The sequence below is a fragment of the Dermacentor andersoni genome, chromosome 3, assembly GCF_023375885.2.
Source record: "Dermacentor andersoni chromosome 3, qqDerAnde1_hic_scaffold, whole genome shotgun sequence".
NCBI classification, from domain to species: domain Eukaryota; kingdom Metazoa; phylum Arthropoda; class Arachnida; order Ixodida; family Ixodidae; genus Dermacentor; species Dermacentor andersoni.
In genome coordinates this window covers 44621617-44724251 of record NC_092816.1, presented here as the reverse complement: position 1 = coordinate 44724251, position 102635 = coordinate 44621617, and the positions used below count along the sequence as shown (strand labels likewise).

Below are 102635 nucleotides of genomic sequence, written 5' to 3'. Positions count from 1 at the left end.
CGCCTCGCTAGTTCGGTGGGCAGCGCAGCGTGGGCCTACGATATCTTTATTTCTTTGTCTTTCTTTATTTCTTTTGTGCCGCTCTCTAATCCCTATACCCTAGCGTTGCGCGCACCGCCTCTCGTCCATGCTTTTTTTTTTTTTTTCCTCTCCCTTTCGGCGCACTCAACAGGCGGTCCGGAGACGTCCTTGCCGGTTGACGGACTGCCGCTTTTAGCTGTGGCTTCGTACGGTTCGACTTTCTCGGTCTAAAGGAGCGGCCATGGCCGAGTCCTTTATAAGGCGTGCGCGGAGACGTCAGAGAAGCAGGATAAAAGCGCGTCACGTCAAGCGCTGTGTCAGCCGACGACTCTCGTCGCGGCCTCGTCGGAGCGTGCGAAGGGTCCTGCTTGATCATGTAGTGACGGACGCTAGTTTCCTGAACTGCGGTGGCGTTTCGCGTGGCGACAGGGGCTGGGGGCCGAAAGGGGGTGGGGGGCAGCTTCCGCCCTACCCCCGCTTCGAATAGTTGTTTGATAAATCCGTAAAATTATCTAATAAATCAGACGGATCTAGCGACGAACTCTACCGCAACTTAAACTACTTGAATAGCTTGCTGATCGATCCATTTGTCCCCTTCTTCAGAGTTTCCGCCCTGGTTATAACCTCCCTGCCGTTCATTTATCATTTTCTCTCTCTCTCTCTCTCTGTAATGACAACGACGACGATGGTGATGAGAACATCACCTTTAAGATGGATTTGTGACGCATGCATCAAGCTCGTTTTTTTAGGTTTTCAGCAGTGTCTGAATTCCTAAATATTCTTAAGCACCGTTTCAGTGCGCTCTGGCGAAGGCCGGTTGGGAAACCAGGTTACATCTTTCTAACAGAGGTGTGCGAAGAGTGATTTTTTTTTTTTAGAATGAATCGAATACGAATCAAATAGTGCCAGAAGTGAATCGAATCGAATACTTTACGCGAATAATGAATAGCTGTTATTAGAACTAATATAAAATGATGCTCACATCCCAGTATTCTTAAAGCTAGCAAGTTTCTGTGATTACGCAGTACGTTATGAGGCACTGCTTAGTAAAAGCACAAATGGAGCATTACGAGCAAATAATTATTTTCTTCAGGTACACAGGGCCCTTCAGAGAGTGCGAAGGATAGCACTCTCTAAGGCTACCTTAGCCTGTAGCCTGCTCCACTACGCAAGTTCTCATGTTTTATATGTATACCATGGCCGTGAGGCTGAAAATTCACCGTACATATGCGTCAATTTTATGTTTATTTGGGCGCAGTTGACGTTTTGAAATATTCCAAACATATTCTAAAGACATTCGCATTCACGAATTCGATTATACGACTATTCGATTCGAAGACCGAATTGAAATCGAATAGAACACTATTCGATACTTTATTCGAAAGTTTCGAATATTCGCACACCCCTACTTTATAACGTGAGGTGTTCCGGAGTCAGGAGAGTGCAACCTTGCTCGCCTACATTTGTGCCCAGACAGTCGACGAATAATAAGACGCGATCACTGCGGCGTGATGCGATTCGGAGAACATGCGTAACTACCGTACATCGCGGGACTTAGAGGTTCGAATCGCCGCGCCAACGTATGGCTCATGCGGAGTGATAGCAGTTCGTAAAGAATGCCTAAGCCACGATATATTCACCCCCGTCGACGGCCTATAGAAACAGCAATAATAACGACCATCTGATCACCCGGATTTTTATTCGCGCCGCATTTCTGATAAGCACTAAACAGCGCACATTTTGTAGGATGCATGTTGTATAGCACACGTCGGTCGCTCTTCCTTCAGTCGCGGTTCTGCTTCTTCGGGAGACAAATTTCCTGGAACAGACTTCTGGAAACGAATCGACGGTTAGACATAAGTCGTCGTCATTACTGCACACGCACTTGCGATTATGTGGTTGCGGTAAAATATCGCGCGGCGGTCGTGTAAGCACGTCCAAAACGTGTGGTGCGGAAGTATACAAACATCGATACAGGCGGAACACGCATTGGCCTTCGAGAGGGCAATGGCTTTTCCTTCTTTCCCATCCGCGTCCTCAACGGCGGAAGCACCTCTCGCGGATGTATACACCTGCACCAACCGCTAAATGGTCACGCGCCCCCCGTGTGCAGTTACGAAAGCATTGCGAGCGAGAACCCGGGGCGGAAGTCAGTGGGAAGCGGGTCGGGCGTCGGAAGCTGGCAGCCGCGGCCGTACGTCCTTGCAACGCACACGCGCCTTCCACCGTCGCCACGGCAGACTCGCACGTCCTCCCGTCGGTGTGCCAGCATGCAGAGAGAGAGAGGGGGGGATGAGGGGCTTCAGTTTCCGCCACCACCGCAGGAAGGGCGCACGGATTCAAGGGAAGCCCGAGGCGACGCGATACGGTTGCCGTGGGGCCTGCGGAGAAGACGGCGTTGCCAGGGTATCTTTAATTAGCAGCCGATGATAGCGCTCGGCAGCCGTTATAACGTTTGTGGGACGCGCGAATCGTGCGAGCGAGGAGGCCGCGAAGGAGGAGAGGCCGTATACCGTATTCGCTCGAACGCAACTCTTTTGTGAGCGACACGTGGGTGCGTGCATGTGGTGTGCGCATGTGGAGATGGGTATGTGGGATGTACGTTATTTAAATGGCGGTGGTGATGCCAAGCTGAGTCATAAGACTCGTAACTCTCTTTGGAAACACGGGAAGAGATGCAGAAGAAAGACCACTTTGACGGCGCTCTTTGGCCATATCTAGCCCTTGTTATTAAAAAAAAAAAAAGGCGCTACAAGTCTTCGTCATGTATAGAACAAAGAGAGAAGGCGTATATTTCTAAACAGACGCGTCTGGTTGCCTGCGCTATATGAAAATACGCTGGAGGAAGGTAAAATGGTAATAGAACGATGAAGGAAAGACGCGGCGAAAGGTTGCACACGCGTGGACAGCCCCAAGCAGTCAAAGGCGTTCGCACAGGCCTGCAGTCAGAAATAACAAATGCCCTGTGGGCCGATGGTCGGTACAGACAGTGTTCAAGCGTGAGCCCAAGGAGCGAAGGATCGTCAATATAGTCGCGCCAATGGTTTGCACCTTCTTTGTATAGCCAAACTGAAGACAGCGGCACAAGGTTGTTGCTCTCTCCTTCGCAGCCGCGGACACCGCATGCAGCACTGTTAGCCATTTCAATTAGTGCTTGAATAAGCTCTCGTAATGGCGCGGACGGTTATATTCGGGTGAATACGGTAGATATTGAAGTCATCTTTTTTTCATCCGCTTTTCCTTCACTCCGGATGATCGGGTGAAGGAGACGAATTATATAACAGCAACGAGGCGTAACAGCGTTTGGCCGGTATTCTTTAATCGCCAGCGTCCTTTTGCGCTATACATGCATATTTATATGGCCACAATTACAGCAACCCGAAAGCTGTCTATATATCCGGCGGCCAACGGACAGCGACGACTGCGTCGGTACTATATACTATAGCCTTTCGGGCAGTGAAGCTATAAAGTGATTCAAGGACGTCGCAGGTTGAGCGAAGTGATGACGAAACAGGAAGCACAGGTAGGAGGCAAAGAAAGGAGAGGTAGAAAGAAAGAAATAAGCGCAAGACAAAACTTGGCACTGCACAGAGGATAGGAAAAAAAAAAGCACCGGGAACGAGATTGTGTATACGAAGAAATGAAATGCGTGGAGGGCAGTTTGGTTAACCGCCGACGCGGCACCAAGGAAACTGTCCAAACCGCTTCATAACTGTGAGACATGAAACAAACGCGGTTCTGAAAAAAAAAAGAATAGAAGAGGAAGCGAAAGTGGATAACGGCGCAGCAAATTGGAAAATGAATCACGTGCTGGCATTGCGGCAGTGGAGATATCTGTTAAGGCGAAAGGCTATTACTTATTTATCGATGGTGGCTTAAAGTGAGATCATGTATAGATCATTTTGGCTGTGGACGTATTAGTGTCGCCTGTGCATCTTTTGTGTTCTTGTTGCGGGAGAGGGGGGAGGGCGCGGTGCATCGTCTTCATCTTTCTATACCTGTAGTATATGGCATGCCAGTCTCATGCCCTTAAACAAAATTCTCCGTTTTAAAATTTAAGGACATCTATCCAACTCCTCCCTTTTCCTTCGGATGTCATATAGTTTCGGTTTCTGAACCATTAATTTAACTTGGTCGTAAAATATAGACAGCACCATACAGTGCCAAACAATCTTGGATATATGCAATAGACGCGGATTGAGTGTTACAGCCAACCGTAGAGGTATGCGGTGAGAAAACGATCCGTCTTTTATGACTGAACTGATTATACACAGGCGGCGCCTGGGAAGAAGGTCTCAGCCAAACTCTCGCCGCAGCGACCATCCTTCTCTCTTAAAGACCACTAGTTTGAGCTGTATTAGTAAATTACCTTTCTACATTGCGAAAAGAAAGCCACTCTTACACGAGAAGAGGCATAAATAATGATAAAAAAACGCAATAACGAAAGACAAGTGGCGACGCCGCATTGAAGTTCTCGCAACTGCTCGACGTGACGTCATGGATTTTGACGGGCGTCTGTACGAGCCTGCTTATTTCTGTCATCGTTAAAGACGGACTAAATCGCATTCTAAAAGAGCCAAAGGCTAAACTTAGCAGCCTTCAAGAACATGTACCATAGGCCACAACGACCCCTAATATGTGTAAGAAAACGTCACACTGACGTACCGGCGCTGGGGGTTCCGGCGGGAAATTTGAAAAATGGGACTTTGACCCTCATTTCCTCTTCTAGAAACTGACCTATTTTACCGCGAAGTTGACGAACATAGACCTTTTGGCACAATACTCTATTAGTACAAACTGACTTAGTGTAGCTATTTGGTTTCCATTTCGAAACGCACTGGAACATTTATGGCGGTATCCTCGTCACAGTGTTAACCCGTGGAATGAAAAAGCAAGTATATGGTTCGCAATGTTGAATCGATGTAGGCTTTTCCAGGGGCAACCGCTTACATCGGTTGCTAATCTTCGTGCAAGTGATCGTTCTTCTCGGACACTTTGGGAAGGCTTCTTCACACTATGTTGCGGGATTAGGGGGTAGCGGCAGTTTGATAGTCGTCGCAAAATTTTCATTAGCGAAAGCAAATATACGTCGGCACGAAAACGCTCCGGTACCTTAAAACGCTGTAGCTTGACTACAGGCCGTGTCAACATTTTTTTTCAAGTCCGACCTTTGCCATTAATGCCAGACTGTTTAAAAATGCGCGCTTGACCGAAGTACGTATGACCCAAGACACTTAAATAGAAATCTGATTTTGTACGCGTCGAAAAAGAAAGCAAAGACACACCTGAAGACAAACCGTTATCACCGATGAGTACGGTTTGGCGGTCGCGTTCCTAATAATACCACTGCCACATGGGAAGTTGGCATCCTAAATGTGTAATCAGAATCGACAAATTTGAGTGTAATATATATAGCTGGATCGAATTCAAGAGTACTTAAAGACGTCGCGCGACAGTTCCCAATCTGCAACGAGTTCTATGTTCAGTGAGTGAAGCGTTCTCAAGACTGTCCGTGAGACAGTGGTGTGACTTATCGACAAATGTGACAAACACCTAGTGATTCGACCTATCAAATCTTATCCTACCCGTCCTACGTATTCGGAATGCTTGTACGTGATTTCTTTCAGTTTTCAAGTACAAGTATTTGTTCATCTTTATTTATGGTTTTGTATGGAGAGTACGTTTGTAGAAAAAAAACGAAAAACAATAAAATGTTGTTTCGTATGAGTCAAAACTGGGAACTAAAACTCGTTCCAGCGCATCAAAAACGCTACCGTAGGCTGTGCGTTAACTTTCTTCTGCTTAAATCAGAATATTGACGTGCATGAAGGACTCAGCATAACATATATGATACGTTGGGCATTACAGCATTTAACATGAAATTGGTTCCGCACTGTGAAGTCTCGTAGAAAACTGGGCTGTACACCCAAGCAACAAAACGCGTTGTCACAGAGAACATCAAGAAGGCTCAAGCCTATCACGCAACAATATCGACGACTTCCTGGCAGCTAAGAAGTGGCCCCGTCACTATAGGTTCTCCAACTCACCTTTCCGACGTTCCTTGCTCCGCGTGTTGGCAAATATCGTTGACGCAAGTATACTCCGCTTGTCGTGCCACACGGTCCAGCAAACAGGTCACCTTTTGCCTTTCGCACTTTCGTTTGCAACGACGTTAGGTCCCGCACGAAAACACACACACGCACAAAAGAAATCACGCCACTGCGCGACGCGCAACCCGTCTGCTTGTCTTCTGGAGACTTGTGTCGTCTGCTCGCGCGCTCGGCTACTGCTATACGGATGGAAGTAGCACATCCGTCGTCGCAGGGCGCGATTCCGGCGCCGCGAGACAGGACACGGCGTCGACGACGACGGCAGCAGCGAAGTTTCGAAGGAAGACTTCAAAAGCGAGACAGTAAAAGTCTCGCATGCAGAAAGGGAGGAAATGGAACAACCTTTACACTAGCGCGCTCACCGGTGCGTGCGCTTATGCGGAACGCGTTCGTCGATCGGTCTTGCGGACTTGACAACTAGGCGCGCAAGAGTACTACGACTCTTTGACAACGTGCTTCTGGGTGCGTCGATATATATATATATGCCCACACGGCTTTCGCATATATATATGAGCAATATGTCTTTTACCACGAAACAATATAAGCATGTAGGTTAGTTGTAGCATAAGAAAGCAGAGCGTCGTATGCCTTAAGAAAGCCTGTAGATTCTGTTTACAGAGCACGAATTTACTACAAAAGAACAGAAAAGTGGCCAAAAAACGTGACCAAAGAACGTGACAGTTAGCGAGAAAGAGACATAACGAGGGAAATGCAAGGATATTAACCAATTACGTGAAGTCCCCATTCACGGAAAGCTACTAAGCCATGCGGACTGTCACTAAGACTGTAAGAGGAAGAAAGCGAAACGATGAAATCCTCTGGTAACTAACGCAGTGTTGAGGGCAATCACTAAGCAGGACCAGGCTGTAGTAAAAAATGATCGCACCGAGACTTAACTTCTACTAGCTCATACGATAATTCCCGTCAGTGCAGTGACGTCATCGATGTCGCCACATTGTTGTACAGCCAGCCCGGTGAAAAGCTTAACTTAGCGGTGAACAGCTTAACTTCATTTAGTTCCAGCAGCTCAGCGAAAGTCGTGAATAGGACAACACATGGTATTACGTCAGGTCATGCCAATACTTTCGTACTATGACATTATAAAGGAACCGAGCAAGCACTGATAACAGGAAAGCAGGGAGGAATAGAAGATTTCTTAAATTAACAAATTGTTGAGCAAGTGCGTAAGGTTAGTAAGAAAGCCGCTGGTCAGTGGCTATAATTTCTTGAGTGTAAGCGTTACTACTAATTCGATGCTTCTGTTCGTACTCACAACGAAACGACAAGAGAAAGTAAGTGAAAGAAAAGAAAACGCGTCGTCGGTGGGGGTCCGGACCCTGGCCTCTCTGCACGACGCGTGTGACTTTCTATGGCACTAGGCTTGGGTTAAAACATACAGCATAAGGCGAACTTTCTTACAGCTTGCCAGATGTACGATCCAATGGCTGTAAGTGTTCCCTCTTTTTCTTTTCTGTTGCCTGTGCCCACCCGCTGTTACTTCATTATCGCGAAGGCAGCCATCCGTTTCTTCACGGCTAATTCAAGCAAACGAAAGAGACCATAACTCAAACGGATAGAAAAACGAAGATACGAAAAAAGAAAACGATTACAAATGGCCTGATCTGAGGATAAGAACTGAGGTTAAACTAACCACAGGAACTGGTTCACCCGTTGGCCGCAACCACGCACACGGGAAAGCGTGCGATGCGAATAAGATAAACAGATAGGAAGCTGGTGATGGAAGATGAAGAAGAAGAAGAACGTGGAGTAAAACGTCGAAGCAGCAAGAGGGAAGCGCGAGAAAGCAATTATACGCGATGACTGGAACAATGAACCGAGACGTTATCTCGGCGAGACGCGCCACTTGGCCGACGCGCAAGCGCGTCGCATCTTTTCGTCACTTATAATCCTCACTCTTAACTATAACTCTTAACTATAACTCTTAATATTAACGTAACCCTTAATTATAACCCTTAATCTTAACGTAACTCTTAACTTAGAAAGCGCTCTAGTTCGTACACGGAGACAAACATTAGACGCGTCGGCGACGCACTCAGGCTGTTGGACGGCACGAGGCTGCGGTATTTGCATTATCATCATCAGCAGCAGCATCATCAGCAGCATCATCCTGTTTTATGTCTCACGTAAACTACGAACAGGACAAGCGCAAGTTTGAAGAAGCAATCCGGAGCGAAGAACTCGCTCCCCAACTCTGGGCCGTCCATGCAGCAGGTCCACGACGCCGCCAGGAAACTCAACCTCCCGGTTCCGTCGTGGGAGACGCCCACTCCATGAGAGCCCAAAGCTCTCGTGGCCTGCAGGACCTGAATAAAGTTGATTTTCTTCCTTCCTTCCACTGCAGGACGAAGGCCTCTGCCGGCGATCTCCAATTACCCTTGTCCTGCGCCAACCGATTCCAACTAGCGCCCGCGAATTTCCTTATTTCATCGCCCCACCTGGTCTTCTGCCGTCCTCGACTGCGTTTCCCTTCTCTTGGGACCCATTCTGTAACCCTAATGATCCAACGGTTATCTAACCGTCGCATTACATGACCTGCACAGCTCCATTTTTTCCTCTTGATGTAGATTAGAATACCCCCGTTTGCTCTCTGATCCAAACCACTCTCTTTCTGTCTCTTAACGTTATGACCAGCAATCTTCGTTCCATCGCTCTTTGCGCGGTCCTTGACTTGTTCTCAAGCTTCTTTGTCAGTCTCCAAGTCTCTGCTCCATATGTCAGCACTGATAAAATGCACTGATTGTACACCTTATTATTTTTATTTATTTATTTGTTTATATACTCTCAAGGCCGAACTATTAGAGAGAAGAGTGATAAAAGAGAAAAACGAAATACAAGTAATTACAACATAAAACAGTCCCAATATTCGTTACCGACGGCTGTTTTTTTAACGTGACGTCAGTGGTAGAAGCGAGACTGGGGCAAGCAGGTGGTTCAATTCAGCGCTAGTTATCGGAATAAAAGGATCGGCACGCAAGTTGGTGCGGCTGCAAGGCTCACACCGACTCTGAACATGCAGTCATTGCGGGCTGAGATATGTATACGTTGCTGGGCGGAACAGCGCCTCAGTTAACATCAGTTAACACTGATAAAGTGCTCTTTGAAAACTTCGTTGCGTTAATTTAGCGGTCATATAGGTTGATTAATACGAGAAATAATGAAGGTCAACGTTCAATTTTTCTTTCCGTCTGGATGGTGCTGTTGCAAGGAACCGAGCGGGGCGCACCGCTCTACATATGAATGGTATAAACGCTGGCTTTGAGTTTCGGCGTAACATAATTATGTTTTCTCCTATATTCAAACTTCAATCCGACCCGCCGCGGTTGCTCAGTGGCTATGCTGTCGGGCTGCTAAGCACGAGGTCGCGGGATCGAATCCCCGCCATGGCGGCCGCATTTCCATGTGGGCGAAATGCGAAAACACCCGTGCACTTAGATTTAAGTGCACGTTAAAAAACCCCCAGTGGTGCAAACCTCCGGAGCCCCTCAGTACGGCGTGCCTCATAATTAGATCGTGGTTTTGGCACGCAAAACCCCACAATCTAATTTAATTTTCTTCTTCGGGCGGCGAAGTCGCCAGTCCACTGTGCCGCAGTCCATCCTTCGGCAGTAGACGATATCACCTGCGTACTAGCCTTAATTAGCCGATAGACCACTCTCGGAAGTAAAGATCCTGGGACTTTTTGCCCGGGACACTGGTATACGCACAGGTTCACTAAAGAGCTAATGCCGTGCTTGAAGGTGGCAGCACACTACGAGAGCTGCGACTATACACGTGAGTGAACGTTGATATGCGAGTGCCCCAGGGTTGCCAACCGTCCTGAATTTAACGGGACAGTCCCGATTTTTGAGTAAGAGACGCGAGTACAGAGCTGACCGCGCCAGGAAGGCAAAATGTTCTTGCTTTTTTTTTTTTTTCTACTGAAGAACAATCAATAAACCAAACTTTTTTTTTTAAATGCCCGACAGCTCAGTCGCCACCTCCTTCTCTTTCTTCTTCTACTGCCATTGTCATAAAACGTAAAACACTCGTTTTCGTCGTGATTCTAGTTCTGTTGTAGGACGCAATCGTTCGCAGCGCATTTGTATATTGGTCGCCGTGTTAACCAGGTTACTGGACCTTTCTTGTTGTAAATCGCGACAGGGCATAACTAAGTGTCGTGCAACATTGTTGCGTACGTGTATACAGACCGGCGGCTCCTGGCACCGACAGGGTCGGTCCTCGCCTAGTTTTCGAAACGGATTACCATTAACGCTTTCATGCAATACACCTCGATCACCAGTCTGCGACGGCGAGCGTAAAGACGTTGTTGCGTAGCCCTAGGGGAGACAATAAGTCTCGTAGACAACAAGGAAATGCGGTGCACTAATTACTAGACCGTATCTCATGCTGATTAAAACTGCTCCAAAACTGTCGGCAATGTATATTTCGCGCGAAGCTGCAAGGATCGCCGCGTGCAGAAGGCATTGGCGACCGCGTGGTCCCGCGCACGGTTCGACGCATCGACGCAACGGCACCACAGATATAGCCTAAAGTTAACAAGTAGGCCGTTCCACTCACGTCTAAAGAAGATCCCAAGTTTCGCCGCGCTCTCGACGTTTCGAGTACAAGCGCCCGTCCCTCTCTTCGCGCCTCTTCCTACGCGAGACCGGGTGCCCGCGCGCGTCAGACAGGGCCGACAGGTCATCGGGACGACCTATGGACGATCGCGATGTGACGTTCGCGAAGACCCGGCAAAAAAAAAAATCGAAGAACGAGAAGACGACGGCGTGGAGTCGGGGCCGACCGTGTGACTCACCCAGCGCATCCTGACGTCTTCGTGGCCGAGCCGTCTGCCGTCTGACCGCACCGGCACCGCGGGTGCCCACCGCACGACGGGGTGCAGGAACAATAAACTTCGCCGCAGCAGCGCCGGACTCCTCGATGGAACAGGGCAGCGACTCCCACACGCCGAAGACCCACATTCGCTTCCCCCTGTAACCCAGGGAAGAGGTGGGGCGAGCAAAGCGCGGAACGCACTGCAAGTGTAGTACACGCACACACGCACACACACGCACACACAAGCACACACACGCGCGCACGTAGAAACACGTCGGCGAGGAGCTAACGGAGCACAAACAAAGAAGGAAGCCGTGCACCACCGACCGGGCACCACTTTCGATCGGTCACTCTCTCGGACACGACGCACCGGCAGCAGAAGCAGGCAGCCAACTGGTCTAAAAGAACGTTGGCAGCAACCGCCGTGCCGACCCTGCAGCGGCTAGCTCACGCTTGCGAGAGTCTGCGCAGCGGCTAAGACGCGCGTAAACCCCGTTATCCCTGGCGTAACCGCTGACAGACGGTGTGCAGTGGAGAGAGAGAGAGAGAAAGTGGGGGGGGGGGGGGGGGGCTGTTCGGGGTGTGCACGGCGGGCGAGGGAAGAGGAGATGAAAATGAGCGGAACTTCTCGGCCTTCGTCTCCCGCCTTGCGCGCCCACTTCTCCCTTTGCTCGTGCATCGAGATCACTTTCTACGCGCGCGCGGGGTGCGTCCACTGCTCGCTTGTGGCCTTCTGCTGGTCGAGGAGCTGTTCCACGAGCTCACGCACTCGAACGAAACTAGAGGGTGCGGAAAGACCGCTAGTTTTCCGAGCGGCGATTTAGTCCCCACCTGCGCGCGGTTATAGGAAGAAAGCAGAATCTGCTTAGGAAAAACTTTCTTCGTGCTCACACCTATGGCAGTCAATCGACTTCTCTGCAGTGGTCGTACGGATTTCTTTACTGAAGTGAGGCTTCTCTTTGGCTCTTCCCCTCGCTTCGCAGGGACGGCTGTTTAACTGAGTAAACTAGGCCGATCGTGGAGAGAGTAATCGAAGGTGGTGACTAAAATAGCGGGACGATTATGATACCTGTGCATGGCATTAAGACCCCTCCTCGCTGCGGCTTTAATACACTTTCTAGCGCGGTTTAATCCTGCCGGAAGTGCAACGTCGCAGCGCCCACACGCCTTAACTAACAGAGCTAACGAATAAGCGTCCCCAGCAGCATATCTCTGGAGGTCTACTGGGAAGCTGTCGCTTGACTTTTGTGATAACCAACCAGTGGCTTCGGCAATTCCTTTTTTCGCCTTGACTGCAAAGGTGCGAAAATTGGATAGATTGGTTGTCTGTCCTAAAGCAAAATCATACGCTATATGGGATTCGCCTAGTGTAGTTACGTCGTAACTAGTTTTGACCTCGTTTGTCGATTCCTCCCCAGTTTGAATGCGGCCGCCGTGGCCACGTATCGAGCCCGTCACCTCGTGCTGAATGACAGGTCACCACGGTCACTGAGTCGGCGGGTCGTGTAACTAACTACACGATATGGAGAAACCTTGCTGCGCTGGGTGTGGCTTGGTGCCGCGGAGTTTTCCAGGCTTTATTCTATTCTCGCTGTAATGATTTTGTTAGTGTTGAGAAGAGTGTACTGCGACATGTAGCTAATGGAAAGGCGTTCGCCACAGCTGGCTTTTCTGCCATAAGAGTCCCTGTGCGAAGAAGCCCACTATCGAGATACCCTTCGTTTTGCAGGAGAGTACAGGACCAGGGCGCTGCAGGGCGCTGCAGGGCGCTGCAGCGATGGTGTAGAGGTACAGCATCCGCCTCGCGTGCAAGAGGACCGTGGTTCGAATCCCGGTGCCGCGCAATTCTCCACCGGATTAACAAAGAAGAAATGCGCGTGTTGATAAAATTGCATAAACAGGCCTGGAGTGCGACCTGATCCCGGTGACCAGAACCGGTAACGCACTCCCTCACCAGAGTAGGATTGGCCACCCTGGTGGAGTACTTGGCCACAGCCTCCTGTATGAATACAACAATCAAACCCCGGCCCTCAGTCCCCAGCAGCTGCGGAGCAATTGACCACGGCGGCGGTCAGACAGTGCGACGCAGCAGAGGGCGCTAAGAATACCTGGGTCCGAACAGGCCGCCATTGGAATCTGAACCTGGCGTCGTTTAACGCTAGAACGTTATCTAGTGAGGCGAGTCTAGCAGTGCTATTGGAGGAATTAGCGGGCATTAAATGGGATATAATAGGGCTCAGTGAGGTTAGCAGGACAAATGAAGCGTATACAGACTCCAATGCCATGGTAGGCAAGAAGCAGGCTGGAGACAAGCCAGTCGGGGAATATGGCATAGGTTGTAGGAATAACAGGGGAGAGCTATTAGTAGAGTTTGCAAAACAAAATAATTTGCGGATAATGAATACCTTCTTCCGCAAGCGGGATAACCGAAAGCAGACGTAGAGGAGCCCGAATGGCGAGACTAGAAATGAAATAGAGCTCATACTCTGCGCTAACCCTGGCATCATACAAGATGTGGACATGCTCGGCAAGGTGCGCTGCAGTGACCATACGATGGTAAGAAATCGAATTAGCCTAGACCTGAGGAGGGAACGGAAGAAACTGGTACATAAGAAGCCGATCAATGAGTTAGCGGTATGAGGGAAAATAGAGGAATTCCAGATCAAGCTACAGAAAAGGTATTCCGCTTTAACTCAGGAAGAGGACCTTAGTGTTGAAGCAATGAACGACAATCTTGTGGGCATCATTAAGGAGTGTGCAATAGCAGTCAGCGGTAACTCCGTTAGACAGAATACCAGTAAGCTATCGCAGGAGACGAAAGATCTGATTAACGCCAATGTATGAAAGTCTCTAACCCTACAGCTAGAATAGAACTGGCAGAACTTTCCAAGTTAATCAACAAGCGTAAGATAGCTGACATAAGGAAGTATAATATTATAATATGGATATAATTGAGCATGCTCTCAGGAATGGAGGAAACTTAAAGCAGTGAAGAAGAAACTAGGAATAGGCAAGAATCAAATGTATGCGTTAAGAGACAAAGCTGGCAATGTCATTACTAACATGGATAAGACAGTTCAAGTGGCTGAGGAGTTCTATAGAGATTTATACAGTACCAGTGGCACTCACCACGATATAATGGAAGAGAGAATAATCTAGAGGAATTTGGCATCCCACAAGTAACGCCGGAAGAAGTAAAGAAAGCCTTGGGAGCTATGCAAAGGGTGAAGGCAGCTGGGGAGGATCAGGTAACAGCAGATTTGTTGAAGAATGGTGGGCAGATTGTTCTAGAAAAACTGGCCACCCTGTATACGCAATGCCTCATGACCTCGAGCGTACCGGAATCTTGGAAAAACGCCAAGATAATCTTAATCCATAAAAAAGGGGACGCCAATGACTTGAAAAATTATAGACCGATCAGCTTACTGTCCGTTACCTGCAAAGTATTTACTAAGGTAATCGCAAATAGAATCAGGAACACCTTAGACTTCTGTGAACGAAAGGACCAGGAATGATTTCGTAAAGGCTACTCAACAATAGACCATATTCACACTAACAATAAGGTGATAGAGAAATGTGCGGAATATAACCAGCCTTTATATATAGATTTCATTGATTACGACAAAGCGTTTGATTCAGTCGAAACCTAAGCAGCCATGCAGGCATTACGCAATCAGTGTGTAGACGAGCTGTATGTAAAAATATTGAAAGATATCTATAACGGCTCCACAGCCACCATAGTCCTCCATAAAGAAAGCAACAAAATTCCAATAAAGAAGGGCGTCAGGCAGGGAGATACGATCTCTCCAATGCTATTCACAGCGTGTTTACAGGAGGTATTCAAAGACCTGGATTGGGAAGGATTGGGGATAAGAGTTAATAGAGAATACCTTAGTAACTTGCGATTCGCTGATGATATTGCCTTGCTTAGTAACTCAGGGGACCAATTGCAACGCATGCTCACTGACCTGGACAGACAAAGCAGAAGGGTGGGTCTAAAAATTAATCTGCAGAAAACTAAAGTAATGTTTAGCAGTCTCGGTAGCGAACAGCAGTTTATGATAGGTAGCGAGGCACTGGAAGTGGTAAGGGAGTACATCTACTTAAGGCAGATATTGACCGCGGATCCGGATCATGAGACTGAAATAATCAGAAGAATAATAAGAATGGGCTGGGGTGCGTTTGGCAGGCATTCTCACATCATGAACAGCAGGTTGCCATTATCCCTCAAGAGAAAAGTTTATAACAGCTGCGTCTTACCAGTACTCACGTACGGCGGCAGAAACCTGGAGGCTTACGAAAAGGGTTCTACTTAAATTGAGGACGACGCAACGAGCTATGGGAAGAAGAATGATGGGTGTAACATTAAGGGATAAGAAGAGAGCAGATTGGATGAGGGAACAAACGCGAGTTAATGACATCTTAGTTGAAATCAAGAAAAAGGCATGGGCAGGGCATGTAATGAGGAGGGAAGGTAGCCGATGGTCATTAGGGGTTACGGACTGGATTCCAAGGGAAGGGAAGCGTAGCAGGGGGGCGGCAGAAAGTTAAGTGGGCGGATGAGATTAAGAAGTTTGCAGGGACAACATGGCCACAATTAGCACTAGACCGGGGTAATTGGAGAAGTATGGGAGAGGCCTTTTTCGTGCAGTGGGCGCAGCCAGGCTGGTGATGATAATGATTGTGATGATGAAGATGACATGACCAGGATATCGGGGAAGTTACACGAGATGTGGGGACCTTTCGACCCGACACGGATGCCCGGTGTGGTTGCGGTACTGAGCTAGCTAGCGGGCTCGATCCCCACTGCAGCTGCCCGCATGCCGATGAAGGTGGAATGCAAAAAAAGTGTGTGTGTGTGATGTATGTATGTATGTATGTATGTATGTATGTATGTATGTATGTATGTATGTATGTATGTATGTATGTATGTATGTATGTATGTATGTATGTATGTATGTATGTATGTATGTATGTATGTGTGTATATATATATATATATAGCGAGAGAGAGCGAGAGAGAGAGAGAGAGAGAGAGAGAGAGAGAGAGAGGCGATCGTGTACAATGCATTGGGTCACATTAAAGAACCCCAGATGGACAAAATTAATTCGGAGCCCCCCTCCCCCCCCCCCCCCACTACTGCGTGCTACATAACCAGATAGGCGTCTTGGCATCTAAAAATTCACAAATTTAATTTCGATACCTTTCGAACGGGACGCGACGTAGTACATGCAGGGCACTCGTCGCGTGCTATAGACGTTGATGCTGATTGCAGCGAACGGTGACGAGGTGGGTGCCTGACAAATGGTGAGAATCTTCAAAACCTAACTACCGATGTTAATTGATCACTTGAACCCTACACTTTGCCTGTTAAGATCTTCAAAAGCCGCCATTCTCGGCTGACTCTCGCACGCTTTCACTCGCACCTAGAGCACACGGCGCGCGACCAAGGTGTTATCGAGATTGGACTTTATAAGGAACAGCACGGCGACGCCGACGGCGGCGGAAATGCGCCTGGAGTGTCCGTATAATCGCTATAGCAAGAATAATTCGTTGGGCAAGTCACCTCCAGCATTGCTGAAGAGGGCGTTGTCATCTGCAAATCGCAGGTTACCGAGGTACTCCTCGTATGAACATCGCGCTCAATCCTTCCCATTCAAAATGCCGAATTCTCATAAGCATTCAGCGAAAGTATTTGAGAGGTAGTTCTTCCTTGCCATAATACCCTCCTTTATTAACATTTTTTCCACAGTTCTTTTTTTTGTAGTAGATATATATATGACATCCTGTAGAATCTCTATAGGCATTTTCTGCACGAATACTTCATTTACTCCTTGACTACGCAATACGCCTATGACCGCTGGTATGTTTACTTTGCCGAACGCTTTTAAGACATCTATGAAAGCCGCACATAAGGGTCTGCTATATTCCACAGAATTCTCAATTACCCGATTAATCAGAACCCTGATTTACTGAGTTAAGGGTGATACATAAATGAAGATACAGAAGGAGGTCTCAGGGCACACGGATGTAAGATGGCCTGCTGTCAGGTAGTGCATAAAACAAATACCGTTACTAAGAAGCAGAGTTGAAAAAAAGCAATGTTAAAAAAAGAGCAAAATAAATGCATCTGATTATGAATCGCACAATTTGATGATAAAAAATACAAAACGATACCGGTAAAACAAGAATGACAATACAAAATAACAGACATTATTCTGCACAGAAATATTTCAAAACAAAAAAGAAAACGGATTATGAGTAATTACCACTAGGGTGTACACAGTTCATTTAACAATCTCGCATCCATAAAAAATATATAAAAATTTTACGTTCTATATATATATATATATATATATATATATAAAGAATACTTCCTATTCAAAAATAATTAGTGGCGAGGATTGTTTATTCTAAGTCGGGGATGATTCCAAAAAAAAGATATGCCAGATAAGCAGGCTGTTTGTCTGCCATAGTTCGTATTAAGGGTAAAAGTAAATTATGACATCAAGCGAATGTAGTTATTTTTGACAAACTCAACCCAACTTAATATGTCGCAAGGCATGAAGTGATTTATACAATATGATGACAACATTACATTTCTACAATTGTTAATGTGTGGCAATCGCGAAGTAGCTGAGAAACCTAGTGTGAAAGATGGATTAGACGCAAGGAACCCAATTTTTCTTTATTTTTGTGCGTGCTGTAACGGGGTTAAGTGTGTAGACTAAGCTCAGCCCCAAGTTGTAGTGCACTAGGTAAAATAACTGAATAAATGCAAAATAAAGCGTGCGCAATGTTGAAGTATTAAAGTAATGCCGCGTTTTTTAGCAGTATATTCTTACTCCATGAGCTGTTTGTTTTAGGCCGGAAGTCATAGCGATGTGAGTAGTGCACGCTTTAAATGTGAATTGAGTGTGACGCTGCGAAATTAACCATGGTTAACTGCGTGAAGGAAGCATTTTATGGGCCGAATGGAAAATCATAAATGTATTGTTTTGGAGGGGCTAATTATTTAGGTGAGCGTTTAGTCTGGTGGTAGGAGAAGCAATTGTGACAGGTCGGCAATAAGTAGTGGTATAATCAGCGTTATGGAATTGTTCAGAATGCGATCAACCATAATCGAGATTATTAACATAAATAAGAAGTAATAGAGGGTCGATAATCGATCCCTGAATGGGTATGTAATTTGGTAGCGTCAGGTTAATATAAACAGCTTGCTGCCTGTTAGATAGAGAGCTTAGATAGAGAGCTTAGGTCGATGAATACTTGTATACATACGCCCCAAACGGTGTAAAATTTTCTAAGAGTGTAGAGTGATCATCACTCTACACTCTTAAAGCCGTTGCACTTTTTGGGGTGTATATTTGTCCCACAACGATAATCGTCATCTGTCTCGCCCGTATTTCCTTTCTTGAAAACGCTGCGCTCGTTACTTTCCTGTCGGGAATGCTATGTCATGCTGATAACGCACATGCCGCTCGTTACTGGAAAGTAACGGGCTCGCCGCGTTAAAGGAAGGAAATGTGGACAAAACAGATGACGATTATCGTTGTGTGGCAAATATACACGCCAAAGGGTGCAACTGTCTTTAGAGTGTAGTGTGAAGGACAGCCTAAAGAGCTCACGGGCACAGCGTACTAATCACGGGCACGGCTGTCACGTGCTAGGCGCGGGCCAGGCACGTGCTTGCTCGCAGGAAGTGATATGTAAGAGCTGCGATAAATTCCCAAGTGTACATTAAATTGCAGTGTTGGACTCTTGCACGGCACCTTTTCATCTAGAAGTGCATGCTTTTGCCGTCCATGTACATCATACACTCTAAGAACAGTTTACACTCTTTGGCATGCGCCTTCTGCCACACAACGATAATCGTCATCTGCCTTGATGCGTTTCCTTTCTTGAAAACGCCACGCCCGCTACTTTCCTGTCGGGAATGCTATCATGCTGATAACGCGCGTGCCGTTCGTTACTGGAAAGTACCGGGCTCGCAGCGTTAAAGAAAGGAAACGCATCAAGGCAGATGACGATTATCGTTGTGTGGCAAAAGGGACACTCCAAAGGGTGTAAACTCTTCTTAGAGTGTAAAAGGAACTGATGACGTCATGAACGCCATTTTGAGCCCCATATTATTTTTCCTGAAAATGATAGTGCCAGCGAATGTCCACCAGGGCGCGCCGCGCGCGTGTCTAGTGGCAAACATGGCAGCTGTGCGTGGCGAAGAAACTGCGAGCGATCGAAAGAAAAACCTTTCTTACGTGATCGTTAACAATATTCCCAAATTATACCGTTCTGCAGACCTTCGTAACTTTTTCTCCGAGTTCATCGAGACATCGGGATTTGACTGCTTCCACTTCCGTCACCGTCCCGAAGTTCAGCAAAAGAAGGTAACGGAAACCTCGCGATCTGATGAACTTCGTAAGGATGACGACAGCTCTGCCCCATCACGTAAAACAACGACGTGCTGCGTTGTGCGCGTCCTGGCTGACCGCGTGGACGAGCTGCTTCGAATGTACGACAAGAAGCACTGGATCGGACGTGACGGACAAACGCTGCCGACGCGATGCTTCATAAGGAAGGTTCGAGTCCGAAACTGCGAAACATCGCAAACTCCTTCGTACTTTACCCGGGGAGAACAGAAGGCACTCAGAACCGAAGAAGGTGCTGTGTTGACTGAAACAGACTTGAATACGCTCATAGAACTTCGACCGCCTCCCGCGATGCCCAACGGAAACGTGGGCACACCTACGAAAGTTTTCCTGGCGCTTATTCAAGCCTGCAAGTTCCCGCCGTACCTGATCAAGAAACTTGGACTCGTGTTTCCCCGATCGAAGTCGCGTCGCCTGTACGGAAGTGTGCCTCTTGACTACGGAGACACTGCACGGAGCTCAAAGCGCAGGGAAAACAACGTGAAAGGTGGTGCCGAAGTCTCTGAAACGCCACTTGTGCGGACAGCGACTGGCACCGTCATATCCAGCGCCGCGCCCACGAGCCGATTGAAGAACCATGGTGACGCTTCGTTGAACGCTGAGGAGGAGCAGAACTTCGACGATGCGCAGAACAAGGAAGAGAGCGTAGGTGTTGTCGCTGTAGCTGGCGTGAATTATTTGTTTGGAGTGTTCAGTAGGTCGCCTCTCAGGTCAGTTCTTTCCTGATATTGCGGTACGCTGAACACGCTTTATGCTGTCGGATGTGGCTTTGCACTGGTACGAACACTGTGAAATCGCCTGCGTATTATTATTTTTTTTAGCAGGTCCAAGAAAAATATCACAGTGCCACATTTGCGTAGACGTGCAGTCGCTGCTTCGTAGTCAAAGCTGTCTGCGCTAGCCGTCATATCAGTATACCTAATCATTTAGTGTTGGTGACTTCCATGCGACGGTACTATACGACCTGCAGAAACAAAAACACACTATTTCGTAAGTGTGCTAATGAGCTTTGCGATCACTGAAATGATATCTTGTTGAAAAATGTGCAACATGCTGTACTTTCAAGCCAGAAAGGTTCCTGAAGCAACAACTAGTTTGAAAAGGCTCACATGTGCTGCACACCCTTTTCTATTTTTTTCTTTTTTGTTTATAACCAATGTGTACATCCTCTCTCTTGTGGGGCCTGCCCTCTTGTGCCACATGTGAACATGCTCTTTTTCTTTTAAACTGATGTCAACTTGTTTCCTCATTACTGTAAAAACAGTACTATGCTGAATCATAAAGCCATAGGTCTCAACAGCGGGAACACACAGCTGATTATAAGACAGCGGTATGTGGTGGTACGAAACTGAAAGTACCGAGGGTTTACTCAGACGTACACAAGTCATTGAAAGTAAGCGATTCTGCACTGTTTCTCATAAGTGTATGTGCTTTCTACTTGCCTTCATTTTTATTTTTTTTCCTGTCAAAAACATTTCTCGCACTAGCTACTTCCATTATTGAAAAGATAGTGTCTAAATTTCTAAATTTCATGTTTTGTGATACAGTTGCTTTTGTTCAGGCCAGAAATTGATTAGCATATCTGTCAGATTGTTTTAGTGTATGTAGAGCAAAGGGGAGATACCTATGCACTCACGTTGAAGAATTTTCAAGCAAGCTTAACATGAATTAATTAAGCAATGGATACAAATTGTGTGTTGCATGTGATACCGCCATTGCACCTTGCTGCAAGCTGTTTCAGCGATTCCTACCATTAACAGTGCTTCGCTTTTGGAATTTTTTCCAGGTAATTACGGAGTAGGCACATATTTTGTACCATTAATGTGACAGAGAATGTTCTTAATTGTATTTTTCTTGACTGTCCAGGATGATGAAGAGTGTGAGGAGTGGGACCGGCACGAAGCTCTGCACAATGACATTACATCCCAAGAACGGACTCGGGAGCGACTGTTTGAAGAGGAACTAGAAGTCCAATGGGAGAAGGGTGGTTCGGGACTAGTCTTCTATACAGATGCACAATTCTGGGATGAAGTGGAGGGTGACTTTGATGCCAAGACATCAGATGACTGGGATGTTGATATGAGTATCTACTACAACCCAGGTATGTGTGCTCTAGAGCAGTCTTGCAGAAACTGTCTTCGAAATCATTTTTTTGCATTACCAGGCTTCTGTGTTTTCATTCTAGACAAGAGTGCTTGAAAACGAAATATGTAGTGTTCAGCTTTCCGACTTTAAGGTCAATGCAAAAACAGCCATGTACCCAAATTTAGATGCGCGAATATCTTGCGCTGATGTCATTGTGGCTTGGCTGTATTGCTGGCATTCACTCGTGCAGCAATTCGGTCGACTTATCTCCAGCTTATTTCCAGCAGTGAATGGTTCACAATATGATGTCCATGACATTGTGTGCAAGCCCTACGCCCTTACAGAGGTCAAGAAAATTTGCTTTTGTTGCTTTATACCTGCTTGTAGAATGGCCTTAGTAGGGCAACTTGCATCATTTATTTTGATGCTTTAGCAAGGGACACACGCATGTGAATGGGATATTGGTGCTAAATGTTGTAATGCCACAAAATCTAGTCGTAGTTCCATGGCACCATTGTCCTGTCATGATAATTATTCTATAACGGAGTCTCTCATTGAACTTTGGACTCAGATGAGTTATCGCCATTACCATCATCATCATCATTATTGCATATAATTAGCACAGTTCATGATTGTTTGATAATGCCACACTGGATCAGCAGGGGAATTACCTGTCTAAGTGCAATAGTGAATTTTTTTCCACGTTTGTGCTTATACACAAAGCTGTTTTTCAGTTTAGAACTTTAACCTTGTCTCTTCTATGTTTGTGTTACTGTCACATGAAGTTCTAGTGGTTACAGGTTTTATATTGTGGCCAGGATCATCAATTATGCTATAATTCTTTATTCTTATATAACTGTGATGAAAGTTGTTTCAATCAGTATTATTCTGGGGTGCCCTGTTGCAGTATTTTTCATGGCCTCTGTGTTTTAAATGCGACATTAAAGCACAGAGGCCATCAAAACCCCATCAGTCATTCACACTAAGTTTTTGTGCAAGCAAACAAGCCGTAAAGCCAAGGTCATTGTTTAAACATGGTGAGATAAATACGTGGATGACAGCGCATACAAATTGTCATGATCTAGTACTCACTTGCCTGCAGAATCTGGAGACAAAGATGCACGAGACTATGTCTCCATGCTGCGCTTCAAGAGGTTGAGGGAGACCTCCGAGGAGATGGACGACGAGAACAGGCTGGCTTCTTTTGAAAAACACACAAAGGCAAGTACATCACCTTCCTGTTAAGTGCTATGGCCACACTACCTAATTTTATGTCCACTGCCAGATGAAGGCCTGTCCCAATTACTTTCGGTTACCCCTGTCTTGTGCCAGCTGATGTCGTCCTATGCCTGCAGGTTTCCTAATTTCATCAGACCACCTAATTCTCTGCTGCCCTAAACATAGTGTCCCTTTACTTGGCACTTATTCTGTTACATTGTAGACCACTGGTTAACTGCTGTATGCATTGCATGGCATACCCACTCTATCTCTTCCTTCTAATCTCATCTAAAATTTTGGCTATTCCCACTTGCTCATAAACCCACACCACTGTTTTCCTGTCCTTAACATAGCGTACAATTTTTCACTCTGTTACTTAATGTGTGGTCCTTGGGTTCTTTGTTACCCGCAAGGTTTCTGCCCCTTAGGTTAGTACTGCAATGTATTGATCATACTCTTGTCTTTTTTAAGGATAACAATAATCTGACTAATTATTTGGGAATGCCTACCATGCGGGTTCAAATCCATTATCATATGTCTAGAAATTTCCTTCCCGTGATTCAGGTGCCCTTTGACTAAATGGCCTAGATGTAAACATGCTCTTGCACAACATTTGAGTGCTGACATATCATAATCATCATCATCATCATCATCATCATCATCAGCCTGGTTACGCCCACTGCAGGGCAAAGGCCTCTCCCATACTTCTCCAACCACCCCGGTCATCGCTGCTGACATCATGCTGACATATAACTATCACCAATTCTTGCTGTTTTGCCAGGCTGTCAGGCATTACCATAGTTTCCTCTATATTAGCTGTCGAAACCTGCTCCTAGACTTTGCCGGCAACTATATGGGCATACTATAACTTTTTAGTCGTTAACAGTATCTTGTCACTTTTTTTACCAGGCATCTGGCTGAGTGGTTCTTTGCTACGTCAACAGCCCTCGAGCTGGCTACTGCCGAGTAACTTTTCCTAGTAAATGTGCGCATATTTGTATTTCTGTGAATTTTTCAACCATGCGTGTGTATTTCCTTCCTATTTGAGGTTGAAAAATTTGCTGCTTTATTGCAAGAGTTTTTGCTCACGGTCTGGGAGCAGCAATGTTGTACTCCATCATGCAACACCAACAGGAATACAGAAAAAATATTTTCGCCAGGTTGGATTAGCAGTGTGGATTAGCAGTGTGGATTAGGGATGTCACATGAATAGGCAACATGCTAGTTTCAGAGGAAGAAGTCAAGCAGGGCAGCCGATGTAATGCTTAGAGCAGATAATCAGTGACCATTTGTAGTAACAGAATACTGCATATTTGCACGTATAAGCCGCACAAAAAAAAAAGAAAAAGAAAAAGAAGCAGTAAAGTCGGGGGTTGGGGTTATATAGGTGTAGCTTCACGTCAGCATGGCTTCACATCAGCATGGTGCCATGAAGCCGCAGCTCAAGGCAAGGTCGTTTGCCAGTGAAAGTTTCGGTACGTCCTAGGGATCTCCACCCTCTCCTCACACCCGCGTGTTGAAACTCCCTTCTGCCGTCTTTTCGCGATAGCCCATTCTCCTCCACTTTTCGATACTTCCGGTTGGTGAATAGCTCATGTGGCGCCAGAGAACCAGGATTCCTATCACGATGAGCTGCACTCAATGGCAGTCCTTCACTCACAATGCTGCAGAAGTGTAAGAGTATCAGCTTCGCCAAAGAGGTGGGGAACAGAGCCGCTGGCTTAAGATACGACTTGACCGAGCCATGAATGGAGACTGTTTTCGCAGAGACTTGAGTGTTGTTGCGTGCAGTTGTTTCGGATCTTTAATTTTTCTTTCCAGATTGTTGTAAAAAATGGGAAATGTGTTGGAACAGTCAAGGGCAGAGAACAGTCGCATGAGGAAAATTTATAGGTTACTCCCCCAAAAATTGATAAAAAAAGACCAGTTATTTAAGCAAAAAGTGAACTTTTGCCTAAATAGTCAATAAAGAGAAAAAGTTTTATGTAAAGAAAAAAAAATTTTCACTGAAACAAAAATTGTTTTTAGACAGAAAATAAAATATGTATGTGCGTAGTGCTACATTTCCCTAGAACAGAGTATGTATAATGACTGGCCCCCACTTACTGTTGTACAAACAAATCTGTTTCCGTGGAAGTAGCTTTTCTGGCTACCATGTGTATTTTACCTACTCATTGACATGACTAATTTTTAGCTCAATCATACGTGACCTGCTGGGTGTGTGTCATCATATGCTAGCTTTACCCCTGCCCCACAGATGTATTCAATTTCTCATTTTTACCTCAAGCGCTACAGGTCAATTTAAAAGTTCTTTTATGTAATTTTGTCAGAACCTCTAGCAATTGATTGCAATAGCTCATGTATTGTAAGTGACCTAAAATGTTAAGTTGAAACTAATGCTGACAAATGCGAGACCTGCCAGTAAGGTGTTTGCTAGCTCCTTGGCCATGTCACGAGAAATTACTGAAATACTGCAGCAGTAGCTTTTGTGGGCTCTTTCAGCTCACTTTGTGTCTATGTTCCCATCTGTAGGACTAGCTACTTAACCTGACATTCATAATTACTTTTGGTAACTGTGGGATTGCATAGGTGTTTCTAAAGTACTTGTAACATCAGTAAAAGGGCTAACAGTAGTGATTATATAATTCTGGGGCAACTGTATTTTTTTTAACCGTTGCCATTACTGCAAAGCTGGGCTTTGTGTTAAATAATGAAATTTAATGTACAGCCTTGCAATTTTTGAACAAAAATTGGAGGACGCTTAAGCTTTGCCTTTAAGACTGGAACGCAATAGTATTCAAAGACCCCTGACTGCTTTTCATGCTTTCTGGCAACTGCAGCTTATGTAACCATAACGTTTATCGAGAAATGCTGGCGGCAAACGCTATGCACGAAGGCAAGCTTTCTGGCAGAAACACGGCCTCTTGCGCGAGTCGATCTCCTGTTATTGTTTCGCACTTTTAGTATTTCAGTCTGAAAAGAGCTAACATAAATGTTATGCGCTGTCGGTGTTATTTTTTTGTCTATTACATATGTTTGTGGGCTGCGGTTCTCAAAATTCTGAGAAATCGCTTTGTAAAGAATAAAAGACAAGGTATGAGCAAATTTGGTGGTAGAAGAGTGGTTGGGTATGCGTGGTGCGAAATTAGGCTGGAAATTCTTTTTGCCAGAGTGACATCTGACGCTGGACATGGGACACAGATGCCGTATCTTCTGCGACATAGGGCCCTTAGCACTATCGCATTAATATTGCACGAGTGTCGACCGCACCATGTGTCAGTGGCCTTGTAGCAATGAAGGGCGCTCCTAAAGCAAACAGCGCAGCAGGATACATTCGAATTAGAATTCACCTCGCATGGCCGCACATAAAGTTGCCAATATATCCGTCTCTCGGCACTAGAAGACCGCTAACACGCCGTACGACCACCGCTCGCGTGATATTGTTAAAAAATTGCAAGGGTGTATGTGTTTATCATGTACATTATGCAAATTAACTACACCACCAGCACACTTTCTTTAAAGCCTGTTAAGTGAAAAATGGTTAAGGGCAACTGGAAGAATCTGAATGTCACCACTAAAAGCTGAAGCTCCTTTTTGACCTAGTTTTAGGCTAAGCATGAGGTTTCCATAGCAACAACCTAATCATAGTGATTAGTTGTATCCTTGAGACCTAATAAAATGCTGAAGCCCAGTGGGCGAAAGGCTATTGCTGTCAACGGTAGCATTGACTCTTTGCTTCTGCACCCTTTTATAATGTTTTATCAATGTACAGGCGGTTGATTCTGCCGCACGAGAAAGGACATTGAAGCTGTTTTTCTGTTTTTGTAGACTGCTACACATGGCATAGGCTTCTTTTAGCTATTATAGTCGCTGATGGTAAAGCCCAGCATGTGTCTAACTCTTCTGTCTCTCTGTGGTTAGGGCTTTGGAAGTCGCATCCTGAAGCAGCAAGGCTGGAGCGAAGGTGAAGGTGTTGGTCGTACCAAGGAAGGCATAGCCGCTCCCATTGATGATCCTGGTCAACACCCCTGGGACAGGTCTGGATTTGGGTAAGCAAAATGCAATATGGACTTTTAGGAATGCATGAGTGGATCTTTAGCTGGGTGAAAAGTTATAAAAACATATATCTTTTCTTTTTTTGCACTAGAGGCTTTTGTAAATCCAGGCACAATATTGTATGCATAGTTCGGCTGGAGCTAGCGCTGTATACAGGCTCCGGCTGACCCAAAACCTCGTATGGGCTGGGCAAGAGCCACCCGATCATCCTTTCACTCAGACTGGGCCCTGGCAAAGCATCTTGGTTTGCCTCGGCATATTCAGGGTCTGACCTCAGAGCAAGAACTGTAAAGTGAAAACGGCTCACAAGACCACTTGTGTGTCGAGCTTGAACTTGCTGGAATGAATTATCTCTGCTCCAATGCATTTCTGTAAATTACTGGACAGGTTTCTAAGTTGGTCAAAGACTGGCTAAGATGCAAGGAGAGGCCCGCGAAACTTCAGACTGTATTGGCACTCTGTCTCACGCTGGCACAGTTTCCCAGTGCAGTTACATGCAGTACATGCAGTGCAGTACATGTACTGCGAATGCGTCATGCATTCATGGTATATCCAGCCAACTTAGTCCGGCGTGTAGGCTTGCCATGTTTGGGCCAGGTAGACGTGTTATTTCTACTGTCAATATAGGTCAAGCCCACTTCCATAAACGCGAGGCTCCTGGTGGGCTCAGACCCGGATTTCTGGCACATGAAAAGTACCGTCTTGCACCCCATCTTCTGGTGCCTTTTTGCTGCTAACTTCGATAAGTTTGATATTTTCAGACACTAAACACAGATTGCAGGAAAATATGGTGTAAATATTTTTTTTTGTGTGGTGGAAGGTTTCACGTAATGGTTTGTGGCATAGCTTACACACTGTGCAGATGAAAACGCAGTCAAGGTCTTGTTGTCTGCAACAATTTCACCTTAATCCTCACATTTTGAGTCTGGAATATTAGCGGCATATCAGTGAGATGTGTGGTGCCAGCTATGCAAAAATAAAAGAAACAAAAGAAGAAAGTAAAAGAGTGCCTGCTTACATCATGCCATTAGCCACAGGCAAATTTCTATAGCAGTGAAACTTCTGCTGCTCATATCAGAGTGGAAGGCACACTTTTGGTTTTATTTGCTGGCATGAAGTGCCACGAAACTGCATAACATTGCGTTTGCTTTGCACTTCCAGTTATCGAGGTGAGAAGCTGATACGAACCTTTACCAAGAGCAAGCGAAAGAAGCGCAGCCGTGGTGAAGCATTCATCTCGACAGTGTACGACCGGCCTCGGGAGACGGATCCACCAGATCCTCTGCTGCGCTCACATGACACCACTTATCTGCACTTTCGCAAATCATTCGTGAAGGGAAAGGGCACCAGTGAGGACTGAAATATTAACTGTAAATATTGTTTGTACATTTCATGCATAAAGCATGTTTTATCATGTATTTGTTCTCATTGTGTACATCCCTAGGCTCGTTGCAGTGTCTCAGAAGCACCAGAACTATGACACTATGCTGTCGTGTGCTAAGTTGCAGGCTTAACCAAGATCGCTGCATTCTGATGGGGTCAGAATGAAAAAGAAAATAAATTTGCAGTTTTGTTGAGAGGTGAAGCATTGAACACGATAGCAAGACTTGGCATGTTGCTCACACTCCTCACACAAGCGTACTAACAGTACGCGGAGATGAAATGGGGCGACGCAGCATGCGAGAGAATTGTTGCTACGCAGAAGGAACAATTCTAGCTGGATCTCACCTTGGTGGTTCACTAGATGAGACCAACAGAAAACTGTTGCCGTTTTTTCAATGCTCAATGAAAAGATTACATTTAGCTTGCAGTCCATTTGGCTCAGACCAGTGAATGTACCACGGTGCAGTATGCGCGGAGCTCCTCGGCAGGAGCACTAATGTGTGTGCAAACAATGCTCATGCCAGGAGCGGAAGCCAATCAAAAGAAGCCAGCCCTTGCTTCAGCAGAGCCGACTGGGCAAAGCGTGGTGGTGCGAGCACTTGGCTTCGTTGTTTTTGCAGCCAGACGCACTGCCCATCTCGGGCCACCTTCTAAACCTTTCACGCATGGGCCTCAGATGCGTTGTTGATAGCAGGACAGTACGGCAACAATGATGACAGTGCAAATGCACCTTAAGTGTCCCTGTAATTGCCATTGCAAAAAAAAAAAAGAAAAGAAGCCTGTGTATCAAGATATTATCAAGATTTTAGTACACACTAAAGGGACACTAAAGAGGGTTGCTAATTTCACATAGATATGCAACTTACTTTTCTGAGACATGAAAAATCTGTACTGCCACATGCAGAGACTTGGTAAGTTATAGAAGGTGCAAAAACGAAAGACATGCGGCAGCAACTTTGAACTTCTCGCGTTGGCTGCCCATGATGTCAGGCATAGTATATACAGTGTCTGCTCCAGACTAATTCTTTGATTACGACTTCTGTCTATAATAAAGGAGTATGCTGCATAAACCAAAGGCTGAACGTAGAGAGTTTTAAGAACTTTTCCTGCTAATATAGCTTGCAGTTTGTGACACAAACACCAATGTATTGGCACTGCTGCTTGTGCACAAAATTCAAAATGGAGTTGGCCTTTGTTTTCTCTGCTGGTAAGCAAACTTTTTCCACTAAATGCATTAGAACACTGTCTTGAAAGACTACTTTGTGTTTCTAAACTGTTTTAGAACTTGCTCTCTAGCTTCCCTTTGAAGAAACCTAAGTGGTCAAGATTAATTTGGATAACATTACTACAGCGTCCTTCATAGCTCCCGTCTCCTTTAGGGCATTAAAAGCCATCTGCAACTAAATTTCACTTTGGCTAAATTTCGTATAATCGAGTAGTATCTATCACTGAAGCAATCTTGGTAAAGTGACAGAGCTGGTAATTGTACAGCCTTTTTGTTAGCAGCCTTTAAACCGCACGTAAGCAGACTATTCGTGCACCTAGTGGTGTCGCTATGATGCAAATTCCAGCACGCCGCGTCCAATATTTTTCAGCGGGGCGCTCGGGCTGGCTTGTGTTTCCATGCCTGGAGAACCGGAGAGACTGCTAAGGTGGTACGCAATGATTTGGGATATTGTTGTATGCATGCAAGGTGGCACCGAAGAGAGTGCACGACAGTCGCGCAGTAAAGCACAACACAAGAGGGAACCTGTAGTAGACATGTCTCTCTTTTTTTATTTTTGTAAATAAAAAAGTAAACTTTCATCATCTTTCCCACTTTTGACAGCAAATCATGCCTATAGCAACACAGGGGGAAGAAAACACTGGAGCCAAGCTGTACAATGTCAAACATGCACCATCGGCATCGAGTGCAAATGCAGGGTGATGCAGTTCCCCCCCGCTTCCCTCCCCCTTTGGTGATCTACACACACAGTTAATTATGCACGTGAGAAGGGAGAGTGTGACACGCACAGATAGACAAGATAGTAGGACAGTGTCCTCCTCCATCATTCCACAAGCACTCTAGGACACAGTCCTTTGGGTGGCCCCCGAGTGTCCAGGAGCGTGCGACATACAGTGCCCGGCAGACATGGGATGCACAGAGATGTGTGGTTGCGTCCAAAGGCAGCGGTGTTTAAACGGCTACGTAGCCAGCAGTCTACAGTACAAGAGAGTGCTGTTGCTACTGCTTGAAAACAGTAAAACTTGTACAGCTTCAACAATTTTGGTTCGACGATAGTGTGTGGTTCACCAAACGCCGAGCTTGCGCACATTGCACAAGATGGGCTGGAGCCTCCGAGAACGAAGGAAGGGTGATATGATAGGCTTTGAAAAGCAAAATAGATGAATTAAAAATGGCAAATGGGGAAATTTAAAGCAACAGGGTGCAAAATTGCAGTGTTGTCTCGAACACACTGGCTGGTTTTTCGCACAGGAAATGGCTGTACGCTGAGGAAACGCAGTTCAGTGAGTCGTGGTTTTGACTTAAGCGGCTGACAATAACGTTTTGCTCATCGTTATTGTATCCATCAAACTTTACACAGTTATAGCAGCAGCAAATTAGGTTAACCATACGTAGTGTTCCTTTGCATTTTTTCCCCCACTTCTTGAAAAGCTGTTGTGCACGGTGGTGACCAAGACCAATGTGGGGCCTCACTGCACTTACCGTCAAATCTAAAGTGCACAGTAAACATTATGCAATTGCCTGGTAAATGAGGCTAGCTGTCAAATCACCCATGCAACAAATTTAATGCTTGGCAAGCTATGGAAATTTTAACTTGCACTTATGGCAAGAGTGATTTACCTTAAGAATATTGGAAACATGGATCAACACTGAATAAAAAAGAAGAGGGCAGGAATACAAGGGACAACAGGTGTGATCACAACACTTACACGTACCAACATTGAAACATTTCCATTATTGATGAGGAACACAGTCGTGCTGGAACACATTCCAAACACATGGTAAAAGTAAACTCTTATGTTCAAAACTTCTGAATTTTTTCAATATAGTGCTTGTCCAAGCATTCTGCTTACGCTTGGCCCTTGAAACTGTCTGCTTAGGCGCTGATATATATATTAGGGTCTCAGGTGCACGTGCGATTCAGGTGACAGCAGTTCTTGGTGAACAGAAATGGTAATTGCATTAATTGCATCATATATTAATTGGACTTAAATGACATACACAAGGTACAACCTCAATAACAAACAAAATAACTATGCGAAAAACAGCTGGGAATGGTAATGGAAAGAAAGCTAGGTCTCTTTTGCTCATCACGCGGGCAGCGGCATGTTATGGTAAATACACTTAGATGCTTTGTCTAGAAAGATGACAACAGTGTAACGTTGGTTAAGGGTATAACCACCAGCGCATAGTGTGTTCACGCCTAAGGGCTATAATAGACTATGAAAGTCATCCGTGCTTGGCAGGCCTGCCAAGATGATGTCCTCGGACTAGCGGAATCGGCACTTCAAGCATTTGTTCGTGTCTACCGTCATAAGCCACAGCGGTACGATACACTGACCTGCAATGTGCAAAACGACAACAAAGACAACCCAAAAATTTTTAGGAACGACCCTAATGAACTCGGTAGCTAACAGCTTCAACATTAACACGTGCACACAGCATAAGACGAAGATACCTTGTTAGAAAGCCAGTGCGAAAACTCGCCGCTTTGAGTGGCTTGCTGTCTCTAACGTCAGCAGAGAATCACACCAACTTATAGCCCACCCTATGCTACAAATAACCATGAGGTTTCCATAGACGTAGCCGTCAAGGCGTACATACTGAATGGTGCACAGCTGTATACACATGCCCACACAGCCACAGCGTTGATCACCTAGTGCTCTTACCAGCATGCTAGTACAAGTACAAGCTACCAGTGGGTGCTACATTATACATTGCACCATACCAGTGAAGCACCTTGAAGATCCATGTGTACTAACTTTACTGCCTAGTAGTGCTAGTTGTTCCACACTAATAGTACCATATTATACTGCAATCTAGACTGGTGCCTTTAACCAGTGTGCCTAAAGTACTTTGCATATTATTCGCTCATGATTAACCACATTCTATTAGCAAACATGATGAATTGCACTAGGCAGCTTCAGTAACTCTCCCCTTAAACATCCACTTGCAACAGGTTAATGGTTCAACTGAAGTAGGCAGCATATATAATACTGAATGAAATTTGACATACTGATATAGCAAAATTCCTGTAATTAAGAAAAAACAGCTTTACACAGTCTGCTTTACTTTTCTATGCGATTGTCCTCATGGCTTCACACATGTAACAAGACCATCACGCCAAGCAAACCATATGCTCTTGCTGTACTTTTAACCAAGCAGTCTACAAGGTCCATCTCGGCAAACCAGTAACATTCTCGGGCTATTCTGGCCAACAGGATGTAATTTATGCAATCACAGCAACTTTCAGAGTGCCAACCAATGGCTGCGAATCTATGCTTGACATCCCCAGTCTCTGAAGCCAACCAAGCACACAGACTAACAAAGACAGCATACTCTGAAGGTTCTATTCTCACTGGCAGCCGTGGACACTGACATGACTGGTAGCTCTGCAAAGTAATACCCACCACTGCAGCCACCTGTTGTCTACGACAGTCGCAAGTAATTCATCTGGCATGCAACACAAATAGCCAACAACACAGCCACTCTTTTCTGGAAGCAGCACAACACTCGCCTCTGTTTCTCTGTGGTCAATATGCGGTAACGATCATGCTATTTCTTAAGACAGATTCTGCACCTCAAGAAAGTTCTAAACCCTCTGCCAGAACCATGCGAAGACAATGAGCGTGCTTTTGGGGGTCCTTTTTCATATGCATCCATGACCACCAAGTAGACCTTGTCATTATTTCTCTCTATGCAACAAAAACACAAATAACTAAGCATAACTATAATGAAACATTTGATCTTAAATGATGTGTCCACAGGTGCATAAGCCCAAATGCTATAATTTTCTTGTGCTCAATCAACAAGGCAAAATTATCACTAACAGCTGCAGCTCTTACTTTGTATGTGACAGCCTCCAGTTTGACATATCCTAATGTACAGCTAACCTCAGCATAAGGAACACAGACATAAAAAATCTTCAAGGTAAATCTAAAATGTCTCTTGCCGATACGAGCGGGCAACAAATATATGCTTATAACAAATATTGGATATAACAAAGGTATTTTCATGGTGGAGGCGACTTCGTTACAATGAGGTTTGAGGGTATTAGACCACGGTTTTGTAATTATGCCAGTTGAGCCATTTGTGTCACCGGAACATTATTGAACAGGTGGCCCTCTATGAGGTGTTGGTGCTAACATAAATAAGCAAAGGCAGCCTAACTTAGTATCACAATATAGTTTGAGCATCCAGCGCAGAAGACAAGGCAAGGCAAAAAAACATAAGAACACTGACAGAGGAAAAGGTGCAGGTCAGACATTCACGTCTAAAAATACTATGTGCAGTCAAGGAACTGAAATGACACTTTTCACACTACTTTTGGTGTTCCTTTAACACGTTAGTGGATGCCATAACAATATCTCAGTGTCTAAACCTAAGTGCCCACTTCACCCTCGAATTAACAGGTTGAGATGGGTTTATGGCAATACATCAGAGGGGGAGGCAGTTCCAAGTAACATCAAGTTACTAAAAAGCAGAAAGGGTCTTCCTACATGTGTTTGAATATACACTGAACATAGAACTTCCCTCCTTTTTTTTCACAGCGATAGCTGTTATAGGTTCTTACAGCTCTCCACCATACACATGCCATGCTGAAAAGCCATCACCACCATGGTGGCATGGCAACAGTAAGATGAAACAATGAATGAAGACGCTGCATAAATTTTGAGAGTTTCATCATCATCATAATACCAGCTAATGCTGAGCAGATTTTCCAGTTAGGCTTGTTGGTTGTTCACTGTACCGGGGAACAGCACAGAAATCCGACAAAGATGAAGAGAGGTACAAAGAAGACACACACAGCACTGTACTTTCAGCAAAATATTTATTTTGCTGCTGCAGACGTTCTTATACTGATCACCACAAGAAGACACCTGCAGAACACCTGTTTTGTTGAAAGTACATCGCTGTGTGTGCCTTCTTTGTGCCTCTCTTCATCATTGGCGGATTTCTGTGCTGTTCCCTGTACCGCTTACGCTGCCTTGAATTCCTACTGTCCATCAGCAAACTTTTCTTGTCTGGAAGTATTGCCCATTACTAAAGCAGTGAAAAGCGTCATTTAACCTCAAGTACCTACGAAGAATATTGAGACCTACATCTGGCAACAACAAAGTTCATCCCTCGTGGTCCTCTGAAAAAATTTTAATTTAAGGAAATTCCATCTTGGGAATTTTTTATTGTATGGTCCCCTATTCAACAATATTCATTATGAAGCCTGCCGCAATTGCTCTTTCAGGTTAGCTGCGCTGACATATAAGTGTTATCAGGAAGGGTCCGACTTCAGTTGAGACATTGTGTATCAATGCCAGTCACCACCCCCTGAATTTAAGATGATACTGGCATCTATGTTGTGGGTGGAAACTCTCACTAAGGGCACTTGTTACAACCTTAATCTCTCCAATGTTGTGAAAAATGCACACCAAATAAAGCTTCATCTTCTTCCAATCTTCTGTTTTCTTACAAATGAGGGCCAACCCAGAAATAAAATTTTTCTTTTGCTTTCACATCCAACACTTATGTTCGATTATATATGGTACTTGTCTGTTTATACGCAATACAGTATAGTTGCTTACAGCCCAGATGGAGTGAAGAAAAACAAAGAACACAAAAGTACTCAAAAAGTTTTGTTTCTTCTGTTTTTCTTTCTTTCTTTCCTTTGTTTCTTTTGTCCGTGTGCATCATCTCCAATGACAAATGTTCACCACCTGGCACAGTAGTCAACCCTTCCAAGTTGTTGTTTAATTCTTAAACTGAGAGTCCTGACGTCTTCCTCAACAAATTTCATTACTTCTCACCTCTATTCCTTTTATTTTTCGATTTTCAGGCAAGCCTGTCTATAAATCACTGCACTGTACTTGACACTGACTCTTTCAGGTGATTACCAGAGCTATTGGTCCTGCTGCCCTTGGAATGCTGCAACCTTAAGCTGCCTTTCTGTGCCCCTTAGATTGTTTATTACACTCAGTACATCAGCCTTCATTGTTACATTACGGGAAATGCTGACAGCTCATACTCACAAATACATGGGCTGCCTACATTCAGCTATAAGGGTTCCATACCTCAACCAAGTTTTTTTCTTCTTCTCGAGAACGGATGGAGTGCCTACACATTAGAAAAATGGGAATTTGCTTAAGGAAGAACAGACATCCCTCTCAAGCGCATCCTTAAATCCATCCCATCCGCGAGGCAAGAAACAGCTCACAAGAATGTGGATCATGGTTCCAGGAGAAAAAAGGAAAAAAAAAAGCAATAAGAGCCATGCTAGGAAGCCAACATGCACAGTGCATACAAGTACACTAACAAATTACATAGCAGTGAACAGAAAAAGAGTGGTCTTTGTTACATAAACTGAAGAACAAGTCACTGCTTGCACAAGTAAAACAACACACTGAACTAACAGCTCCACAGCTTTTCTAGGACAGCACCATTAAATAAATAAATGAAAAAACATGTCTCATTACTTGTGTGATCTCTCGTGACGGCAGATAAAGTAAACAAGTGAGAAAAAAGAGAGAGAGAAAGAGAATAACACATTGTAATGTCTCTTAACTCACGCAAAGATGGCACTTGTATATGAGTTTTTATAAGATGCCCTAGGAACCTTGCTATCATGTGAACAATAAACTCATCTAAAACATGTAAACAAGGTTTCACCTCAAACAAAGCAACAAATAAAAAAAAGCAAGAAAAAATATTTTAGTGCTGTACAACATTTGGTGGTCTCTTAGAATTGGACACGTGGCACACTGAGATAGACGCATGGCTAAAAAGTCATGGCAGTCAGAATGCTTGTAATACTTGCATGTAAGGATTCAGTACACGGGCATTTTTAGCCTTGCAAATAGTGCCAGAGAATGAAAGAAAAAAAAAAAAAACCGAAAAAAAAACACCCGCATCGCAAAAGTAACGAACACATACGGGTTCCATTCACAACCACGAAAACAGAGTGAGTTGCAAAAAACTAGTGTGGAGTAGAGTTTTTTGTTTTGTTTTTCAATACAGCACACAAAACAAACAAACAGAATTCAAGGAATGCAACAAAGGAACAAACGTGGTACTTCAAGGAGGATGCATGCAGTCTGTTATTGTGCTAAGAAAGGCTCTTTGTTAGCTTTGCAGAATGCAAATAAGCTTCAACTGACGTTATAATACAGTTGAATCTCCCAGGAAATTATGAATTTTTCTCGAATTATTGGAAGCTGCGTAAAGTATGGTTCGAAATAAAGATATGGCTTATTGCAAGAACAGGTACACAAAATAGCATAAACAGATGTACAGCTGTTATACTTGTTACACGCTTGCATTTGTGGCAGCCATATAGAATTTGATGGCACCCACCAACACGCAGAGTAGCCTGAAGGTATGTTTAGAATATTTACTGACCTATATATGTTACTTTAATTGGCCGTTATTGGCCATATTCACTAGCTCTAGGAAGCCAAAAAATCTGACATGTTGGTAGGTTCATAATGCAAAATTGCATTAGCAAACAGGAAAGACACAAGTCTACAGAAATAATACATTGACAAGGCTGAACCTCCACTCTGACAAAATATGTTGTAGATTTCGCATACTGTGGGATAGGAATCCAACCAAACTTTTATGTTTGTCTAAATTAACCTGAGTTGCATATTATCCAAGTTTGAACAACCATAAATTTATGGCATCTGCTGCTTTTAGCACAGCCTACAATGGCAAGGAAATGGTGACGCCAAAGGAGTGTGCCATAACCACATTCAACCTAACCACATTCAAGAGCATATGCAATGCTGGGATGAAAAATTCCATGCAAAAACAAATCTCACAATCATGCTTCAGCTTTAGCATGCTTTGGCCGATACAGTGCAACATTGTACATTAAAAGGACCACTAAGCTGGGTCGCTAACAAAAGTAACAACATGATCACATTGTGTTTAAGAAGTTTCCGTCACAAATACTACAAGAATGATGGCTTGTAGTACATGAATATCTTTTGCATCACTATCATTATGGGTCAATTATTTCGGAATGCTTGAAACAGGCTAGTACTTTTAATATACAAAGCAGTTAATGGTTGAGTAAAGAACAAAGCAATGCCATCCAAGAAGTACACAAGTGCAACAGAGCCATAGATTTACTTGGGAAGTGTTTGCCTCCTGGAACAATCCAACATTTGGTTAAACTTCACTTTGTATTAATGCCCACTTAAACGTCTTTGCGTGCTTATGACAAACTAGCACAAAACATGCACTGCTGTAGTAATGGTTTCAGTCATACTTCTAGGGTGACGGCAAGACTTACGAACAAACATTCAAAACAAGATTGGCCTCAAAAGAAATGGTCATTCTAATTTGTCTCTGGAAAACGATGGCTTCTTTGAAAATCCATATGTTCAGCCTGAGTGAGAAGGAAGCTTTGTTGTGCAAACTTTATGATGAAGCGAAAAACCATGTTTTCTCCCGTATAAGACAGCTAGTAGTGGGCCTGTAATCTGTGTACAAAAGCTGTCCACAACTATGTGCACAAGCCACAGCCCCAGAAAAAAAATATCTGTTATATACCTTGAGTTATTACAGTCATTAATGCCCTTGCTTTTGCCTTATATAGAAGTACAGGGTGACTTCATGGCAATACGTTGTGCGCTGCCACGAAGCCGCACCACGCTACATCAGGTCTTCACTGCAATGCTGGCAGCCTGCTGTGAAGCCAAACCACAATGCAAAGCAAAATTTATGTACAACCAGCATTCGCATGCAGCAAAGTTAAGGTGTTTTTTGATGCTGGTGACATGGGTGAAAATACTATTAAATGTTAAACTGCCCTAGTTCGATACCCATCAGAGCCACGGCACATGTTAGTAGAGTAGGTGCTAATGTGCATGTGATGTGTGTCAATATAAACAACATTCTTAAAATAACTTTTGTACACAAACGTAAAAAACGAAAAGAGTGCATGTGTTTGGTTGCAACAAGTGCTGAATATGAAGTCAGGACCGTGGTAACAAGGAGCCTGACAACAACTCCTTATTTAGTTATAATAGTGACTAGATTTCTTGAGAGAGAGCATATGTAGGTTATGTAGCCTGAACTTGCAGCACCGACCATGTAAAACAAGAAACACTAGAATAAAGCTGCAAAAAAAGTGTGCCTTTTTTACACTTGGCTTTGGCATTGCACAGCATGGTATCTGAACAAACAGTTCTTCGAGCTTAATGGTATGACATAGAATGCCTTGAAAGATATCAAGCACTTTGCATTTTCTAAAATCATGTGACCATGGTCACATGTGTGATCACTGATTACACCAGCATCCGGGATTGCTGTGGGCTTCTATAGGCTTCGAGTGGACTAGTCTTTCCTGATTTTCAATCATCCATTAGCACTTGCAATCACTGAACAGCAATGACGGATGCACTAACTCTATCCTGTCAACATGCTCGCATGCATTTGTACCCCTGTTGTTTTATTTCTCTATTTTTCTCTTTAGCCATTTCTGACTAGCGTGACACAATAAGAAAACTTGCAGCATCCTTCCTATGTAAACAACTTAAGAAAACCTGTGTAACCCTCATAACAGCAAACAATAAAGAATTTCCTCATAACAGCTGGCAGCCAGAAACACTTATAAGGACACCACCATTACATTTGACACTTTTTGTACAATGAGCTTTCTACATTTTTCACATGCAACATTTAGGGCTGCTCAAAAAGGTTTGACTAAACTTGCCGCATTTGACATGCACACTTCTCAAGGTAAGAAAAAAAAAACATTCTCGAAAGGTCAACAATGATACTCACATTCCAACTACGTTTTGCACTAAAAGTAGGCCACGCGTGGAAGGGCTGGGGATGAAAAACACTGTGACCTAAGCACCTTCCTGCAAAAAAAAAAAGTCAGTGCCAACCACACCAACACTGGCGACAACAAGGGCGTTGCCTTGACATCGAAGTGATCATGGCCACTAGGCATCACACGGAGCACTCGCAGCATGTGTTGTTTGTGGCACTAGGCCATCAAAAGATGGTCATCTCACAACCTACGTCCAAGAAGGCAGGGTTACTCTCCTCGTTCGTCCTCTTCCCCGCCGTGAGTGCAACACATTCTTTCCTGTGTCGTCGTGCAGACTAAGCATCACCAAGGCATCGCAAAACGGGAATGGTGACAGCGCTCACTGCTGCCAAGATGGATCGAGCCCTCCGGGAAAGCCACAAAGCGTAAGTAAAACACAGTACACTGACAGCGATACTGTCACTAGGTGTAAGCATCTCATCTCACACCACTTTGTTCGGGTAGTGTTCCTAACTTGAAATCTTGATAGGCAGCAGAAAAATGGTGCCCCACACTCAAACCCTTTATCTTCCCAACGAGGAACAATCACGTGGTGGACAAAGCACATTCACCAAGTGCAACAAAGATTCTTGTTCTCAAAGTTACTTTGCGGTCGACATGCAGCATCCTGCGCTATGCATCCATGTAGCAACTTGTGCTTGCGTAAAGTCCTCAGCTGGTATTACAGCAAACACATCTGACGATGCGACATCCACCTTGTGTATCTTCCACATCTTCCTTGCAAAGCATTTCCTTCCTTGCGCATCTTGTCTATCCATAAAGCTTGCAGAAGCTGCGGCTCCAACTACGCTGGTCCTGCTAGCTGAAAGTGCATGATCTATCCGTCTTGAAAAGCAAGCTTTTAGCACACTGAAAGCCGGCATGCAAGTCCTTCCTACCAGAATCCAACTACACAGCCAAGCTTCACAAGTGATACTTCAACTCACAATAAGTAGTGCAGAGGTAATTCCATGCAGGTGCGTCGAAGCGAACTTGCACCTTCTGGAACAGGGAATATTCTTGAAAAAGGCGACGGTGAATCCTACAGATGTTGCTTGAGTGGAAAGGCAAAACAACCGTGGCGGTGCAGAAACATGGCATATTGGGTGATGGCAACAGTCTTGTGCACAGGTGTTCTTTCTAGCCCGAGGTGTGCTCTTCGGGTGCCTCGGAAGCATGGCCCAGCTCAAACCTATGGTGATGAACTGATGAGGAGACATGATGGCCATGATTCGTGGTGACGAAACGCTCTCACACTTTACTGCTACCCGAGCCAGTCTTGAGGGCACCACCAGAAGTGGAGGAAGGGCCTGGGGACGCCGGCGAGGCTGACAGTGGGTAGGAAGTTGTTCGCTTGGCCGAGCGTCGTCGCCTCAAAGCACTGGCTGGACCAGAGAGACCCTGGCCAGGCAGCCCAAAGCAGCCACGTGACAGAACCATGCGGGCATTGCCCTGGGCCGGCCGGCACAGCGGCAGGCCTGGACTCTTCAAGTCCGTCAGGTGAAGCGCGTAGCCTTCGGAGAGCACCTGCAGAGCAAAGAATAATTTGAATGACAAAAAAGAAAAATATTATTGGCCTAGCTGGTGTTTACTAAAGGACATATTAGATACGTAGTTATAACTTTCCTGCAACCTTTTTTCCACTTAAGGATTACCAGGTGACCGGAGCCGTGGACAGCAGTAGCAAACCTGGTAGCGACATCTTGTGGTGATTCGTCTAACTACAATACATTTGAAAATTGTGTTGTATGATTGTTCTCGTTGCAAACAAACCACAAAAGGACTATACAGTAATGACTATAAGACTAACAGCGTTGTTGCTGCTGTACACCACTTCCATCACCCAGCATTCCACAAACTGCAAGCTGTTCATGGACACACTAAAGCACTCTTTTAACACTGGAAGGATAAGGAATATATATAACATAGGCAGTAACTTGCAACTAAGGTGTTCAGGATACCAATGTAGGAATATATATATATATATATATATATATATATATATATATATATATATATATATATATATATATATATATATATACACACACACACACAGAGACGACATGTGCACAGAAAGCAACACTGAAGTGGCACAGCATGCTAATGTAACCATAATCGGTGGCTATCGATACCACAATGTTGCATCCTTCGCGTGTTGCCTCTCTGTACGTACATTTCCACGCTTGTGTCCCAAATAAACTAGTCGGAAGTTATTGCACAAATTATTTTTTTCTGTTCCTTACTGCCTAGTCATCACTCTATAGTGGTAAATGTGCAACGTACTTTGAAATGTCAAGGCCACTACTCAAGCCACCAATTCCACACCTTCCTTCCTGTGCATTGAGAAACTGAGAAACAGGCAGAAACAGGGAGAGCCTTACCGTGGCTACGGAATGTTGTTTCTTGGAAACTTTTCCGACAATGAATATCTGCTCTTTCACCATGCCAAGCGCAGAGTAGACTGCGATGTCCTTGGCCGAGCCGTAAGCAGCGTGGTAGACAATCTCCGCCTGAGGTGATAAAAAATGAGAAGCCCTTAGAACTATTACTGACAACAGTAAAAGCCACCTTTAAACTGCAGCAAATGTTCAGCCAAAAAAAAAGAAAGAAGACTGTGTTAACACAAAATGAGCGAGAATATGGAGATCCAGATTGCATCTTTCACATTATGGATATGGTGCTTCACCAATAAAGTTACCACAGCAGCAACACTCCCATTCATTTTCTTGGGTATATATATATATATATATATATATATATATATATATATATATATATATATATATATATATATATATATATATATATATATATATATATATATATATAACTTTAGCGCTGCACATGTTATGCAGAAGATTTGAATTCGGCTCCCAGCTGCAGCAACTTTCTCTATTCATCAACCTTTATTTATTTTATCCTTACTGTTTCTACATTTCAATAAAACACAACAATTAATTTCCCCTAAGCTCTTTCTGACTTCCTTGTCTGTTTTCTTCATACATTAATTCAAAAATATTTCACAAGCTAATAACTCACAAAACACTGTGAAAGGTCCGTATCTGGGATAGTGTGTATGAGCAACCACATTTTGCGAACACCTGCAGTGTCTCATCTTTCACACAATAGGCCCATATTCTATCTGAGAATACCAGGAGGTTCTCATTGGCAACCAAGGCCTACACGAAGGATGTCAGCAGAGGCAGCAGCACCAACTCACATGCGTTTGCAGGTGTCGTAGGTAGCTGAGCTTGTGTCTGAGAGGTTCAGTGGACAGTCCCTCAGCAAAAGAAACAAGACCATGGGGAAAGTTGTGCTGGGCAAGCCAGGAGACCACCCGCTGCTGCTGCATGTCGGGCCGACCCGTGATGTAGATGATCAGGTAGCCCAGCTCTTGCCAATGCCTGCAACAAAGGGAAAAGGGCACAACAGCATGAATAACTGAAGAGGGCAAGCACACAGATGTTGCCAAACGAAGCTCTGTGGGGATTCCCTGGAAACTTTTTGTGGTTTCCATGAGTGCCCTAATCAACACCATGGAACATCCTATCCAACCTGTAACGCTGTCGTCATCCAACATCCTATAACCGCGAATATCCTATCGAACATCCTATAACATGTCACGCTGTTGAAACTTCAGAAGAGTTTTTAGGAAATGGTCAGTTGGACAACTTGCTCCCCAGATACCATGACTCTTCCAAGGAGTGTCAATGCCGTCTTGGGCTCAGATTGATTGATCCATGAAGTTTAATGAAACTTTAAAGCAACACTGGGGCTATGGTAGACCCCATAATGGAGTGCCTTTTCTGCACCACTGATGAGTATAGTTGTCGTGAGTAAATACAACTGCTATCACAATAGAATACCTCGCAGTGTGGACAGCTGTGTTCACGCTGCAACTTGCTTCTAGTAGCAGTTTTCGACACTAGACGGCCTGTGCATATAGTTTTTCTCTTTATAATTGGCTGCTTGAATCCTTGCACTACAAACATGGCTTGGCTGCATGTTGCATTTCCGGCAATCTTGGTACAATTTTTGCGATTTCCTGAGGTATGAAAGGGTTAATTTTGATCACCTGGGTTGTTTTAGCATGCCTCAAAATTTAAGTAGACAAGTGTTCTTGCATTGCACCCCTGTCACAATGTTGCCACTGCAGACTGTAACCAAACCTCACGCACAGCGGCAGAATGCCATAGCCACCGAGCCATCGCGGCAGGTCTGGGATCAGGTAGAAGGGCGTATGAAGGCTCAAAATGTGGCAGTATGGTAACAGTGTGCATGATGTTTACATGCTGTGTTAGCACTTTTGATAGTATCTAGGCCGTTCCTTCAGACATCTGAATGCTTTATTCATGGTTTCAGTCATTTTTTACCTTTGCTTGATTGTTTCTAAATGAAGACACTAAATGCTTCACCAGAGCATTATGTACACTATTCCAAGGCACTTTCTAAATGCAGCAAGTGGCTTTATTTTATCAGCATGGTGTTGTGAGTAATCCACGGTCAATTCTCTTCCAACCAATTCAGTCACTTCTGCTAAACCATAACAAAGCCTTCATCAGACAGCTCAGATTTTTGACTTGCTAGTTGTACCTTGCATTCGTAAATTTGGAGGTGCAAATAGCGCAGGAATTGTGCAGGCATTGCGCAAGCTCTTCGTAGCAGACAACATGGGCATGGCACCTCGCCTGCTTGTTAGTGATGCTAATACAGAAGCACTTTTTTTTTATTGCGATTAGAATGGTGTGTCACGCGGACAGATGTGAGCCGCAAGTTCGGCGGCAAGACTCGACAGTCTGATTTGGTCAATGATCCGCGATGCTAGTGCTTCTACGGCACGATCGCTGTAGAACCCTTGAAAACTTTTTTGAATAATCCAGTGCATCGGTAGACTACAGTTTAAGAGACACTCCACGAGGTGCGCTTTGTTCATTAGAAAAACAATCAGGCTTACCTGACCACATCAACAGCTCCAGCTCTCACTTTGGGATCTCGGCCTGAAACCGAGACGCTGGCCGTGAAGGAGCCATCAATGCTAAACACCACACACTCAGTCTTCGGAGGCACAATAGCAAGGAAGAAGTCGATGGATGTGTGGTCACCTCTGCAAAGCAAATGTGACTGCAAGTTAGCTGCCTTTCCAGCTATTTCACAGGCCTGTGAAATCCAAAGCCTTCTAGACTAGGCAACAGCTAGGCAGTATGTGCAAATGAACAGTTATATTCATCTCATTAGAGTTGCACACCTCACAATGGCCTTGACGGGGAAGAGTCCATATCCAAGTCCCAGGTCCTTGGGCACGCTGAAGGAGAGCCGTCCATTGCGGTCGGTCAGCTGAGTGCCCAGCAGCGTCCAGTGGCCGCTGTCACGCATCAGGTGCACGTCCACCTTTTCACCCGACAGAGCCACCATGTCCAGAGGTCCATACATGAAACGTGCCGTCAGCACCTGTGGTTCACCCTCCTTCACAATCACGTCGTTGGCCCTGTGGTTGGCTGTTACATTCTGCAAAGGCGTGACCATGGTCGAGGTTGTGTCACAGAAGAACAGATGTACACAAGAACCAACAGCATACCTACTTCATTAGTCCTCACAGGAAAAATATAATGCGTTTTGCCAAAGTTAAATTATGGCTGCTGAACACATACGTAAAATGATATCACAGAAGTGCACACTCAGCCATCACTGCGCAAGCTTGCACTCACAGTGCGCAAGAATTGACAAATGTTTTTTCTTCTCAAACTGGTATCGATTGCACTCAGCACCGCATATCAGTTTGAGCAAGGGAAGAAACCATGACAGCTACTGCAGTAAAATAAACTCAACCTCTGAAAAACTACCAATCGTAACTGGAGCACACTACCTTGATTTTGACAGAGGTACGTTTGCGGAGCCACTTCTCACGGGGCTGTCCAGGCACGAAGGGTGCCAGGTCCCGATCGAGTGTGCCAGCAGCGACCCCGTCTCCTCCGCCGCCATCAAGGCCACCCGCGACACCACAGCCTCCGCGAAGCAGTTGCCGTAGTAGCAAGCCAACCACATCCATAGACTCCCAGTAGGAGGCATGAAACAGGTGCGGCAGTACATGTGGCGGGAAGTTAGCCAGGCCCTCCGGGCAGTACAGTGCGAAGTCCAGGCGTCGGCTGCCCCACCACTTCTGCGTCACTGTGTCGTGGGCAAGGCAGGCCATTGCAAGGCTCCGTGAGATGAGACACGCTTGTGCACATGGCTAGTCACTATGTTAAAATCACAAACCCCTCCATTAGAGCTTGCCTCTACAACTGTGCACATTATAGGTTCTGGAGGAGAATAGCCTGTCTATTGTGATTGTGGCTACTCTTGAGTACTTCCAATGTGTAGGTCTCAAGGTATCTAGGTTGATGTATTCATCATAGATGGCTACCTCATATTGTTTCAGTAGAACACTTCAGATATTAAATTTAGCAGGATGTGGTTGCTTTAACTCAATGGCTGCAATCTGCAAGCGTGGGATTGCACTTAGATGCAATGCACATATCACGCATGCAGACAACAGCTGTAGGTACTTGTCACTACAGTTCTAGTGATAATGAAGTGAAAATAAAAACTGCAATCCTGTAGAAAGCAATGTTGTGAAATCAAATAAATGTTTATTTATGTATTGTGCCAACATCTAATATGAAACAAACATTGCAGTCCATTCATTCCCACTCATGCTGTCACACTTCCAAACGCTTAAGAAAAAGTAGGATATCACCGTTGTTTTTACCCATGTTAAATATAAATAAGCAGTATGAGCTTGCAAATACTCTATTCACATGTAAAAAATTTGCCCACAGGACCTACCATTGCTGCATCCCTTAGAATGGTTCCTTGCAACTCAGTTTCAGTTTTGGTCATGTGTTTCTCCAAATTATTAAAACTATTTTAGCCGATACTTGGGAGGGACTTACAATAACTATGATGCACCTATTATCTTAACAGTTTGAAAAACGCCTGCAGCCATACGTTAGGAGCGACACAGAAGTAAGCAAATGCTTGTGACAGGCACACCCAAGTCATGCCTGGACCAGACAATCACAGGCCCATGGAAATGTCAGCTCAGTCAGTTCAGTTTTATTACCTTAAATGCCAGCAAGAAATGAGGTGACCTGCCAAACAGGCTGGATATACATCTGTGTACACTGTAAATATGTTATGCACACACATCACAGCTCGCAACACACATTGGCTGTCCTCACACTGCTCCGAGAGATGATTTCCCAGATGTGGCAGCCTTATTCTGATTGGTAGATGAGTGCAAAAATGCCCTTGCACTAAGATTTGCTGGATATTATTAAATAACTCAAAGTGGTTGAAATTAACAGTACGTGGCATTAAGAGTACATGGCATTAACAGTACGTGACATTAACAGTACATCCACTGTGGCAGTTCTTATGGCCAAGGTACCTGTCAGTTGTTACTGATGGCTCCATTACAATCAGTGTTTACTTAGAAAATTGTAAGTCGGGAACAGTGGCCTGTGAAATAAATTTGCAATGCTGTATGCTGTTACTAGATGTTACTTAATCAAGCCTCATAAACTATCACATAAGAAAGAGCTGCAGTAAAAGATGGAAGAAAAAGAAAGAATGCTACCAGTTCTGCACAATTTTCAATGCATTAACAGTGGCATTAATGGCCTGAACTTGCTGTCACTTCATCCCACTCGCCTGTGCTTTTATTCCAACAACATTTAAAAAAGATTTAGCACTTCTTTCTGCTTTGTTTCTACTCACATTTCTTGACAAAATTACACTATGTGGTCCACAATGGCCAACAGGACATTTGGCATTATTGTTTACCTGGTTCAACCACTTGTTAGTTGCCTCCAAGCTGCAAAACTAATAATGGATGTCCCAACAGTAGATGGTTTCTCCACAGCAACAGTCTTTCATATCTTGTGGAATATGCAGGCAATCGAAGATGTCACATGCTTTATTGAATGACGCGAACCAGGAAACGCAATCTTGTTACAAAATTTGAGTGAGAACAAATCAGCGGCAAGTGCAGAATCTTCTTTGAAACTTGCAGGAATAAACACGCATGCTTTCTACGCGGGGATGCATACCATACATGCCTCCCGTGTGGGGACACTTGAGTCATAAAAAGGGGGCGCCATATGAGAATGGCTGTTTAACGAAGGTGTGGGGCTGTCATTTGCATAACCAATATCTCGCCAAGAAAAGCGTGGGAAATGCACCAACAGAGGCCTTTTATTTGTTTACACATTTTGAATTCAGCACACTGAGGAGCACCACAATAACTGCAACATCCCTTTTTTTCTCTGCATAGTGCACGGACTGGGAATGGGAACGTGTTGTGCTGGACAGTTGAAGCAGAGTTCTGCAGCCACACAACTCATCGAAACACAGCTGTCCTGGTACCAAATCCTAAGACACCATGAGTGTTGTTGTTTTTGTTCTTATCAGCCTTCAGATGATATTGGTTATGTTTGCGATGCCATATACCATATCACAACAGAACAGAAGCCGTGACAGCTATCATACAAAAAAGTAAATGTAAGAAGAAGACACCAAACAACACACACACAGTGCCTGGCCATGCATTCAAAATGTAAACATACATGCGCAAAGCAGTGGAAGCGAAGCATGTGATGCTACAGATAGCAAGGCTTTTGCATACACAAATCCAAATGAATGGTAGAGAGCCACACACAGAGAAGATAGGATGAAACTAAAATATGCCACAGGAACAGCGCACATGAAAACGCATGCAAATGGCGTGCATTTGATAAGAAAAAGAAGCACAGGGACTCAATGCCATTGACCAATAACAAAAAGAATGGCAGAAAATAAAATATGCCTGAAAGATACATCGATAAAATTTGAGCAAGAAACAAAACGATTGCTCGCAGCACAAAACAACAAGGGCAAAGAGCAAAATCACTGCTCGCAGAATGAAACATTGCGTGCATTTATGAGCAAAAAAATACAGTCGAACCTCTATATAACGAAGTTGTAGTTGCAGCGAAAAACTTCGTTAAATGGCGAATTTCGTTAATTCGAGGTCTTGAAGTTTCAGCATTAAAAACAACTGCACAAATTCCCCAGAGCATTTCGGGCGCATAGTATCTTCTTAGTAAGCATTTATAGACAAACCGCAAAAAGGTCGGGCCATAATACGGTTAGAAGCGCCAGCGCATGCGTTGCAGATTGTACCGAGAGCATTACTTCGACGTGGCTTCCTGTGTTGCATCGCATGACGCTGTAAATCTTGTATGGATGCCATAGCTGACCGCGCTTAGCGCCCGCAGCCAGCACCCACAAATTAACAACAAAAGTGTAAAAAAATGCGGATATTGGTCCTGGGCCAAAAAGAAAAAAAGAAAATCAGTTTCGCAAAAAAGGTGGAGCATTGATGGCGATAGCAGAGACTGCACGAAGCAAGGTTCGTAGTTTTACCAGTGTCATGCAGGCCTGCTGGCAAACATTAACAGACATCACTCTATAACTACGAATGAACTCGCAGTCACAACGCGAGCGGACGCTTCATACCGTGTCTTGGAAACTTGAGATTACGTGGCCACCAACACCAGACGCGTGGGAGCAACAACATACGCGTGAAGGCACGATCCACTTTGGCTTGCCGCGGAGAGGTTACTTCCAACATCAATACGGCGCATGGCCCGTGAACAGACACACGCACGGAGAAGGCAGAATGAGTGTGTGTTCCTGCCTTCCTCCCCACTTAGCGCGTGCTTGATCATGTTTCCGTGCGTTCACTCCCTCCCCATCCCTTTTGCGCAGAAGAAATCGTTAGCTCTCGTGTTTCTCCGAGTTTACCAATGCGACAAATGGAACAACGGTGTTTCCTGCCTGCCGCATCCTGGCACGTGCTTTGACAGCGGTTTTGCCACTTGAACTTTTCATGCAGAAGGAGGCTTGAAATAACTTTAACCTTGCGTAGGCTATTTACTAGCTTTTACTTACTAAATTTTTGTATTTACTAGATTTACTAGCTATACAGGCTCCAAGTACATGATTGAAATGGCCGATGACTTCGTTAAAGTGAAACTATGTCATGAAGTTACTTCATTAAATCGCGAAAAATAAATACAAAGTTCTCAATGCAACTAAGATCGGGAAATGAAAATAGTTTGTTACATCGTGAATTTCGTTAAATCGAGGTTTGTTATATTGAGGTTTGACTGTATCATTAAAAACACCAGCAGCCCACAAAACATAGCTAGATGTTTGATAGAGAGAGGGGAGCATATTCCATCTTACACAATATAAAAAAAATCAAAACACACAGGCTTGAGAGATAAGCTAAAAGCTTACAAGCTTAGGAGCAACAGATGTTCTCGTTGCTGCTATTAAAATAATAAAATAATAATGTACCGGTCAGGCATATGAAGAGAAAGAAAAGCAGGACAGGCAGATATGCCATAAGCCGCACCTCTCTCCAAAAGTGAGAGAAAAGAAGAAATATAAAAAGAAAAGTAAAACGACCAGAAACAGCTACAAAAAGCAGTCATTTTTGGTCCAGTTTTCTTTCCTTTCTTTTTTTTTTTCACAGAGGGACGTGCTCACATGAAGTGACAGTGCTGAGGGGCAAGGCCTCTGAGACGCCCGAGACAGTGCTTGAGATGCTGGCTTCGCTGGTTCGCCGCCCCATGCAGGCGTAGCCAGACGACGACGGGGGCAGCCCTTCCACAAAGATGTGGGCGTGGCTCTGCAGGTATTCCACTGCGGGCGTCCCGACAACACAGACAAGCAGGCACATGTAGCCCACAACACAGAAAGAGAAGGTTCGGTAGGACTGATGGGAGCTCGACATCTATTAAAGGAAGTAAACTAGCACACGAAGCAAACACACTGAAGCCATGTTAAAGCACGAGAAATATATGAATTGCACACGCAATGTTCAGGAGAAAAACAGCAGCTCCAATGCAATTTTCGAATCTAAATGACACAGAGCTTGTTTGAGTTGAGTTAGTGAGGTAGCAGCAACACAGAATGACACACAGACAGCCTCATTGCCTGTAGCATGATGGGCCAAGGGTAGAATGTTGATAAGAGGTGTACGCACAGAGAAGTACGTCAGATATGTAAATACATATACAAAGTACATATACAGTCAACAACCGATTTTGCGGATGCCTGATTTTTCGGACATGCTTGATAATTCGGATGCCTTCGCGGCACCACCAGGTACTCCACAGAGTCAATGTATAAGAACGTACGAAATTTCAAGCACAAAAGTCCTTCGCCGTCCGGTTTTCCTAACTTTTTGTCATGACTGTAGGTCCAAAACAGCGTTATCAAAACCACCATAGAGTCTGACACAATAATTGGAAGCCGCGACTGCTGCCATGTTGATTACCTCGCGGCTTCGAACAGGCGCCCTCGCATGCAGATCCGCTGGTAGCCATAGCCACCAACCCAGCAACACTAAGCCTGCCTGCTTCGACGTTGGCTACCAAGCTTCTTGCTGTTCGATGCTGTATTATTGAAAGAATTCGCCACTGTCAGCAATGGTGCCGACTCCGCCTTTGCAATCCTCGCCAATGTCTCTGAAGCTCGTAAAGCACAACGCATCCCATAAATGGGGCCTGAAAGTCTGTTTCGCGTCAATACAGAAATATTAAGCGGCGAAGCATACACAAAGTATTGCGGTGAAGCATACTAAGAGTGGAAAGATGCAATTGTCACGAGACACAGTATGTATTGTTTAATTATACACGCGCACACTCGCCGTCTCCTGTCACAGCGCGAGCGTCCATATGCCTAATAAGTGTACTGGCAAGCCTTCCGAGCTACTTTGGACATGCCTGAGGCGTTTTGAGCCCTTGGGGGCAGTAAAAGGCATGCACTCATTTTTTCGAACTGCCCAATTTTTGGGACATTTTCGGATGTTGGCTGTACATAACGCGAGTACCCATTGTGTCATAGTGGCAAATACCCATTCTGGGCGATCAGCCAAGAATGGGCAGGTACCCAGTGGTACATACTAAGAGGCACAAACCGATGAGTCCTAGTTGTTGTCTATTAGGCCAGGACATGACAACAAACACCAAAATTTGGGGAAGAGGCAAAGAACGCTTCACTATAATAAATACATTGTGCAGTTATTCATTGTCACATTGTTCAAATATACTGCTACATTATTTGCGATTACATTATTCAAAAACATTGTTCAATAATTCCCGTGGAATTATTAGAGGGAAGCTTTCTTTAGCTCTTCTCTTCAGTGCTTGGCGGTGGAAATAAACCTGCATCAAATATATTCAGGCAATCTTGGTCTGAATGTACACTCACACAGGTGCCATGCACGCACCTTGTGGCGATACCACTAGATGGAGCGGCATGTTCAGCGGGAAGAAAAAGAGAGGAGCTTAGCTGCATAAATGCCTCATATTTGACGCATTTCAGTGGTGGCAATACGGTGTCTAGCCACACTGCTTCAATGCCAACTGCATTACCATTGACATTTGCTGTCAGGTGGGTTCTGCCGGTTTTTTTATTCTGCAAGGTGCGCTTGTGGTATCAAGTTGTTAATTACATCGCTGGTTCGTCATTATCTGATGTAAAAGAAACTGGCACTAGCACACTCTGAAGTTGTAGTGATGACTGCCGCTTTGTTTAAAACTCGTGACAATGGCCTCAACATATGAACCTTACAATAGGCTGCATGAATCGTGCTGATAATTTCCATACGTCAGAGTGCCATCATTTCCATGCACCAACGTATTTGCCCCTTCTCCCTGCCCTCATCATATTCTGTAATCCCTTCTCCTTCCCCTTTCATTGTTTCTATGTGTGGAGTGGCAGACTAAAACACACACTGGCTTGTTTGTGCTCGCTTAGACAGTTTTCCTGTTAACAAATTCTGTTCCTCATAGTTTTACTGACTGACATAGTTGGTTTGTTGTCGTAATATTGCAGTTAGTTTAGTTGTCCACAACAGGCAGCAAATCTCCAGTGCTATATTTGCCAATAAACATGTCCAGTTTTGAAACATGAGGCCTATAAGGACTTTCGCAGCCAGTATGAAGAGAGCTGTGGCTCAAACCAAATTTTAATGAACCCTTTTTGTGAATACTTGAAAAACAAATTATCTTCTTAATTCCTTCTTGAGAATGCTGGTTCAAGTGCTAACAAGCACTTGAACTATACTTTGTGTCAACAAGTGCCTAAGATTTGTTGTCAACCACAGTTGAGCTAAATAGCTTCTATCAATAATCTTTGCACTTGAAAAGTACAGTTCAAGAGATAAACACCAGAAAAAAAAATCATAGCGCTTTAATATAAATGTCTTAAAAACTGTCTCGAACTATACATTCATTTTCTCAGGCACTCCCTGAAAGTGCTCAAGAAGTATTCAATACTTAGTACATTACACTGTTTTAGGTGATCCTTAGACAACCTATTTGGCACAGCCAGCAAGGTAGGTAGATATGAGAATGTTGGTATGACAGGACTTAGATGTTACTGGCCGGGAAAATCAAGCCAGAGCAGGAAACTATGAGACACACAATACACTGACATCCAACTAAACATGATGAATGTTCACAAACACATAGTGGACCAGACGGAAAAAGGCTAAACCAAACAAGTTGACAACCAAGTTTTTAAAAAGTGCAGATAATAACACTGCTATATTGCTAAGCCATTGTGATGTGCACAGTGGCTCACGCATTGAGTGTCAGCCCTAGATATTTTGGATTTTCTATATTTCTTCTTAAAGAAGTCTTTTTTCTTTTTTCTGCCTCTGTTCTACATTGTACACACGTTTATGAATGCAAACAAGGCTATGTCAAAAGTCAGCACTTTATGCGTGCCCCAGTTTTCTGTTTTGCATGTTTTTTTACAGTGCTGTAATATTGCGATAGTACCTGCAGTGTTACATGGATGCTAAACCTGGAGATAAAGAAGGCGAGACACTCACGCAAGTGGATTGGCTGCCCATCACCGAGTGGGTACTTTTGATACCGAGGTACGTTTACAGGTGGCAGCTGAGAAAATCGAGCACTCAGCAAGGGTTCAAGGCGTGCGGCCAGAGGGTCCGTGGGGTGAAACAGGTTGTACACTTGAGAGCATTGTGGTCGTGGCAGGGGAGCTGAAAGAAAAGTAATAAAAAGTAATTAAAACCAAAAGTTCAGGCGTTGCTAATTCGTATCTTGAAAAGGAGCCACATATGTTCCATTCAAGGCGACAGGAAAAGCTGATTTATTGCACACTAACTTCAACCTCTTACGACTGTATCTGTGTGTGTCTTTCAAACTCTTGAAAATGACTTCTGAAGATACAGAGTCCCACGCACTCACTATTCGCTCGGCAACAGTCGCCAGGAGTGCTCTGTTGAACCACTGTATGGTTGTAGTCGCACACCAGTGCCCTCTAAACTTATCATTGACATCAATGTGCCTGCCTGCAGCCCCACTTACCACTCTGCAGCACATAGGCTGACTTTCCGCTTAAACACTGTGTGAAGCTGTTCAGGCACTCACCTCTTCCTGACAGGTAGCAAGGCAGAGCACACACAAATGGAGTAACCCTGTCCTGCGACGGCATGAACCATCAAGCAATTGAACGGCACTGATAACGGCACTGATAGAGGTGCAGCGGTGGCGTAGAGGTAGAGCATCCTCCTCGCGTGCAAGAGGACTGTGGTTCGAATCCCGGTGCCGCGCAATTTTCCACCGGATTAAAGAAAACAAAAAAATCCGCATGTTGATAAAATTGCACAAACAGGGCTGGAATGCGGCCTGATCCCAGTGACCAGAACCGGTAACGCACTCCCTCCCCAGAGCAGGATTGGCCACCCTGGTGCAGTACTTGGCCACAACCTCCCATATGAACACAACAATCAAAACCTGGCCCTCAGTGCCCAGCAGCTGCGAAGCAACTCACCACGGCGGCGGACAGAACTGCGATGCAGCAGAGGGTGCTAAGAATCCCTGAATCCAGACAGGCTGCCATTGGAATCTGAACCTGGCAACATTTAACGCTAGAATGCTATCTAGTGAGGTGAGTCTAGCAGTGCTATTGGGGGAATTAGAGGGCAGTAAATGGGATATAATAGGGCTCAGTGAAGTTAGGAGGACAAATGAAGCATATACAGTGCTAAAAAGCGGGCACGTCCTGTGCTACCGGGGCTTAGCGGAGAGACGAGAACTAGGAGTCGGATTCCGAATTAATAAGAATATAGCTGGTAATGTACAGGAATTCTATAGCCTTAACGAGAGGGTGGCAGGTCTTGTTGTGAACCTTAATAAGAGGTACAAATTGAAGGTAGTACAGGTGCACGCCCCTACATCCAGTCATGATGACCAGGAAGCCGAAAGCTTCTATGAAGACGTGGAATCGGCGATGGGTAAGGTCAAAACAAAATAGTACACTGTACTGATGGGTGACTTCAATGCCAAGGTAGGCAAGAAGCAGGCTGGAGACAAGGCAGTTGGGGAATATGGCATAGGCACTAGGAATAGCAGGGGAGAGTAATTAGTAGACTTTGCAGAACAGGATAAGATGCGGATAATGAATACCTTCTTCCGCAAGCGGGATAGCCGAAAGTGAACGTGGAGGAGCCCGAATGACGAGACTAGAAATGAAATAGACCTTATACTTTGCGCTAACCCTGGCATCATACAAGATGTGGACGTGCTTGGCAAGGTGCGCTGCAGTGACCATAGGATGGTAAGAACTCAAATTAGCCTACACTTGAGGAGGGAACAGAAGAAACTGGTACATAAGAAACCGATCAATGAGTTAGCGGTAAGAGGGAAAATAGAGGAATTCCGGATCAAGCTACAGAACAGGTATTCGGCTTTAACACAGGAAGAGGACCTTAGTGTTGAAGCAATGAACGACAATCTTATGGGCATCATTAAGGAGTCTGCAATAGAAGTCGGTGGCAACTCCGTTAGACAGGATACAAATAAGCTATTGCAGAAGACGAAAGATCTGATCAAGAAACGCCAATGTATGAAAGCCTCTAATTCTACAGCAAGAATAGAACTGGCAGAACTTTCCCAGTTAATCAACAAGCGTAAGACAGCTGACATAAAGAAGTATAATATGGATAGAATTGAACATGCTCTCAGGAATGGAGGAAGCCTAAAAGCAGTGAAGAAGAAACTAGGAATAGGCAAGAATCAGATGTAAGCGTTAAGAGACAAATTTGGCAATATCATTACTAATATGGATGAAATCGTTCAAGTGGCTGAGGAGTTCTATAGAGATTTATACAGTACCAGTGGTAACCACGATGATAATGGAAGAAAGAATAGTCTAGAGGAATTTGAAATCCCACAAGTAACACCGGAAGAAGTAAAGAAAGCCTTGGGAGCTATGCAAAGACGGAACGCAGCTGGGGAGGATCAGGTAACACCAGATTTGTTGAAGGACGGTGGGCAGATTGTTCTAGAAAAACTGGCCACCCTGTATACGCAGTGCCTCATGACATCGAGCGTACCGGAATCTTGGAAAAACGCTAACATAATTCTAATCCCTAAGAAAGGGGATGCCAAAGACTTGAAAAATTATAGACCGATCAGCTCACTGTCCGTTGCCTACAAAGTATTTACTAAGGTAATTGCAAATAGAATCACGAACACCTTAGACTTCCATCAACCAAAGGACCAGGCAGGATTCCGTAAAGGTTACTCAACAATAGACCATATTTACACTATCAATCAGGTGATAGAGAAATGTGTGGAATATAACCAACCCTTATATATAGCTTTCATTGATTACGAGAAAGCGTTTGATTCAGTCGAAATCTCAGCAGTCATGGAGGCATTGCGGAATCAGGGTGTAGACGAGCCGTATGTAAAAATACTGAAAGATATCTATAGCGGCTCCACAGCCACTGTAGTCCTCCATAAAGAAAGCAACAAAATCCCAATAAAGAAAGGCGTCTGGCAGGGAGATACAATCTCTCGAATGCTATTCACAGCGTGCTTACAGGAGGTATTCAGAGACCTGGATTGGGAAGAATTGGGGATAAGAGTTAATGGAGAATACCTTAGTAACTTGCGATTCGCTGATGATATTGCCTTGCTTAGTAACTCAGAAGACCAACTGCAATGCATGCTCACTGACCTGGAGAGGCAAAGCCAAAGGGTGGGTCTAAAAATTAATCTGCAGAAAACTGAAGTAATGTTTAACAGTCTCGGAAGAGAACAGCAGTTTACGACAGGTAACGAGGCACTGGAAGTGGTAAGAGAATACATCTACTTGGGACAGGTAGTGCCTGCGGATCCGGATCATAGACTGAAATAATCAGAAGAATAAGAATGGGCTGGAGTGCGTTTGGCAGGCATTCTCAGATCATGAACAGCAGGTTGCCATTATCCCTCAAAAGAAAAGTATATAACAGCTGTGTCTTACCAGTACTCACGTATGGGGCAGAAACCTGGAGGCTTACGAAAAGGGTTCTACTTAAATTGAGAACGACGCAACAAGCTATGGAAAGAAGAATGATAGGTGTAACGTTAAGGGATAAGAAAAGAGCAGATTGGGTGAGAGAACAAACGCAAGGTAATGATATCTTAGTTGAAATCAAAAAAAAAAGAAATGGGCATGGGCAGGACATGTAATGAGGAGGGAAGATAACTGATGGTCATTAAGGGTGACGGACTGGATTCCACGGGAAGGGAAGCGTAGCAGGGGGCGGCAGAAAGTTAGGTGGGTGGATGAGATTAAGAAGTTTGCAGGGACAACATGGGCCACAATTAGTACATGACCGGGGTAGTTAGAGAAGTATGGGAGATGCCTTTGCCCTGCAGTAGGCGTAACCAGGCTGATGATGATGACAAAGAAGCAGCAAGGAAACCGGCTGAGGAGAGGCGCTGATGCTTCACAGAGACATGTAGCCAAGAGAAAGCAGGTCACAGAAAGCAGGACACAGGTTTTCAAAGTGCCATTGCGAGATGGCACTTTGAAAAAGGAGGTGTAGCTCTTGCATGAATAAATTCTGGAATATTTTTTTTTCTCTGTTATCTAGTCTAAAGCATGCAGGTGCGACCCACACAAAGGTGCGGCCCTGACACAAGATCATACAGTATATAAAACTGCGTGCTAACTTTAACAGGTTTACAGCTCACACTTGTGCAATACTACAAAAGGCATTGCTACTAACCATTCTTGTCGTCAAATGAGAGCATCTTGCGGTAAGCCATCACCAGCGCTATGGGAGAGCCAAACATGAAAAAGTCGGACACTTCGAAATCAAATCGTCCGTGGCCTCCCTGTTCGCTGGAGCAGGAACTGGAGCGCCGAGGAGGAGGGGCACTCAGAAGTCTATGGAACCTGAAAAGCAGAAAAAGTATTTTTTTTTTTTTTACTTTCTGCACAACACTGACTTTGTGCATGACAGTTTGTACAGCGCTAATGTACACAGTCATGATATCAGAGTCATAATCACAAGAATGACATCAATAACACTTGACAGTAGAATCCAAACCAATCACATAGTACTGCACAGTACGTTGCTTGGATATAGATAAGGTCCAGTGTAGACTTTCTTCTAAAGGTTGAGCCGATTTCAATGTAATATAAATGAAGAAAGAGAGAGAGAGAGAATGTCATATTGTATAAAGATAGCATGGTTCCTATAGTGCAGAAAATATGCACGTTTATGCTGCAAATTAGAGCAGAAGCTTCAAGCAAGAGCCAGCACACTCAGCATGGCATGGCTGATAGCAGCAGAAACCTCATTTACTACATTCATGCCAATAAGATAAACAAAGCGATAAAACACACTTTCTCAGATCACCATGAAAAGTGAAGCATCAGGTGGGAGACAACCTGGGAGTCACGAAAAACACTAAAGGCCCACTCTGCTGCAGGATAGTTGAGATGTATGCTGAAAGCAAGACATCTATGGCAGGGTTCCTTCTCCCAACCCTCGTCATCATGATCATCTGAATTCATGTCCTCTGCATAACAAAGGCCTCTTCCAGCAAACTCCAATTAGACCGTTTTGCACCAGCTTACACCATACTATGCCTCATTTCCTCACATCCCCTGATCCTCTGCTGCCCTCAACTACGCTTCATATGTACCCATTCTGTTATCCTGATAGACCATCGGTTACTTGCTCGATGCCACTGCCTCCTAGCCTTTTACAGTTACACATACCATTTATCGTTCCATTGCTCGTTGCATGGTCATTAGCTTCTCAAGCTTCTTCATTGTCTTCCAAGTTTCTTTCCCATATGTTAGCACATATCGGCAGAATACGGTGATTGTAAAATTTTTCTTATCTGGAATAATGCTAAGCCACCAGTCGTGATCTTGGATAGTAGCGCGAAGCGACACGGAGAGAGACTAAGAGCAGACAGGACGAGCGCTCGACAACTCGCCCAACTTTTTATCCTTTTCCACAAGTCATGTCTGAGTTAACCTTTAACACATGCTTTTTTAAAGGTAAATACGAATCATGAACGCAACAAAAAGAACAAAGAAAGGTGTGTTTTGATGCTGCTTACAGTCCACACACACTAATAAGGGACAAGCAGAGAGCAAAAGAGAACCGTTTAACACAAGGGCTCAACGTAATAGAAATATAGCCTGCAATAGCTGAAGCTTGGGCAAGTGGTACCAGTGCATTGACGAACCAATACCAGTTGGCCCAAGCTTCAACACTTGGAAACAAACGAAGGCTTACGATGCTGCTCCCTCCAAGATTCCTGTCACTTCAGATGCAGTAGCGGCTGCCGCAGCTGCATCTGGTGGGTGAGATGCAGACTTGCGATAGCTGCGCGAAGGGGTCCCCTGAGCTGCAGAAGCACCGCCGCTACTAGCTGCCGTCACTGCGCCACCTGAGTCCTCTGCATCTTCGTTGCCACTGCCATCGCTGATGGAGATGAGCGGGTTGGGACGGGGGGCAGCACCTGGAGTCTCTTCGTTGATGCTGTTCTCACTGCCGTAGCGGCTGCTCATCTGGGCTGCGCGGCAGAGTGCGTCAAAGCCCAAGATGGAGCCAACGCTGTCCCCAATGAGTGCAACCTGCACAAAGACAGGACACAGGAAAGGAGGGGGGCTGCTAGAACCTGCAGTCCGGAAATAAATGTGACATATGAGAATCGAAGTTGAAAGCATAGTTATTGACACAAATATTTTCTACTTTTGCACTGCAGCATCACAGGGTCTCTGAAAGCTCGATCCTGCGGTGAACTTGCATGTGATCTTGTGGTGACTCGGCACTTTCCCACTTGTATTCAGCCAGGCAACTCACGTTGCAGGTCGGAAGTGTTCCAGAACAGACGTCTCTTTCACTGCTAATATTTCCAGTGAGAGGGCTTGAGAAGGTGCAAAACTAAGGTGTGTAATGAACATTTTCTATCTGAATTAAGAGCTCATAAAAGCAGCACGTTGGTTGCTCTGAATGTGAAGGAAAAATAAATCATAGAACTGCTAGAGACTTCGATGAAGAAAGAAAATAAAACGTTTGCTCTAGTATTGTGGTCAGCGTACCCGAAACACAAATAGCTGGTGGTATTTTTATTATCTAAGAGACTTGCTGCATTCCAGTGGACACAAATGTTTAACTCAATGGCTAAGCTTGGCCAGGTTAGCATTACTATCATGCAAAAGCTTCCTAGGCTGGGGTGTTCGTGTGTGATAGTAGTGTTTAAGCACAACCATTAAGTTAAAGAGTTACAATCATCAAGTTAAGAAGTGCAGGGAACAGAATAACTCTTCTCTGCACTAGGAGCTGCCCATAAAACTAAAAATTCACACAATCATTAAGAACGAAAGGAACCACACCTGTCCTGCAAAGCCTTGCCCTTGCTCAGACTTGAGGAAGTCGTGATAGGCTTGGTTGGCTGCACAAACAGTACGGGACACGAGGTCTGGGAAATCGGGAGAGGAGACTGCGAAGAGCGGAAGGGCACCTAGAGGTATCGAGTCTTGATGGCGGAAAGCGCCTCCATCGACTGCCGACGGTGATGCCTGAAAGCTGTAGGGACTCAGGCTGCAAAGGAGGAGAGGGAAGATGCAGCTGTCACAGATGTACTTGCAGACTTGACATAATTATAGTGTTAGGAAACAAATGCAAGGAGCACCCTTCCTATAACAATTAAATAGCAGTAAAAAACACAAGACTAGAGCATGTGTCAGTGATGCATACGTAGTCATGCACAACAAATACACATTTTGGGTGCCAGCTGCCGCACCATAACTGCAGGCTAGACAGTCACAATGTGGCCATCAGAATTCTCCGTTCCTTTTTGTTCTTCTTATAACCACAGACGAAACAAAGGTCAACTGAGGGGAGTTAAAGATGCATTGCTTCAGTGTGCTGTCACGTATAAGTGCCACTGGCTTTCTGCCTTGCTGCGTGCTTTAGGCAAAAACATTTTTTCTTAACATTTATGATTAGCTTAAATAGCAAGCAACACATGCCCGTAAGGCAGGGCACCAGGCCAATCCTGAAGGCAATCAGCTTTGGCATTATTATTATTATTATTATTATTATTATTAAACATGCAGCTTTAAGGGAAGGCACTTCTTCAATCCTTGTGTGCAGTTACTAAACAACAACCAAAAATGTAAGGCGCTCAGTTATGTTGATTGCTTTTCAGATTCTTCATTCATGCATGTAGGAATGAAGACTGAAAAGCATGTTATGAATCCTCATCAGCTATATGCTGCATTATTTTGCTATTCTTCTTTGCTGATATACACAGAACAGTTTCTGTTGCCTCTCTTTCTTTCCCCTTGAATCTCAAAACGCATTTCAGCTAAGTTACAAAATACTTGTAAAGCTGCTTACAGGATGTGGCCGCTCACAATTGTTTCGATGAGGCCTGTTAACATAACCTATAGAAAGTGAATGTTTTACAACTTACTCTGACAAAGTGATCAACAGTTGACGAGCAAAGGAAGCCTCAGCCTGGAACTAAAGGTTTTATGCTCTGACAAAAACTCACAGTAAATAGTAAGTGGATTCTTGCATGAAAGAGATAGCCACAAAAGGAGTACATACATAGACAGGCCAGGCAGCAAAACAGACAACCATAAAGAGAATGGTATACAAATTGACAGGACTAGTGGTGCCTGTCCTGTCTATCAGTATATTGCTTTTGTTGTCAAGTGTATCACACAAGAATCTGCTCTTATTCACTGTCACACACTAACTAGCCCAGAAACATGCCCTTAGAGGCTCACTTGGAGAGAACTGCCAAGGCCTCAGCGCAGGGGGCCGGGCAGGTCACGAGGCGCAAGGCGACACGCCCCAGCATGGTCGGGTAGTGCTGCCGAATGGCCGAATCCATGGCGGCCCGGAAAGTGGCCAGGTCAGCGGTTTTCGGAGTGGGGCCCTCGGCGCCAGAGTCCAGCACATTGCCAGCGTGAAGGACCAGCACAAGGACAGAGGTTGGGCAAGGTGTAGCGGAAACTCCCGCCTGGTGTCCCGGCGATGCTGTCGGAGAATCTGACAGGGACGTCGAGGCACCTGTAGTGGATGCCGACCGGCCGAAGCTCACCGCGTGCGTCCGCCGGATGTGGGAGGCACTGAATATGCTGTCCTCTGCATGTTGAGTTGAGAAGAAAAGCAAAGACACCTTTAGCTTGATGTTTTCGGTCAATTTCTCACTGGCCAGTGTGTTCTAAAGATTTACACGCACCTGATCTGTAGGAATGCTAATGTACATGTGCATATTGCTTGTGCATGAAGTAGAAGCTAGAATACTGTGTCTGCTGCTGAGCTGATTTAGCAGAGTGTGATACTTCGCTTCTTTCGTTGTCTTGCAGACAAGCTAATGGTGGATCACATGTGTCTATAGAATGTGTGCTTATAATAAATTATAAATTAATGCTGTTCTCTGCTGTGCCTGAGTGCTTAAAATGTGAGCAGAATGGACTATAAGTGACGCTTAGCTAGAAATTGTCTAATGAGACCAGAGGTAATAAAGAGGACATCTTTGGGCATTCCGGTAAACACAACCAGACTGGGCGTTTTATTGGATGAGTAAAGGCACAAACGTGAACGGCCTGCACGGTGCAGACACCTGGAGGAGCACAATTATGCAGGTGCCGAAAATATTCATCAGCAGCGAAGTAAAATACATTTCGTTACTGCAATGCTAGCTCTGTGTTTGGTTGAGCTCTGCACCACCAGGCGGCTGCACCGTGCAGGCCATCCACATTTGCACCTCCACTCATCCGGTAAAATGCCCAATCCGCTTGCATTTACCGCAATACCAGACATGCTAAAGCTCTCTATCTACTGTGATCTATGCACAGATAAGGCAATGTTTCAGCCCAAAGATTTTTATCAGAACTGTTCTTTGTAAGAAGGCAAACAGCTACGAACACCATACAAGAAGTACTTTCATAATTTGGTAAAGTTTATATGAGCTGTAAGTTTAACCTCTAGAAACAGTAGGCTGACAGCACATTGCTGAAGCCAGTCAATATCTTATTCTGACATACCTTGCAAAATTATTTTGATTAGTGTAGCACACTCTTCGAAATACTGAGTGTCAATGTCGATTATTGCTTCAGTGAATAACGCAGTAAGGCTTATATTAATCCTGTCTTTAATTTAGTGGACACCCAGGTGAGTTGCTTCTGGTTCTCATGTTTTGTTTTTTAACTTGTGCACTGATATGCTGTTCCCAGAACCAGTGCATCACTATACAGTGAAACTTATTGGTAACTTGCTCGTGATTCTGGCCTGCCGCAAACACACCTTTTCATAAAAAGAAGCAGATCGATAGCTATGCTTGATTATGAATCATTATGTGTACCTGGTCCCTGGGAGGACTCAGCAGATGAACAAGGCTTCGACAATGATTGCCTTCCAATTTGTAATGCAAACTATATTTTGCAGTTTATAGTTAAAATTATAATATAATGTCAGATTAATAATTTATTATTGCAGTTAATTTGCACCACTGTAAACTTCAAGAGTGTTCCTGCGGGAGACATAATCTTTCCTGTAAGGAAGTAATAAGAAAGACATCGTAATATGCTCAGGTGTGTAGAAGAACAGCTAAAACACACATTTTTGTGGAGAGTGTTGAGGAAGGCACACTTACCGTCAGGCGTGGATGCACCACCAAAAATTCCACCTTTTTCATTTTCTGAAGAGACCATTTCCAGAGAACTCCATTTTGTCATTGGACTAAAACCATAGTCTTCGTTACCACAGATGTCTGCAAAGACGAGGTTCATGAGGAAAAGCTGTAGCGTATTGCTACTGGCCAAGGCCATCTTGTGCAGTTGAGAAGTAACTGAGAACTAGAGACACGTGCCTTCAGCGTCAAAGAACTCATCATTGGAGCTGCTGTCCGATTCACGAACGATACTCTCCATCCTCCAGTTGGCAAGCTGCAGGTCAAAACTTTGTGTGGAGCTTCCACCTGCAAGAAAGTCTTGATGTCTTACCCTGAAGCAGATAGCTTTACACACTGAAGACTACTTACAAGTGGGAATGCAAAAGCGTTATACTGTTCGTAGACCTCGGAACATCATGAATGTGCTTGTTTTATACACTCATGACATGCCACCACTTCCTCTCCATTGGCTGTGCCGTCACATGACCAATGATACACATACTAGGCCACACCTTTAGTCAGCCAGATGGCTGCGACACGACGTATGCAATGGCACACACACTAGGTGCGCCTTTGGTCAGCTACAACCGTGGAGCTGCCATGGCACCGGAGGAGCATGCTCGTCTTGCTCCCCTGAGGCCCTGGTTCTATTCCCACACCGACCGAAACGTACCAAATTTTCTTCTCATAGCCATTACTCTAGTTCGTCTACACGAACCTCCCTGAGAAATTTGAGGTCAATCTGAGCATTCTTTTTACATGTTTTTGCTCCTTGCACCAGCGGTCATTTTTGGTGCCATTGCTCGGTTACACCGCCGCCGCCGGATTTTCGCATAATGGGGCATATAATGCTTTTGCATTAAAAAAGTTGCCTCATGCAGTGAATGCTAACTTGGACAGTGTTATGTGAGCAGGTTCTTTTTGTGAACTGCTCTTAAAGCGAAGCTTTCATTGTGGATTCGGACAGGCCTTGATGCTGTCATCAGTGGTTGGACAGGGCTGAGATTACCTAAGCTTTCTTTGTGGCATCGAACAGATTCATGTGCTGTGGTTAGCATTGGTGGTGGTTGGACTGTGGAGAGGAGGGTGTGAGCGGTAAGGAGGTAGAAAAGGGTGGCACTGAGGGGGAAAAAGGTGCGAGGAGAAGTAGCAATATGTGCTGATTCATTGCTACAAGCAATGATGTCATCAGGCTGTGACATTGGAGTGGGCCCACAGGTGGCTTGATGCACCAGTGCTCAGTCAACCATTATGGAGGAGTGACAGCAAAAGATTCACTTATGCCGAGAGGTGTAACATGTGAAGAGAGGCAGTAATCTGCGCCGATTGGTCATAAGCAATGATGTCATTTGGCCTTGGCTTTGGAGGCCGAGGCTGGAATGATGCACCAGTTCCGAATCAAGAGCCAAGGTGTATCACGGTCACTGACCAAGTCTGAAGAAAAATCGACGTTTCGGAACCACATGCAGGTTTCTTGTCGACTGTTCACTGTTCATTGTTAATGTGCATGGCTTCATTGTTCACTTTTCCTGGTTCACCAGCTAACAAAGAACTTGTAAGCGGTTTCGAAACAGATTTTTTCTTCAGATTTGGCCAGTAATGACTGATTCATTTCAACCTATGCCTGACCAGACAACCTTTCGTTGAACCCTAGATTATAATCAACAGCCATGGCAGAGTGAACATGAAAGCTTTGCCTATACCGATTCCTACAGTGCATGGGAGCTGCATGATTTTTTTGCAAATGTGCTAGGCTACCATTTCTTCAGGCTCAGTAGCTACAGCCAGTATGAGCAGCTGTATGTGGATCCATGGTGAAAGGGCTGATAACAACTGCTGCAGTGCTATAAGAAACCTTGACACATTCTGACACTCATAATCAATGGTGAGCCGGAGATGTCAGTATGCAAAACTATCAGCAAGGATGCCATGCAAGTGCAGCGGCAGTAACACATGGTACGTATGGTAAAGATAATTTCTAATCATTACAGAAGGCCCAGCAAGTAAAGAAAGTGCTGAACAAATTTCAATGCAAATGTCATTTCCACAAATATCTGCAAATCTAGATAAATGTAAATGTACCTGTAAATCCATTCAGCTAGTAAAAATTCCCGTATTTCCCGGTGTATAAGTGGCACTTCTTTTGTGGAAATTTTCATCGGCGTGTCTCATACACAGGTGCGGCTATATACGGCTTTATTCTTTTTTTGTCTGTTTTTGGAAAGGCTGCTGTCAAAATCGGATTGGATGCTATGGCCACGCGAAACGCGCTGCGTTGACCTCCTCTGGCAGTTGCTACAGGTTGTGTGTGCGCTATGGTGGTACCAGGTTCTTCTCGTGATCGAGTTGCCGAGCACAGTGCGAGGACGGAGTAGCAACGCAAGTGGTGGCAGGCCCCGAGTCAATTGATTTCGAAGTCATCGCATCTGCAGAATCTGCAGATCGCTTTCAAGACAAGGCACGCACCGCTGTGTGAACTACGCAGTTGCTACCAGAGTACAAGCCCTCCTTCCCGCGCTGCCGCCTTTCCACTTTCCGCCCTTTATTGTGCGTGATTCGGTTCACCTCATTACAAGCTTTGACTCACACGTATGGCACGCAGGGATGATGTCATCGCCCTTGGACTTTATACGGAACATCACGGCGACCACGATGGGAGAAATGCACCTGTAGTGTCTGTATCATTGCTTGCGCCGGACCCGCATTCACGAAGTGAAACGTCACTGGATTTTTTTTTTTACGTTTACGTACCGAATGAACAGGTGCGTCTTATACACCAGTGTGACTTATATATATGGTTTATTTTTTCAGAAAAACTGCCATTTTGAGGGGGATGCAACTTACACAAAGGTGTGAGTTATACACCGGAAAATACGGTACGCTACAAATTGCACCCGCTGACATAAGTTTAATTCTTTGTGCCCTTTATACTGTTTCGCCTGCACTTCTCTTCAGCAATACATATTTTGCAAGACTGTAAGAGTTATCACTCTAAATAATCATATTGCTTTTCTGTCTTTGCCAGACATAAAGACAGTAAAGTTACAGTTAACTTTTTCTCTAATGAACCACAGGAAGTCAATGTGACCAATTTTGATGCGCTGGCTGACAAAGAAAAAAAATGAAAGACAGAAAAAACCAAGGCCTTTAAAATGGTAAATTCACCCACAACAGTTTGTGTTGAAAGTTTCCCTGTTAAGCATGCAGAAAGCTGAAGTTACATCTAATGACTGACTTCAGAAAGAGGGATGGCACGAATCACAAGACTGTGAACAGAAGACTAGATAAAAAGACTGATTGCCATGACTATTGTTCCAACACTTGGTGCATAACGTTATGTTCCTTGCTTGTGTTATTCTAGTCTAAACCATTTTTGCAGCTTGAAGAGTATTTTTTAGTCTCAATGCGGTTGGCTAATTTCTGGCTTTGGGAGGAACCTCAACTGGAAGCACTGAGAACTGAGACCTCTATCACATGTTACACTGTGCAAAAAGAGCAGCAAAATTTGCACATCCCAGCCATTACAAATGCAAGTTGTTTCAGCAAAAGGAAAAGTAAACTGCACTGAAACCAATATGCAGTGTCAAACGACATATCAAGCTCTGGTTACCATGCTTCGTCACAAGCTAGGTAATCCCTGCTAGGTAACAGCTTGCGCTGTTACCTGGCAGGGATTGTATTAATGATTCCAGCGGTTTATATTTGGTCTTACGGATCACAATAATATATACGTACATTCAATATGTTATACTGAAAGTGCCCTACTGTGCGATGTTTTCCCTCACACAATAGGTATGCTTCAACACGGCTGTCTGTCTAAAGGCGGAACCGCATGGCGCCATTTCAGGCGCGATTGACGCGCGGATGGTGGGACGCGCGCATCATTTTGACGCGTGCCCAGCATGATCCGCCACGAAATCGCGCCGCCGCGTGCTGCTGCTCGGAGTAGAAAAAAACGCGTCGCGCGGCGCGTCCACCAATCAGAGTTCAGGTAAGTCACGTGGCATTTGGTCACGTGGCATTTTGGTTCTTTTTTTGCCACCAGATGGCCCTGCTCTCTGCACATCTCGACGGAACCTCCTTGGCGGAATTTTTTTTTTTTCTCGGCAGAACTGGCGCGCGCGTCAAGGAAAACATGTGCTACCGTGATTTCGTTCGCGCATCGTGTTGGTTCGCGCATCGTTTGGTTCGCACATCGTGTTCACCTAAAATGAACAAAGGAACCTTCAACGAGGCCCTTATAACTAAAGTGGAGAAGCGTCGCGTCTCATCGCTAATACTGGCAAGACAATTTGCTAATAATATTACCAGTGTATGGTGCTCGCTCTCTTCTCAACCAGGTAGGCCGCACTCACATGTACCTCCTGACCCGCATTTTTTCTTGCTTCAGTATCAGCATCCCCCTTAATAGTAGCAATCGCCTCTTCTGCTCGGTAGTAAGCGGCCGACCCTCCTTTTTATATGTGAAGTTGTAAACAAGCCGCGGCTTCTCAGCATGAGGAAGGTACATAGTCGCAGTATCGCACACAATATTACTGCTTGAAATTAAGCTTGATAAATACACTTCGGAAAAAAATGTCGCTGTCTAATTACACTCAGATTATTTTTATTGTAGTGTTCTGTAAGCTTAAGGGCACATTATATATGCGGTAACAGAGACAATACATGTCGTTGAGAGTTATGTTGCCTGGCAACCCGGAAAACGCGGCGCGAAAGCGCCGTGTCGGCGGCAGCGCGGGCGTTTGCCGCCCGTCGCGTTTTTCGCTCGCGAAAAACGCGCCATGAGGTTCCAGTTTAACACCTAGCAGTTTCTCTGCTGGATCAAAATTGCATGTGTAAGTGGTCTTGCTTGTTGTTATCAGGCATTCCAAATACATGATATGGAACTTTCTAAGCTAGCTCACAGCTCTAGGCTAGAAATGTCCACTTTCAAAGGTAAGCAAATATGACAGACTTCCAATCATGAAAAAAAAAAGCTTCACAATTTTCAGCCCCCCCCCTCCCCCTCCCACTCATCACAAGTCATATTGCAACAAGTCTGAAGAAAACACAGAACAAAAGTAGTTTATTTAATGCCGCGCCACAAAACAGCCGTGTATATATATTATTACTCTTGTCATATAATACATTATATTATATATTTATTTATATTCATATATATCATTACAGTCTAATCTCGATTTAACGAAATAATTCTATGGTCCCAACATCATTAAATCAAGGCTGAACTGCATCCAGTTGTCTACGAGTGCTGTCACCGAGATGGTGATTGAGTTTCCTATGTGTTTTGATCTATTGTTCCAAAACTCATGATAAATTGAGGCTTCACATTCACAGACGACTACAGCAGCAACTTGATGGAATGGTACAGCTTGCAACTGAACAGGTGACCAACGCAGAGCTCCACTCACTGGGCGAATGGAGGGCTCCTTTCGAGTTGCTGCGGACCCAAGACTTACGGGGTCCCTGGGCATGGCCCCTGCCATCAGCTGGCTTGGGGCTGGCAATGGGCAGGGGTGCAGAGGGCTCTGGCTCGGGCTCCTGAACCAGGCGTGGCGGGCTGCGGCTCTTGGAACGTGCTCGGCTGGCGGGCTTCACAGGCTCGCCGACCGTCACCTCCTTATCCTTGTCTATCACATTCAGGTCAACCTTCAACAAAGCCAGAAAGGAGAGACGCTCTCGAGTTTCTTCACGCTAAACTTCTACATACAAGACCCGATGCCTTCACTAAATCTGCATTTGTAAGTTATCAGTCAAGAGTTTGAAGAGTGAAACCAAGGATGTGGGCTGACAGCTCCCAGCCACCGAGTCAATACAGCCCCCTCTGGTGTCAGTAAAGGCACAATTAGTGCATGGATTCAGGTTTTCGAAAGTCTTTCTGCCAAAACTTAAAAGTAGCTCCAATACCGAAGAAGTGGCAAGCCTACATATTTTTCTGCTCTTTAAAACTAGACACTGGACGTACCTAACTGTGCATTTTTTTTAGATTATACGTCACTGTGGCACTTTTGTTTACTTATGTCTATCTTGTCTGAATGAAAACAGATCATTTGACAGCGAGCCTCGTTTGACTTTTCACCAAATGAGGCGTGAGTGTCGCAGAGACACTTCTACCCTCCTTCCCCTTCATCAATCATTCCTTCATGCTTTGTCTGTCACTCACACAAACAATGAAAAATAAGAAAGGGACATCTGCCTGAACTCACCTACCTTTTTAAGTGTTGAAGAAATTGCACATACTAGTTGTAGATAAAAAAAAAATAACAAGCGATGCTATTCCACGTACCGTCACATACAAGGAAGTAGACGAAGCGTTCCTTTCTTTCATGCAAAAGAAGGAAAAGAAATGACACTCCTAACAACACATTCTGAACAGAACCAATTTTATTTGCATGTTTTTCAACTTCTCTTTTATATTGACTTAAAATATGGGGCTGCATCAAGCCTCACGTGTATAGACAGTTTGCCCTAAAACACAAAGAGAAAGAAAATCGAGAAAGGAATGAATCTCCAAAACAAGGTATTGCCACAAAAGTGTGCGAAATGTAAGTATGTGTCCATATATCTTCTACCTAAAAAGTAGGCGCACAAGTTATAAACATTTAGAATAGCGCTGTAGGACAGCAGATCCAAATGTCTACTGCAGTAGTGAGCAATGTTCAAAATATGTGCAGAAAAAGAAAGTAGGGAGAGGGGGGAGAGCGAAGGGGAAAAGGAAAGATAGGGCCAGAATTTCAGGATAATGACAAAGCCATCTGTTCAGCATCAAAACATGTGCACACCCATAGAGTTTTCCACAGCAATTATGCTGCAAAACAACATTAGCCAATGTGGGGTGGTGCGACGTACAGTGGGGCAATAACGCACCTTTTTTTTCATTTATCTTTTAAGTTAAAAAAAAAGGCAACTAAGGTTCACCCTCCCGCTTCTAGAATAAGATACAGTAGTCTTTGGCAAAGGTACCAAAAAGGTACAGGTTTGGACTGCTGCTTTACACTCCACATAGTGAACAGTGCAGACGGAACAAAGGAGAAACAATATACATGTGCTATCAAGCAATCATCATATTCAAAAGTAGTGCACATTACCGAGATGCTTAGGGGCACGGACAAAAAGCCCTGAAAAGGCTTTTGTTCCAGCTAACTCACTTATTCATTCTCTATGCAACGACCAAATCTGATGGTGTACGCGTTTTAGTACCACATTGAGGTGCTTTTTTTAGGCAGAATAAGAATTAAATATGCGTCACCAAAATTCAAAATTAAAGGGCCTAGTGCTCATAGAAACACATGGGATATGACAGATGCCATGGTGGGAGGCTCTGGATTAATTTCGACCAGCTGGGGTTCCTGAACGCACACCTAAATCTAAGTACACGAGCGTTCTTGCATTTCACCTCCATCTGAATGTAGTCACCCCAACCAGGAATAAAAATTGATGATATTGTAATCATCGACAGGCCATAGTCACTAAGCCACTACGGCAGGTAGTACGCCTCACCTGCAGTGATGCCAGACAAAAACGTGCAGGCTTTGCAGGTATGGAACAATGGTGCTTTGCGTCATTGTAATGGCAAAACTAGGCACATGTCTTGATGAACCATAGCTTAGTCCTAACAATGACCGATGGCCTTACCGCTCCGCTTGCACAAATTCTGCCCTTTCTGCTGGGAATGCCTGCACGTAATGCTCACTTCTTACTTATTCTGTATGAAGCAGGCAAGTAATGCAGCCAACACTGTCATAGTACATTCACATCAAAATGCCACTTATGTGCAAAATATGAGCACGAATAAGGCAATGGCTCGGCCAGGAGAGTCATGTATACACCTACAACTCCTATTTACGCAAAATTCAGTACATAGCCCTGTAAGCACGTGACATGCTTCAAGAGATACGTACACAGGCAATCCATAACAAAGAGCATGACAGATCCTAAGTCAATCGCTCAGCTAACTGCAAAAGACAGACTGTACTTGCTTTATGAGAATTTCCATTGCTGTTCAGCCAAGCCAAGTGAGTCACACAGAATTCTGTTCTTACTCTAGAGTGCCTCGTCATGCTTTGCTCGAAGGAGGCTTGTTCTTTTAATGTTATATGCATTGCAATACTAGTGTTAAACAAAACAATTAGTTGACAACATATGTGTTTTGTTTGTCTCAGCCCATCATCTGCACTGTCTGCTGTGTTAGGAGGTGGCACAGATCTTCAGTGATGCAGCTACAAGCAGGAAGAGGAAAATCACAGCAAATACATTTTACAAGTTGCAAATGATTAGTTAAGTAACTGCACCAGAGAAAAAGATTTCAAAGGAGTTCTCTAGAAAAGCAAGGCAGGATAAACAAAGAACAAAGAAAAAGATACACCTAACGGCACGAACATTTCACTAGCTTATGACAATTTAAACCTAACGCAGAAAAAGAAAAGGCTTTACTCATAACACTAAAGGGTGTTAGGAGAAACACCACAACATTCCACACATGCCACATGCCAGAAACATGCCACAACATTCAGAGAGCCACCAGAATGCAGAATTCCATAGAACACGCAGCTGGCCAAAACAGATTACTCACGAGTCATGCTTTAATGCAAACATAGAGTCCCCACACGTGTACTATTTTTTTTTTGCCGACTGCAGAATCATGGATGGTGGCAGACCATGGGAGCCACAAATGAAGTTAACTTTCTGGAAGCCTACACAAACACACAGGGCTGAAGCTAAGTAAGTTCATTGAGGTGATGACGGTAACCCTGATAACATGATATAATATGTATATTAAAAATCACGGCTTGTACCTAGACCTGATAGAAGACCATGAACAATCAGATACAACACATGTATAAGAAACTGGCAAATCAGTTCTGCAAAAATCCATAAGATGGAAGAAGATTCATTAATGGGTTAATGGGGAAAACTGTCATCCCCCCTACAGTAGATTTAAGCTACAACACAGGCTTCTCAGAATCAGAAAGAAAGCTTTGCAGCACAAGAACACTGCGTCCTGGTTCGAGCATCAAACCCAAGACAAGCACCTTTTTGCGGTGGTTGCTCTACCATCTGAGCTAACCAGGAGGTTAGCAGGTCATGGAGCAAGGTCAAATAAATATTTCAAAGCACAAGAACAATGGATATGACAAATTAGTTGTGTGGAAATTCGCAAGACGTAAGATGCGTCAAAAGCCAAGAGGAAATTTTCTTCAAATGCAATGCTTTTTTTTCTTCTGAAAAGCCCACGTGGGCTTCCTCTGTAGCTTCGTGCTACATGCTACTGTCTGCTGGGTGACAATTTTAAAAATCCCTTTCCACAGATGTACCTAAATCTGGTGGAAAATCTTTTATCTATGAACATGACCGTCAGATGAGCGAATGGACATTACAAACAATATGGAGCCCTTCTATAACGGAGCCCTTCTGAGACGTGCCTTCTTAAAGACAGTGCTAGCATAACAGACAGATGTGCAAAAAACAAACGGATGTGCTTAGAGTGCTCATGCGCGTTTGGTTTTCTATCCGTTTGTGTCACTCGACAACCCTACACCCTTGAGCTATTTGTATAATTACAGGATGTGCGCCTGTGGTCTGAGAAAATTCAACGTTTGCCCGGCTCCCGCAATCTTCGAACTACTTTCCCGAACAGTACTTGCTTCCCATGCTCTTTATGCCTGTTTTCACTTTGCCCAATGTACCAGGACATGTCATACAATATTATGCAGCAATACTAGGGAGAGCCCAGCCTCACACCAAGGACGTAAGCAGTAGGGACTTCACAGCGTAGAGCTGCACAAGGTGCAAGGAAGAGCGACAATATTATTGGGAATTTGTGGAAAGCCAAGTGGATCAACACACCAGAGCCCTTTTCGCATTGCCAGCAACTTAAATGTAACACGAGAATGAAGGAAATAACTTTAAAAATGACACTCAACAGTACGCAGGAACAAAGTATAAAAGTCTAGTGCAGCTAAAGAATATGTGGTGCTGCAAAGTGTGTGTAATAAAAAAAAATATGAATACTACAGTGGACACAAATTTTGGGCTGGTATCACAACATAAAACTATGTTTAGGAACACACTTTCATAGAAGTAGTAACATTACAAGTACACAGCGAGCTGCTTTACCAATAGCAGCTAACAAAATTCTAAAAAATAAAATATAGGCTGCAGTGACAACACTCCAAATTAGAGAAAGAAGAAAGGGGGGGGGGAGGCATCATAGTGGAAAACAACCACAGCTGATACCCTGAGAGTACCCTGTGCCAACGCAGCACTACAGGAAAGGTACAGGAACAAATGAAACAGTCCAAAGAGGAGTTAAGGTTAATGATGACTCTCCCATAGTCTCAAGTCATCCCCAAGAAATGTCAAGACAAAGAAAGAAGACGAGGATCTGGTAGTCGGTTTATACAATTTGGAGCCATAGAAAACAATGCAAAATAAAAAGAATGCAAGAACCTTTACATATTGCACGCAACATATAAAACAGGGAAGGAAAAGACCCCTTATACACAACCATACTTTTTGCTGAATTACAACCTGGGAAAAAAATGACTAACCATGACCTTTCACACTTAAATACCTGGTCATACGTATACGTGGTCACAAGTGGCAGAAAATGGTGGTGAAAACAAGCATCTTTCACATTAAAACAAACAAACAAATGAAACCATAAGGCTTACTACAAATGGTGTAACAATTATGATTACAGCTCCAACTTGAATAAGGGCACTGAAAATTCCAAGATTTGAAACATTTTTAGACGAATTGTTTGCAACCTCGCATTAACAAAAATACAGACATCAAGCAATTAATGCCGCAGCACCTACATGAATCTCTGAACTGCCTTTTTATTCACCTTAAGCATTCCAATATGTGTAAGCTAGCTATTTCTAGCTAGCCAGGTCAAACACCAACGAGTTCTGGGAATTTGAGATAAGTAAGCTGGAACAAGTTCTAGGAATTTCAAGATGATTCAAAGTGAGTTTGAGGACTTCGCAGATAAGTAAATTAAAACAAGCTCTTCTAGGAAAACATGATAATGTGGTGAAGAATAAACCCTTCATTGACAATACACAAACCTAAGCTAGACTGTGATAGGGCATGAATCGTTCCAATGCATGTAATCATGAATTTACATTCAGCAAACACAGGAGCTGAAAAATCAGTCTATCCCCTTAAGACTAGAAAACAGAAACAAACAAACAAACAAACAAAAAAACAAGCAAAGGAAGATGAGACAGCACAAATGTCTCGTATATCAAAACAAACACAGTAAAAGAAGGGTCTCGCAGTCGGGAATGCTAAGGCAAGGGGACGGCTAATGCAAAGAAACTGCACCCTACAGAGTGCTGTACTTATGTGTCTATAATCAGCATAAAATATTCATAAATTATAAGTACAAAGTGGAGATGGGCGTGATATGAAAATTTTATCTTTAGGTGCAGCGTTACAAAAGTGCACCATTCATTTTTTTGCTTCGACTCCACAAAATAAGTGCAAAATTTGTATAAATGCTCCACGCTGCTGTTAAGCTGCAGCATGCTCAACAGAAAGCGGCTGTGAAAACCGTGACGACTAAATGTATGAAACAAGCTTGTTTCTAGAGCTTTGATTTGTGCTAACGATAGTTCCAGATCACTTTCATAAAGACGTCAACAATGTTGTATGCAGTTATTTACGATGGTTTACATGCACATTTCCTTCCAATTTCTGAAAGTTGCAACATGAGGTCAGATTACTGTGCAGGCGCGAGTTGTATGCATGAAATCATGGTATGTAAAAAGAGCCAGAAATAGTTATCTACGCCAAAGTGAACTTTTTCACAACAGCAGTGCACTCTGCACAAACCTGCCACGGAGAATAATATTGGTGTCACACAGGCATTAACAATTGCTATCAAGCCCAATCGGGACTTACCATGATCAAAAGTGTCCCTGTGTCTTGGGCAGTGAATGATAAAAATGCCCAATCATGCCTAAACAACCAAAAACATGCAGCACAATCGGATGGGACCAGCAAAACAAAGGAGAAGTTGTGCTTACTGAATACCTTGCTTCTGTCAGACCAGGGTAGGCAAATTCAGCCCAAACATGTTGTGCTAGGGCTCAAAGTGGTCAGATCTTGTGCGGCAGAGGTGGTGTCGGTCAGAATAATTCTGAGCTGCAGTTCTACCTGACATGCGTCACTTGTTTAGAACTGAAGTAGTATAACAAGAACCATGCTAGATGCAACCTCTATGCAGTGAGGTGATCAGGTTGAACCTTACCGTGGCTTTGTGTTAGCTGCCGCAGGGACATCGAAGCCATGCATTGCATATATACTACACATTTTCATCAGAAACGGCCACCACTATTTTTACTGGAGAACGTTGTTGCCCTTAACCATGACCAAACATCATCAGCAAACCCTCAACGGTTCCCAGAAAGGACAATACTGCAGTCACTAACCCCATCTTGCAATGAGAATGAAGTCTTCAGAGCCAACATGCATTCCCTGTTCACACAAAGCACAAAAGAATCTGTTAGAAGCTTACACAGCTGAGCCTCATCTTAGCCAAATCGCACTTACATTCAAAGAGCATCGTGTTTTGAACGGCAGAACCGTTTTACCACTGAAGATTGCGTTCCATGTTCGAGCAATGATTCTGCTGGCTAACATATTCAGTGTTATATAAGATTTCGATAGGAATTCCAACAGTAACAGTACTCTAGTTGTATTCTTTACTTAAACAATGTTACCACATAGTTGGTTTTGCCTTGGTTTCCAGTGTCTTCAGTGAGCTGAAATGAAATGTGGGCTACTAGGTACAGTTACAAAATGCACAACTTTATTGTAGCGGTCTTGAGAGACCTAACCCTTGACCGAGCATGTGGGGCGAATTCCTCCTCTTCAGCCTGTTTGTATCCACTGGCCCAAGCTCGTGGAACCGATGGGTCAGTTTGAAAAGACGAAAGGCGCACCACTAAACCATCCAGAACAACAGAAACAGTAGTTTCCACACAACACTTGCAACAAATTTGCCATTCCGTTAACGTTGGCGCTTTTGGCACTCAGCAGGCCTGAGTAAGGGTGAGTGCGGAGAGGTGGGTTTGGGGAGGAAGGGTGATGGCAGCTGGAGTGCGGGGGCAGCAGCGGTGCATGTTTTCCACCTCAGGAGGAGGCAGCGCCCACCTTGGACATGGAGGCAGCCGAGCAGGAGTGGGCCAGGGCCTCGTCCTCATCCCCTTCCTCGCTGACCTGGTCGGCGGCCATCTTGCGCGCCAGGGCTTCCTGGGTCTCGCGCTCAATCTGCCGGATGTCCTCCATAGTGAGCCCTACCCACTCGTCCTGCCAGGCCCACGCCTGCCGGTGAGCCCGCAGCATCGTCTTTCGCAGTGCTGCAGCACGGAAGTGAATACATAGGTGCCATGTCACGTGATGCTTGTGGACATTTGGGTTAGGTGTTTCACAGTAAGTAGCCATTCATACTGCGCTTGGCACCATTGTACTGACTTTCTGTTTGTGCCCCAAAGCCCCTCACACCTCACGGGACTGTTGTCCTCACAGGTTTCTTGCATCGCAAATAGCAAGGGCCTAGCATAATGCCATAGATTGTGGAAGCAAGCAGAGTTATAAAAACAGCACACAGAACAATAGGATACAAGGTACCGCGCTGCAACCCGTTTGTGTTTTGCATCTCTATTTTTAGCACTGTTTGCATCCAAAACTCCCGCCACCTAGCTCACCCTTATAGTCGCATTACTGCCACGGACTTCTTTAGCGAAGGTAAACAAATGCACCACTGTCACTCACCACACTGTGGCACGGTGCAAGAGGCAGTTGTAAACTATCAATAAGGTGAAAGAGTTTTAAATTATACTGGAGGTTGTTCTTTGCCTATGATGTATAGCTGTTAATAATTGCACAGATCTCCCTAACTTGTTTCTCAAGTTCTTTCACACTCCCTCTTCTCTCTTTCTTTCCCCACATCTGCCCTTTTTTTTTTGTGTGTGTGTGTGTACGTGATGAGGTGTACAGTGCCAACCGTTTCATGGATTCATTGCCCATCCCAGAAGTAGCACAATATGCTTCTACTTCGTCACATTTCATCCATCCATTCAAAAGTGATGAAACATCCTTCAGTGCTTGCTCTAACTTTCCAGTTTGTCATCTGTAAAAGTAACACTGCAGCAACTACAATGGGCACTGACCTACGTCGTGGATGAACTTTTCAATCTTGCTTTGCATGCCCCAGTAGCGGAATTCCACCCGGCAGAGCTTGTAGGCACACATGATGGTCCCATCGCCAGGTGGAGGCGCCGGCGTCCCCAGCTGCCGGTGGTCAAGATAGGCCTGAATCCAGTCATCGTCCAGGGGACCTCGTGACGTCTTGGCCGAGATGTACAGCTTTGGGTCCTCCTCACGCACATAGTCTGAGCCGGTCAGTTGGTCCTTAACCACGTCGATAAGGTCTGCAGCATCACAAATTTTTTTGTTTTGAAAGTTTGTAGAAGCCCAGATATTCCCTGCTTGCTGCGTCACATCACCAGTCACTAATCCTGCTATAATTCACTACTTTTTTTTTCCTTCATTTATGTGTTAGTGATTGTAATTACTCTGTGGTACGTAAGAGTAAGGCCAATAATTATTATAATGTACTAGTTTATTAGCCACTGCATAACCACAACTTTCTTTGCATTTATAATTTGTATGAATGCGACTGCATTTTAATCATTCTTTGTAACCTTCTCATTCAATACTGGGCCGCTATTTCGTACGCGTTTGAAAAGCCGACGTCCAGTTTCATCTCATGCGATTGCCCAGGCCACGCCGATATTGCGGCCTAGACCAATCGCGTGAGGCGAAACCGGACATCAGCTTTTCGAATGCATACAAGATAGCGGCCTTGGCATATGAAGCCCGGGAGGAATATAAATAAATAAACAAACAAATGAAGCAAGTCAATAAACAAACAAACAAACATCCTTCAGTCAATTACTTTGCCAACTTGGGAGGTGACCATCTCCAAAATTTTCATGGCCATGTGTAATGAACAAAACTTTTTATTTATTTATTTGTAAAATACCTTACAAGGACCCTACATGAGGCATTGAGTAAGGGGGGCATAGAATTAAGTAAGCACATACAATCTTGCAACAATATGAAGGTAGAGCAAAAAAAAAAAAACAGCCAAGTGCACAGCCGAAAAATTTGAGAAATGTATTAGCTACATACAGCTGTGCATGAGTATATGATACATATTATACTGACATTAATACAATATTGTTACACCATCCAAGAAACCCAGCACTTATTACTACAGCAAAAAAAAAAAAAAAAACAAGCAAGCTTTCTTTGCACAAAGTGCAGAACTGGAAAGTTGGTAAATAACAAAATTGTGAACATTAAAACCTGATAATAAAATGAACATATAATTTCTGCCTATTATGCTAAGTTCTTCCCGTAAAGCTATCATGACTGCCTAACCATTGCTGTTCTTTTTAAAAACAACTGAGTACAGTTACAACAGTAACTGGGTTGTTGTAAGATGGGAATGCTGTGTCCTATATCAAATCGCTGCATTTGAGTCAAGTACTGTTCCAATGAGTGTTTAATATACTATCTGAAATGTGCCAACCGGTAGTGAAGCTTCTGAGTGAATTATAATATTCACGTCCTCTGTACTAGAGCATCACATGGAATGCTTTCGTTACAGACAAGACTAATTGGACCACACTCAACCAAGGATGATGGTAGCATAGGGGCACTGTGCTTGATACATATAGAAAGAGCTATGCCCGATGCCTGAAGTTGCCAGCTTTTACATACGTCCTGTGCACAATGCTCGCATTCAAACAACAGTGTCAACATGGAGCAGAAACAAGCTAACTGCTGGCAAGCTAGTACATTGTGAGCAGTGCCTGTCCTCAGTGCCTTCCCATGCTACACAGATAGATCCTCAAAAAAGCCTCACCAAACATTTAGCACACTTAAATACAGGATGCTCATCTACAATATGCTCCCAGGGCACATCCCCATACATCATCCTTTGGGTACCTCCATAAAAAACCTCTCAGTATGGACTTCTGTAGACCAGCCAACCACAGTTTGTGAAACATTGCGGCCCAGCCGACTTTTGAAGAATTTTTTATGTTTATGAGAAGGGGAAAGTAGCATAAAATGTTCATACTGAATTTTATGCAGCGCTCAAAGCCCACCATAAAATGTAAATACACAAAAAAAATTTCCAAGACGTCGGTCAGCCACTCACCAACTTGCAAGTTGCGTAGTTCTGCTCCAGACAACTCAAACACATTTTCCTGTTCACCAGCATCAGCAAAGTACTTGGTCTCAATTTCAAGGTAGAAGCGCTCAATGAATGGGCACGTGTAGCGAGTCTTGGTGTAGGGGTATGCATTCCATGCTTCCTCTTCCACAGTCAGGGCTGATTTCGGAAGCAGAGCCTTGAACCAGCCTGCAAAAGAAGCCACACCATGTGGTTAGAACGAAAAGTGTGCACACAATAAGAAATCAAGACAGTGGTGAACAAGTGCACGAGCAGATGAAGTTGGAGTAGTCGACTCAAGGTCGACATTCTAAAGACCACGCAGACAACAGCATAACAACAAATGTCAACGTAAAACACATGACACAGTCTGCCTTAATTGATGTTGTCCAGTCATCTGTATAGGCCAGAGCAGCCCTCCTGCACCCATCCTGTACTACGCGTTCCTTTCTTGTCCATGCTTTCTGCGTGCAGTCCTGCCTGTACCTACAAAATTAACTCACTAGCCCAATTAAAGCAAAGTTTTAATCAAGTTGTCAGCCCTGTTTTTCAGCATGTCAGTCATAGGATTGTCAATATCATTGAGAAAAAAGCAACATCAGCAACTTGAAATGAAAATTACTGTAGAAAGCATACTGCATAGTAAACGTGCACGCACTGATATGTGGCTACTAGGCTACGAAGTGTGTCACCATATGGTTTCCAACATGCTTCATCATCAGCAACCCAACAGCAGTTGGGCGAGACCATATGCACCAATGCAAAGGCAAGGGAAAATGGAGAGATCTTATGAACGTGCTTAATTCTGCATCCAAAAATGGCTTGTTTACTTTAAACTTCAGACCAACCCATTTCCTCAGGAAGCTGACAGAATTTTCACCTCCATGGACAGAGCACCTGGGTATGTTACGAGTAGCAAATGGAATCCAAAAGCACTCAAGCTCCGAGTTACTACCTCTTTCACAATCATTCCATTATTTCTCAAATACAGTGGCACTCCTATTGCACCAGAATCACTCATCAATTAGTTGTGAGCACCACAAAAGCAACTTAGAGGCAGCATGTGCACTGGTGAAAATCAGAAAGTGTCAGTGAAGGACAAAGAACTATAATAAGGCAAAGGCAAGTACAAGAAGACAGCCTCTGTATTAAAGGTCTACCTATTCTCCACTGCACATCTCATGTAACAAGACAGGAGATATTAAACTCTTTCTGTGGTCATGCCCAAGTTAGTGTGATAGAAGGGACCCTCTTCTTGCGTATCCACAGAAAAAGGCCTTCTGCATAAATGCTTAGAACATAGGTTTTCAGATAGGTCAATTATAATCTGCCACGAAGCTTCCCTTGCATTTTAATAAGAGACACTGACCTGCTGGACATGTGGTAGCATTGATGACATACCCCAGTGACCATGAGTGAAAACCAGCACAAAATAAAGTGAAAACCAGCACAAAATAAACACGGACAAGGGAGCAACACAGGACAAGCGCTGACTGTCAACTACTTGGGTTTATTGTGCTCATACACAAATATGCCTTTATGATATGTAATGTCATATATGAGCACAATAAACCTAAGCAGGTGGCAGTCAGAGCTTGTAATGTGTTCCTCCCTAGTTCATGTTTATTTCATGCTGTTTTTCACAGATGGATTTGTACCAACTAGCTTGCATTCATAACCTTTTAAGACCCCAGTTACATTGCAAGAGATGCTCAGGCAAAGCAATTGCCAGCCTCAGTCACCAATTTAAATCCACCTGTAGCTACAATCCGCCACCACCACATCAAAATCACAGTACAACCTTGGACTGAATAGAGGGAAATCATCTGACGACTGCTTCCCACACAAAGAACACAAGTACATACACAGAAGAAGGCACGACATGATGACTTACCAGGCAAGTGGCTTCCAATATGGTAAATCTTGTGGGTGTATTGCCCTGAGCCTCCTGGTCCATCAGTGTATGGCTCATTCACCATGATTTCAACACCGCTGCCGACTCCTTTGCTTTCTTCGCGACTCTTTTTCTGCACGTCAAAATACACCAAGAATGCAAGCAATTACCCATTTGACAATTTACCTACGACTCTGATAGATGCTTTTGATTATGTTTGATGTAGGTTTATGGTTGTCTAAGCTCTTTACCTACTTGCCAACTTGCAAATTTATATCAGTAAAAACTTGCCTATCACGGCAAACTGAGGGTTGCAAGTTTTTTTTTTTTTTTTTTCTTTTAGCTCGCTGCGAGCACGCACCATTCGTGGGGTACATACCTACATGCTTTATTCAGGTTGATTTACTTTTGGATGTAGAGCACTAGAAGCAACAAGTTTGGTACAGCGGAGACTAAAAGAAATATTGTTTTTAGACCACAGTGACGTTTTCAATGACAGCGCTGTTGTCGATTTCACCAGCCTCAGGCACCTGAATAAACGTGCTTGAAGCAAGTACTCCTCTAGAATATGGCACCTTGTGCTGCCATGAAACGGTGGCACACATACTTTGCCCTCATCGAAATGCAGCTGCTGTGGCCGGGAATCGAACTCGTAACCTCATGCTCAACAAAAGAACGCCGCAGCCACTAAGGTCACAATCTCTGAATAGTATGTGCAAATAACCAACATGCAATGTTGACAGAAGAAATGAAATTCCAGCACATAAAAATATTACATCTTAATCTATCTTAAACAGTACCAGCTGCTATTCATTAAGTTACCAGACATATCAGCGTACTTGCAGATTACACTAACACTCGAACTATCAGTGTCCAAGTTAACTTGAGTAAAGTGTACACATAGCAGCTTGCTTATCACTAAGAAAAGTTATAAAGATAGTGAACAAGTGCATGTAAAGACATATACTTCGCAGAGCTCAAAAGCGTGCAGACCCCTAAGTGCATAAAGAAAAAAGGAACATACGCTACCTTCTGCTATGCTTTCACATAAGATATAGTGAAGGTTGTACAAGCATAATGAATATGCCAGGCTAGTGATGATGAGGTTATTCTGGGACATTGTACTGTCAGGAAATAGCTGTGGGCTCTAAGTGAACAATACCCCGCCACATGACTGGCTTCTGGCCACAGCTGTAGCCCTGAGTACAAAGCAGTCAAACGATCATTCCAACTCAAACTCAGCATGGTGGCTGGCGACCATTAAGGCCATGGTGAGTCATAGTTTAGTCACGGTTACTGCCTTTGTACACATACTTGGGAAAGCAAACGTTTGTAGAGGCAAAAATTGAACAGACTGAATGATGCAAAATATATCATGAAGAGGAGAAGGTTCGTATAACTGTAACTTGTATTGCAGAGACAATTTTTGTACATAGATGAATTAAACTTGTTCAATGAATTAGAACGCCTTGAGCGGGGGCTGTAAAAAAAGTTAATCCAAATGGTTCACTCCAGTGTTGTCCAATTCGCTCATTTCCCATTGTAGCAATTTAATTTTTGGTGAATAATCACTTGAGATATTCAGACTAGTTCAGCGTCACAGTGTGCAGTATATGACACCACTTGTGTTTTATCCTATACACTTGTGTTTCTGTCTCTGTTATTGGTGTTCTCTCTTCAAGTCAGCCCATGATCAAATTAACATGAACCAACTAGCCCCTCTAATTGGCCTCCTAATATGCCATATTCGTCCAGTTGAAGATACAGTGAATTTCCTATTCCAGTTGACAACACCGTTACACCGAGAAAATTACTCAGCCCACTTCCCGCCAAATCAGACCAACTAGCCACCCTGCGTAGCAAGTGCTTTTTCTACCAATACATAAATTCCAACAGAAACAAAGTTAAGTATTCTGTAACATGGTGTAGTATTTAGGTCGTGTTCTTTACCGGCTTTTCCATAAGACTGCGAACCAACTGACAAAAATATTAGTGGTAAAATGTGTTATGCGTTCAACGCCGCCTTTTTTTTGTCAATAGTGGGAAAGTCATCATTATCATCATCAGCCTATTTTACGTCCACTGCAGGATGAAGGCATCCCCCTGCTATCTCCAATTACCCCTGTCCTGCACCAACCAATTCCAACTAGCGCCTGTGAATTTCCTAATTTCATCGCCCCACCTGGTCTTCTTTCTGCCGTCCTCGACTGCACTTCCCTTCTCTTGGCAACCATTCTGTAACCCTAATCGTCCACTGGTTATCTAATCTGCGCATTACATGACCTGCGCAGCTCAATTTTTTTCTCTTAATGCCAATTAGAATATTGGCTGTACCTGTTTGCTCTCTGATTCCAATTGCTCTCTTTCTGTCTCTTAATGTTATGCCTAGCATTCTTCGTTCCATCACTCTTTGCGTGGTCCTTAACCTGTTCTCAAGCTTCTTTGTCAGTCTCCAAGCTTCTGCCCCATATGCCAGCACTGGTAAAATGCACTGATTGTACACCTTCCTTTTCAATGACAATGGTAAGCTTCCAGTCAGGAGCTGACAATGTCTGCCGTATATGATCAAACCCATTTTTATTCTTCACTATGAATTTCCTTCTCATGATCGGGGTTCCCTGTTATTAATTGACCTAGGTAAACAAACTCCTTCAGACTCTAGAGGCTGACTGGCGATCTTGAACTCTTGTTCCTTTGCCTGGCTATTCATCATTATCTTTGTCTTCCAAATATTAAGCTTAAACCCCACTCTCACACTCTCTCTGTTAAGGTCGTCAATCATTTGTTGTAATTTGTCTGCATTGTTGCTAAATAGAACAATGTCATTGGCAAACCGAAGGTTGCTCAGATATTCGCCGTCTATCCTTACTCCTAAGCCTTCCCAGTTTAATAGCTTGAATGCTTCTTCCAAGCGCGCATTGAATAGCATTGGAGAGATTGCGTCTCCCTATCTGACGCCTTCCATTATAGGTACGTTCCTGCTTTTCATGCGTAGAATCAAGGTAGGTGCGGAACCTCTGTAGATATTTTCCAAGGTATTTACGTAAGCGGTCTGTACTTCTTGATTACGTAATGCCTCTGTGACTCCTTGTATCTCGACTGAATCAAATGCATTTTTGTAATCTATGAAAGCTATATAGAGAGGCTGATTGTACTCTGCGGATTTCTCGATTACCTGATTGATCACGTGGATGTGATCCATTGTAGAGTATCCCTTCCTGAAGCCAGCCCGTCCCCTTGGTTGACTAAAGTCCAGTGTTGCCTTATTCTATTGGAGATTATTTTGGTAAGTATATCATATAATACTGGGAGGAAGCTAATGGGCCTATAACTTTTCATTTCTTTAACGTTTCCCTTATTGTGGATTAGTATAATGTTTGCATTCTTCCAGTTTTCTGGAACCTCTGCAGTCGATAGACACTTCGAATAAGGAGCCGCCAGTTTTCCAAGCATTATGTCTCCTCCATATTTGTTTAAACTGACTGTTATTCCATCTTCTCCTGCCGCTCTTTCTTGTTTCATGTCTTGCAAGGCCCTTCTGACCTCATCCCTAGCTATAGGAGGATATTCTGTATCCTGTTCCTTACTGCTTCTAATTGAGGTATCCGGACTCCTCTGGGTACTGTACAGGTCAGTATAGAATTTTTCCGCTGCTTTTACTATATCTTCGAGATTGCTGATGATATTACCCTGCTTATCTTTCAGTGCATACATCTTGGTTTGTCCTACGCCAAGTTTCCTTCTCACTGATTTCAGGCTGCGTCCATTTTTACGGCTTCTTCAGTCTTTCTCACGTTATAGTTTTGAATATCACTTAATTTCACCTTGTTGATCAGTTTTAATAGTTCCGCAAATTCTATCTGATCTCTTCAGTTGGACACTTTCATTCTTTGTCATTTCTTTATTAGGTCCTTAGTTACTTGGGAGGGCTTGCCTACTGGTTGCCTTGGTGCCTTGCCTCCCACTTCAACTGCTGCCTCTGAAGCCAACCTAGTTACAGTTTCATTCATTACCTCTATGTCATCTTCACCTCTCTGTTCTGAGGCTGCATATTTGTTTGCACACACCAGCCTGAATTTGTCTGCTTGTACCCTTACTGCATCTAGGTTGGCCTGTTTCTTCTTGACCAATTTAACACTTTCTCTCTTATAATGGAGGTGATTCCTAGCCCCCACTAACCTATGATCACTGCACTTTACCCTACCTAACACTTCTACATCCTGCATTATGCTGGAATCGGCAGAAAGTATGGAATCAATTTCATTTCTTGTTTCACCATTAGGGCTTTTCCAGGTCCATTTTCTGTTACTATGCTTCCTGAAAAAGGTGCTCATTATTCACAGCTTATTCCTTTCTGCAAATTCTACCAGCATCTCTCCTCTAGTGTTCCTAGAACTGATTCCATAGTTGCCAATCCCTTGTTCACCAGCCTGCTTTTCCCCCCCTTTTGCATTGAAGTCACCCATTACTGCAGTATACTGAGTTTGCACTTTTCTCATCGCTAATTCAACATCTTCATAAACCTGATCTACTTCATCATCATCATGACGGGACGTTGGAGCATAGGCCTATACTACCTTTAAGCTATACCTCTTATTAAGTTTGACTACGACCACTACTACCCTCTCACAAATGCTGTAGAATTCGTCAATGTTGACCGCTATGCCCTTATGGATTTGGAATCCTACCCCATATTGCTTCTTGTCGGAGACCTCTATAGCAGAGGATACGGCCGTTAGTCAGCACTGTATAAGCCTCTCCAGTTCTAATCTCACTAAGGACGATGATATCTCAAACAATGTCTTATACTTCCTCAAAGAGTCCTGCTAAGCTAGCCTCATTCGACAGAGTTCTGGTGTTAAAGGTTGACAGGGTCAGTATCCATTGGTGGCCTGTCCGGATCCAGAGTTTCTTAGCACCCTCCAGTGCGTTACAGGTTTGACCGCTGCCTTGGTCAGGTGCTCTGCAGCTGCTGGGGATTGAGGGCCATGTGTTAATTGTAGGAATCATGAGGGAGGTGGAAAAGTAAACTAAACCAAATAAGGCATTTTGTAAGCAACAGCAATCCACATTACACATGTTGGAAATTGTGCAATTTCTCTCAAGTGTGTCTGTATCAGCCAAGGTGTTAGCCATACAGCAGACCTCCAATGCCCATTCATTTATAAGCAACCTAATACAAACCTGAAAATATACTGCTAGCTAACATGAGAATGCACATAGTTTGCTCTTGTAAGGCCGAATGATGTTTCCGAAAGAAAGCATGTATGCCACGATGAGCTGGGTGACCTCACCACCTCGCATTCCAAAAATACGCCTGTTTATATACGACGTCCAAACAGTGCCAGCGCTCTCTTTTGCTCCACAGTAAACTTCCTCGATTTCTGAAGCGTTTCACCAGCTCCAGCCGCATGGACACATGCAAACAAAAAAGAAAGGATAAATAAATCTTTCTCGGCATGGCCAGGCCGCCTTCTGTGGGATTCAGCATGGGTCCAAAAGATTCCCATGTTTAGATTATCTCGGCCCACTTGGCAAGGAACAGGCCTTGTTCTTTACAAGTCACTCTGCAACAAACGAGATTCCTTTTTTAAACACTCCTGTTGCTGTTGCTACTTGGGTCCTTGGGCGCTTTCTACGGATGCCCGCGACAAACTGAGCGATTGTGTTCTCATAGCTTTAATACGTAGCCAAGGTCAAGGCCTCGAAATTCTATTCTATTCTAACAAGACTTGCACTACAGATTGGACAGTCAGAAAAGGGAAAGAATAGGAACCATCTCGTAAATATAATTGACAATGGTGATATATATATATATATATATATATATATATATATATATATATATATATATATATATATTTGAGAATATTTGCACGCATGCAAACACACAAGACCACGCGCCGCGCGTTCAGCTAGCAGTCCTGCATCACGTAAGCACGCCTCTTTCTTTTTTTTTCTTTCTTTTTTATGTCGTCAGCATGCGGCAGATATAAGCGCAAACGCTTGCAAAAATTCAACAGCTAAGTGCGTCACGTACACGGTATGCGCTTACAATTTTAGTTTTAAGAAATTACTGAACGAGGGGTAGAGAGACGTCGAAATGTCACTGCATTATCGCCGGGAATACATTATTCGTTGAAGCTGAGAGGAAATGCCGCTCCGCAACTCTCGGAGCTCCCGACGGTTTGACAGCTCGAGCGGAGTTCACCGAAGCGCGGAGCCGTCCGTACGAGCTCACTATCCACTCATCGCGGCGGTTACGACTCACTGCATCGAACCGAAAAGGCACCTCCGTGTCCTTCGACACCTCTGTCGGAGCCTGACGGCAGGGGTTACATAATGAAGTCAGCGAACGAGATCGCTCATGTGGGGCTGGCACAGAGAGAAGCGACTAATCGGCGAAGGCGATAACGAAACCTGGCACACACTTTCGTTTCAGGCACGCACTCGGTCAAATGCGCACCTTGTTCTATCAACGCCGGTCGTATTCGCCAACGAAACGCATCGTAGCGACGGGAGGCCGCCGGCCTCCACATCGGAGATCGCGGCTAGTAGTACGTAGTACCGCACCTATCGCTGCCGTAGCTAGGCGACCACCGCGAAAGCCATGAGGCGCCCGATATACTGCAGTCGGTGTCTCCGGCGCGGACATCGGCGCAGGGATCTCAACCTGTCGCATCGCGCGCACGCCGAGCGGCGGTGGGTAGGTGAGAGGCGATGGAAGCAATCTACTCACGGCGATCATGTAGAGCTGCGCCACCCGGTACTCCTCGACCGACAAGGGCAGCGGGATCCTGTATTCTTTGAGCAACATGTTGGGCCGCGCTCGACTGCCGACGGTGTCGAGCGGCGCCCGAAATCAAAAGGGCGCTTTCTCTCACGGGTCCAGCAGTTCAGGCGGTCTCTGGAACCCGCGAACTATCTCCGGCTTGCGCAGCGGGCCGCCCATATCCGTCGCTGCTGGCCGGACGACCCGACGATGCTGCCAATACTACACGGACGACGGTCGCGGCATCCCCCCGCACAGCGATCCGACAAGCCAGCGTACTACACAGACTGGCTTGCGCGATTAGCGCCGTAGCTTGTTTGGCTGCTCGCAGCCACTGCTGCTGCTGCTGCGATGGCTGCGACATCTGTTTACAGAAGGCCCCGCATGATGGAGCCACCGTCGTAAAAAAAAAAGACGACGTCATCGAAGCGTAGTGCGTGACGTGGGTCCGGATTCCCGGCTAAAAGGTGGCCGCCGCAACGGCGGCCCGCTGGTGTGCTTCGATGTGTTTGTTTCAGATCGTGTGCCGTCCCAGTTTTCGTTTGCCCTATCTCTCATCTGCCGTGAACAACACCAGGCGCTCGCCCTCCATTTTCGTGCGGTTGCTCTTTCTCCTCACATGCTTCCGTTGGAAGAGGACGCAGAACAGTATTAGCGAGGCAAAAAGAAAGGCACTTTAAGTTGGTTTTGGTCGAAGCAAGAGAGAAAAATATGTTGTCAGTATATAAGCACACGCCTGACATTTTCGAAAGCCGCCAGAAAAGTGAAGAGCACAAAGGAGAGGCGGCGGGGTTGGCGCGGACGTCACAGGCTTTTGACCTATTCGGCATCATATCCTCCTTTTCAAGCACGTACGCGCACCTGCTTCTCTTGATTAATTCCAGGAAGGCCAGCCACGCATCGGTAAAGCACTGCCGGAGACACAGAAGGACATAAAGCAGGAGCGATTGAAAACGTAGAAGAGTCCTTTCAGAAGTCAATTCACCGCTCCTTAGAGAAATGCAATCAATCCTATTCCTCTTTGCCTCGATCCAAAGATTCAGCGCATATAAGCTGGTAAAGGACTCCATACTGTGGAATATTTCTTTAAAAATTTAAGTGATGTTTCCGTCAGGGCTTTGAGTGGTTTCCCATACTTTATGACACCTGAGGCTAAAAGAAAAAAATTATTGCACTGGAGTGCATGACCGAAAGCAGCGAACAGCTGAATATCGTTGTATCAAATAAGCGAAATGCGTAATTTTGCAGCTTTAGCTTTATTTTTGTAAATAATAATAATAATAATAATACTTCACCGTTAAGTACGGTGACAGCCACACCATGACTTAATAAAAAAAATGCATGTCTCTATAGAACTCTGTCTCGAGTTAACCTCTATATACATTCTTGTCGAGTCCAGTTTCCTTCTTCAGCTAAAAAAAAATGAATACACCGCGCTGCTATTCGTCCCATTTGTTTTAATATACAAACACGTTCATCGTAAGTGAATGTACCATCACGATGTTGCACGTTTCTTGCCTCTCGTCAGGTCGGCATAGAACTTCACTAATTTAAGGGGACAAAGAGGCGTCTTGTGCACAAACACGCAACGTAAAAAGCGATCTAACGGCGTGCGGGTCGGAACGCCAAATCCTGTTTGACCGCGGTGAAGCCCTTCTCTGCCACGGAAGATAGAAACGGGGATCGCGTGCCCTCTCGGCAGGAACTGTTAGGTTTCAATCACCGGTGAGGGAAGATGGAGACACAATGCATACGGCTCCGGCAAGAGTTGATCCATCATTAGGCACTGTGATACGCCAAACTGCCGAAGAAACTACGAGAAAGAGCGGGGCGCCGAGAAAGGGAATTGTTGGAAGCCGCTGCAGCACTCCCGAATGCAATAAAGTAGCAACGAGAGAGAGGCAGAGAGAGCTAGGCGCCTGCGTCAAAGAGGCTTCGGCGAGAAAAGACGGCTTCGTTGCAGAGCACGCGTGCCCAACAGAAAAGCTACCTTTCCAAAGCGCATTGCGCTAACGGTTCGTCGCACGGTGTACGCGCTGCGCATCGTCATCGAAGTAAGCGTACGACTGAGCGTGCGTCGACGCGAGCTGCTTCTTTCTTCTTTTTTTTTATCTCTCTCTCATCGAGTGTCCTCGCCATCGACAGTCGTCGGCTGGAGCCCGGATTACGCGTGCTTGCATTCCGTGCAGTGCCTGCGCGTCGGCAGAACCGTATCGCAACGTCAGCGTGTACACAGGCGGTCGTGCACTCAGTCGTCAACGTCATTCTTCCCTCTCCCATCAACTCGCTTCCCTCGGCACACTCATTACTCGCTTCTTCTTTTCTTTTTTTCTACCGCTTTTGTGCTAACTGCTAATGTCCAAAATCAGTCCTGCATTCAATGCAGCACACTGCTTTAGGGAGAATCAACTGGACTGTCGAATTGTTCCTTGTGAACACGGACGATGAATGAACATGGTATTTCTTTAGTTCGCGCGCGCAGTTCATTGAGGAAAGCGTGGGCTGAACGTTTCTTCAAGAAATGATCAAAATATGGCGACTTGAAGGGACACCGTAAGAAAACATTTAGTGCCAAAGTTTTTTTTTTCTGTACGAAACTTTTTCGATCAGTGTTTAACTGATCGAAAATCCTTTATTCTACTGACCAGCACGAAGTCGCGCGCTTGACTGGCCAATTGCAGAAACTGCATGCCAACGCGGGCGGAATACAAAAACGCTCCTGTAGGAATATTAGGTTTGCGTTAATAAACTCCAAATTGATTTGCATTTCTTCTCTACGGCACTTATCGATCATAGTCCATGTGTCACTCCTGGGTGTTAAACTTAATCAATCAACCAACCAACCAACCAACTAATCGGTCGGTGGATGCATCAATCAATCAATCAATCAATCAATCAATCAATCAATCAATCAATCAATCAATCAATCAATCAATCAATCAATCAATCAATCAATCAATCAATCAATCAATCAATCAATCAATCAATCAAAACAAATAAATATTATACCGATATTGTCGCGCAATTATGCATCAAATGGGTGTCTGAAGATAGCTCCCTGTGACATGATGTTTAGCTGTACTGCTTTTCATTGCGGATGCGTTCGTATGCCCTGTTACTCTTGGCAAGGCGTTTATATATTGTACTCTGACCAAGGCTGGTCCACCAGCCGAAAACCTTAAGTAAATATATATATACGCTAGCAGCAATATTTTTGTTGCGCAGTTGATTCGTCGGCGCTATTGGTTGAGGAGCCTTCCATGAAGAAAGAGAGACGAAATTAAGGAGCGCTGCTGCCATCATCCCTCATGAGCGTTGAAACACAACGGCACCCCCATGTTCCTTTCGTCCAGGTGCACGTGCACCTTCCTTCGTGTCGCCATGGCAACCACCACGTGGGCACGCCGCGGAATGCAGCGATCGGTCCTATATGCCAGTGGCTTACTTGCATATTATCGGCAGCAGCCAGACAGTGCTATTTTTTATCTCTCGATCAGTTCAAGAATGCATCGTGCCTCGAAGATGGCGAAGAAGACGCTCTGCACATAGCCAAGTTGCATACAAGCTACAGCGACGCGTTAACGCACATTCGCGACGCAAGCCACTTCAGGGCCGAATCCGCCAACTCAGTCACGGCGCGCGGATATTACAGATAGAACAGTTGCTGAATAATACTTATAACTGGCGTCATCAGGACAGAATCTCGGTTTCAGAAGGCCTGCACGCTCTTTCATTAATGTTATTTCGTTTTGACGATGCTATGGGGAAAACATCCCATTTGAAGTGCAACCCTGCGAACGCAAGTTAAACAGTATATACAGGAAACAGCATCGCCTGCAACACAAATTCGCCTTCTACGTATACATAGTGCGCGTAAACCGAGTCGTTTAGCTCTAGCAAATTGTTTAGTTTAATGCGGCTGCGAAATATGTGGGAGGCCGCGGTAAATCGCATGTCTTTACGAACCGCTCATAGAGTTACGCCCGTTTCCTCTTTGATGCATATGCCCCGGAAAACACGGCGTGCTTGGCGAACGACGAGAGAGCAGACCACGCTCTGCTTGACCCCGAATGTGACCACATTTGTGTTTTTACAACCGCGCATTCTATAACACATCAGTATTTAATCTATACGCGGTTACAACCTCCATAAGATGCAGCCTATAGACACGCGTACGATGCCGCACGTTAGCGGCCTATATATGCTATAATACCGCCTTGTCTGACTGGGAGCCATTAGAGACGCTGTAATTTACTGACATAGTAGCAGTAGGGTTTGTATGCGGGTGTACACTTAGGCCGTAAGCGGCTGCTTTGTAGTCTGTTGTACACGCCATAGGTTCGCGATCCCCATCTCCAACGTAGTCTCACTTCGCACAAGATCTCCGCATAAGACTTTCCAAATTTAGAGACGCTTTCGCAAGCATCGTGACAGCAGCAATAGTGAGCCTGTAGGCCTCCAATAATCTTCCGGCCACGTGTCAAATCAGTTTACTGTACAATGAAAAGAAAAACGTGCTTTTCGAGATGGCTACGTACAGGCGCCCAAATCTTTAGCTGGTGTGCGGGAGCAGCGACTTTTCCGGGCGTCAGCGCCGTATGACGGGTCGAGGCTGGAAACAGCCTAGCAGACGATGGGCCCAGCTGAGCGCGCTTTGGCCGCATGCGCTTAGCCTCAGACTGTTTCCAGCCTCGCCCCGTCATACGGCGCTAACGCCCGGAAAAGTCGCTGCTCCCGCACACCAGCTAAAGATTTGGGCGCCTGTACGGGACTTGCGTTTTAAAACATTTGCCTGTATACCTCTCTTCGATTGAACGTGTCGTCATCGTCGTCTGATGCTCGCCGCGAGTAGAACCTAAGGAGGTCCATTTTTTTAAACTTCCTTGGTAGAACCTCGGTACAAGAGCGCACGACCTCGTGTTCCATCACCAGAGGAACGCCATGGCCAATGAGCCAACTCGGTCGGCTGGCGTCGACGTCGGCACGCTCTCACTATTATGACTCTTTCCAAAAGCACAAGCTTTGTCACACGCAGTGTTGCTTGTGTAGCACTTTGCACAGTCCGAGACGACGGCGTTCGAGCTCTCTACGGCGCCCTCACCGCAGGGCCGGGTATCGCCACGCGCGCAACATTCTCGATCGACTGGTTGTGTAGACTCGATCACGGTGTCTCTTGATCCCGCAGCACTGGTGGACCGACCGACACTTAACCTTTTCTAAGCGTCACGGACTTCGTACGGAAGTGGGAGGCACTACTCGCAAGCGAGGATGAGGGGAGCCAATTGGCCCTCCTGGACCAAGCTCAGCGAGCCGCAAGAGCCAGTGGAGTACTGGACTGGGGGCGCCACCCAAACCTGCCATAACTCCGATTAACTGATCAATAAAGTTTTTTTTTCTCTTTCTCTTGCTTGTGTGAAGAGCCTTTCGAGTATTTCTTCCGTCACTGCGTTCCAGCTCGTCATCCACTTGCCAGTTGGGCATACTCACGATGTTCCAGCGGCCGCACGCGGTGTCACATTCAAGGACACTGTTGTGAACAAATGAAACGCGAACAGGTCGATTCGGATACGAACTGGCGAAGTGCGAGAACTTAGTTGAAGTGTTCGCGCAGCGGTTTGGAACGATGGAAAGCTGAGCTGAGGATTCGTGTTTCCAACAATTAGGCTTGGAAAAAATTAGAACAGTACAGGCGTTTGTGTATATATATCAATATGCCCAAGTTTTCAAACCACGCCGCATGCAATTGTGTCAGCGGCCGCCTTTCTATATACTCGAAGGTGCTTCTCAAACGAACGCGGATACGCCACCCACAGTTGCGCCACCCAGTGCCAGTTCTTTGTATGCGCCACCCAGGGTGGCGCATATGCCACTCAAACTGTTCTCGGCTGCCGTTCTTTTCGAATGTGGGAATCGTTTCTCTAAAATATACCCAGTAAAAGATTCACGTACATTGAAGCTATTAAGAATTTTCTCATTCCGAAAGCGAGCTTCTTTCTGTAGGGGCAGCAGTAATGGAAAACAAGCTTGGCGCGACAGAACTCCGGTTATTCCCGTGTTTCAACTTGATGTAGGGAGGCAGAGAGAGATGGCTCTTTATTTAAAAACAGAGAGGTTGGCCGTTGTAGAAGTATTCGCGCCTACAAGCTACTCTGCTAGAGAAGGGGAGAAGAGAGAACAAGACCTCGTAGAAGAAGGGGGGCAGAAGCAAAGGAAAGTAAAAAGAAAACATTACTTGATATCTTCATTTCGCTTTTGACTCCTGCTTGTCCTAAGAATATATGAATCGTCTTCCACTTCACTGCTGTACACAAGACTTATTCCAGAAGTGAGCACGAATTTCGAGTGATCACATTACAGAGAACGACCGCCCATAACACTCGCCTGCACGAAAGGGCCGTAAGTTCGACGACCTCTCGTCTGGGAAGGTGTCATATTAAAAAAATATAAGAAGAAGAAAGGACAGGAAGAAGAAGAAAATATTGTGGTAACTGGCCAAGTCGAAAGTTAGCTGACGTCTTGTTCATATATTCCTCAAAAGCTAGTCTCAACGTTTCGTTAGTTGACGCATAAGTTACGAAACGTCAACTAACTTTGGCTCGATCAGAAACCGCAAGTTCTTGTTTTCTTTCTTTGAAGGGTATAGACAGATAGATAGCGGGAGGAAGAAAGAGGGGTGGAGAGAACGTACGTAGGCATATGTTCCGGGTCACCGACGCGTATCTATTCGATTCGCCTCGGATACTGCGCATCTCCAATCGCATCCAACTGCAGCGGATGATCCCAGGGAAATCTAATCGTTCGGAAACCCACCATGCCGCGTAGCACGGGGCGCTGTAGATAAGAAGGTAACAAAGAAAAATCCTCCTTCGTTCACGTGGTAGAGCACGCGATGCCCCAATTCTGCGTGCTTTCCACCCGCCCGCGCGATCGGCTTTTGTTTCGGCAAATGAGATCTCAGTGCCAGAAAAACAGTTATCCTATCCTTTGCTGTCCCAAGTCCCAGGAAAAAAAAAAAACAAGGCGTCCTCTCACGCCAGGAGCCAATGTTCTCCGTTTCCGGTATCGAAGTTGCTATTTAAAACTCGTTACGTATAATGTTTATTGCGACGTCCTGCAGCCCCAGCCGGCATTATATATACGCAACTTATCCGACTGTGTCGCGAAATTGCCGAACAAAGGGTTCAGCGCAACGTTTGCAGTGGTGTGCTGTCGGCCATATAAGTTTATGAGACACGGAGGTTTCCACGACGAAAGTGAATCCCTGCTCTTTTAAGGCACGGCGCTTTTTTTTTCTTTTTAACCTTTACCTGTTGTGTAGGATGCAAGAACTGCCAAATATGAAAACCTTGAATTCAAGGCTGTGTCCAGGCTTCAAAATTCTGCTTTATCACAAATGTCGTGTCTCGTGAACTTCTGTGGCCGACTGAATGACTGTAATAAATGCTATTTTACGGCGCAACAACACGTTAGTCGAGACGCATACCATTCCCTATATTCAACAACGACATAATTAACATTCACGTAGAACTTTTAAATTCTTCTGCAACTGCCCGCCAGAATACTTTGCCGTTAACCAGTCACACTTCTATAAACGAAAATGTGTGTGCTTGATTTTCTGTGTGCGTTAACTTCGTTCGGAATAATAGTTATTGCGACTGATCAGTTATGTACGATACACTCGGAATGTTAACGGCCTCTTTGTTGGTATGTATCTTTATTAAGCCCGAAAGACGTAATTTCGTAATTAAAACCACGAAAGCCTGACGTCACCAACGATGCAATGTTGGTAATTCCACCCGCGAGAAGTGTGCCTATGCATGCGAGACACTCATTCCGAGCGGTAAGGATGCGAGTTATGCGTACAAAAGCACCCTTATGGTTGTAATTTGACTTACAGCGTGTATATATGCTAAGAATCCTGAGATATGAAGAGCATCTTCCCTTTACTTTTGTTAGTGCTATCTTTCCTATAAGCTTACATTCAAGGAAACACTTTTTTTTTTGCTACCGATTTTAGTGTATGAAGTTTGCATCGAGCAAACGCGCTATAACAGAGTAAACGCGCTATAACAGTGTAAACGCGATAAAATTCTCTTGCTGCCCAGTTATCTAGACGGTTTCATCTCGTCTCCCCCGTCGTAGACCCACGCCCGATAAAATCGCGAGGACTGATCGTTACCTCGGGTGTGGCATATCGTAGAGGGCACAGCTTTGTTGACTTTGGCAACATACATATTAGCACAGCTGGCGAAAAACTAAAAGACATACACCGAAGAAAAGGCACGAGAGAGAAACATACAAACACGCGTTGACTTCCAGCAATGCTTATTCGTGATATACAGGTCCGATGGGTGCAGGCACGTGCAAAAGGAATCAAAATAAAAAGATACAAAGTAAACATTCATAGGCGTGGTGTACACGCGATGCAGGAACACTTCGCTCTACGAAGTACGCGTGCTTGATATTTACCAGGCATCGCAAAATAGAGAATAAAAACACCAAAAATTCAGAGAGGATGAAACCACAGTTGCCGCAAACTGCACGCAAATGTTTTTTCCGTGTCATTATGCAGTTCACAACTACGTAGTTGTGTAATTATGCCAACATGTGAAAAGGAAGGTTTCACCGACCCACTCAAAAGAAACTTGTGTTCGTATTTGTTGAACAGATAACTCAGTTTCTACCTTTTACAATATTTATGTAATCCGCAATTTTTTGTTGAATTTAGGAATATTGTATTTATTCAATTCGTTGTATTTGTTGTGTTTTGTGTGACTTTAAGCTTTCTGTAAATACATCCTGGTGATATTCATCCCATATACAGCTATTTTTCATTAATGCACGTATTAACAGCGGATCTCAGCCTTTTGACTATAGATGAGACCTCCTTCCGCATTAATGTATTCCTTGCATAATGTGCTTTTCTGGTCTGCGAGAATAAAAATGAAAATTTGAATGTTTAAGAAGACCACTAACGCAAGATCGATATATATTTTATATATTTCATTGGCCTCGATAATCTCCTTCGTCAACTGCGGACTGTGCTCGTAGCCGACACTTCGCAACTGTCGATGTGATGCGCACAGTCGGAGCAACGGCAGTGAATTCACCGGTGACACGTTGGCGTTTATACTTATGCACGCGTTGTTGCGGCGTTTTCTGTAACGCTCATTGATAAGACACCCGTCCGTTTGCCTGATCTCACCTTTATTTTTTTTTTCCGAAGTCATCGTGATCATGCTCACCCACAGCGCAGGCAAGACATGCCTGTTTTCTGCGGTACACATAATTCTATGCGGGAGACTGGAACGATAACAACTTTGCGCAACTGATAATTTTTTTCCCCAGCATAGAAACACTTTCACGCATCCATGTTTGCCTGTCCTCTTTGTGTCTGTATGTGAAGCGTCGTGGAGATATAGGAGCATAGCTGAGTTCGCATGTAAGTCAGCGTCTTCTTTTTTTCTTTCTTAAAGGTAATGCATAAGACATATAATATAGTGGTGCAAGGAATGTAATGTCGGAGCGGAACTAGTCCTGCATGTGTTTTAAAAGTTTGAACCTTTGAACCAATCTTAGACACGATCAATGTTTTACTTATTACTTGATGTTTCCCAACTGAAAAGTTTTTAGGTAGTTTTCTTCCCGCGTACACGCACGCACGCACGGGGACGCGTCAAAGAACGTGTGAGGTTGCAACAGGTGTGACAAATGCTATCTTGCTTTCTTTCATGACGGTCCTATATACCTGAGCTTTAGCCTACACTTATTTATTTCGGTTGACTTAGTTTTCGTTTACTTTTGCGATATTATCGCATCGTTTCAATCAACCCATCCAAAGTAGCAAGCCCTGATAGCGTTGGATGTAGCAGCATTGACATCCGCAGCTGCAGATTTCATTAAAGTCTCTGTCTCTCCCTCTATGTTTGGATTTTCAATTGAATCGAGAGAACTGAAAGAATACGACCGAGCCAAACAAGCCGCGCATGCATTTTCCCGGGCGAGCGGCCCGGGCCGGGCGTGGATAAAGTGCACTCACATTACAGTGTACTGGGATACTCACATCGAGCGAACGCGAACGAACGGCACACGAGTGACGTCACTGCTTTGTGCCGTTCACGTCAGGCGCGTCAATACGCTGCATCGAGTGCCGGCGGTGTCGGGCACGAGATGGGCGAGTCCCTCAGACTGAGGCTCTCGCAACGACGACGACGAGGAGGCTGCGTCGTCTGCCGACGTCGTTCACCGCTCCCAAGTCTAGTTGGAGGGAAAGTGGAATTCGTAAGAGAGTGAGCGAGAGATGAAAAAAAAAAAATACTGAATGGTTGGCCGTCACACGATCAGAACCGTACAGCATTATAGCAAAGTATATGGACATGTGCTGAGGTAGGCAGCATAGAGCGGTACAGAAAATGGTGTCGAGTTCCAGATTTGGTAACCCCTACCCCTTAAACATGGCTTGTGCGCTCACCGTTCAAAAGCAGTCCATCTTCGTCGACACTATACGCGGAACAATCCCAAAATAGTTGGCGGAGAGCGCTCCGAGGTTTCTTTTTGGGCGCGGGATTTCCACGCTTGCATAAATTCTCTTAGCTTCTGGTTAAGGAGTGCAAACTTTCGAGGCATATCCTACTTCTGTCTTGATTCGTGGACCGAGAACGTTGGTGGTGAAAGGGGTGGAGTCAAACGTTCCGAAGTTGCATATAGTGAGCTCCGAGGTATGCCGCCAGTGGATGGCTACAGATTTATCTTCACTGCACTCTAGTTCTTTTTGACGCGCATTTAAAACGAAGTACATGATCATTTTGTTTTTTTGTGCTCTGTCCCGCTCACCGTCGAAACAGGCGCGACTGCAACGGCGAATACACGTGCAATGATTTTGACTCGGGACCAAACTTCTAAATTCTTTTTTTTTTTTTTTCGCTTCAAGCGGCAAAGTGTCCCGTTGTGTCGTCTGCTACAATTCCTCTCGGGCCTCGCTCGGAAGCAGACGACGTATCGGCGGATGATGTGCGAAGGGATGCGCGCGTGGGGACTCGAACACTGCACGGAATTAGCGGACACCGAGCATTGCTCAGGTGGCTGCGATCGATTGAAAAGTAAAGCCTTCTCGCTCTCGCCTTGCCCTCCTCCGTCGCACCTTGATTCGAAACGGACGGTCCTGCAGAATGCCGCTTTAAATCGCACCCGTACCGAGCCCTTCGTTCTCCGTCCCACTCTCCGCTACAGAGCGGTCAACAATGCGTTCTGTCCTTTTGCGCGCACACTTCGATCTTGTCTCGCCCGCCGGACTCGCGCCGGCGGCGGCGATCTTTTACACCTTGACCTTTCGCGCTTTTGACGTGCGCTATTAAATACCAGCGCTTCTTAGCAACTGAGCGTGAAATGGCACTGGCTCTCGAAATTAGCGGCGTAAGAAAGATCGCGAGCGGCTGTCGTCTCGCATTGTGCTGCCCCTCGTGCGTGCCTTTAAGGGAGAGCCAATCATATGCGAGAAAGTTTGGATGACGTATGCTTCTACCTGCGCTGGCGCTTCTCCGCGGATGTTTTCGATATGGGGCTGCTTGCGAAAGGCAAAAAGGAAAATAACGTACTGAAATATCATTCGGAAGCACTCCATCCTTCCCGCCAGGTATACACAAACAACGAGGGTGGCCATATGGGCTTGTTGGTCGGTCATCATTGAAGGGTATCTGTATAGCGCAACAAAACAAAAACACGTGAAGAAACGAAGACGAAGACAAGCGCTAATTTCTTGTCTTCGTTTCTTCTTGTGTCTTTGGTTTGTTTCGCTATACAGATACCATTCAATAATACACAAACAACTGTGAGTTTTCTATTCAAATGAATGTTGAAAGCTGGAACGAGATGCAATGCGCGATGTGCCATTTTGTTATAGGATTTTTGAAGGAAATGCACCAAGTTTGCAAGCTTTGCAGTTGTCAGCTGTTCGGTTTTGAAATAGGGAGTAAAAGGATGCAATCTGCAGTAGGACTCAGCGAAGTAGCAGCAGGAAGTACAGGAAGCAAATTAATTTGATGTGCATATTTTGTTGTGAACTGTACCTACATTAGACGTTTGCTGCAGGTAGGGATGTGAGAGCTTGGGGGAAAAGAAGACAACAGAGAATTTCGGGGAAAAAACTGTTTTTATTCTTCGTTTTTTTGCCAGGGCACAAAAAAGCCGAAAAATAAAACGTAGAATTTACAGAACAAAATGGAGTTCTCTTATGTGAATTATGTGGAAGTTACATTTAGTGTCAACAAATGGATACTGGCAAGCGCGCTTTCAAGACGGGACAAGAGAAAGCCCCGACGCACAGGAAAAGCGTCGGTTTCATTCTTTTGTACCGTCTCGAAACTGCGCTTACCAGTATTCATATATTAGCGTGAACCAGCTAGCCCAGCAACGAATTTTGTTATACATAGTGTCACTTTGTGAGCGTAAAGGTTCAGGCGACATGTTTTTTTTTTTGCATCCATTTTGTGTAAAATTTGTTTAGGGCGGTGGTGTGCTGCATCTCCGTCTCCAGAAAGCAGGCGACGTCGACTTGCGTCACATGAGGCGAGATACAGGATGCCGCCGCCCTTGGGACGCAACATTTTCGTGTCGGTACTTCAGTATTCTTTTAAAGTATAGAGTACACGTGATCCGAGAGGCTGGCGGTTCCCTGCTGCATTTTTTTTTTTTTTTTAGCTTGCGTCTTTTGACATCGAAGCGAGGTCACCATACTCTAGTATTCCCGTCCGAGTTTACACCGTAATGGCACAAGAGGTGCCCCCCACCCCCACCCCTCCTTCTCGCCCCGGTTGTGCTTTTACAAATTATTCCGCCCGGAGATATTGTTTCTCAAGGAACAGCTTCGTTTTGCTTTCACTCTTGTATCTAAGAAGGTAAGCCTCTGCAGAAGTTCCTTCTTTTCATTGGTTCTCAATCTCGACGCATGAGAGCCTGCCAAGGCGGTGGGCTCAATTTCAAATGGCGCCCTTCCAGCTCAATATATTTTGAAGGTATTCCTTGTGACAAATAATCTTTTTAATATAATTTAATCCCAATTAAATAATTTTAATTGCTCGCCTGATAATAAATATCAGGCGAGCAATTCTTACGTTAGTAGGTACACCAAGGAAATGCTATAATTAAGCAGTATTAATATATTACTCTTCGCAAATGGCAAACTAAAGATTTTCATGTAATGACTATGCTACGTTCTGACTTAACCAAAGGCTCAACATAACAAAATATGAGAACTTACCTGGCGCTAAAACGGCTAAAATACATTTTTTTTTAGTTATGAAGTCATATCTTCGTGACGGCCAATGAGGTTGCGACAAAAAATATATAGAAAAAAATGTTTTGTCTTAATTTATGCAATTACCGATTTTTCTTTTTTAGAGAATGAATTGAACCATTTATGAAAGAAAACTTTAACGTCGCTTGCTGGTTTCCAGTGGGTTGCAGTAAAGAATGTGTACATACTTACGACTGCTCTTTTCCCAGCATTCCGCACGTCTAAAGGCCCCCACGTGTTTGACCTAGCTTTTAAGACGACGAATCCGCTACATCTAACTGACTGCATGACAAACGTTCTCCATCCGCAATCTGAAAAACAAAAAACAACAGTTCTGGAACTGTGCAAGCAGTACACCTGCTTCCCCTCACTAATAAGATAAACGTGCGCAACTTTCATGGTCGGTGTAAAAGCTGCCAAGAATCTCCGAACGAATAAGAAAGCGGGTTATTAGTTATAGAATGGTCCATATCCTGCCGAAACTTTTTTTTTGGAAACATATCGTTTCATGTATACCTTCGTCTGCTGATGATTTTTACTTCCGTATGCTATGAAAGGTGAGAATTTCTTTTTTCTAGTGTCTCCAACATCCTCGAAAAACAACCTGTTTATATGTTTTCATAGTTTACTTCATGGCTTCAATGTTGTTTTTTTTTTTTTTGTAAATTTTACATCACCAGCTACAGGAATAGTTTACCGATATGACGTTCGTGTGCTTGTGCCTGTAAGTGCGTTGAAAGCACTCTGCATATGCACACATACGCATATGGGACGCCTTTCTGGACAGTTTCTATTATTGATTACATTTACTGTTTCTGCAGGATTAATATCTTTGAGTGTCTGTAAAATGTATGTGGTGTTATACGGGGATATGGCAGTGTCACTGCACTGTGACTTGGGATGGCCATCATTACTGCGTCGCATTCGTTCGAGTTTTTCTACAGTTACAAAACGAACGAAATCTACAATGTAAGCGTGAATACATTGTTATTTTATTGCGCAAACACAACTGCACGGAGGAGTTTCTTTAGCATTCTTGTAACACTTCAGCTAGCAAAAAAGAAGAATAATAATCTCGCATTTTTTTTTTTTTGACAAGGTAATATTTAAGAAATGCAGTGGAGTGCAACGAACTTACTCCTTCTGCTTGCACTGCTCTTACTTCTGCTTGCACTGCTCTA

At 44.5% G+C, this 102635-nt stretch overlaps 2 protein-coding genes and 1 long non-coding RNA gene across 4 annotated transcripts; 2 read left to right on the top strand and 1 right to left on the bottom strand.

Annotated features, from left to right (window-relative positions):
* The first annotated feature begins 19142 nt into the window (after nt 1-19142).
* Nucleotides 19143-28173, top strand: LOC126516527 (G patch domain-containing protein 3-like). 2 transcript variants are annotated; one of them, XM_055064113.1, is made up of 5 exons: nt 19143-19354; nt 21263-21497; nt 22584-22702; nt 26621-26748; nt 27917-28173. In XM_055064113.1, exons 1-5 carry the CDS (start codon nt 19169-19171, stop codon nt 28113-28115), a joined length of 867 nt encoding a protein of 288 aa, XP_054920088.1. In that variant the 5' UTR covers nt 19143-19168; the 3' UTR covers nt 28116-28173. The 2 variants fall into 2 exon arrangements, with proteins under 2 accessions (XP_054920088.1, XP_050022614.1); XM_050166657.2 differs by having other exon boundaries at nt 19143-20041.
* Nucleotides 28174-29894: 1721 nt separating this feature from the next.
* rdgB (retinal degeneration B) lies at nt 29895-88511 on the bottom strand. Its single transcript, XM_050166736.2, has 20 exons — nt 88131-88511; nt 81392-81524; nt 79483-79686; nt 77423-77683; nt 76404-76609; nt 68651-68888; nt 63438-63545; nt 63222-63338; nt 61348-61708; nt 59944-60151; nt 58841-59181; nt 57311-57480; nt 53114-53284; nt 49756-49911; nt 45044-45345; nt 44426-44685; nt 44135-44284; nt 42401-42584; nt 41562-41690; nt 29895-40704 (listed from the first exon to the last, which is right to left on the bottom strand). The coding sequence occupies exons 1-20, from the start codon at nt 88206-88208 to the stop codon at nt 40429-40431; spliced, it is 4053 nt and encodes a 1350-aa protein (XP_050022693.1). The 5' UTR covers nt 88209-88511; the 3' UTR covers nt 29895-40428.
* Nucleotides 82582-93565, top strand: LOC129381354 (uncharacterized). Its single transcript, XR_008609550.1, has 2 exons — nt 82582-82662; nt 93349-93565. It is a non-coding gene; the product is annotated as an uncharacterized lncRNA (long non-coding RNA).
* The last annotated feature ends 9070 nt before the right edge of the window (nt 93566-102635 follow it).

Excerpts from the sequence above, each read along its gene's own strand:
- LOC126516527 (XM_050166657.2), top strand. The coding sequence starts at position 19,169 with ATGGCAGCTGTGCGTGGCGAAGAAACTGCGAGCGATCGAAAGAAAAAC. Across the intron at positions 20,042-21,262 it reads CGCAGAACAAGGAAGAGAGC|GATGATGAAGAGTGTGAGGA; the intron begins GTAGGTGTTGTC and ends TTGACTGTCCAG. Across the intron at positions 22,703-26,620 it reads CTTTTGAAAAACACACAAAG|GGCTTTGGAAGTCGCATCCT; the intron begins GCAAGTACATCA and ends CTCTGTGGTTAG.
- rdgB (XM_050166736.2), bottom strand. The coding sequence starts at position 88,208 with ATGTTGCTCAAAGAATACAGGATCCCGCTGCCCTTGTCGGTCGAGGAG. Across the intron at positions 45,346-49,755 it reads CCTCAGCACTGTCACTTCAT|TGACGCAGAAGTGGTGGGGC; the intron begins GTGAGCACGTCC and ends CCCACGACACAG. Across the intron at positions 41,691-42,400 it reads TACGACACCTGCAAACGCAT|GCGGAGATTGTCTACCACGC; the intron begins GTGAGTTGGTGC and ends TTATCACCTCAG.